This window comes from Prinia subflava, chromosome 2 (assembly GCF_021018805.1).
Source record: "Prinia subflava isolate CZ2003 ecotype Zambia chromosome 2, Cam_Psub_1.2, whole genome shotgun sequence".
NCBI classification, from domain to species: Eukaryota; Metazoa; Chordata; class Aves; order Passeriformes; family Cisticolidae; genus Prinia; species Prinia subflava.
Window position 1 is genome coordinate 6,002,571 of NC_086248.1, and position 143,004 is coordinate 6,145,574.

The 143,004-nt window shown below is 41.5% G+C and overlaps 2 protein-coding genes and 1 long non-coding RNA gene across 5 annotated transcripts; 2 read left to right on the top strand and 1 right to left on the bottom strand.

Annotated features, from left to right (window-relative positions):
- Nucleotides 1-31,147: 31,147 nt before the first annotated feature.
- On the bottom strand, nucleotides 31,148-34,776 carry LOC134547667 (uncharacterized). Its single transcript, XR_010079536.1, has 3 exons — nucleotides 34,729-34,776; nucleotides 34,254-34,544; nucleotides 31,148-31,864 (listed from the first exon to the last, which is right to left on the bottom strand). It is a non-coding gene; the product is annotated as an uncharacterized LOC134547667 (long non-coding RNA).
- A 2,448-nt stretch (nucleotides 34,777-37,224) lies between these two features.
- CD2AP (CD2 associated protein) lies at nucleotides 37,225-115,206 on the top strand. 2 transcript variants are annotated; one of them, XM_063424099.1, is made up of 18 exons: nucleotides 37,225-37,474; nucleotides 59,365-59,525; nucleotides 75,667-75,820; nucleotides 79,384-79,484; nucleotides 83,448-83,568; nucleotides 85,888-86,072; nucleotides 89,432-89,540; nucleotides 92,964-93,055; nucleotides 94,639-94,743; nucleotides 97,102-97,138; nucleotides 97,498-97,560; nucleotides 100,834-100,993; nucleotides 102,853-102,995; nucleotides 109,012-109,127; nucleotides 110,040-110,126; nucleotides 110,742-110,926; nucleotides 111,667-111,730; nucleotides 112,900-115,206. In XM_063424099.1, exons 1-18 carry the CDS (start codon nucleotides 37,471-37,473, stop codon nucleotides 112,939-112,941), a joined length of 1,929 nt encoding a protein of 642 aa, XP_063280169.1. In that variant the 5' UTR covers nucleotides 37,225-37,470; the 3' UTR covers nucleotides 112,942-115,206. The 2 variants fall into 2 exon arrangements, with proteins under 2 accessions (XP_063280169.1, XP_063280176.1); XM_063424106.1 differs by lacking the exons at nucleotides 37,225-37,474; nucleotides 59,365-59,525 and adding an exon at nucleotides 64,569-64,808.
- Nucleotides 115,207-117,173: 1,967 nt separating this feature from the next.
- ADGRF4 (adhesion G protein-coupled receptor F4) lies at nucleotides 117,174-131,025 on the top strand. Of its 2 annotated transcripts, XM_063424074.1 has the most exons (9): nucleotides 117,174-117,695; nucleotides 120,850-120,951; nucleotides 121,328-121,364; nucleotides 121,492-121,652; nucleotides 122,682-122,918; nucleotides 123,652-125,016; nucleotides 125,868-125,909; nucleotides 125,989-126,048; nucleotides 128,264-131,025. In XM_063424074.1, the coding sequence occupies exons 2-9, from the start codon at nucleotides 120,874-120,876 to the stop codon at nucleotides 128,267-128,269; spliced, it is 1,986 nt and encodes a 661-aa protein (XP_063280144.1). In that variant the 5' UTR covers nucleotides 117,174-117,695; nucleotides 120,850-120,873; the 3' UTR covers nucleotides 128,270-131,025. The 2 variants fall into 2 exon arrangements, with proteins under 2 accessions (XP_063280144.1, XP_063280153.1); XM_063424083.1 differs by lacking the exon at nucleotides 117,174-117,695 and having other exon boundaries at nucleotides 118,061-120,951.
- The last annotated feature ends 11,979 nt before the right edge of the window (nucleotides 131,026-143,004 follow it).

The window sequence follows — 143,004 nt, forward strand, 5'->3', positions numbered from 1 at the left end:
AGCAGGAGGTGAGACGTACACACATTTCATTTTTATGGGCCTTTCACTGTATTTCATTTTTCATTTAACACAAGGATGACATTTATGTATTTCCCAAAATGCCACCTAGGAAAGAAAACACATTAGGAACAACTTGACATAAAGAGTGAGGTATCCTTCAATGGGCTTGGCTGGAAATGTGCAGAGCAGCTTGCAGGCACAGGCATCCATCTGTGCTGAGCCATCCTTGGAACCTCTGGGTCGCAGTGGTGCAATGCTCCAGCGCCATGCAGCAGATCAAAGCAGCTCCTGTGATCCAGCTGCCACTTGGGAGCAAAGCTTCTGTCTGGAAAACAGGAATCATTTTTGCACAGAGGTGCTCTCCCAACTCCCCCAGCTGTGCTTGCACTGTATGCTGTTCCCCCAATGCTTTAGTGACTTGCCCTTTCTAGGAAACTGCAGGTAGGCACAGAAGAGACCATCACAATAATATTAGTAATAACAATGATGATGATGAAGAAGACAGTTAGTGCTGAGATGCAGATAGCTCCTGATTCTGGGATGCTCCTGGGCCAGGCACACCAAGGCAACAGGAACAGGCTGGTGAATTATTTTGCCTTTCAGACACAGGAGCTTTGGAGCTAATAACACCCATCCTTTACCAAGGAACTGCTGCTCAGAGCCTTAATTTGGGTGATGGATGGTCTCTGCCAGGAACAGCACACCTCTGCAGTTGTAGCTGATAAGTTTGGTACAGACAGGCAGGACCACACTTCTTATCCTCTATATTGTATATCACAGAACCACAGAGTGTTTTGGGTTGGAAAGGACCTTACAGATCATCCAATTCCAACCCCCTGCCATGGGCAGGGAGACCTCCCACTAGACCAGGTTGCTCCAAGTCCCATCCAACCTCCAGGCTGAGCACTTCCAGGGTTGGAGCATCTGCAACCCCCCTGAGGAACCTGCTCCAGTGTCTCACCACCCTCACAGTAAAAAATTTCTTTCTTATATCTGACCTAAGTTTCCCCTCTTTCAGTTGGTAACCCAGTATGATTTTACACATGCTGTGGCAGTTTGGGTGTGCAGCTCAGCCCATCCAGATCATCAGTCCTTTGTCCCCTAACCCTGGGTGAAGGCCTTACCCACCACTGGTGTGTGTCCTTCCCAGGGGAAGGGGTGGGATGCTGCACACATACCTGTCCGGCCTGAGCACGGCCCTGGGGCTCTCCAGCTCCAGGCTCAAGACAGCTCTGGAGCTGACCTGTTTCATGCTCTTGGGAAAATCCCTGGTATTTCCCTGGATCATCAGGCTCAGTGCTAGTCCCCGAGGGAAGCACAGAGGCTTCATTAGCTGATGTTTAGGGAAGGCTTTGGGCAGGAAAAGTGTATTCAGCGTTAAAAATGAATGAGCATCAGTAATGACAAAAATGTGTGTGATAGAGGGAAAGAAAGACAATATTGAAGGACAGAATGCTCGGGGAGCTGGAAGCTGGCCCAAACAGAGCCAGAGAATTCCTAGTGCTCAGGCAGAGGGCATGGCTGCAGTCCTGGCTGTGGCACAGTGTCCTTCAGGGACCAGTGGCCCACCTTGTCCTGGCACATGGAGCAATGGAATGCTCAGCACTCTACTGGGGAGTAGCAAGCAGGAGGTTGTCATTTCATCATCCCTTCATCCTAGTCCCCAGACTTTTTGGGCTGATGACCATGCAACCTCCCTTACCCTGAGAAACAGGTGATACAACAAACTTCTCTCATGCTTTCCTCCCCACCATTGCCCAGTTTTACATCTCCAAGGCTACACTGAGGAATGGCAGTCACACAAAAGCACTGGACACCTTGACATGGGAATACAAGCCTCTGCTTATCCAGTTCATTGAGCAGATCTGCTTATGCAGGGTCTGCAACAAAACTACCAAGCATTCAGCAGGTCTCTTACAGGGGACAGCCCTGGGAAACCAGACTCACTCCTACTCCTCCTAGGTCTGAATGTCATCCTTGGTCCAAATCAGGAGGCTGCAATTTCCTTGATTGCAGGACCAGGTCAGCATGGAGACCTCACCAAAGGGAGGTGAGCCACAGGTCTCTGGGCTTTCCTTGCTTTTGTGGTGACATTGGCTCAGGCTTTGTGCTGAAGAGCTGGAGGTGAGAAGGGATGGAATGGAGGAGCCGAGAGCATGAACACAGCAATGACTGAGGAGGTGAATTGGTTGACTCACGTGGTTCCCCTGCTGCTCTCCAGGGTCCGTCTCACACTGCAAGGAACCTGCTAGCATCCCTGTCCATGGCTGTGCTCCCTGGAGCAGCTCCTGTCCCTCTCAGGCAGCTCAGTTCTGGGCCAGCAGGAACAGAGGCTCTCTGCAACTCCAGCGGAGTTCCCAAAGGCTTTGATGGGAAAGGACCTTATAACCCTTCTCTTCCCAGCCCTCTAGCAGAAAAACATCTTTGATCTCTTGTGTATTACTACAATATCTCCCTTGTGATGTGATTCTGTAAGAGGGAAGGAAATGTTCCTTGGTCCATCCCCAGGTGAAGGTACAGCTCTCATGCACACATGCTGGAGGCACACTGTGCCTCGTGCTCTCGGGGAAATGAGGACACTTCCTCCTCCCTCCCCGAGGAGCACAGCTGAACTGCTTGCAGGGAAAGTGCTGCCAAGCTTCCCAGATGAACCACATGTCACTTCCCACGTCCCTGGCGTAGCAGCCCTGACACTGAGTTAACAAGCGCTGCCAGCACGCCAGGAGCATTCCCCCTTCTGGATGTCTTTCCAAACCGGGTCCTAGCTCTGAGCCCGTTTCACTGGTGACCCACTGCTGCTGCAGGGCAGTGAGGCACAGCAAATTATGAGAGAACCAGGACAATTACAGGAGGAGCTTTGGGATGAGACTGATGTTTCACATTGCAGTGGGTGCCCACAGCAGTGGGATCTGCAGAAGGTTCATGCTGTAGGACCCAGGCAGGACTGAGTACAAAGTGCAGCAGGACAAGGTTGTGCTGTAATCAGAATTTCTGCTCAAAAGCAGCTTTCCCAATACCAGTGCTGGGTGCAGCCTTTCACAACCACAGCTTTCCCACCCAGCCCACTCCAATCTAAAAAGGGAAAGAAAGGAAAAGCAATGAAAACTGTTTGATATTTCTCATTCAAGAGAAAGAAAGATTCAGAAGATGGATGTTGGCCACAGGGCTTCACAGACGTCTTCAAATTTCTTTTTTATGATAAATAGCATGTGTGACCGTTGGCAAATCAAAAACTTACACTCCATTGGATCATCTCATTTGCTTTCTTGTTTGACACAGAATTATAAGATGTAACCAGCTCCTCCTGTTGAGTCCAACAGCTTGTGTTTGACTAAGGCACAGATTTCCCATCTGTTCTTAAGTCTCAGTTCTTTTTGCTGCAACATCACACTGAGAGCTGGTACAGATGATCCCCCTAAATCCTTCAAATCCTCTTCTAGACACAGTGAGTGCCCATTCTCTAGGCACTGCCTGTGTTTCTTGTTGTCCTGTACATCCCACTGCATGGAGCAATATTCATTCTACGTTGCTGGAAGAGAGACAGGCCATGGTACACCTGCTCTGTCACTGATTACTGATTACTCCACAAGTCTTTCTGCAATCCCCAGCTCTTAACAGCAATTATATTATTTTTTTTTCCTCAGATTAGTGGCAGAGTTGATCAGTTCTGGAATTAGCAGCTCTCTCTCCACTTTCCAGTTAAGCAAACAGAATTTTATTTTGCCTGGAGGCATCTGCACCATTTCAGCCTAACTGGGCGTTGCACTGGTTATTCCTTTCAGTAGATCTGGATCATCCTACAGCCTGTAAGGCTCTGACACAGGGGCTACTGTCCTACAGCAGCCCCTCCATGGGAAGCCCTCAAGAAGAGCCCATCTTTAACAGAAGAAGGGGAGGAAGCTGCTGGAAGTGATGACATGGAAGGATAGAAACATATGGAAAGTCCTGGACTTTGGCTTAGTTTAAGACTTTGTCCTCTTGTTTCTTGCTCTTCTGGAAAACTGGCAGTGTTCCCTAAAACCAACACAGTGGTGCCTCCAAGTCCCAGCTACTGGAGGCACAACAGAGAGGAGGTAAGAGAGGGCTGACAGTGCCAGAGCTGACTGGGAAGCCCCATTTCCTTGAAATTATGCTGGGATTTGCAGAGTTATTTTCATGTGGTATTAGAAGGGAACCTCAAACAACATTAAAGAAACCAAAATCCTGCAGTTTTGTTTTGGAAACACAGAAATTTTTTTAAAGCAAATCTGGCTTCCAAGATTCCTGGCAGCTTTTGGATCAACATAACAGAATTTCCAAGGGTCTCAGGGCTGCTCAGGGGATGGGCAGCTGCCAGGAGAGACCATGGCAGATGCTTCTGTTCAGTACAACAGGTACATGGAGACTTTTTATTGATTGCTGGGTTTGTTATTTTATTATAGAGATCCTCAGAATCTGACATGAGATTTTGAAGAAGGCCAGTGGTGGAGGATTTGGGAGGGGAAGGAAGACTAGTAGGAAAGGGAATAACCAATTTCATACCCTTCAGTGCATTTAGCCAGGCCCACCTGAAGTTATGATGCCAGCAGAGCACATAGGTGCAGACAAGGTTGGGAATGAGACTGGTATGGATGAACAAACATTTTGTCCCAATTTGCCTTTTCCCTTTCATTCCTGCACTCATGGACAGCCAGCCTGCACCACAGAAATACCCCCACTTCTCTCCCCTTGCTGCTGAGGGTCTCTGAGACATGTCAGGTTCCAATCATCCAACACAACAGGAGCTGCTGTGAGCACAACCCCAAAATCTGCAGCCCCTCCTTCTGCTCCTCTACCCCATGGGCCCTCATTGTGCACAAGCCAGGGTATCCCAGTGCTCATTTGAGGCTGGGGGCTACTGACAGGAGTAAAAGTGACTGGTTAAGCAGGGACAGGAGTTCTACTGCTGAGAAAGCAGCTCCATATCAGCTTCTCCCTATCAGAACTTAAAATCACAGCCATGCACACTGTGCTGGTGCTGCTCAGCAATGAAGGAGCTGATGCATTCCCCGCTGCTGATGTGAAGATTATACTCGAGGAGGGAAATGTTTTAAGGAAAGTGGAAGCTCAGCAGAGCTTTTGATTACAGATTTCAGTCCTTGAGTGATAACACAGTGAGGGTCCTGAAACAAATTGACACATGGAGGTTTTTAGACACAGGCTATTAGGCTTCAGGGCTGATTTGAAACAAATCTTGGGGGCTAATTCTACAATGTTGAACACATTGCACATCAGGGCACAGCAGGCATTAACACGTTAAAGCCTAGTCATCAAACACACCTTTCACTCATAAACACCTGAGAACTTCGCCATTTACCAGTCAGCCCAGCCCAGGATGCTTTTGAGATGGCTTTGTATGCCAGCCCAGGGCCCAGTACAGAGAGCAAGGCTCCTTTTCATTGCTGTGAGTCATGAAGGCATCCTTAGGCAATAGATCCTCCAAAGATTTTAGAGCTCTTCAGGCTGGCCCATTAGAAGGTATCAAGCATCTTCTTTGTGCAATCTTTGCCCTGTCCTATCCTGCCCAACCTGGATGAGTAATGACAAAACCCAGGATGGAGGCCAGCCCCTGTTTGCTTGGCTTTTCAACGAGACAGAGCCTGGGGAGAAGAGCCCAGCACAGGTTCTGACCATGTTGTCAATTTGGAGCCTGCCAAGGCAAGGGCAGAGCAGTGGTTTGCAGCTCAGCTCAGTGGGAAGGAAATGGGCACCAGAAAAAGGGGAAAGGAGTGGCTGGAGGGCACATGGAGATGGAAAGGGAGAGAGACATTGCTGTTCATTCCTAAGGCTACTGGCCATGAAGCTCTGCCCTCACACTATGCAGGGCTGTCCTGGTTTGAGTTATGGGCTTGCTTATTCCTCCTATACAGCCTGATCCAATGGCAAGAGGAGGTCTCCTTCCCTGTGCTCTGTGGTGAAGAAGTGAGGCTGGGGATCTCAGGGAGCAACAGCCCAGGCAACCCCAGCAGCACCGATTGCTCATGGCTTGGGCAGCCCTTTTGGAACTACAGGGCTGCTCCAGAGATCTTGGGGCCTTTTGCAAACCTTGTGGCAAGAGCAGAAATGTGAGCAGTCTCTGAAGTCCCCTGGAGATGGGTGCCGTGGGTGGCTTACCCAAATGACAACTGCATTCAGGGGGTGGAATTCCTGGGATGCATCCTGGAGTCTGGGCTCTTGTGTCACACGAGCTGCCCAATCCAGCCGTGGTGGTTGGCATTGTTTCTGTGCCACCCTGTTGTGACCATCTGCCAAAGCAGAGCAGGTGGGACAGGAGGGAAGGCACCTGGTGCCTTTCTTGCTGTAGTTCACAATTTCCACCTGTCTTGGGTTGAAAAATGTAACCGAAAATGTGTATCCTATTTTCATCTGTTGAAACCGGTTGGGAGATATTGTTCTTTATCTCTTGTAACTCTAGAGGAAGGAGAGGGCAGATGTCTTCTGTTAATGGGACACCTGATAACACCAGATAAGGCAGAGTTTCTTATCTCTTTCTTATCAACCGTCCCCCTCTGGGGGATATCTTCTGTTAATGGGCCATTAAGGCTCACCAGTGACATGACACATTGCATCATCCCATTTGAGATGCACCACCCAGTGGGGAGGAGCCAACCATTCCCTACCCAGATAAAAATGGGGGCATAGGGACCCCAGATCATCTGGTTTTCCACTGAATTCTCGGAGGAAGACCAGACCCATCTCAACAGCACTGGACCCTTTTTCTCTACGGGATCATTTCTACTTCACATCTGTTACCAGGAAGGTAACCTGGAAGGCTTATTTGGACTGCTTCCAACACCTTGACAACAGGGTGTCAGGTTGTATCTCTGACTCTGTCAGGGTTTTCTAGGACTTTTGTTTGTTGGCTTGTTTTTGTTTTTGTTTTTGTTTTGTTTTTTGTTTGTTTGTTGTTTTTGTTTTTGTTTTTACTACTGTATTTTGTATTTTGCCTGAAAGCTCCTAATTGCAAAATTTAAATAATTTGGAGGGAGGGGGTTTTTACATTCTCCATTCCAAGGGAAACTCCAGTTTTCCCTGACAGATAGCTGTCTTTCCAAACCAAGACACCACCAAACTGGTCCATGAAGTGGTCTGCACTAAGGTGCCTGAACCACAGTCCTGCCCAGCCACGGTGTGCACACAGGTTCTGCACAGTCAGATCTGTTTGGGAGCTGCAGCTGCAGGGAGGATGTGGGACTGAGTTGAAAAGCAGGGCAGTGACTCTGTAGATGGATGTAGCTATTTTTATAGTGCATGTGAGCTGGAGCTCTTTACATTTCCCTTCCAAATGGTGCCCTGCAGTGCCCAGGGGACATCCCCGGAGAAGCTGACCCTGCTGAACACTCTGGTGGGCAGGTAGGAATAGGCACAGCATGGTTTGTTCTGTGTGCTGGGGCAGGCTGTGCCAGCTTCCCTGAAAGAATGGCTTTCAGCCACTGTCCGTCCAAATGAGCATGCTCTTGCCTTGATTTGTCTGGGATTTGTCAAGGGAGCCAAAGCTCAGCATTGCTGAGAGAGAACATTTTTATTTCCATTTTGAAACATCATCACTTTGTTTTGTCTTATAAAACTCTTCTTTCCCCTGACCTTGAGGTTGCGTGGTATGATAAGGCTGCATCCATACTGTTGCACTTTTACCTTTTAAAGGAATTGTGCATCCAGTTTGCTGCTGGGGATGGCTCCTGTGTTGGATTAAGTCCTGAATCCACTGCAGGAATTGCTTGGGCAGAGCTGTGGCCAAATTTGTGTCTAGGGCTGTCCCACCAAGATGAGCATGCAGACAGCTGGGCACCAGTGCCTGTACATTGCATTCACACAGATGGGGCCTTTGTGTCCCTCCTTGGGCCCAGGCACGCTGCCACCATGCAAGGATCTTCTCTGGCAGCTCAGGGCCAAGGATTGGCCTTTGTGGAAATTCAAGTGGGAAAGTTTCTCACTTGCACTTCTCCATGGCTTTTATCTTCATAAATGAAAACCCTCAGACATAGAGGAAATAAATAGAAAAGTGGAGGTAGTGGGAGGACAGGCAGCAGGGTTTCAAAAGAAACAAAACATTGATAACAGGGTTGTAGTACCAGTTTAAAGTGAGTTTCCAGCTGAGAATTGCTCTGCACAGGCAGAACAATGTGTCCCCTGGGGATGGAAGGGCTTTGAAGGGGCTCAGCATGGATAAAGGGGGGTCTTTTCAGCCCAGATCCAATGACAAGACCAAGCCCCCCATTCACAGGCAACCTCCTTCAAGTCAGCATCAATCCCCCGTCAATCCCCCGAGGAAAATTTTTCTGTGCCTCTTCAGTGTAGAAATGGTGCCATCCCCTGCCCAAACAACTTTAGAGACCCTTTTTTATCATACCCTGTGTGCTGGGGGAGAGAACAAAAGCCACTGTTACAGTGTAGTACCAGATTCCTGAAGGGCAAAGGGGTACAGCAAGGCTGGTCATCCTTCAGGGAGGAAATCCTAAAGGCGCAGGAGCGTGCTGTCCCCATGGGATGGAAGATGAGCTGGTGGAGAAAACTGGCCTGGCTGAAAAGATAGCTTTGGCTGGAGCTCAGGGGGGAAAAAGGAGAGTTTACCAGCATTGGAAGAAGGGGCAGGCAACTCAGGAGGACTACAAGGGTGTTGTGAGGTTATGCAGGGAGAAAATGACAAGAGCCAAAGCTCAATTAGAAATTAATCTGGCTACTGCTGTAATAGACAATACAAAATGTTTCTATAAATATATTCACAACAAAAAGAGGGCTAAGGAGAATCTTTGTCCTTTATTGGACGCAGGGAACATATTGTTACAAAGGCTGAGGTACTTAATGCCTTCTTTACCTCAATCTTTAAGTCTTTTAAGACCAGTTGTTTTCCAGACAGCCAGGCCCCTGAGCTGGAAAACGGAGATGAGGAGCAGAATGAAGACCCCTAAATCCAAGGGGAAATGGTCAGTGACCTGCTACAGCACTCAGACCAACAGGAGTCTGTGGGGCTGGATGGGATCATTACCCCTGGAGGTATTTAAAAGACCTGTAGATGTGGTGCTTGGAGACATGGTTTAGTGCTGGGCTTGGCAGTGCTGGGTTAAAGGCTGGACCTGATGACCTTAAGGGTTTTTTTCCAGCCTAAATGATTCTATGACTCAAATTTTAGAGATCAAGCTCCCTTTTTTTAGATAACAGCTAAAGCTGCAGCCCCTTTTGCCAGTCTGGATGCTATTGTGTTGGTAAAAATCTGCTTACATGGTTTAAACTACTCAGGCGTTTGCCAGCCTTGATAAATCTTCCTGATATCTCCATAGCAATCTGCTCTAGCTGGAAAGGATGCACTTTTCCCTGACTGTTCCACGCCTGTGCTGTTCCATCAGAGTGCTTCTGGCTTGCATCCCCAACATAAATGTGTTCTCCATGAAACTCAATTTTTGACTCTGCACGGCCACAGGAGACAAACACCAGCAAATTGAGTTGCCAGATAGGAAAGAAAAGTCAAGCAGATTGGACCTCTAGAGGCTTCCAGTATTAGGCATGGGAAAGGACGATACAAGCCTCTGTTCTGAGCTGTATTTTCTGCAGTGTGGTGGGTGGCAGCTGCTGCCTTAACCTGCTCGGTGCCCGAGTGCAGCACGGCCAGCGGCGGTGTCTGCGGCGCTCTCGGGGATGCGGTGCCCTGTGTGGAAATGCAGCGGAGGTGCCCGGGATGCTGCGGGCAGGGGGACAGGGCTGCCGGAGCTGCTGTGGCAGCCAGGGCCACCAGTGCTCAGCTGAGGACGTGGGAGCAAAGCTGAGATGGGCAGTGATGGATTTGACTGCCCATCCTGGGCTGGACCTCCGGAGCCAGCGGGGTGGGATGGGCATCAGTGCAAAAAGAATAAAGTCAGCTTGGGAAAGATGCCAGGGAGAACAGTGGTCAGGCAAAACCCGTGGCTTTTCGCACCTCAAAATTTCCCCAGGCAGAAAGGAGGAGCTGCAGCAGCGCCCACAGCCTCCCGCCCATCGCTAAGCACAGCTCCGTGTTAACCCGGCAGCACCAGGGCTGCAGGGCCATCTACTGACAGAGGGATGCAGCACAAGGAGGTGGTGTTTTGTTTGTTTGTTTGTTTGTTTGTTTGTTTGTTTGTCTCCTGTAGGTTTTTTTCAACTTTGTCCATGCAGTTGAGGGGTTTTTTTGCAACACAGCCCGTGGGCAGTACAGACGGTGTGGTCTGGCTCCAGCACACAAATCAGCACAGGAATTGTTTTATTCTGCCAGCCTGACACCTGCTCTTCTCTATAAGAAATATTCCAACACTGCCCCATCTTTAGCTATGGATCTGTCATGCAAGACAAAGGAGGAAGAAATGAAACATTTTTGGAAGTATCCTTGAAAGCCAGGAGGCAGATCCTTCCCTCCTCAAACAGGAGCTCTGCTTGGAATCACAGCACTGTGAAATAATACATAATGTAGACACAGGCCTGGAAGTTGCTGGAGGACACAGCAGCATCTGGAGCAAGAGGGACAGGCTGAGCAGAGCTGTGCTGGGGCCACAGGGCTGCAGTCCCTGAGTTACCAATGAGGCAGGGGCACATCTGCTCTAACAAAGTTTCTTTCCATGCCTTTTCTCGGGGCAGTTTTTTATCTGCTGTAAATGTACACAAGCCCCAGCACTTCTATTTTGCATCAGATCATACGGATCGCTGCCTTCTCTCCGACAGCAGCAGAAACAAACCTCTTCTGCCTGACCTGGGTCTGCAAAACAGATTGTGTGTTCACTCCACGACCATACCCACTTCTTTATTTGTGTGCAAACAGCAGGCTTCAGAAGGAGAGTGATTCTCTTTGCAAAGTGCTCTGTGCCTTTGGGGTAGAAATGCACCTTTCCTTTAAAGCTATAAGTGGATGCTGCGATTCTTGGGTTTGCAGGGTGGATGCTTCACAGAAAGCAGAGCTTACAGCAGGCTAGAAAGAGCTGCTTTTGTAGCAAAATGTGGACATTAGGATGGAGTTTGAGAGGATCATAGAGTGGTTTGTGTTGGAAGGAATCTTTAAAAATCACTTTATTCCAACCTCCCTGCCATGACATTTTTCACTAGATCAGGTTGCTCAAAGTCCCATCCAACCTGACCTTAGGGTGACTGCTGTAGCTGGTGCTCATCTTGTCCCAGATGAGCACCTATGGGTGGCTCATCTCCTCTCCTCCCACCCTGGTTGATACTGTTGATTCCAGCTGTCTGTGATACCAATCCACTGCATCTATCTGCATCTAAGAGCCTCTTTCCCTGCAGGAGCTGGGCTTGCTTTTGCAGTTTGAAGGGCCCCTGGTGATTCAGTTTGTGATACATTGGCAGAGGTGAAATGAAATCAGAAATAAAGATTAAAAAAAATAGTAACCAGGCTCAGAAATTCATGATAGGCATTCCCCTAGGAAAAAGAAGGGGGGAAGAAGAAAGCTTTTAAAACAAAGGTGAGGGAGCTGAGTCTTTGTGCTATTTTTGGCTTGCCCAGAGTGGTACAAGGTGGAAGACTGCTGCTGGCTTATTAGAATATGCAGAAAAGGTGAAACTGGATCCTGGTACTCCTGATACAAAGACTCTCCCCATGGCACGTGTCTGGCCTCTTTTCCCTGAGCCTGGCTTTCATGCTGGCATATCTACACTTCTATGAACAGGGGCTCATATGCACTGAAAAAAATTCATATTTCAGTTCTGTGTGTGCACAGAATACTGATAAGAATGGGCAGGTGTTATGTATTGCATAAATAATAAACATGTTCATTCTCTCCAAAATAACCAATCATGTGTGAAATAGCGCGTTACATTCTCCAGAAAAGAGCCTTAACTTTGCCTATTACATTGAAGTGCACCTTCACTGTGTGTCATCAGTGCATTTCAAGACCAAAGTGTGAAAAATACCTTTTATGTATTTGTTACTTGCTTATAATATTTTATTTGTTTGATTTTAAGGATTTTTTATGGCCTCATAGCAAGCCTGGGCTGAAACATGGTATTTCTGGAGTATTTCCATTAAGGCAGCTGTTGCTGGAATGCTTTATTTGGCTGGCTGATATGGCACATCTGTCTTTTGCACCACATTCCCTGTCAGGTTTTATTGTCTTATTTGGTGTTACATTAAAGAACATTTGCAAGTCAGGGACATTCTCCAGTGCATCTAAGAACAGTGTGACAGTGCTGTTCTCAGCCTGCTGCCACTGTGGGACACCCAAGGGACACGGTGCTGCGGGTGACAGGTGCCCTTCTTTGCTGGACGATGAGAACAGTCCTTCATTCCCTTCTGGGAAGGTCTGCATGGCTTAGGAGATGGAGTTGGTAACAAATTCAGATCAGAAAAGTATTGGAGCAAATCAGACTGCAGATCATAGAATCATTTAGGTTGGAAAAGACCCTTGAGATCTCATCCAAGATCTAATTTTTGGCATGACTTTATTAAATATTGATCTAACACACCAAGCCCGCTACTGAATCATGTCCCTGAGTGCCATGTTCTACACATCCCAAAAATACTTCCAGGAATGATGGCTCCACCACTTCCCTCTCTGAGCTGGGCCAGTCACCCTTACCTGCTTTGCACCAGCTTGGTCTGGATTGTGAATACAGGCTTGTTTTCTGTTTGCACTTGACATCTTTCCCAGAACTGCTGCATGTCAAAGACATCAGGTGACAAACATTTGGCAGGGCCACCTGCTTCCCTCCAGCCTTGCTGAGACTTCCCTGCACTCCCAGGAAAACATCTCAAGAAAACACCTCAGGAAAACATCTCTGAAAAACTCCCAGAGAGCCTTGGAGTCTGGTTCACCATAGGCTGCTGTGACATTTGCGGCCTCCTGTGTCTCCTTTGGCCCTGACAATGCAGTGGAGAGCACTGAGATCCCATGAAGGTAGCAGTGGTCAGTGTGGGAAGTACAGGACATCTCTTCAAACAACCTCCCACATGTTTGTTTGCAGCCAGCCCTGCTGAGCTTTCATCTTCGATCCATCTGGACAGGGAGCTCTCAGTTTTCCTGATGAATTTCACTCAGTTTGCCTTGATCAGGCTGCAGCACTTCAACAATCAAAAATATCAGGTTCCTTTTGGCCTGACCCACTGCCCCACACAAATCAGCTGGCCATAGCCTATACTGAGCTGTGCATGTGGGCTTAACCAAACCGGACAGCTCTGGGACAACTCAGGTCTGCAGTGCCAGCTTGAGGCAGGCAGGTTTTGATAACACACCATATGTGTACATCATATGTGTAAAATCATCACATCGGTTAGGTTGGAAAAGATCTTTAAGACCATTAAGCCCAACCTTTAATCCAGGGGTTGAGAGATGAACCTGCTGCCTGTGGCTTCAGCAGGAGCACCACGGGGTGGTAAAGATGGTCTCTCCTTTTCTCTGAGGGTATCTTGCCTGGCCAGAGTGGCAGACCACAACGCTCACCCAACCAAAAGGGCTCGGCTGTGGGACCAGCAGTGTGCAGAGCTCAAGCAGAAATCAGCTGTGGGGATGCTCTCCTGCTTGGTTCATGGTATTGACAGGCTGAGGGAAGATGAAAAAGGTGAAGGCTTCTTATGACTACCTCTCCTCCATGCTCAGGAGCTACAGTGAACCTTAGTGTAATAAATATAACTCATTTGAGTTTTCAAATAATGTTTTTTCAGGCAGCTTCTCCATCTAAAATCCTTTTTGAATGAATGCCATGACCAAGACACCAAGGAAAAATATGGAGGGTCTTTTTTTGCCAAATGCTCCCTTCCTCAGGGGACTTCTTGTGAGATCTTAAGTTTGACCTGTTTTTGGATGTGTTTTTTGAAGTAATGTGACATTGCCTTAGACAATGAGCAGACTGAACTTTGTGGACCAACCCTCCTGCTGGATGTGCAGAAATGGCCAAGTGCCCTCTTAAGTGGGGTTGTGATCACATGGAAAGAATTTTTGGCATAGGGCTAACTCTGTGCCTCTAGTTTTGCTTGGAGAGCTTTCCCAAAATTTACACATAGGAAAGCACAGAGAGAAACACAGCCCTCTAGAGAGCAATGCTGGAAGGCAAATTATTTATGCATTTACTTAACACAGGATCTTTCCTACATTAGAGTAACTTTAATATTCCTACAAGAAATTTCCCATTAAAAACATCAGGTTCTGTAGAAACTCCATGGTTAATTAAGGGTTGCCAGCGTTAATTATATCTTGTTAGGTTATAGTTTAGAAAGGTTTAATTTCAAAAATTATGTAATTAGTCCAATTTAATCTTTGGCATGACTTTATTAAATCATTATGAATTGGAAAAATATCTTAAAATTTAAAAAGAATAATATTTTAATGCTCTTCTGAGCTTCATTGGCTTCCAGTTTTACTTGACTCTGTTATACCAGAACATATATGTTAGAAAGAAGATTTCAAAATTCCATAAACTTGTAAAAGTGAATTTCTGTGTATGATGCAAACTTTACCACCAGCTGTTGATGTAGTCCAAGTCCATCTGCAGTACTGGCATATATAGATGGTATGAATAATATATATATATATTTTTTTTAATATAATCTAATCTCTAAACCAAGAATTTTACCAGTGTGTTATTCCATATGACAGGACTAGCCAACAAATGGAAGAAGAACAACCTATACAGACTTTTTGCAAATATGGCAGATATTTGATAAAACAGATATTTGGTAAAAAAATAATATATATATATGAAGAATGAGTCTTGTGAAATTTCACTTTGATTACTGAGGAAAAACTAGGTTTTATAATTTTTAAAAAATTATTTTCTTGAAATAATGGTTTTGCCTTTTACATTATACAATAAAATCATGATTTCAAGTGTATTGCTGCAAATACCTGCCAACAGCTCCTGCTGGAACACAGGGGCTGAAGTGCTGCTTTAATATGAACACTGACTCGGTTTTTTTCCTGTGGTCACACAGAGTCAATTCATCTTTTATTAATTCTGCTTTCTTCAGCATGTCATGCAGTAGTGGTGTAATTCTTCATGCACTTTTCTCCAGTACAGAGAGTGGGTTTCCAGAAATAGAGGTCTAGCATGGCCCTTCACATCTCAAAACTTCACCTTTCTGTATCTGCCTAAATTAGATCAGCTTTATTCTTCCCCTCTAGCAACTTTTCCATATAGGCTATTTCCTTTGTTTGCTGACAACTCAGTTTATTCTGAAAGAGACGTGTCCATTCAGGGCCTCTCCCTGAATTAATACAGAACTTATAAAACCTTGGTGTATTTCAGAGCCAGCTGGTATGAAGACAAAGCCCAAGATCTGCTGAAAAGTCTGCTCTGTGCTTCATGAACATCTTATGGAGACATAGGGCATGCAGAGAAAGAGAGGACAGACACCTTGTATAAAATGGAAAACACCTGCTTTACAGAACAGGAGATTGAATAGTTCAGAATTCAGAGACTGCTCAGATCAGAGCTCTTCCTGAAGCTGAAGCTCAGCAATCCTGTGAACTCGGAGTGCTGCACACCCTGGAGGAGCATCAGGAGGGATGTGGCTTCTGCCAGCGCGGAGGGGCAGTCCCAGAGCCAGGGCTGTGATCCTGACCCACACTAGAGCCTGCAGCTGGAAACAGCCCAGCCACTCTCACCAGACACCAGGGAGCACGAGGGGAGGAGAAGCTGCGGGATGGGGTTTGGGCATGGGGAGCCCAAAGTTCTCCTGCTCCTTCTGCATCATTGCCCTGGCTCAGGAGGTTCTCAGTGTCAGCATGAGGAAACACTGCTTCCTCTCTGGGGTGAATTGGAGAAGGGACTGTGTGGTGGGAATGGATCAAACTCACCTGTGATGAACAGAACTCCAGGCTTGGAAAACGCTAAATTTTTTATGTTCTGGGTCATGTTTGATTCTGAAAAGCACAGGGAGGATTCATTTCTGCCAGGTGAAGAAAAACTGGCAGTTAAAGGGTTAACATGGACCTCTAAGAGGTTTCATGCTGAGCTGCCAAGCAGGTGGGAAATGGCCCCGGGTTAGCAGTGAATCCTGCAAGCAGAGATGAGGAATCACTTTTCTTGGCTCAGCCCACGCAGAGGTGCTACAGACCCAGGAACAGAGCAGCTCACTCCCAGGCAGAGACAGACCATATGCAGAGACCCAGATCACAAGTTATTAGTTATTTTTTAACTCTCTTTTAAATTTAATTTTATTTTTTTTTAGGGTTTTTTGTTTGTTTGGGGTTTTTCTTGTGAAACATTAGAATATGTACACTTTATCTTTTCCCATATTTATTAGTAATGATGCATCCAAAAAGGAAAGGAAGTATCAGCTGGCGTTCTTTAGCTCAAACAATATATTTCTTATAAAACTTCACAAGAAATTCTTATCTGAATAAAGTTGGGCAAAACACTTTTTCTCCCTAACTTCAGACCTGCCTTTCTATTATGTTTCTCATGAAGGAAAATGTTTGTTGTGAACAATAAAAGGAAAGTCCCACTTTCCTGTGAATAGCTGTAACATCAAACCTCAAGCTTTTATATAATGGGCTCCTATTCTCTCCCTGGACTGAAGAGCAGCCTAAGTGAAACATTCCCAAGAAGAGATGTGGAAAAAAATCCCCTAGAAACTATAAAAAAATTTCCAAACAACCAAACACTCAGATTTTGTCTTGTGCCAAATCTCTCTGTTTTGCTTTTTACCTGATTGTCTGCCAACAAATGCACAGATTATCCCAGAGCAAGACATAGGATCCTTTTCCCTGCAGCACAGCTTTTAACAGGGAAAGAAGAGACCAAGCAGATGGAAAAATAAAAAGAAGTAGAATTTCTTTGTAAAAAGCAAGAGGACAAGATGTGCAATATAGATGTGAAAGAGATGGATGACTCATTGACTAAAAGGGAAGATGCAGCCATTTTTACCATCATGCAAAGATTAATTAAATCATGTTCTGAATGGGGGGCACTGATGGGCACTCCCTCTGTGCTTCTTCAACTCACTGTATCATTTTGTCTCTTTCTGCCAGGGAGGAAGAAAGAACTTTGCCTGCATTGCTGAGCTGTGAGAGATCAGTTAATTTTATCAGAGGATTTTAAAGATGGGAAGTGTGCAGCAATAAAACTGGTAAATACCAGGTGGCTGAAGCCTTGCCCTCAGCTCACAAAGGCAGTCAAGCATCTGGACTTTTACATTTTCATTCCATTTGGAACAGGCTCAGTCTGTGCTTTGAATCCTGCTTAGAGAAATGTTGGAAAAAACTACTGTCAAAACTCTCAGTTCTGTTTAAATAAGAACAGTAGAAATAAGAAATATCAGAGAAAAACAGTACTATGGAAACACTTCAGAACTGTCAAAATACTGTTTCCTGGCTAGTGTGGGAAACATTCAGAAAATACTCAGAAAATATTTGAGTTTGGGTTTATCCAACCTTTGCTAGAGCAGCTGTTTAATCATAGTTTAGGTTTCAGGTATTCAAACAGAATAAAATGTGCTTTCAGTGGTCAAATGGTTCCTCTATTTCATGTCTATTTATAAAAATGAAGAGGTATCATTGCAAAAAATCTATTTTAGTTAAAATGTATTTGCTTACTGTTATCTGTCAGAGAAAAGCTAAGCTGCTGCCCTGTGTGACAGAAGTCTTGAATCAAATGAGTTTGAGTGTGATGAATTCCTACGACTTTTATAACCATAGGGATAAAAATGAAGATCAGAATAAGACACAACAAGGAAATGGAATGAAAAATAAATAACATGAGGACATTCTCCAAAGATATGAAAGATAAGTTACTCCAACATGTGATGGGAAAGGAGAAATAATAACGGGTGACAGGTTTAAGGCCTTTTTTCCTTCAGTAGTCACTTAAAAAAAGGAAGTTTGTTTAAAATGGTTAAGTAGCTGTTGTAAGCAGGATGAGATGTTAGTGCTCCTCCCTAAGAAGGCAGTGACACAGATGAGGTTCCAGGGCACTGCAGAAGAACAATCAGGGGGCTGTTTTCAGAAAAGAAGGAAGGGAGGTTTTGCATCGGAATTGTCACTAATCAACCTGACTGCATTTTCTAAAAAAATAACAAAACAGTGTTTGTAAGATGCAGGAAACATTAAGAAAAGTCAAGGCAGGTTTGTAGACAGTGGGTTCCACCAGTAAGATGTTGAAATATCTTTGCCAGTCTAGATATCATTGACAAGGCTGCAGATGGAATACATGTCCTTGGTTTGGGAAAAACACTTCAGAAAAGATATAGCCAACCAATCCATTTCTAGAAACTTCCAGACATTTCTAGAAAAGAGAGCAGCTGGAAAAGGTTTTAACAAGCCTTAAACACAAAAAGACTCCTCAAAAGAGGAAAGGAATGGTTCTTCTTGTACACTGTGAAGGGAGATAGAATAATCAAGTTAGAGAAATTACATTTGCACTGATGTTTTGAAGCCCCAAGTGACTGAACTGTTCCAGCTTGCATTTGCAGCAGTAAATTCTGTCCTCTCTTGCACTGCAAACCAGTCCTGCTCCACAGTAAGTGATTTGTTTACACGAAATGCTCTCCTTTGTGGGAAGTTGATCTGGCAAAAATCATTGCTATACCTCAAACAGTGACTCACTGAGCTTCCTCTGCAGCAAGACAAATGAAACACCTTTCACAATCAACCAAATAATCCCTGCGGATCATGAGTTCTGATTGTTGGAAGTCCTTGCAGACAATCATTATAAAATTTCTTTCCTCTGTACAGAGGCTCCTTCTGGATAATAAAGAATGCAAGCGAACCAGGGTAACCATATGGTGCTGCTCCTGGTCAAAGAACATCTTCCTACAATCCTTTTTCTTTGAACCTGTGCACAAGAGGGCAGAAGATGGCAGAAATAGGGGCAGTAGTCTGGAAATCTGAAGATCTTTGCTTCCTTTCCACAGCAGGTTCCTAAGACAGACCTGCAAACCAGATGGTACTGACAGACAGTTCAGGAACAGAATTCACAAAGCCCAAATTCCCTGTGGGCTGAATGGGGAAATTTCCAGACCAGTGTTGGTATGGTGAGCACCAGCAGAATGCTTGCAAAGGTAGGAGCTTCCTGAAGGGCTCTCTTTGCTTTTTGCCAAATTTTGGCTTTACAGAGTCTCATAAAAAATCCAGCAATTGCCTAAGGGGCTCCAGCCCCAAATGAACACCCTCCCAGTCAGGAAAAGGGCTGCATGCCATTTATGGGCCCATAGGGGCCTTCCCTTAACAAAGGCAGAGGTGGAGCCTTTGCTGAGACAATCCTGTTCATTAGAGTACAGTACAGTGGGGATTCAAAGCATTTCAGGAAAAACTGCAGTTGTAACAGGAACTCTTCCTCCTGGGCAAGAGGTGTGGGCAGTGGGGTTCCTACAAGAAGTAGGCATTGCCCCTGGCTCTGTGTGTGGGATCACAACACTGCTGTGTACATTACACAACTGGAGTGAATCACGCCTGCTGAGGGCTGCCCAGTTTCTAAATTCTAAGTAGCCCTTGGCCAAAAATTAAGTCCAGAGAGGTTTTATCCAGACCAGTGTTTACTGTAAAATGTGTGAGTGACCCTGGGATTCACAGGCACCACGTTCCCACTGAAAATGCTGGAAGCTCCAAAGCAGGCTGAGTGCTTCAGTGTCCTCAGTGCTAGTGAGGCTCTTCATTTTTTCAGCATCAGAACTGTAACTGAGTCTGCTGTGGTGTGGAGCCCCCAAGAGTTAATTTTAGGTTGTGAACAGAAATGTGCCATTCTGATGCAGCATGTGTGCCGTGGAGATACAGGACAATTATTGCTGTGGCCTGCTGCCATATCACCATATTATTATCCCTTGAGAGGGAAACAATGTAGATTCATGTTTTGCTTGAGTTCTTTATTTTGGTTATTTTTTCCTGCCTGGTTATTTTTAGCACAAAATTGTTCCAAATTATGTCAAGGACAGGAGAAGTTGAACTAAAACCATGATTGGAAGCGCTGCTGTGATCAGACCAGTGATATGTTCTACTGCAGAACCCTAAAGAAATCTCTGGAAAGCAAAGTGCTGCCTCTGTTATCTCCTGACAGTCCCCAGTCCAGCCTGTCTTGGTGTAAAAAGCTGGCTGTCAATTTTAGCAGCTGCAGGATCAGAGGCTCTGATATGAAACAGCCACTTTCAAGAAAAAACATGTCTCTGTGTAAGGACATGAGCTAGCTGGCACAGTCCCTCCCCTTCCACTGCTTTTGAAGAATACTCAATATTCAAACCCCGACATCACTTGCAGGTTTATATCCTCTGCTCAAGACATTTTACATCTCCCTGGGCTGTTTGCTTTTGAAGACAGACCCATGGTGTTTCCCAGAAATTAATTAACAAATTTACAACCTCTTTTGCTGGTTTGGGAAACAGCAGCATGGATAAGTGCTCCATTGATAAGGTTTTAATGTTGAGTTGTCAGAGGTACAGGTACCTGACAGCTCTTGAACATTAATTATGGAGCACAGCTTTCTCTGTTCCTGTCTGCCTGCTCCAAAGAGACAACTGTGTTTCCTGCTCTTTAATGAATGTGTGCTGTAACAACAGCTTGCAAATATTTTATCTCTGGAAGCAATTACTGAGTTTGTTTTAAAAGCTGAGCTAACACCGAAGACATGTTTACTCTCCAAGTAGACACCCTGTAGTTGAGCTCTTACATTTCTTGTTACTATTTTTAAACCAGTGTTGTGCAGTTGTGAATGCAAGTTGCTTCATCTGCTACAACAAACACCCTAATTTGTTAATAAATTAGCAAAAGGGGAATTGAGGGAGAGGTTTCAAGAGCAAAACAATGTGTTGGGAAATCACCTCAATTCCAAATTTAATTAGAAATGTGTGATACTGCCAGACGTTGTGGAAGTCATAATGAGCTGTGTAATGCACACAGCCCCTCTGCTCCCCTCCCTCTGAGGGCTTCTCCGTTCCCTGGTGCCTGCAGCTCCTGCTCAAGACATTTTAGCCTTCCCTGGGCTCCTTGCTTGGGTCCATCGCTTTCTGTCTCCTGTGGAAAAACAACGGCAGCAGCTGGGGCAGGGCTGGGACATGTTGGCCTCCACTGGCACTTTCTAAATCCTTTCTATAGCACTGTAAACTTTAATCTAAAACAATCTGTGCAATTAGTGCCAATCTCAGTCAGTCTGCTCTTGAGAGTAGTTTCAGACATTTTTTCTCCTCACTTACTAATTGCCATGTCAGGGATTACTCATTTAGTGGAGACCACCTTTGGAAGTGACCATAGACACAGTCTGAGTCACAGACAGAGTCAAATTCAAGGGAAGTTGTTCTTTTCAGTTGTTCTGAATATAAGGGAGCTGAGGAAGATGCAAATGGGACAAGTGAAGTTATTTCCAGTTTTTTCTGTGTTATTTTTCCTTCCTTTCCTGGGGGGCAGCTTGGTGTCAAAATCCTTCTTTAGTAATTAGGAAATGTAGGCAGTGTATCACACATCTTGTGTTCATGGCTCTCTGCATAAGAACTATTAACACATCTTTGAGAAGGAGGTAGCATTATATCCACAATGGGTGACATTGAATTTTGGGAAGTGGTATCCCAGTTCCCCTCAAGAATACTGAGCTGCAACACCAGCACTGTGTGGGAGGCATCAGAGCCACCTCCTCTGCCACCACCATGACATGTTCAAGGTCAGGTTGAATGGGGCTTTCAGCACCCTGATGTAGTTCAGGATGTCCCTGCTCACTGCAGGGGCCACGGACTTCAAAGCTTCTTTACAGCCTAAACCTCTCTAAGATTTTATGGTGCTATTTCAACCCAGTACAGCCCTCCACCCCCTTCCTTCCTTTGCTCCTTCCCCTTGTACCCCAACTGATTCTTTTTGCTCCATTTCTTGTCTCCTTTTGGCATACTGGTGAAGAGAGGAGAAAGGACAATAGGTGGAGAGTAGGGGTGCAGCTCCTCCTGTCCCTGGGAGCAGAAAGCCAGTGCAACACAGCCCTGGTTCTGTTTCCTCCTACATGGGGCAGTTTGGGATTCCATCACACAGTAAAAGTACAAAACTTCCTCATTGTCCCAAAAAGCTGTGTAAGAATCTAAAGCCTTTTTTTTTTGCCCAATAAAAGTTGATGAGAGGTCTTCCCACCAAATTCACAAGCAGCAGGACTAAGTCTGTACAATTAAAATGGGAGCTCCAACATCAAAGGCAGGCAAAGAAAGGGCACAGCATGAGCTCATGGGATTGTTTACCATGCAACTGTGCTCTCCACATTTTGAAACCTTTTGCTTGGATCTCATTTTCCTTTGAACTCCAGGCAATGTGCGTGTTTAGGCCTACTAAAATACATGATGTTTTCTAACAAACTACAATGCAGATTAGATCAATTCTTTAATCTCATGTTTTCCTCTTGAACACTGCAATCAACCATTTTATGCTCAGTTGGATGTAAAATTAACCCAGGCACTTTAGCTTTATTTCAGAATGTTCTGTATTCCAAACTGTCTAATTTTGCTGGGAATATGCCAGGGTCTTCTCATCCATAAAGGTGAACATAGCCCAGATATAAACAGAAGGTGCACAGCTACTTCACTGTGACAATACTGGGTGAGGTGGAAGCACACAACATTTTCATGGATATTAAAGAGAGGCCACAATCACAGGCACTTTTGTCCAGGGAAAATGAACAACATAGAGTATACTGGTGAATCTGAATAAATAACTTCAGAAGAAAAAGCAGCTCAAGAAAACCTTCCAAAGTTCTGAAAATCCTGACAAAAAAAACGCCCCTGACAATGTGAACCATTTGCAGTTCCTACTCCAGCTACTCTCTGCCAGTGACTGTCTCCTATAGGCAAGTGCTTTCCTTGAGGACATGGATAGTGTATGGTAACAGTCAGAGAGCTCTTCTAGTCTGTAAAAAAAGGTCTCAAAACTATTGGGAAGCTTGTGAACAGGTCCTTGTGATACTGGAAGGGAGACAGGCTTTTATGCAATTTACAGGAAGTGCTTTTAGCAACTTTATGACTATGGTACCTATAAATATCTGTTGTAGAAAAAACACAAGGACACAAATAAGCTTTCTCAGAAAAACAATAAACTATTATAGGGTGACTGCTTTGCAAAAACTATACTCAGAAGTTTTGGGTTATATTTTGAAGAAGTAACCTGCAGCCTTCAGATCCTACTGGGCTAAACTCTGTTTTTTTAAGTTCTGCCTGTTGCTGGATTCCTCTTCTTCCATTAAGTCCTTCTGATTCTCTACCTGGGCTGGACTAGCACTGTTTTCTTGTACTTCTTGGAATAAAATTTGATCCTGGGCAGAATTGTGGCCCGTGTCATTTCCCACATTTTAGACTTTTGAGAGCAGGTTTTTTGGGGACAGGTGTTTCACAGTGCTTAATGCAGCTGCAGCCTTTCTCCAGCAGCCAAGAAAACCATAAAAGTGCTCTCAGCTTTTCTATAATATTTCTGGAGGGCCCTGGATGGCAGCCATAAGGACTGGCTTTGATTATCTGTGAAGGACTGTTGTGAAGATTAGTTTGAGCCCCAGCCCAGTCACCTGAGAAAATTTCATTTCCCATCATGCTAATGAATCACTGTGTTTAAAATGACAACAACTTGCTAAAGGTGGAGAAGATAAAAAACCAGCATGTAATGATCAGGAGCACTTCTCCCAAAGTTAAGCAATAAACAAAGTAAAACGATTTGAAGTCTCCTTCTGCAATTTCAGGATTTCTATCTCCAGCACTAAAACCCCACTAAGCAGACTCTGAGCCCTGTCTCTCCTCCCAGGATAAAAAAAGCTGATGAGTCAATTCTGAACAACCCTTCAGCCAACCCGAGCTCCTTCTCTCTTCTGGCTCCTCTAGTAAGCAGTCCCTTTTTGACTATTCTTCTTCAATCATTTCTACCCCAAGACCCAATTTCCCCCAAGACCCTCCTTACTATGATTCCTTCTCTCCCTTGTCTAATATTTACTTTCATGCCCTAAAGCTACAAGCTGTGAAAGATCAGACCAGTCACTCCAGGCCTGTTTTGGCTTGGTGAATTGGCTCAGGTTTTTCTTGTGTTATACTAATTGTGCAATTTCCTCCCCTTTCTCATGTCTTTTTACTTTATTTTTTAACAGAAATTCTCTCTAATTTTTTAAACAGAAATATGAAGAACTTAAATGAAAATCCAACCTCTTCCAGATGGCTTCCTCAAACACAAAAATTAATCCATTTCCCTAGGTGCCTTGCCTGCTTCCAGACTCCAGCTGTTTGCTCCCTCTTTCCAGGCTGCCATCCTTTCAGTGCTTTCTGAGTGGAGTTCCCCTCTTTAGACCTCAGGCTTTTGTCTCCAAGGCTCAGCTCAGATCTGTCTGATACAAAGCCTTTGTGTGAGGTAAGTTTCCTCTCCAACACATGTGCTCATTTCCTGGAGAAGACCTTTGTTTCCCTGGTCTGTGTTTGCTGTGTGGGCTATAACTCCTTATCAGCCTTTTCCTCCCTCTGACCTCCTGTCTTTTTCTCTGGTTTGCATCTGTGCCTGGAGCTCCTTTGCCTTCCCAGGCCATGGACTTTCTATTCTCCTGCTCTGGCATTGCCCCACTGCTGCTTGGATGAAACTTTGTTCTCATGTGCAGACTGTCTGTAATTGGGGGTAGAGGTTACTTTATGAAAACCAGGTGACTTATAAAATTAGTCAAAAATACAGGCAGCTACAACACATTTGTGACTGTTATAACCTTTTTGGGGAATGACTTGAGAGGGTTTCTAAGGCAGCAGGTGCTTCAAAGACACGTATCATCCTGAAGCTTATTACAAAAATTATCAGCATTTCCTACCAATAAGATAAGATACACAGAACAGACCTCTGGATTAGATATCAACTCTTTTGTAAATGGTTTTACAGAAAGAAATAAAAATGGATACAGAATTTAAACAAAAATGAATAGTGTATGTGGAGGTGAGGAGGACAAGGAGAAAAATGGTATGGGCAAAGGGAGATTAGGCTGTTGAAAAAACCCCAAATGTACATGAAAGGTGACACAGCAGAGAGACAGGAGACTGAGGACTGTATGGGGCAGTGCTGTTGTACCGACAAAAAAAAAGTAAGTAGAAGGAATAAAGATCTTCTCGTTTTCTAAGAAAAGAAGTAATGATGTAAAAATGACATAATGGCTCTGTTTTTTTCTCCCTCCCTCCCTGCAAATGCAGCCTAGGAGAATGTGATAACTACATCACATGCATCTCATTCTCTAATGGAGGTTACAATGCTGTTACCAGATACTGCCATGACACTCATCCCACTACGACTTTCTTCAAGGACCTTGTGGAGCAAAACTCCAGAGTGCAGTAAAATTAGACATATTTTGTGTCACTTTCCTGTCTTTGGTAGGGGTGAAATTCAACCCTGTGCATATTTTACGTGTCTTGTAATAACACCCACTCATTCATTGCAGAAGAGGCATTCTATTTTCCTCCTGTGACACTTCCTTGGGACTGCAGCTGGAAGATGTGTCACTGGGACTTCCCTTTGTTCCCTTGCTCTGAACTAGACACTTGTGGCAGGTGCTGGATTGGCAGCCTCACAGAAACAGATACTCCAGGCCACAGCTTGCACAAGTGGAGACAATTTAAGTGTCTGGCTTGTGTATGGCACCTATCACTGCTGCTGGAGCACAGGGGTTGCTCAGTGGCTGTCAAACAGCACAGTTCCAGCACTGCTGGGCTGGGGTAGTAACTCAATGTTGTGAGGTGACAGCCAAAGCTGAGAGAAGATTTCAGTTCTTGATTTCAGCTTTTTTTTTTTTTTTTTTCAAGCAGGAGAGAGTTGTAGTAGTTGTAGTCATTAGTGCAGGTCTGTGCCTCTACCTGTCCCTTTAAGGATGCCCTTCTGGCAATTTGAAGACTATCCTCTCTGGGAAAAACAAACAGAGGGAACGGGGGACTGTGATAACCCATTAACAAGCCCAGTCTGACGAGGAGCAGCAGAGGGAGCTTGGGGTGTTCAGCCTGGAAAGGGGGTGGCTCAGGGGGGACCTTCCCACTCTCTACATCTCCCTAACAGGAGTCTGCAGCCAGGTGGGGGCTGCTTGGTCCTCTCAAGTAAAAAGTGACAGGACAAAAGGAAATAGCTTCATGCTGCACTGGGGAGATTTAGATTGGATATTATGAAAAAACTTCTTCCCAGAAAGGTTGTCAAGCACTGGAACAGGCTGCCCAGGGGAGGGACTATGTCACCATCCCTGGGGATATTTAAAAGATGAGGGAGTGTGGCCTTTGCAGACATGGTTTAGTGGTTGTGTGAACTTGGCAGTGCTGGATGAAGGATTGGACTTGATAATCTCAGTTGATTGTTTCCAACCTAAACAATTCCATCCTTCCATGCTATGACCTCAGACTGCAGACTGCCCAGCTCATTGAGATCTTTACCATGACTGCTGTCACCAGGACTCAGATCTGGCACTGCTGAGCTTGCTCTGGCATCTGTTCTGTATTGGAGTTACTCCTGGATGTTTGGATGTCAAAGGCAAAACGGGAATAGTGAAAGCCATGCTGTACATTGTGTCAGCCTACAAAGGTACACAGATGCCTGTGCCCTTTGTTTTCCATGGACTGGTAAAAACTTGACTCCTGCGCCCAGGACTTCTAAAAGATTAATAAATAGCCATATACATACAGCACATAAATTCTATATATGTGTATGTTAATACATGAATTTAGGGAACAATGTAACCAAGTCATTTTTCCTGCTACTAAAGCAAATCACTGAATAATAATCCACTACATAAAAGGAACAAGCTTCATCCTGAGAACCATTAATGTCTCCTCTCTCCAAACTCCTGTATGAATGTTATTCCAGAATATCATGAGAGTCCTCTGCCATGATATCTCTTTTCCAATTTCCATTCTAAGCATATCCACCACCATTTTGTGCCTATTGATTCTGACCAGTGCTGCTTGTAGGCTTTAGTCATGAACTAAATCTAATTCTGGATTGTCCAAACTGCACTGTTGATTTTAGGTTTAGCAGAACCTAAAGGCAAAATTAACACAGAGATGCTGAAAAAGGAATTTGTATGATGGCATTTGCTTTATCAAACTTCAGTCATTGAAGTCTAAGGTGGTTGTGTGTTTTCCCTCCACAACCACCAGAAAGATGCTGGCACCTCTCCAGGGTTTTCCCAGGCTCTTATTTCATGATCTGAACTGTTTCCCATCATTGCCTGCTTCTTCCTTTCCACAGATTGTCAAGTGAATCTGCATCAGCAGAGTAGCTGAAACCTGAAAGCAGATGAATCCTCAGTTTATCTTAAAATCCAAAAGAATATTCCAGTCAGTGACACTTGGATTTTTGCTCACTGAGAAGAAAAGGGATCAAAGAGAAGTCACCTGGGATGTCAGAGAACCGTTTTAAAAGAACTAAACATCCTAAATCTGATCTTTATCAATATGTCATGAGACAAAAAACATGGACTGTTTAAACTGTTTTTCTTTTCCCAGAAGCAAGTGGCTTTTAGAATATTAATTGCACAAATTGCTCTAATTACAAATTGGAACAAGAATAAGTTTCGGAATTCTGATTTCACATGACAGAGCTCTGATTGTATGGTGGAAAAAATGGCTGTAATGGGAAATTTCTTCCCTTCAATCCTGTGTTGCTCTCTGCCCTTATATTAGACCAAAATATTCTAGGAGCTCACTCTGAAAAAAGATGATCTTTTAGCAGACCAGTGTACTTAAATGAAACTATTGTTCTTCCTCTTGTTTGTGACAAAAGGTAATGAATGGAGACTGGGAGTTCCTGAGTACAGCAGGAGCTTTGGAATAACTATTAATACGAATTTTTGAAAAAGAAAGAATTTGATGTGAAGGGTCAAGGCATAAGGACAAATTAGATAGAAGAAGAGATGCTGATTTTCCAGTCTGGGCTGGAAATAACACAGATGGAGAAGTGAAAAAGAATAGTAAACATTGTGTCTGCAAACTGCTGTCTGAGTGGGTGTTTTTGGGACAGTGCCAGCTAAAGGATTCAACTTTTAGTAGGATAAGTATGTGTTACCCCTGACTATATTTGTGGGTAATCAACTCACAAATCAGCTGATGAATTAGTTGAATGTTGCTTCCTTAGAAAAAACACTCAGGTTTGCAAATACCGTTGATGATACACTTTTGGCAACTCAGGGACATGCTGGAGCACGTTCCCCTTCTCTGTCACACGTTCCCCTTCTCTGTCACACATCCCCCTTTGCACTTACCCATGGGCAAATGCAAGTCCAAAAATGCAACAAACTATTCTGTATTAATTTCTTTGTGGTGTTTTTCTCTACACATAAAAAACTTGCAGTTGTTTGCACATTTATTAGAAGTAGCAATAATCTCAGTTCACCATCCCACTTAGAATGGGAATTCAGAAACATTTTACTTGTCAGGCTGTAAATCCAATCTTCTGTTTGTGTCTTAACTTCATTGGCTCTGAGAGCAGAACAGGAGCTGCTTTTCCTCCTTCAGGCTGAGATTTTGGTAACAGTTAAAGTGGGAATACAGAGTCAAAATTTACACTTGTAGCCAATGAGTGAAACAGAAAATTTATATTCTGCTGCTTTTGTGGGAATACACTGTGGTAAAATGAATAATCCCCAATACTTTACCTTCTAAGGAAGGAAAATATAAGGCAATCAGGTGCTTCTGAAGTGCTCAGTCTGTTGTGTGGCTCAGTTTGCTGCCTCTCTAGAAAACCTGATGTGTATTCTTGGCAGCAGGCATCAGTGGCCCGAGGGAGAGGATATACAAGCCTGCAGGAATGTAGATAAACATCTAAGTTCTTTCTCTGCATAACAAAAACAAAAAATAATCAGTGAAAGCCTTCAAAGTGCTGCCAAGGGGCCCTTCTTCATAGTCACTAGTACCTTACTAAGAGGAGAGCTTACACTTCTAATTGAAAATATTTCATATTTGATAGATCCAATCATAATTCTGATTTTTTTTTGACAACAGAAAAAAATAATCTATAGGGTATTATTTTTCTGGGGCCAAGCAGGGAGAAATGTGTGTCATTTCTAGCACTGGGCAATGTTTTTTTCTTGTAGTAATGTCTAATGGTTTTGTCAGTTGTTATTTACATAATAACTTTCAGGACCAAAAATGCAGGAAACATTATTTTGTAAAATGTAGTAGCTTGCTGGAAATGATTCTACACCTCACTGAAGCATCTACTGACTCTAGAAGCTCATAGAATTCAGCTGGTATAACTGAAGGTGAGGGTGTGTTACTGTCAGGGGAAATAGTCTTTTATTATAGAATTTCCTAACAGTGGGTATTTGGTCAACTCTGGCAATTCCACAGACGAACAGAATGACTGCCCTTTGGGAATGCTATTTATAAACTCAAAAGCGGCTGAGCAGCACTCACAAAAAAGCTGCCAGTTTCAAGAAAATTAATGACAATCTGACATTGTTGGAGGATGAAGAGAGAAGAGGCTTTGTGCTGAGCTTAAGGCATGAAGAATGTGTGCACTGCTTTGTCTTGGCCCCTCTGTGGAAGCCTGGGGTATTGATGGGAGCACCCTGCTCATGGCATTGTCAGCTCAGGCAAATCAATACAGAAAAATGTAAACTTACAGGTAACTTCACACCCCTTTCTCCTAAACCCTCCAGAGAGAAAACTGTGTCTTTATGTCTGGAACCTTCAGGGTGTGTCTTTGCTGTCCTTCCATTAAAAACCAATACACAACAAAACCACAAAACGCCCCCCAAGACAATCACACATAAAATGGTTCCCTGAGTGGAAGTAACTTGTGCAGAGTTTCTGCACCTAATCCAGTCTTTTGGTGATAGACTGGTTTTATTTGGAATTTAAAAAATCCACTCAGACACAGTTCAACTACAAGTCCACACTGCTGTCAACACTAACAGTTCCCTGCTTTAAATTTTCCTGCCGAGTGTCAAAACTGAACTTACTGAGCACAACAATCAGATGAGCACCACAACCAGCACAGGAGTGAGAGAGCCAGAAAGAGAAGTTCAGTGTCAAAGAGTGACACATTCCAGTTGTTGTGTCAGTGCCTCAGCTGCTGTTGGCAACCACACTTCCACCACAAAGGGCCTGTACAGGTATCAGTGACTGTCTTTGAACAAAAAAGCATTTTCAGTTGTACCATCACCCTGCCTGTGGCACAGAAATGCAGGCACATGTATAACATGTGTGCATTTGCTGTGATATGAATATTTATGTATCAAACGTTTTAATAAAATTCACTGACTTTTGAGCAAACTTTGTATCTTCTGATCACATCAAGTTGGGCTACGCTGCTGTTACTGATGGAGTGAGGGAAAAATTACATTGCTAATGCTGTATGTTTTGTGTGAAGTCATCTCTACAGAAGAAAGGCTTTGTATCCTGATCGCTGAGCATGTGTGAGAACTGTTACAACAACAAGCAGCTTCCCCATACTTTTATTTTGGAAAGACAAAATGGCTGAAGGCCACAGCTGTTGATTTATTCAGATGCCGAAGGAAACCATTAGCCCATTGGACCCTGAAGATGAGATTCCTTTGTGCTAAATGTTAATATAAGGAAATCCCAAACAGAGGCTGCCAAAGGGACATAATACAAATGCAAAATGCCAAATGTACCTAGAAAGGAAGGAGGTAGATGGTTATTTATTAGAGAAGAGAAAAAAAAGGCAGTAAAAAGCACAGCTTGCTTTTTTCTCCTTCTTCTTGAGTATAGTGTGAGGTACAAACTGTGAGATGAAAACTCTCTTATGTTCAAATCAAACAGAATATTTTTGGAACACACAGCTATAGATACGGTTATACCGTTAACGACTGCATGTCCATGTGAACTGGTTTTTATCAGCATAATGTGGATGAAGCTGCTCCACACACTCCCTGCTGTTTGCAGCTTTGTTTTAATTAGTTGTAAAATCCCAGTATAAATGAATTGCATCCTCAGAAGAGAGGTCAAATCAAAAATGTAATAGCTGTCATCAGGGTAGGCAACTCCTCTTTCAGACTGCTGCTGTAATATCCTCATGGTAGAAACATGATTAATCATTGCCTGCATTTAGCCTGAATTTCACAAACATCTTCCTCTCCCCCAGCTCTTTTCGTTCAAGATTCAACAGTTAGAAGTACTGTGTTTCAAACCTGTGCAGGAGTGACATTTCTAATACTTCTTTTGGAATTTTAAAAATATTTAGTACAGGACAGGCTGTCGTCTGCAACAATGTTTACATCAACATGGGGTGCTATTTGAAGGATGTATTTTTATATGTCACAATGATGCCACAGAATTGAAACTTGTCCTGGCTCCCTGTCTTGTTCTCAGCCCAGCAAAATGGAGATTTTGGCATGAGGTGAACTAATGACATGAGGAAAAGGAAAAGTACTCAGTAGTCAAGGCTGGACTGGTTATAGCAAAAAGAATGTGATTGACTGAGGAGGTTGATAATAATGGAGGAAATAGACCAAGAGTGGTTGAAACAAAGGACAGAGGAATTTGTTTCCACTGGCTGATGTTTCTCCACTTTGCCAACCAAGATTTTATCAATAAAAAATGAACCATGTTTGTGGTGTTGCCACAACAGTTTCCAGTTAAAGACAAATCAAATCAGGATAAACTTCCAGCATCCATATAATTTCTCTCATTTCGGTTGGTTGCTTGCTTAATGAGCGAGAATGAAAAATATGGTTGTTTTACAAAGTCATTTGCAGTTATTTTCAGACCAGTTCTTACAGAGTTTTTATAGATCAGCATTGACCCACATTCCATGGTTTGAAAAATATGGCACTAGGACATGATTCTTTCAACAACCTGAAAAACAGCCCCACACATTCCTTGGTATCACTGGTTGTATTCTGGTGATCCTTGCTGTGTCCAGGTGATTAAAATTTTTCACTCTCCTTTAGTGATCATCTGCAAGACAGACTCTGCCCAGTTGCTCTTGGCCTGGCTGGAGGGAGCTGTGCTGTACCCGAAGGGTCCAGCCTGTGACTCCGTGTAGCTGCTAAGATGTCCCTAATGGAAGAACAGGAAAAACAAAGTTTGCTTTGCTTCTTTGAATAATGATAGACTCTGAGAATCATTAAAGTTGGTAAAGACCCCCAAGATCATTGAGTCCCACCTTTGACTGGACACCATCATGTCAACCAAACCAAAGCACTGGGTGCCACATCCAATCTTCCTTGAAGAGTTCCAGGGATGGTGACTCCACAACCTCCCTGGCAGCCCATTGCAGTGCCAGACAACTCTTTCACTGGTGAAATGCTTCCTGATGTCAGTGTGAACATCCCTTGGCTCAGCTGGAGGCCATTTCCTCTTCTGTCCACCACCACTTGGCTCCACTCTCCTGTCAGGAGCTGTGCAGAGCCAGAAGGTTCCCTCAAAACCTCCTTTCCTTCCAGGCTGAGCCCCCCCAGCTCCCTCAGCTGCTCCTCCTCAGACCTGTGCTCCAGACCCTTCCCCAGCTCCGTTCCCTTCTCTGGACACGCTCCATGCAACCATGCTCCACAACGGGTTAAAAAAAATAGATTCAATATTAGTATACAAGCTTATTTTTCCCCTTGGTTGAAAAAATCTGCATTTTGGTGCAATTTTTATTTACAAAAGAAGTGCTCTGAGGTTTTCTATTTTTTTTTTTTTTTTTTTTTTTTTTTTTTTTTTTTTTTTTTTTTTTTTTTAAATAAGAGTCCTCCCTCCTTCTGTGGAATAAACAGATTCACTCTTCACTGATTATGCAGTGAAGGGAAAAGTACTGTGTGTGTTGAATGAATATTTTCCCAGTTTGTATGTTTTCAAATGAAATATATCTGCTGCTGCTTCAAACCAGCAGAGGGAGTTTGCTCATCCATGTACTTTGTAAGCTTCTCAACACAATCCTAGTTTTTCAGTACGGTTGTTACCTGGCAGGAACTGCTGCTGAAAAGAAAAGGTGAAATTTTACCATCCATACTGTTTAACTCCTTAGTGCTAGAAGCTGCCTGCTTCCAGTCAATTTTTATGGCTATCACTGTGCAAGAAGTTGCTGCAATGAAAAATGCATTAGAGAATTAAAAACATGAAAAATCAACTCAGCTGGAATGTTTGGGAACAAACTATTTGGTTAAAGGGGAATGTACAATTATTGAAGTGTATGTGCCACACAAATGTGTATGAAACCACTGTGTGGTAACAGCTGACACACTTTTTTTTTTAAAGTCAGTTCCTTTATTTTTTGCACTCTAGAGTGAAACTTTGAAAGTTCCTGGTTTAGGTTTCTTTATTTGGAAATACTGGAGTAATTTTAACATGACCATAGTGGCAAAAAAAGGTCAAGTGAAATGTTCACTGTAGCAGTACTAGGGAAAGAGTCTCATTATCTCAATTATCTCATTATTACTTTTTTTTTTTTTGTGAGACAAAAGAAATCAGCTCCAGTGGTGACAAATTGTGTCATTCTTATCATGTATTATAAACCTGCATAGCAGGAACTATATAATGATCTCTCTTGTAAAATAAAATTATAGTGGATAGTTATATAGTTATATATAGAGTTATATATATAGTTATATAGTTATATATATAGTTATATATATAGTTAACAGTGGATATTATCTTGATCTGCAAGTATGTCACAACTCTTCCTCTCTCAAAAGCAAGGTAGAAGTTCAGATATTCCATTAAGCTCAATCATAAAACACTTCAAATGTTAATCTTTCATTTTAAAAAGTTTTGTTGAACAAATTTGTGAGATGATTGTGTGATTTTTGGGAACATAATTGGATTTGAAAGTACTCTGAAACAAATATGCACTTTTATGATTCCATAGAGTCAGACTATCAATTCTCTATACCTTGAACTGAAAGAAAGGTCTGAATAAAAAGCAATAGCCAGTGTTCCCTGTATATCCGTCTGAATTTGAGTAAAACTATTTACAAAGGACTGCATAAATACCAATTATTGAATAATATCCAAGGGAAAATGGCTTGTTAAAATTTTCAGCTTTTACTGAAGTGAAAAATGAGGAAGGAACTCATTTTAGGTGATTTAGAGGGCAATTTTTGGTAAATAAGCACTTAGCACATGCCACCAGACACAGAGCATAAAGAAAAGAAATGAATCAGTGTCACGTGATTTAACAGTTGAGTGAAAATAGTCAATAGCCTGGCACAGATGTATTTTCTTTACATGTATTACAATTGCCAGCTCATATGAGAATGCTAAATATGGGTCCCCACGCTGCTCTGAGTCACACATGAGCAGACTCGCACTTTTGAAAACCTCAGTGCCGTGAAGTCTTGTCAGACCCAACAAAGCGTGGGGCAGACACAGCCGCCGGTGCCACACACCCCACGGGCCACAGGCCAGCTCCAGACAGAAAACTGCTCAGGATGCAGGTGATGGATTCAGCAGCATCACAGGCACTCACCCACAGCCCAGCTCCAGACAGAAAACTGCTCAGGCTGCAGGTGATGGATTCAGCAGCATTGCAGGCACTCACCCACAGCCCTGCTTTAGACAGAAAACTGCTCAGGATGCAGGTGATGGATTCAGCAGCATTGCAGGCACTCACCCACAGCACTGCTCCAGATAGAAAACTGCTCAGGCTGCAGGTGATGGATTCAGCAGCATCGCAGGCACTCACCCACAGAGAGAGAGACTTGGGCTCAGCAGCCACAGGGCCTCCCTCAGGAGCCATCCCATTTCTGCCTCACTGGTACTGGAAAGAGGACAGAGGCTGAAGCATGGGACCAGCAGATGCTGGGGCATTATCATCAGAGCAGATGGGCTCAGAATAAAACTCAGGCTTTGTATTTAGGCTGCTAAGAAGCTTTGAGCCAGCCTGGCCAGAGTTATCAAGGCATGCTGAAATAAAACAGAATTTCACAAAGCCAGCCTCTTACCTGTCCAGAGTGTAAGAACCAAGCACCAGAGCTTTGCTCTCCAGCCTGTTCTAGGCTGAAAGGAAGGGCAAAGGCAGCTTTGTGTCAGCATGAGTGAATATGAACTGGAATGAGATTCTGCCAGCTTCCAGCAAGAAGGGCACATGGAGCTCCTTCAATGCTCTGTAAACATGTACACTATGGACATTTTATTTCTCACCCCTTGTTCATGCACACTTAGCTTTGTGGCAGAGTTTAAAAAAGTAAAAACTGCTACATCAGATAAAATGTATAATTCCTCTTATCCTTTATCCTTCTTTTTTCAGCATGAAGCTCTACAAGGGAAATGGAAAAAAGCGATACATTAGACAGATGAGGATAATTCATTCTCATGCAAGTTATTTTCTGAATTTTTATTGGGAGCGACTTCAAACTTTAAAGCTGATGCTTCCTTTCTGTCCTGAACCTCCTCTTCTTGTGAAGTACTTTAAACCTTGGTTGCAGGAAAATTGTAGTTTTATAAAAAATAATTTCTCCTTTTAAGGGTAGCATCACAGGGCCATTTATCAGCAAAACACTGCACCTGCTTCAATGAAATTCTGACTATGACTTTTACATTCCCAATTCTGCAGCTGAAAAAAACGGAAACACTCACCTCAAAGTATGGTGAATCTGATAAAATACCATAATAAAATGTGATATATACTTGTTTATACACTCAGGCCTCATGTTTTGTCTTTAGTGCTCATGATCTGACTCATTTTCCCTTTCTGTGCCATGAGAAAGATGCTAAGCAAAAGCTGACTCCTGGAAATACTTGACATTCTTTTCAGGCTAATTTTGTCCTGAGCTTGGCTGAAACAGCTCATTTGGAACCACTCATAAAAGGATGTCTGCAACAAGGAAGAGGGAATATTTTCATTTCAGAGAGCCCTGCTGGGTTATATTCCCTGATTTTCATCAAAACCAGACTGTGTTTACTTGTCCTTTTGGCCTCAGGGTCAGGGTTTTTCTTTAAATTGCTTCAGTTCTAAGTAGTTGTTTCACTCATTCCTGAGTTTCCCACAAAAACCTAAACAGTGGCAGCCTGATATAGCTTGGAGCACTTTCCTACATGCATCGGATGTAAAAAAACCAAACCCACCCAACAAAAAAGACCCCGACCCTATTAACTCTTCAAAAGCAGTGCACAAGCCCACAAACATATGCACGATGTTATTGACATTGGCCAAGGGGATGGCTAGAATGGAAAAGACCTCTCAATCATCCAGTCCCAACTGTGACCAGGCAGCACCGTGTCAGCTAGACCCCAGCACTAAGTGCCATGTCCAGTCTTTGCTGAACATTCCTCCAGGGATGGTGACTCCACTGTCTCTGAGCTACCCACTCCAGTGTGTAATCACACTTTCTGTGAAAGACTCCAGCCTGAGCACCCTCAGCTCCCTCAGCCTTTCCTCATAAGATCTGTGTCCCGGACCCAGAGGAAGAGGAGGACTTTGCACCGTGAAGCAGGGCAGGGATGTGGGGTGGCCCCAGCAGTGAAGGGAGTGGTGAGGGGGATGGTGCTGTTTATGAGCCCTCGAGGCCAAAAAGGTGAAAGAAATCCTGTGTGCTTTACGAAGAGCATTGCCAGCAAGTCAGAGAGGTGATCCTGCAATTCTGCTCAGCCCTACTGGGGCATATCTGGAGTTTTGTACTCTGTTCTGGGCTTTGTGAGAGACATAGAGCTCCTGAAGTGAGTCCAGTGGAGACTATGGAGATGATGGAGTGGAACATCTTTCTTACAAGGAAAGGCTGAGGGGGCTGCGGCTGTTCAGCCTCGAGAAGAGAAAACTGAGAGGGGCCCTCATCCTGGTCTGTCCCTGTGTGCAGGGAGGCTCAGAGCAGGGCCCAGGGTCTGCTCCATGGGGCTCAGCAATGGCACCAGAGGAACAGGTAGGAACTGATGCCCAGCAAGTTCTACCAGAACATGAGGAAGAACTTCTTTCTGTGCAGTGACCAAGCACTGAACAGATTGCCCAGATAGAGTGTGGAGTCTCACTCAGTGGAGATATTCCAGAATAGCCTGGACACAATCCCATGCCCCGTGCTCTGGGTAATTCTGCTTGCGCAGGGAGGTGGCACCACTGTGGTCCCTTCCGACCTGACCTATTCTGTGATTGCGTGAAGGGGGCTGTGAGGGATGTGAACGGCGTGATGAGGGGAGTGCTGAGGAGGCTGATGAAGGAGCTGTGAGTGGGTTGAGAGGGCTGTGAGGGGCTGTGAGGAGGTTATGAGAGCTGTAAGGAGGCGGATTGGGGAGTGATGAGGGAGCTGTGAGTGGGTTATGAGGAGGGGGTTTGATGAGAACAGTGATGTGAGGAGTGCTGAGGGGCTGACCAGGCGCCCACTGCGGGGTCTGACCGGGGGATGATGAGGGTGGGACGAGAGGGCGGGGCCGGGGGCGAGGCCTCGGTGGTGACGTCACCCCGCCTGGCAACGGCTTGGGGGCGGTGGCGGCGCGCGGCTCTCGCGGGACTTGGCGCCCCCCGCCGTGGGCGGGGCGGAGCCGCCGGTGCCCGAGCTCGGCTGAGGCGGCAGCGGCGGGACGGGACGGGCGAGCGAGCGGCCCCTGTGCCCCGGGCCGCCTCTGCCCCGGGCCGCCCGCGGCTCGGAGCCGCCCCTTCCACGCCCGTAGCGCCGCGGATGGAGCCGCAGTGCCCGGCTTGAGCGCGTCGGCGGGACCCGGAGCCGCTCCGCCGAGCCTGGGCGGGCGGACGCAGCATGGGTGAGCGCGGCGGGGAGGGCGGCGGGACGGGCGGCGGGACCGGCCCCCTCTTCCCGCTCCTTCGGGGGCGCCTTCGCCGCCCTTTGTCTGAGGGGAGGGCGCGGGGCCCGGGGCAGCCCCCGAGGTGCCCGGGGCGGGAGCGGTGCCGGTACCCGGGGCCGGTGGAGGAGCTGCCGGGCGGGCGAGTGAGCAGGTGCTCGGTGAGCGCTCCCTCCTGGCAGAGGCCGGGGCCGCTCCGGCCCGCCCGGCCGGTCCCGGGGGCTACGGAGGGGCCCGGGCTGGGAGGAGGCGCGGAGGGTTCCGTGGGTTTCGGTGAGGAGAGCGAGGTGTACAGCAATGCCCCCGTGCTGCTTGGACGGCGTGGCTTGGTGAAGCATAAAAGTTTTTATGGTTAAATAGAGCCCTTTCGCCTTTTTTTTTTTTTTTTTTCCCCACTCAGCGTCAATTAGTGCTGCGCCTTCGCCCATTTCCTCACCAAGGCGAGAAGCACTCACTGTATTTTAAAGAGAGCGAATGTAGAACCACTGGGAGTATTCCTGTGGTCAGCCTGTGCCAGTTCAGGTTCGCATTGGAAACAGTCGGTTGTGATGGGTCTGGTTTTTAATGTCAGTGTCGGCATAGGGAAGTATGAACGAGTGACTTAGACACCGCTATTGAGAGCCCTCTTTGCTTATAGCAGCTTCCCCTTTATAGAGACTTTGGGCTACGCTGGAGTCCAAAAGGGTGCGAGGATCATTTTGTGTCTGGTACCTGCACCCTGCTCTGCGGTGCTGTGGACTCGAGGGTGTGTGCAGGGGCGCGGGGGCAGTGCCGGTGTGCTTCTGCTGCTGTGTGCAAACATGCTCCGTCAGAACGGCAGTAAAACTTTCGAAGTGAAAAGATACCTGGGCTTTGGAGAGATTTCCTGCCTCCCCGTTGTGTATAAAAATGAAGAAGTGCACGGTGTGCAGATCAAACGTGCAGTTAGTGAAGCGAGACGTGCTCCTCCTGGCTGTTGTTCTGCTTTCAGTGTGTTCATCTCACTGGAAGTTGTCTTATGGGGTCAAAGCACAGTTAAAATGAAATCTGAAAATATAAGATTAAATTAGTGTTTAAAATTCTGGTGGAAACCAAGCATCTCACGTTTTGATGCTTTTTGTGATTATTCAAAATAGGTAAGAGTTGCTCTTCATTTCTTTTTGGGCTGCATTGTTTCATTTGCAATTGAAAAATGTCTGGCCAGGTCATTGTGATGGTAGTTCCTAAAGCATAAAGACTTAGTGTGCTAAATAAACATATTGAACTGAGGCTGTAATGTTGAAATGAGAAATACCTCAGGAGTGACACAGGATAGGTTTGGGTTACTGAAATCCTTAGTATACCCAATTAGTATAGTTAGGAATACTGTATAAGAGCTGAGTCCAGTTCATTATTGTATATGATTATTCTATGACATGGTTTTATGTATTTTTGTCCTTAAGTTTCCATTTCTAAAGGAAATCCTCTTCTGGTGACCTCAGTGAGCATGTTATTACTGTTCTAGATATGACTGAACTGAGTGAGTGCACACACTGTGTGACTATTGCTGTTGTGTGGGTTTTTTATTACCATAACAATTTGTGCGTATGTGCAGTTACAAAGCAGTTCCTGCCAGGATGGTGGCTAAGCTCTAGAAAGGATTGTATAATAATCCCAGAGCCTTTTAAACGGATTTTCTTTGAAGGTGTTGTTCTTTATTCAGATTTCCAAGTATTTCTTTCTTGTGGTCCAAAGGGATGAGGAATGTACAATAAAACATCACTAAAACTAAGAGTGGAAGAAGAAGTAACTGTAGCTTGCTCTGCACTCACTGTAATTAGTAGTTGCCTCACAGTTTACCATGAGAAGTCATTAGTTGATTATTTCTGGCGTCATGGTAGAGCTGGCACTTGATAAGAGATTGTCTTTTATGTCAGCTGCTGGAAGGGGTTTTACATGTAAGAGGTGGCTTAGAGGGGAGTGTTGGGGTATCTTTGACAAACTCAGAGATTTTTGAGATTTATGGAGAAGTAAGAACAGCCAGTATGACTCTGGAGGAACCAAAATGAGAAGGGCAGAAGTACAGAATGCCTTGGAAACAAGTTCTTTCATGTTCTTCTGTAGCTGGAAATTAATGTTTCAAGAGCACGTGTCATTCAGGTGTCTGCAGGATGGCGAGGGGGATGTGATCAGAGGTGAGGCACACAAGACCTCATAAAGTTATTGGTAATGTCCAGTGACACCCTTGAGTCCTGTCATTATAATTCTCTGCCTTCTGCCATAGATTAATCCTATGTGTATGACTCTAGAAACAGCTTGATAGACAGATAAGAGGGAAAAAATGTATTCAGATGTTCTAGATGGAAAAGATTTTATTTGATTGAATTGTCTTCTGCTGTCTTGCGTTGATATTAACTTGGAGAGCTTAGATTCCAGCTGATTGTCATATGGCTTTATAACTAGGAAGAAAGTATTCCAGCAGCAGCTGATAAATTGCCACAGTGGAGCACTGCAATCCACTGAAGGTCTGTCAGTATCTTCTTAGCTATATGCATCCTCTCCATCTTTTTTACTTCCAAAAATTTGTGCAGACTTGATTTGTGATTCCCATGGTTGGTATATTTGAATTTGCTACATGTCGTCTTTAGAAAAAATTGTAATTTTGGAATAGTTTAACATGCTAGATACACTTCTTCATTGCCAACAGAATAAGTATAAATATATTTGGTCTGCAGAGTAAGTTCATGGAACATTAAGCTTGTGTGAAGCCTTTTGCTAACTTCATGTTGGCAACAAAAAACAATCTGGAAGGTTTTTGTAAGCAGACTTAATACTTTTAACGTCTTGTCATGGAGGCAGTGCCAGTTTCAGTATTCCCCAGTACTATTCCAAGAACCTGTTAGAACATTGCTTCAGGATTTGTTCTTCAATTCAAAAACAAACAAAAACTCCTCACAGAACAACCCACCTACCAAAAAACCAAAAATCCACTCCATACACCCCCAAGCAAATGGGATAGGATAGATGGAGAGTCCTGCTGCTGGTATTTTTACCAAGAAATCTGTAAGGTGGGATGTGCAGTTGACACAGTCAGACAATCAGAAGTTGAAGTTGTTAAACCCTTGGTGAGCCTGGTGTTGACCAGCTGTAGTTGTGGTGGTCAGCAATGTGGTTTCTTAGTGCCGTTTTCTTTATTGCAGACAAAACCATAAAGGAGGGTGGTGTAAAATTGACTCTGCAAGTGATGTACCTAAGCTACTGGGAAACCATACTGTGGTAACTGGGAAGGGTTGGTGGATCCTGGCTTTGGGTCAAGACAGCAGAAATCACATCAAAGGGTGCCAGAGATTCTGTCAGCTCAGTTCTTGCTTTTTTTTGTTTTTTTGGGTTTTTTTCCCCAAGAATATAAGAACTGCTGTGCTGAGGGTCCTGACTGCGGAGGCAGGTAGGGAGGAAAGAATATGGAAAGCAGGTTTGTAGTGGAGAGCTTTTTTTCCTTTTTTTTTCCTTTCTGTTAATAAAAACCCCTAGTTTGGCAGTTAGTGATTTATGAACTTTCTCAGAGGTGTTTGTGGTTTCACCAGATCATCTTTTAGAGAGTTCAAGTCTGTGGTTGTCCATCCCTACGGGGCTCAAAAACCCCTGTGGTTTTTGCCAACCACCGCTGTCTGTGACAGTGAGAGTCCCTGTTTAACATATGTGGGAATGCATGGGGGAAATACATCCATTCAGTGTGAGGGTTTTTTGCCCTAAAACTGCTCCTCATTCTGCTGGACTCCTTTGTATTTTTGAGACATGGTGGGTGATTGTTTGGTGGCTTCATACTGAGAAGTCTCCACATTCACTTTTGTCATGTGCCAGTCATTCCACATGCTGATCACCTTTACTGGATAGTTATTTTAGTATTGACCATGTTTTCATCTTACTGAAAAAAGTTTTTCATGTTATTTAAGAGTTAACTTCATGTAGGGATGCAGTTATATTTGCTGTCTTGGTTTCTTTTTGCAGTTTCTTTTTTCTAACAGTTCTGAAGAGCTTTAGTTTCAGCTAGGTGGGGTCTTGCCCTTGAATCATCCTCACCTTCACCAGCTTTCTCCATTGTCTGTCTGTGCTTGTTTTTGTGGTTTTTTGTTGCATTAATGCAGGAAATGTGTGGTCAGGCACACTGTGCTGTGTGGGGCTGAGGTGGCTGCCTGGTGTGTCCTGCTCTGGCTGTCACAGCTCTGCTCTTCCCCTTCATTGTGCTTCTCTGGAGATGCTGTCAGATATGACTGCTGGTCTGGTGGTTCCTTAACCTGGCTTGATAAACATGATTTGTTAGGAAAGAGCAGCAATGAAAATGCTTAAAGTGACTGAAATCATTTTGACAGAAGTTGTGAGTCAATCAGGTGAAATTTGTTGCTAGTGGGTCTGGGGTGTAGCGGTTTCTATCTGCTGTGATTGCTACGTGAGCACTTAAAATGTGTCTCTGGTCCTTGGCAGGGGTTTAACCTTTTTCTTTTGCTCCTTTTAAAGTGTGTATTTGTTTATTTTTTTAAGTGGCATCCTGTATTTTGTAAGGTAGCTAAATTGCATTCAGATTTTTCTTTCCTGACACTTTTCCATGATGTTGCTTTGTTTCTACTCTGAATTGTGAATGTGCTAATGATCTAAAATGTGCCCAATGGCCAGGGGAGGTGATGCCTGAGCCTTTGCTGTCCCTTCCTTTAGATGTGGGGTGGTGAGAAAGAGATTTCCTCAGTGCTGTGGTGGTGGAAGCACAACCCTGCTTGGTCATCCCCCATGGCTGTCCTGGTGCACAGCAGGACTGAAGCACTAAAACTGCCTTTCCAGCTGCTTCTTTTCTGGTGTGAATTCTTGCTATGTTAATAAGTGTCCTTTGACTTTTACCCCAAATTATTCCTTGTTTCCCAGCATAAACTTGATTTCACCAGCTCTGCTATTTACTTTCTCTGACTAATGCCAACAAGAGTTTTTGGGTGGTATTGTGTTTTACTTCACTACTTCTATGCAGAATTGACTTTCCTCATACACAATCAGTATGAAATACTTTTTCAGAGACCTTGAACAAAGAAAACAATGCATTGTAGATATTTTTGAACAAAAAATTAGGTCTTGCCACTGCCAGAGTCCTAAATCAGGCTGAAGAAAAAATCACCGTATGTCTGTCTGCCAAATGAGTTGAATCTTTCCACATTAGGAGTGATGTACACTGTAGAGAGTATAATATGAGGTAATTTAGAATATGAAGTTCACTTTCTTAAAGGAATATTTATTGCCTGTAATATGCTCATGACCTTGACATTGGCTCAGCTCATAAGAGCCAAAGAAAGACCAAGGGTATGAGTTTAGTCCCTGTATGGGTCATTTATTTAAGAGCTGGACTCAGTGATCCTTGTGGGTCCCTTCCAACTCAGAACATTCTGTGAAATCTGTATTAGGCCAGGATTGCTTTCAGCAGAATAAATTAGAATATAATAAAAAATGAAGCGTTTTCCTTTAATTTCAGCAGTACACAGTGCTGATGTGTGATGTTACAGGTGAGGGCTGCAGTTGCTCTCCACTTAGTACTGAAGAGTTTTGTGATTGCAAATTGAGTTTAAATTTGACGTTGTTGTTAAAGAAATCTAAATGAATGTTACTGTGGTCATTGTTTTAACTAGATAAAGTGTTGTTTTAAATTATTTAAATGGCTTAAGATTACACTGTTTCTTACCAGTAAGTAAATCACTGTAAACATACTTTTTGTCATTAGAGGCAAATGGTTTTGGAATTGAGCAGTGCTAAGCAATCTCATTATTTTTGCTTCTGCAGCAACTGTGAATAGATATTTGTGGATGGGAGTTATTAATGATTTTTACTTTAATTTTAAATAAGGCAGTTTTGCTAGAGTTCCTGGAAACTTGCCTGACTTTCTATTTAAAGAAGACTTTTAAGTCATCAGTTTCTGCCTCTGATAAAACTGCTAAGTGGTCAGCCTTTGTCAAATGGTTTTCACTGTGGATGTAGTTTGATCTTTTTCAGCTAGCCCTGAAGTTAAGTCTGAGCCTTTGCTTACCTCTGACTAATAAGCGTTGTCTTCATCCCTTGCTTGTATGAATGAAACAATCTGAAACTTCCCTGCCCTCCTGAGTCAGCTTTCAGACAGGCTGGCTGTCCAAAAGCTGAGGCTGAGCTCACGGCTGCAGGAGGAGCAAGATGCTGCTGACACCGATATCAGCTGCACTTTCACCAGTTGTCAGCTGGGCCTTGATGGAAATCTTTTGTCTTCCAGTTTTGGCTCTTTAGTTGTGGCTTTATTGGTAACATACCGGTATGCCTTCATTCCTCTTAGTGTGGTTTTATTTCCCCAAGTCCTACTGTTTCTTCATTTTTCAGGAAAAATACAAAAGCAAACTTGACACTATGTTTCAGGTTGTTTCTTTTCAATGCATCTTTGGCACTCATGGAGAAGAGTCTCCATCTTTGCTGCTTGAGAAAATAAAACCACTAGTTTCATAAACTGAAGGAGAATCTCATCACTTAACTCTGAACTTGAACTATGAACAGATTTGTTTCAAGGCTGCTTTGCATATAATCTCCCTTGTCCCGAAGTCCCGCTGTGGGGCAGTTCCAGGCTGTGCTTCAGAGATAACTCCAGAGTGCTGCTGGAGGGGCTGAGCTGAGCAGAGCCTGCATCTGCCTTGCCCTGGCTGTGAGCCCTGCTGGGGGCTGCTGAGCTGGCTGAGGGAAACCTCCTGTGCCAGCTCTGCCATCGTGGCAGCAAAAGCTGCATGGCCTCACTCTGCCTGCAGTCCTTACCTCCTGGGCTAGAGAGTGGATGGGACTGAACTTCAGGAGTCAGCGAGTGTACAGTGCTTCTCCTTTTCCATTTGAACCTGCGGTTGCTTTGCACTAGAGCCATGCTAAAATGTCATAAATTTCCTATGAGTGTCTATATTAATTGCTCTCCTTAAGTGTTCAAGATCCACCAAACTTGTTATTTCACAGCCTTCTTTTTCTGCATCTTTAAAGGAGGGTTTTTTTATCCCTCCGAATCCATTTTGAGACAGCCAAATGTTCCTTTTAAACTGTATCTCTAATTTTCATTTTTAAAATTGATTTAATAATACCTTTAAAGAGAAAACAGTTTCTAAACAGCTAAACCTGTTACTGAGATACCTTTTGTATTTCTGTAGATGTTGCTTTTGGTTGTTCTCAATAATGTGTATGTCTTGAGAAGAGGACTGAGCACAATATGTAAAAATATGCATCTGTTCTCCTGTGTCTTGATTTTCTGCAGTTGGGCCGGACTTGCAATCACTTAAATGCTTTTATGGAGTTTGGCTTATTTAGCACTATCATAAACCAGTAAATACAAGATTAAGTAGAATAAGCTTGCCTAAAACTTGAGGTAAATCACATTGCTATTTGCACTCATTTTAACATCTAAATGTTTCTGTCAGAGAAGTTATTAATTGCTAGAACAAAGTGCCAGGAGAATGCTAGATCCATCATTTCTTGGTATGGTCAATCCCTGGATAATGCAGATATCAGTGTGTTCTCTAATCTCCCCTTTTGGCAGGTTTAGTGGTCATGTGTCCACACAATGATCTAGTTAAAGGCAAAGGGTTGAATCCAGCTGGAAGAGAACCAGCTGCCTGATTTGGACACACCCTGGAGCAGCACAACTGCGAGACCAGCACAGGGGAAGAGGGGTGAAATGAGAATGAGTAGGGAGAGACCATGCAGGGTCACTCCTTTAGCCTCAGATTGTTGCAGTCCCTGTAAAACTCTGGTCTCTGTAAGTGACTAAAGCAGTTGTTCCTGAAAAGCAGAGCCTGTCTGTTTCCCTTTCCAAAGAGGTTAAGTGAAGGATATTCTTTTGTTAAAAATATTCTTTTGTTAAGAGATTTTGGTACCAAACTTGACAAAATTAGCAGGATTTACAAGCTGCATGAGTGTCTGCAGGGTGGGCCATGGGCTGTTTGTTTGGAACCTCAGTGTCCCTAACAACACTTCTTGCTGTGTTCAGCAGAGTTGGTGTGGTTCTAAAGCCAGGTGGAATGAGATGCTGTGCTGGGAGGTAGGGGAAGTGCTGAGGTGAGCAAGGCTTATGAAGCCATGAGGATAAAAGCAAATATGTTAATCCCATGCTCTCGTGTTATGGTAGATAAGGAGGCAGGAGATTTTCTTGAAAAGTGCAAACAGCAGAATGTAGCTGTTTAATTAAAGATAAATTACCATGAACTGTGCTGTTTTACTCTTGAAAATCAAATACAGAGCTTCCTTTGCCTGACCTGCAGGTTACTGAAATTACATCTCATCCTTCAGCACAGGGAAGGAGTGTCTGTGAAGTGGAAGATTATCCTAAAAACTGTTCCATTTACACATTCACATTATAAGAAGCCCAAGTATAACAGGGTTTGCTTTTAGAGGCTACCAGTATCTGAATAAGGATGTGGTGCAAGGAAGTGGGGGCATTGGAAACCTTCTCCGTTGACACCCTTTGCAGCTTGAGGAGAGCTTGAAGGCATTTCTTAAATTTTTGTGTGCTATAGGGCTGTATATATAAATTACCAGTCTGGGGTTGTCAAGTAAAAGCACAATTAAGAGTGTATAAAATTGCTTCCTCTTGTTTTCATGTGCTCATCACCTTACTAGATTTTGTGGGAAGAGTTTGCTCTTTCAGTCTTAGTGCTTCATCCTTACTGAGGGAGAACTACAAGGCACATGTAAGGAATGTAGTGTAAATAGCTTCTAGCATGTAGGTTGTAGGAGAAAACCTGCCTTGGTAACAGAAAGCCTCAGGCCGGATGAACAGCAGATGAAATAAAGCTGTTTATGAAACAGGAGATGTGCTGTCAGTAGAATTAGACACAGCCTGCCATCTCTGTGCAGCAAGGAGACTGTACTGATTTTCCATCAACACAGAGTTGCTGGATCCTGCTGTTCACTGCTATATCCTGGTTTTTCAGTTCTGAGCAGCGACTGAAGTGGTAAATCCTGACCCTGGTATTTGAAAAAGCTGAGGTTGTGTTGCTGACTCTTCTCTTGATTTGACGTTTTTTATGTGTATGTAGCTGGGTGCCCAGGATTATGCCTGTAGTTGTGAATATGGGGAACAATCAGGAGTATTTCCTTTGTGTTTCTGAAATCCAAACTACTCCTTCAATGACTGTGTTGAGAGCAGCGGAGCTGAGGGTTTTCTTTCTATGAACTTGCCTCGGGTGCTTTGTCTGCTGATGGCAGCAGCTGCTATCCCTTGCCCCAGACTGCTTTTCATAAACTCCTGTAAGGCCTCTGATCCCCTCTCAAATTCTTCAAATACCAATCGTGGTGTTACTATCAATTAGCTCTGCAAGACACAGCACATGCTGTAGCTGCTTCCAAGCTGCATATTTGGTGATCAGCCAATCATCAGGTTAGAAGGGCAAGTGTTGGGGCAGTCCTGAAGTCTTTTCCTTTGGAAGGACTGAGATTTGAGTGCTTCTTTGCTGACTCTGCAAAAAAACCTAGAAATAAAATATGGACAGTTCTTACTTTAGAGATGCTGCTCTTCTGGCATGTTTCAGCCCAATGGGTGTACAGGAGAAGAATTACTGGGAGTCAGGTAGGAGGAAGGCAGGTAGGGATGCTCACATAACACTGATTTCTTCAAATGCTCAAAATTATGACCAGGTACCTAAAAAAACTCCACCATGAATGGGGTGGGGGATGTTTGATGTGCTGCAGTAGTAATGAACTCCCTCACTCTCTGCCAGGGGGCAAGAGCAGGGTAGCAGCCAGCAGGTGATGAGAAGTGGTTGTTCCCTACTCGCTGGCACTCACAGGACTGTCTCTGAAATGCTGTGTCCAGTTTTGCTCCTCCCTCCCCTCAAATGCAGCAGGAATGTCACTGAACTGGGGAGCTGAGGCTGGTGCATGTGCTGGTGTGCAAGAATTAGGTGTAGCCTGGAGAGGAGAACCTGCTCTCCTTGAAGACACTGAAAAATTGTAAACCAATGCCTTCAAGTCAGGAAAGTGGTAATTCCTACTGAATAGAATGTGGAAAATTATTATGAGAATTCACTGTCAGAAGAGGTGTTGGGGTAGCTGTTTTACCTTCATCCTTTCAAGACTTCTAAAATTTAGCTGGAGAAAACCTTGAGCAACCTGATTTGACTTTGAGATTAACCTTGCTCTGACCAGTTTGGAGTATGTAACCTCCAGCAGTCCTTACAAACCCTATTTTCCTGTGATTGGAAGCATTGCAAACCATGCAGGTTGAAATCATGATCTTAATAAGAATTACTTTAATCCTTCTAAATACATGTGGAAATAGATCTCTGAAGGACTTGGATTTCTCAACTTTTAGAACATAATTGACCTCATGAAACAATTTTGCCTCCTTTAAAACTGTGTGATTGAGATTGTAGGGTACCCTTGAGCGTTTGCTGTTTTGACTGGCTTTTGTAAAAATCCATTTCATAAGGACTTTTTTCTGTGCTTTTCCACCAGAAATTGAGGTTATTGTCTTGACTAAAATGCCCACGCTAAAAAGTAAATGAACTTTGTCACAATCAGTATGCCCTGACAGCATGGAGTCAGATACAAACACTTGTTCCTGTTGTAATTCTAAGCATATTTTGTGGTTTTTGCAAGAGTCCAATCTGGGACCATTCAGACTCTTGCATCATGTCTGTTTTCACAGATGAAGGGAACACTTTGTGCATGCTCTGAATAATGCTTTTAAGTTCCTGTAAATTTATTTCAAAGCCAGATTCTTACCATGTTTGCTCAAGTACTAATTGTCATTCAGAGTTAGAGATGTGCCAAATAGTAGGCTGTCTATCAAAGCATTTCTGCATTTCTTTGGAGCATAAAAGGAGTTTTAATTTAAACCCAAAAGGCTTTCAGAGATTTTCTTGTTTTCATAACTCTTGAATTCATAACCTGAGGCTATGATCATGATGTCCTTTTTGGCTAGAAGAATCCTGAAAAAAAATCTGCAGGAGGAGCTGTAGCTTTTGCAGTAGTGTGGAGTCCTGATAGAAGAAAGGAAACTTCAAATACAATTTTTTATTTTTCTGGAGAATGACTTTATAAAGAGTTCCCAGATAAGCAGCAGAGTCTTCAGCTTCAAACTTGTTTTTGTGAGCTAATTATTTAGTGAAGGCTTTAAGGGAACACCTCTAAATACAGTGTTGACCTCGAGGTACTTTCACTGCTTATTTGGTGCTTTGGATTTGAACTAAATATAAATATAAATGAGGTATGATTCTTGTGTTCTTCACTGCTTTTTGACGTGGCTTTGTTTTAGCAGAATTTGTAATTCAGTGTTTTGTGACTCACCTTGAATGTTTTGCCAAATAGATGTTATAAAATTAACTTAAGGGAAGGAACAGAGGAAGAGGCATAAATCTATATATGGAACAATGTCTGAGTCATGGCTTCAGAAAATGTGGTGTGGTTTTGTTTTTTTTTTTAAGTCCATTCCCCTGTGCCCTCAAAGGTCCCTGGTTTTCTCTGCAATGTGAATTAGTGGCGTTTTTTCCCTTCTGTTCGTGGAGACATTTGCTGCTGTTCCTGCAGGTGTCACCTCTCATTTCCAGGCTGGTTTCGTGCTCTGAGCTCTGCTCAGACTGAGGGAAATAGCACAAGCCATCACTTTCTGCTTCTTGCCACTTCCCAGGCGAAATGTTTTGACCTCCTCTATCCTTATGAAGTATTAAATACCTGGAGGTGGTTGGGATTTTATTCTAATACTTCCCATTTCATGTCTTGTGCTGTAAATGGAAGAGCCCAGCAATTCTGCTCATAGAAGTGAGGGGCTAAATTAAATCCACAGTTGTAACGTTTATTAAATTTACGACTGAGTTTAAGACAAGTATTTCTGATCATTTTGGAGGAGACATGGTGGGGTGCTTCCCCTAGAGTTGATAAATCTGCAGAGAGGTATCCCTAAAACATTTTTCTTCCCATCTGATTGGCAATGGTGACTTATCTACAGCACACAGTTGTAAAATTATGAGGGTGTGTGTGAAGACGATTTGCTTTAGGTAAGTGCAAACTGACAAACATTCAATTTTCCATTGTGTTTTATCTTATACAGTGTTAAGCACTGTAATGCTCTCCAGAAAATTACAGGAGCCTGGAGTAGGAAGATGAGGCGGTGTGGTTTGTGTCTTTCAGGGCAGGCTGCTGGGCAGGGTTTCTGCTACTCTGTGTAGTTTCCTTCTCCAAGTCTCTTGCTAATTGCACCTGAGCCAGCATAGGAAAGTGATGTTTGATGTGGATGCTCTTAGACTGCAATGAGCTTTTCAATAATTGAAATAATTTGGGAGGAAGAGCCTACAATTTTAACTGTTTTCAACTGTTCATTTTCCTAATTATTTCAGGCATTCTTCCTCGAATGTAAAATTCAACACAAACTTTTTATTAAAAGTGCTTGCTGAGTCATATCTTGGAGAATGCACCATTGCCTTACCCAATCTAAAAATGCCAGGCAGATCCAGGGCGCCTTCCAGATGGATGAGTTCTTTGCTGACAGCATCAAGTCTCCTGGCTTTAGACTGTCTCAAGACTGCTATTTTTGTTTTTATTTTCCTTTTTTTAGGCAAGCTATGGATGTAGAGGAATTTTTGCTTTAAACAGAAAATATTTGTGCTAGAACTGGGTGATACAGCACAGAGCAAGTTATAAAAGAAGTAAGGAAAAATAGCAGATACTGCAGGGTGGGCAGAAAAAAAGGAAAAAGAAACTTTCTTCAAGTTGCCTTGTTTATTCAAGTTGACTTGAGACACTGGCACAGGCTGCTCAGAGAAGCTGCAGATGTTTCATCCCTGGAAGTACTCAAGGCCAGGCTCGGTGGGGCTTGGAGCAACCAAGTCTAGTGGAAGGTGTCCCTGCCCATGGATGGTCTTTACAGGTCCCTTCCAACCCAAGCTGTCCTGTGATTCAGGCACAAATATCTTTAATGATAATTTTGGTTACAGATCATACAAATAAATTAACAAATCCCGTCATTAACATGTTCTTTTTCAGAGATATCCTGTAACTTTCATAGATTTTTTTTATGCACAAGATCTCTCATGTCCCTCCCTGAAGTTTCTTACTTACACTTTTGATTTTACCTTTACAGCTGACAGGAAATGCTGCAGAAGTTGGCCAAACTGAAATTAGTTTCAGCCACTGAACACTTCTCCCAAAAATACCTTTTCATTGCCATGCCACTGAGACCTGAATCACAAACTCTGAGAGACCACAATCCCCAGCCAGCTCCAGGTGCTGTCTGACCACCCCCAGCAGCAGGAGTTCCTTCCTGAGGCCTAATCTAAATTTCCCCTCTGTCATTTAAAACCAGTGGCCCTTGTCCAGTCACTACAGACCCTGGGAAAAAGTGTATAAGGAAAGGATGCAATAAGGTACCTGCTGTCATTAGAAAGCAGAAATTGTGGTGAGACCCCATACTTCAGGAAAATGACAGAACTGCCTTTGTGCCAGCTTGTTCCTTCCTCTCTTGCAATGGTGGTTTTTCCCTTTGAGCTCATAGTACGAAATCAGCATGGGAAGGTGACAGTAGCTGGGGCTGTTGGCACTCAGATGTAGGCAAGCAAATGCTTACATGAGATATTGGATATTGTGAGAGTTTCAAAGTTGCTTTGTTGCCATTTTTTTGTTTGCTTGCTGTTGCTGGTTTTCTCCATGGTGTGTGTTTGTTCTGACTTCATTCTTTTTTTCCTGAAAACTATCTTTATAGCAGTTTAAAATACCCTCTGTGTAAGCACTGGAGAATACTTACTAAGTTTTCAACAGCTCTTGTGAACCATCACATATCCGACAGCTTTTTGATAGTGACGTGGGATAGTTAAGAGAAATTATTCCAGAAGAATGATATATTTTCTTGATAACAGTGCAATGAGTTTTTGATTGAGAAAACTCTGGTATTGAAATTCCCTAGTTTTTTAACATCTGATTGAGGAATGGGAGCTGCAGCTGAAAAACTGAGCTCCCCAGGCACAGTGCTTTGTCCTGGGGTGCATCGGGCACAGCATTGGCAGCCAGATGACGGAGGGGATTGTTCTGCTCTGCTCTGCACTGGGGTGGCCTCACCTTGAATATTGTGCAGTTGTGGACACTGCAGTGTGAAAAACATACCAAACTATTGGAGAGTATCCAAAGAAGGGCAACCAAGATGGTGAAGGCTGTGGAGAGGAAATCCATGTGAGGTCATCTGGCCTGTTGAGCCTGGAGAAAGAAGAGGGGAGACCTCATTGTGGTCTACAGCTTCCTCATGAGGTGAAGAGGGAGGCCAGACATGGATCTCTGCTCTGTGGGGCCTGAAGTAGTGTCAGAGGAGGTTAAGGCTGGATATTTGAAAAAGTTTCTTCACCCAGAGGGTGGCTGGGCACTGGAACAGCTCCCCAGGGAAGTGGTCACAGCACCAGCCTGACAGGGTTCAAGAAGCATTTGGACATCTCTCTCAGGCACTTGGTGTGACTCTTGGGGATGCTCCTGTGCAGGGCCAGGAGTTGGACTCAGTGATCCTTGTGGGTCCCTTCCAACTCAGCATATTCTGTAATTAATTTGGTGTTGGCTCACATGGGGGATGGTGCTCTGACTGCTCAGCCCATGTGCTGAGGAAGTGGAAAGGGGCTTGTTGGGAATTGAGCCTGACTGCAGCAGAGTGTCTGATTGCCCTCAGCCATCTAATGGCTTCTTTGAGCCTGCTGAGCCTTCTGAGATGGGCTGTGTTGAAGAGAGAGTGAAGGCTCATACTCACTTCAGCATGAAGTTGCTTTAAACAGAGCAAATCCTGTTGGCATCCAAACTGAGTCCCCAGTGGGTGACAGCAGGGTGTTAGTGGTGCTTCCAGAGACTGGGTGGACATAACTGAGCTGGTTTTATGTAGGATCAGCTTGGGTCCAACACATGTGTTTGTATGTATTGGAGGCATCCTCAGTGCTTGAAAGGATTGGTTTTTTGCCCAGCAACCTGAACTAATAAATTGTACAATTTAGGTTGTCTTTGAAATAATCCATGACTGGAATAATCAGCTCACAGCAAATTTGGAATTAATTATGTATGCTTAAAAGAAACTATACATAGAACAGCAAGAAAATCTTTCTATTTCATTGGCATTATCTTGTATTATTATAAACAAATGACAGAATTCTCATGGCTCTGGGCATTTTGCTTAAAATAAGACCATAAGTCAATATTTGAATAAATGAGGTCAGCATTATCTTAACCTTCAGAGAACCTTCTCTGCCACATCCCTTCCTTGTGGCAGCACAGTTTGCTTGGCTGGCACATGGGGTCAAAGCTTTGGGAGCACGAGGAGATGTGACTGCTTTGGTACAGAGCTGTTTGGCTGGACTGGCATGCCTGGTGTGGCTCCCTTGGGAGGAGGCACAGGTAGAAATGGCTCTGCCATGTGTCACTGCCACTCCAGGGGCTGTACAGGAGGCGCTGACCTCCTTCTGAGCTCCTGTGAAGGTAGAACATCTCTCATTAGTGATTTAACGCTTGCAGTAGCCCTTGTGATGCAACCATTTGCAAATCCTCCAAGTGGAATGTGTGATGGCTCTGCATGGCTCAGCTCAGTGAAATGTCTGCTCTTCTCTGTGGTGTGGCTCAAAACTAGTGACTGTACTGTTAAATATGTGTGGACTGCGTGGTCTCCATTAGCTAATTACACTTGTTCAGCTTCTTAATAGCATGGAACTGCATCCTTACCACCAGAGCTGACAGGAATCCAGTGGCCCAGTATCAATGAGGTGTTATGTTAGGATGTGGTTTTGTGGCACATACTGGCTTTGAGCAAAGCAGCAAGTGGTGAGGAGCAAGATGAGTGGATCTGTAAGGGGAAATTGCTCGTGTGAGGGACCACATTCAGGTTTCAAGTTTTGGACATTTTTATGTCATTGAAGTTTTACTCTTGTCCCATGGACAGAATGCCTGTCAAAGATTATTGTGCATTAAGCGCATTCCTGAGTTTAGTTTCAGTGAAAATTCCAGGTTTACTTTGTGAGACCATTCCACACTGAATTGAACCACCACAAATGAGGGTCGCTGACCCGTGTGCTCCTAATCTGGGCTGTAACAGGGATGTAGAGGTTGATCTAACATGGGTTTGAAGCAGTCCTGTCTGACCCTGCAGTGAGACATCTTAAGGAGATGAACTTGCAGAAAGTTGTTGCTATAAGGTTTCTCTTGGGCTGTTTTCTTTATCTGATTCACTAGTATTATAAATAAGTAGTAATTTAAGCAGAGAGCAGGGGAGGGGACTGGTGAATGCATACAGAAGAAAGCATGGGATCACAATTCTCAGGTTAAGATGTCGTGGAAATTAAGCTTCTTGGGTTTCCCACTCTCTGTTGGTGATGTAGCTTTGTTGGGCACCGTGAGAAGGAAGCAGGAAATACTGAATGTTTCCATCTGTTCAAGGTTCAGTCCCTGGGCTGATTCTCAGCTGGGTGCTTATCGGGGTGTGAAAGGAGGGGAAGGACTTCTGCACAAGGGCTCAGAGTGGTTTCCCCGATAGTGGGAAATGCAAGGCGCTCCCGTACTCAGGTTGAGGAGGAGCAAGCCTACATCTGTACCCCAAAGGAATACTTGGATCTTTGGGGAACTGGTTATTCTGGTCATTTGTAAACAGGACTGTGAAGCAGAGCCTGGAGGAAGCATGGATGCACACCAGTGGGAGCTCTTGGCCACGAGGGATTTGTCTTTGGTCCCCAAACCCTGGTGCTCACCTTGTGCATGTGTCTTTACAGGAGAGCTTTGTAGACAAAACTCACAGTTTTGGGAGCAGGAACTAAAATTTTAAGGGCAGTAGGAAGTCTGTCAGGCCTTTCTATTTAAGCGTCTGGGTTGTCATCAGTGACTCAGGTCAGGGTGACAGGAAATTATATGGTATTGAAGTGGAAAGAAAACATTCTTACAACCACTACTTATGTTTAACACTTACGGAGGTGTTTTCATTGTTCAGCATTTAAACACCTGAGCTACTTTTTTGGTATAAAGGTGTGTCTTAGGTGGCTGAACATATGCTATTATATTGGTATTAAGCCAGCTGGAATTCTTATAACTCATAAATGGTAGAAACATTTTTTGGGGGAAGCAGTTGGAAGGATCATTCTTCTTAAGCTCAGCACCTGATTTTGAAATAGTTGTAAAGAAAACTATGGTAGTTAAAAGGGTAAGATTGTGTCCTCTGTGGACAAAAGACCACAGTCTTTTGTCTCTAGTGTAAACTTGGTCTGCTACAAAATGAAAAAACCTTTGTAACTCTATTCATACATAACAAAATTGTTAGGCTTTGTTTTATGGGAGACTAAACTTTGGAGGTTTTACATGATAAATGTACAAGTGGAAATAACAGTACTAATGAAGTTTGTTTTGGTATCTAGCAACTGTCTTGTAATAAATTGGAAAAGCAAAAGCTCAGTTTCTAATGTAACTGTAGTTCTGCTGGCAAGGTGCTTCTGGAGGTCACACGACTTTCCAGGGTTGTTGTTCCAATAAATGACTTTAAACTGGCATGAAACCTGCCTGAAGAGACCTTCATGGAGCACTGCAGCAATAGCAATTCTTGCTGCTTCATGTTGGACTGTGTCCCTCCAGGCCTGCAGCAAGTTTCAGCAAGGCTTCCCCAGTATATGCAAGGATTTCAGTTATCTAATGAATCCCTCTACTCTCTTTAAAAAAAATGTAGAAGCTGTTGAAGTGTATTTTTCATGAGATTTATTTTAAATTTGGTTTGTGTCTTTTTTTGGCTGCTACAGAAAGGTCACTGGGTTCTGACAGTATTGTAATACCCTAAACAAAGTACCAAGAATGTGAAATTGTGTTCTTTGCTGGATGAGTGTCTATTTCTACTGAAGACACAGGCATCCTAAAATTTTGCTATATTTTCTGCTCTTCCTTGATTTATATTTTGATTTCTGTTTTAGGGCTACCAGAGGGTCTTAGTTGCCTCTAATAGACAATTTTGGAAAGAGTCTGAGTAGCTGAAGGCATCCTTTGTTTACAGTCAGGGAATATGGGTGTAATGTGGCCATGCTTGTTGGGAGGCTTGGCCTCTGCTTTGGCACAGGGATGTGGTTGGCAGAGGAGCTGGTAGGGGAAGGTTTGGAGAAGCAGGGAGGCCAGCAGTGCCTGAATGCCTGGTGCAGGCAGTGGGAGCTGTTTTGTCAGAGGTATTAGGTAGGACACTCTGTGCTGTGGGGAGTAACACAGTCTGTAGCTGCTGACTGACTTTGACGTGTTTGGGCTGTTCTATCACAGAATCAGTCAGCTTGGAAAAGACCTCTGAGGTCATCGAATCCAACCTATGACCAAACACCATCGTGTCACCCAGACCATGGCACTAAGTGCCACATCTAGTCTACACTTGAACACCTCCCTGGACTGTCTATTCCAATATCTGATCACTCTTTCACCCTTTTGTGAAGAATTTCTTCCTGATGTCCAACCTAATTGTTTCATTCTTGTTTTGTTAGTGAAGTTGTCATCTTATTAAAAAAGCAAGAGCTGAGCAGACTCCTCCCACAGAGCTATCTTCCTGTGAAGATGTCCAGTCAATAATTTTTTTTGTAGTTGTGTTGATTTTAATCAGTCAGTTGCCTCTGAAAATGGGTCAGAACCTTCAAAGAACACCATCTGGAAGGTTCCCTGTGTATGTTGGAAAGCTGTCATGGCTGGATGACAGACTGTGTTTATATATGATTAAGTGGCATTTGTTTGGTTTCATTTTTTCCCACTGCCTCTTGTGTTCTCATTGGGCACTGCTTGGTCTTTTCCACACCCTGATTGGTGAGATGTCCCTGAGCCTTTTCCCAGCTCTTGCAGCCTTTCCCTGTTTGCAGATCTGTGAAAACTCAGGAGAAAGTTGTCTTCCCCTCTCAGGTGAACTTCGGTGTTTCTGGATGTGCTAGAAAAGCACAGTAAACCTGTCAGTGTTCTGCTTAAGCCTAAGACTGTTTTTTGTTTGAGACTTGATAGTTACAGACCTTAAGCTGCAGATAATTGATTTGACTGGGGTTTGAAATGGAGAAAGCAGTGTAAAAAGCAGAGTGGAGATAAGATATGTGGGTTTGATAGCTTGTGTTGCTGGAGAATTCTGCTGTACCTTCTACCAGCTGAGAATTTTTTAAGAAGTTTTGACCAGCTTACATTACTGGAGTCCACATTACTGCTGACTGATTGCAGTGTATTTGTTCTTGAGTAAAGTGTTGAAGTGAGGACCTGAAGCATTACAGAATTAGTACAAGCATTAAGGAGTATAATCAGTAAACTAATGTAATTTCTAGTTAGCGTTATGATAAGGAGTCGCGATTCCTTAAAAACACTTTCTGTCATCGCTGGACTTTGTTTTTACTTGGGTCAATATTATACTTTAGGATGTTTCAGAGATTTATTTAATCTGGACTGTTTTGGCAGTACAGAGGTTTCTTGCCTGTCATGTAGATGATTCAACTAGTGCTAATTGCCAATATTGAAAAACAAAACTTGTAAATGTTTTTCTTGAGGACCACGTAGTAGCAAGACACAGAATGTGTAGCTGCTTGCTGTTCCTCTGCCATCATAGGAAGATCTATGGGATGAAACTATTTTAACATTCCCCATGGTCCCTTGTGCTTTACAGACGAGGCAACAGAATTCACATCTTGTTTATCTGTGCATCCCTGAAATCAAGGGTGACAAATACAAGAGGAAGTTGAGCACATAAATTTCAAGTGTAAGAGCTGATGTCTCTTTACTGCTATTTGTCTTTGAAACACAAAGACATGTGGATGACTGGGAGGTTCTTCAGGTTCTGGATTTGTTGTTGGCATGACCGAGTCAATGTTTTTTAGTCTGGAAAGGTGACCAAATGAATGTGCTGTGTATTTCAAACACAAATACAGAAACCAAGGGCATTCTCCCAAGAGAATAAATAAGCTTTCAATAGAATTGGTTCATGTTGGCACAGTGTGGGTGTGATTATCTACTGCTGCTGTGGAAAAGGGACCAGGTGTTTGGCAGCCCAAGTCGCTGCTGTGAGCATTTGCAGCGACTGACACTCTGTTGTGATCCACTTTCCATGTTCAGCTTTTTAAAGCTGTCCTGTAGTCTGTATATTGAAATATGCTACCTGCTAATGTGCTTCAAAACAGTGTATCATGAGAGAAATGTGTGACATGGATATTTCTTACGTTTTTCTACATTTATAGATTTCCAGAATGGCTGAGTTGAGTTGATTGGAAGGTGATGTTTTCATTTCCAGACTCCTAGGTGACGAATGGCCATTGTCTTTATGATTTGTGACTGCCAGAATTTCCTGTATGTTTGGCAATATTTTATGTCAGCCACTCAAGAGACAATTCTGTGGAGAAGCAAGGCAGAACCACTCTGCTTGCTGCAGGCAGTGATGGGGGAATGTGATGCTTTGAAACAAGCTTAGAGAGTACATTTGGCAAAAAGAAATGTCTGCAGTACAAAAGGTGTGTGCTAGAAGTTCCGGGTGTGTAACATAGGCAGGTAACTCTGGTGATGACTTCTGTTCATAAGGAAGTAAGTGATTTTTTTTGTAAAAGGAAGAAAGCAAAATTAAATCTTCATGTTTGTCTACTGGTTCCTTTATTAATGGGTGTATTCAGAAAATAGTTTGCCAGACATATCATTCAAGCATTTCTTGCATTCATGGCACCATCACGTAGTTCTGTTTTTTATTAAGGGTTTTCTGGTGTCATCCATAGGCAGCAGAGGGATAAAGACTTAATTGCAATCATTGCAGCTGCACTCGTGATTAAAACTGCCCACAGATTGGAATTACACATTGGTTTAATGCAGCTGTGAGTTCAGTAACAAGGAAATAATGCTTCTTCCCATTTGATTCCTTGATTTTTTAATTAATTGTTGGGTATTACTGTGCACTGGTAAAATAGATTAACCTGGGAAAAAATTTCTACAACCATTCAGGATTTCTGTCTTTTAACCTTGTTGTGGTCTTGTGCATTGTGGTCTTCAGAGGAGAGGAAGCTTTCAGTGAGGACAGTGTTTTAACATTTGACAGTGCCTGGATATTTGACTGAATTTGCGTGAGGAAAGATTATTTGATTGCTTCAAGTTTGTGGAAATTTCAAGCATGAACAGAATTTCTTGATGAACAAATGGGTCTTCATGGCCAAACACGCCTTAAGTTGTCAGCGACTCTCATAGATCTTGTGCAACAGATGGACAAGTATGTGAATACACTGCTGTGCTCATAAGGATGTAAACATAATTTTATCAAAAGTAAAGCTCACTTGCTTGTTCTACTTCATACAAACCAAGTGACTCTGAAGGAAGATGCTTTTTACATAGTTGCAATTTAATTTGTATATTGTCAATCACACACCTTCTGATTGTGTTGCATTTCTTGGATCAAACTTGCAGAAATTCTGAGTTGTGCAGCAATTAGTTTCTTGCAAACATAGTGGCAGGCTCAAGTATGAGAATTAGCAAAGCATTGCAAGTGTGTACCATCCACACAGTGTCTGATCCTTGGTCCCAAATAAGCACTGAGTAAGAGGCACTTGCCCTGTGGGCAGTGATTCACAATTGGTAAATCTTCAGCTGGAACTTGGTAGGGGAAGAGAAAACAATTCTCTTCCCAGCAATTGCCGGCAATTCTTTCCACCACACATGAACAAAAACCTACCCACCACCACTAAAATATGACCTGGTGTCATATTCCTAGATTTACTTTATTCTAATGGGTGACTATTGAATGGTTTCTCCCTCTCAAAAATACATGGGAGTGTCACAGTTCACAGGTGAGCATTGCTGTGAGGGAATGCCTGTTAGCAGTCATTGTTAGGTTTGCTTTTTGAACATGCATGACTTTCAAGTTGCATTTCCCAGTCTGGGTTGTATTCACTGAGTATTTTTTTTTTCCTTTTTAGTGGACTATATTGTGGAATATGACTATGATGCAGTGCATGATGATGAGTTAACAATCCGAGTCGGGGAAGTCATCAGGAATGTGAAAAAACTGGAAGAAGAAGGATGGTTGGAAGGGGAGTTAAATGGCAGAAGAGGCATGTTCCCTGACAATTTTGTCAAGGTGAGTTTTCTGCATTGGCCTGATATTCCTGTGATGGTGTGGTTGGGTCATTATCACTGAAATAGTTGAATACACAACAGCTGTATTTGTAACAGGATGATTTTTTTTTTTAATGGGAACACATTCAAGGTGCTGACTTTTTAAAATATGCTTTTGAAGATTTTTTTAATTTGTGCTGTCTATTCTTACATTAGCATTTCTTTTGGTTACTCTTGCATTGTGTTCTGTGTCACTCTGACTTCTGCAGGGTATCAAGTAGTCTGTAGCCATGGTTACCTGCTTTAGTGGGATGAACTAATTAAAAAACAAAAATATAAGAAACCCCTAAACGTACCCCTACAGAAGACATTCAGTCATGAGAGAGTTGGGAAAGTGGGGTCACAGCTCAGTCAGCTCATCTGTAATGAGCAGCTGCGTCCTCAGGCTGTGCTCATGTGGGTTCTTCAGCCTGGATCAAGCTGCTTTCGTTGAAGGGGCGATTCTGCTTTACCCTGGGCTCTGCTGCTGACTCTGCCTTTTTTGTACTCTGCAAACTCCTTGGTGTAACACTTCCATGCAGTCCAAGTGAATGTAGATACTCCTGCCCCTTTTGAAGTTCTTTGCAAACCAGAACTATCCAGTGTATCTTACTGTGATACCTTCATGTTGTAAAACCTAAGGGGATATTGGTCAGTGCTATTAACACTTCTTTACACTTGCTTATTTTATTTGACAATTTTTCTGAAAAATTGAAAAAGCCAAATTATTATTTTCTGATTTACTGTGAGGAGTTTTAAGATTTTCCTTTTAAAACTGATGGGAACAATCCAGTTGTTCTCAGAGAGGGTCTTCTACCAAGGGAAAGTTTGTATGAATGTTTTTCACTTATCTAACATTCTGAAGTTGTTGCTAGTTTAGTTTGAAGTCATTTTTGGGTTTTGAGTCCTGTATAAATACTAATTTGACCTCAAGTGGTGTTTTGGTGATTATTAAGCTGATGTTCTTAATTAACTCTCAAGTGCTGTGTAGGAAGAAAGCATCAGACTCAGCTCTTTGCTGGTTTGTGTGTCATCAGTTTGTTCTGCTGAAGAGCAGAGATGGGTCAGATGTGACATATTTCTGTATTAATTACCATACTTGTTGGGTGTTTTCTTGCCTTTCTGCAGCTGTGACTTTTATAAACTTTGTTTAAAATTATTTCTCTCCTGGCATCTCAGCTTCTGGATATTTTTAACTTTCTAGCTGCTGGATGTCCTGAATTTCAGGGGACAGTGAGTTTTCTAGAAGCCGTAGGGGTTTGGGAAGTTGTGTAGAAGAAAATTCCCACTTCTGTTCCATGACAACAGGAGTAACTTGCCTTCTTGGTGCTGGAGCTGAGTGAAGTTGTGAGGCTGATTTGGGAACCTTTTTCCAAGGTGGTATGTTCAGGCTGGAAGGCTTTTGTGCAGTGTGAGATCATGGGAAAGCATTGATTGTTAGGGCGGTGAAAGTTGTGTGTTTTCTTCATGGTCAGTTTGATTATAGTTTCTTTGTAACAGTTAATTTACAGGTAGGGATAGTTCGAGAGGCTATTTCTGGGAAAGCTGTTACAGAAAAATGGTGTAGGTTTTTTGGAGGATTTTTTTTTTGGTGGGGGTTTTTTTTGGGGGGGTTTTTTTTTTGGGGTTTTTTTGGGGGGGGGGGGTTTTGGGTTTTTTTTTTGGGGGTTTTTTTTGGGGGAGGTTTTTTTTGGGGGAGGTTTTTTTTGGGGGGAGGTTTTTTTTTGGGGGGAGGTTTTTTTTGGGGGAGGTTTTTTTTGGGGGAGGTTTTTTTTGGGGGAGGTTTTTTGGGGGGGCTTTTTTGGGGGGGCTTTTTGGGGGGGCTTTTTTGGGGGGGAATTTTTTGGGGGCTTTTTTAGGTTTTTTGGGGGGGGTTTTGCGGGTTTTTTTGGTTTTGGGGTTTTTTTTTGTTTTTTGTTTTGTTTGGTTGTTTGTTTTTTGTGTTTTTTGTGCCTCGTCCCAATGCATTCCCATTTGCTGCTGCAGTAGGTTGTTGGATCATGCAGCAGGATCTCTGGGATGCTGCTCTGACCAGACTGCTGCAAGTACCAAGCCTTAGCAGCTAAACTCACACAGCCCTTGTTGGCCTGGTGTGCTGTGAACACCTGCGAGGTGTGGGTGACCTGCTGGAGGGAGGTGGAAATGAGCTCCAGCAGGGCTGGACTTTGGCCCTGTGAATGAGGAAAGGCCCTCAAGAAATGGATTTATTTGTTTGCCGAGAGCTACCACCACCATTAGGAGTGGTAAGAACAGTGAAGATGCTGACAAGAGATGAGTATTGCTGACTTTCCATGACCCACATGAAAGAGAAGGAGCACAAAAGTCTGAAAGAGGACAGAAATGTGAGCAGAGAGCACAGATTGCTGTGTGCAGTACTGAGGGTTGCACCAAGTTTTATATGTTTGTTGCAAAATTCTGGGGCTGTACTTAAATATTTATTACTTCCTGAAAGGATCATCTCTCTCTCTCCTGTTAGGAGTATAATTTCATGCATTAAATGAGGATCTGGCCTGAATATATTACGTGGTTAACTTTGTGGTGGCTTTTTGATGACATGTATATACACACTAGTGTGTTAAGAATTGAACTGAGGCTGGGATATAACCTGCCTATGCAGACTATGGATGTTAAATTATAATTTGTGCTGATCTGGAAAAGATTAAAATTTGAAACTGAAAGTGCATGTGTTATCTACTAGATTTGCCTTAGTGTGTAAAATTTAAAAACGTAATAAATATGACTTTTAAATATGACAGATTAAACTGTGTGAAGATCAACATGTTTTCTTTCTCAAATGTTAGGTGTTATGAGAGAAGATAAATTATTTTTTAAAAAAGAAATAAAAGCCTTTGATTTTCATCAACTGAAAGAGAATTGGGCAGAAGGTTCTAATTCCAGCTAGTTTGTTTTGCTTATTTTGATAGTTTTTCTTTATGCTATGTGAGGGCAGGAAAAGAGCTTGTTGCCTTGGTACCAGCTGCAAGCTGTCCTTGGCTGCTGGGCAGCACAAGGCTGCCTCTTGCCTCTTTGAAGGATGAGCAGAATTTGGACAGGAGGATTATTGCTGCATGCTGCCTGAATATGTTGGATGCCCCAGATTCAGCCTGTATCCTCACTGCTAAAGCAGATCAGTCCCCTTCTGTTCCCTCCTTCTGGGCTCTGCCCATACATTGGATTTGCTGACATTTTATGCCACTTCTCATGCTTTGACAAATGCATCTTTTCTGTTTGAAGTATGAGTAAGTGCTGTCAACTTCATTTTGGGTTGTTAAAGCAGGAAATAGTTTTTTGATTATGTCTTCCTTTTATTTCTCAAGTCTTCTAAACATTGTAAAATAATTTTAAATTGTGGTAGTAGGTTTGTTTCATGTAGTGGTGGCAGTTTGGTCCTTGCTGTCAGAAGTGCAGCAGAGGAAGCTGCGACTGTGTTTTTAATTGGGTTAATTTGTTGTACACTGTGGGTGAACTAAGCACTCTGAGACTTTGAAACCCTCCTATGGAGAAGGGAATTTATGGAAGCTTCCTGTGGATACTGATGTAGTGCTGATGCTTGGTACCTTATAACATCATCTGGTAATGTTTTGGTTGGGTTTTATTGGTTTCTACCCAAGCTCTTTGCATATTGCTGGAGAGATCCTGCAGAATGATGAAAGCTTGGTGGTGTCCTGGTGCCAGCTGGGGCCAGGATGTTTTCTCTGAGCCCTTCACTTGATGGGTTAATGAGCAGTCTGAGGTGGTCTGTCCCAAAAGGTGCGGTTCTTGGCACTGACTTCTACTTGCATCATTTTGCTTTAAAAGAAAGAGAACAGCTAGACCCAGCTGAGGAGAGCCCAAAAAAGCCTCTGAAACATCCTCAGATACTATTGTGCAGTGCCACTGCGTGGGGTGGGGAGTGGGAGGTGTTGTGAAGGCTGGATGGGAACTCAGTGTACAGGGTGTCCAAAGCAGTCCTAAAACCAGAAGATGGTGGTAAATGTACAGTTTTATACAAGTAGGTTAAAAAAAAGTGCAAGCAATTACACTGCCTACTTGTGAAGCTTATTTCCTTGAATTCACTTTTCAATGCTGCAGCTTCTTAAAGATGTTCTGCCTGTATTGCAGAGCTGGATTTTGGAGTGCACACATTTCCAGTGTTAATAACAAAACCTGGTGTGAATTCCTGTTTGAACTGTGTGCATATCCTCTTTGAGTGGGGTTGAACTAGAGTTCTTGATTCTGACATTGTTATTGCCATTTTTCTACTTCTTCCTGTATGGACATTTAAAATAAACAACATTGTAAATTCCTGAAAGGAATGTGCAATGGAACCTAGCAGACTTGTATTGTTTTCTTTGAGAGCAGCTTTTCCTTTCTAAAATCCATCAGGTGAAAAATGTGCACACATTTGTTTCCAGTGTGCTTTAGAGAAGTGTAGTAATGCTGTTAGATGGAATGTGTGAGGTTTTTGGACATATTAAGGTGTGTGGAATGTGGAAGACTTTTTGGTTTTGGGTTGGTTTTTATTTATGTTCCCTATTAGACTTCACTTTCAGAGAACCAACCGTTCCTGTCTGTTATATAAAGATTAAGAAGTTCAGGCCTCCCCTCCTTCAGGAAATCCCCCAGACCACCCTCTTTCTCTGGCCTGATGAATCTTAACTCTTTTTTCTGCATTTACTTTGACAAGATGGACTAAGATTCATTTTTGTTGATTTGTTTATTTTGAGTAATTCTATTCACTCTCCTGACACCTGTTGTGTTGATAACTGAAAGTGATGATTTGGTGTTCATCCTTCTGCTTATTTTCTTAAGGTCTTTGTCCCTACATAGCTGAGAAGTTTTCTTTAAGAACTGAAGTTCCTTGTTTTATGTCATTTATTGCTATCTTAGTTTTGTAAATAGCTGTATTGTGAGTAATAGGCTTTACATGGTAGTAAAACCAGTTTGATCATAAGCTCAAGGCAGTAACTCGGATGAGGGAGGAGCAGTGGATGGATTAATCAGTAGCTTTCATCAGTTAAGGCAGAGAAGTTTGCCAGCAGGCTCTGGGGACATTGTGGGGAGCGAGCTGGACAATTCTCCGAGCGGGTTTGGGACATGCAGCCCCTCAGCCCTGGGGCTGCTGTGGGGACAGCCTGCTGCCTGCACAGGTGTGAGCAGCTGCTGCTGCTCTAGCCTGGATCCTTGCCAGGCCAACACGTGAACTTTGCTCACTGTGACATTTTTCTTCCTCTCCCTAAATAAAAAAAACACTGGGCGTGTTCGAGCAAATATGTCCTTGGAATTGGTAAGCTCGTTTTATTTTCCGTATGTTCTTAACATCAAATGTTGTAGACAGACTTTGTGTTTTGGGGTAGTGAATGGAAACAGCATGAATTTGAAAGTTATGCTTGCAATATGAGTTTGAGAGTTTATTTAGTATATGATGTCAATTCTTGGTCTTAGAATTGTTTGTGTAATAGTTACTTGGGTTTAGTTTAGCTCATGTCCTCTTCTGTACTACAGGGAGATGCTTAGATATTGAAGACAACTACTGTGCTTGCAAAAAGAGTTTCTTTTTAAAAGGATGATTTGTTTTAAGGTGATTCTTTCTGTTCAGCTTCCTGATCTGTGTGTTTGTGGAAACAAAGCATGGCCCAAGCCTCTTTTCTTCTCTTTTCATCACCCCTAGACAAACACTTCAGAATATTAGCACAACTGACCTACCTTCTTAAGCCTGTCTTTGCTGCCTCTGTCCTATCTTCTCACTGAAGAGATGCTTTCACTTAAACATGAGTGTGCTGTGAGCCAGTGAAAGAAGTTTTGGCTGAAAGTTCCTTCAAGCGTAGCATCTTCCGTAATTCCTTTTCAAAAATAGCAAATTGACCTCGCTCAGAACTTTAAACAGGAATTGTGGAGTTGGGAGGGATCACCGACAAGACAGACTCTTCTAGGTTAGTTCTAATCTGGGCATAATTAAAAGTGTAGTAACATTAGTTAAAAAAGCAGATTAATAAATAAACTTTTAAGCAATGTATATAGGCTAAGCCATATGCATTTAGTTTGAAATAAGTAGGATGTATTTAAGGAATAAAAGAAAACACCTATTTCCAAAATGTTGACATCTGCTCCTTAAAGTATTCTGTCCAAAATCTTTGCATCCAGGTAAGGCTTGAAGAAAACAAGATATACAGCAATTTATCACTCTTGTTGTTCAAATTACATTTCAGTTTATTCAGCCTTTTCCTTTGCTTTATTTTTGTCTTGAAGGACCTGTCACCACGAGCAGTGGGTTGTGCAGGGAGGTGACACTGTGTGCTCAGAGCAGCACTGCTTCCCAGGCAGAGTAGGCAGCCCTGCTGGTAAGAAGGTGATGTTTGTTCGAAGCTGGCAGTTCTTGTTTCCCAGAAACAAAGATTACATGTAAGATTGAAAGCCATATGAAGTAATTTCGGTTTCAGTGCTGAGTATATGAGAAAAGTGCTGGGCTCTTTGTCTTCAGGCAAGGAGTGAAGCTGAGCATTCAGGCTGGTGCTTTTAAGACCTGTTGCCAATACTATGGTGCCACCCATTGGTCCTGCTGATTTTAATTCAGCCTTTGGGGAGAAATAGGGCCACTGGAGGAGAGTGTTGTATCAGGGGCACCTGCTAATCCCATCCATTGGCACATGTCTGGGTTTGTGAGAATGGTGATAATGATTCCTGTGCTTGTGGGGTGAGAGACAAGTCTCTGCTATCCAGCTGTTTTGGCCTGAATAAACAAGGAAACAGTGTTTTTTCCAACTGGAATGTTGGTAATTGGCTTGGGTGGGTCTTGCTTATGATGGAGAAACTATTGTTTCTAAAAACAGTAGTAAAGAAAATTAAATTAACTGAAAACATTGACAGATATAACCAATGGCACTGATATGTCAGCGTTTTCACTGTCTTTCAGAGCTCACCATGATTTATTCTTGTTCCTGGGACTTTTCCAGTTGAGTCACTGGACTGACTGCTTGGGTTCAGAGTAGTTGGGTCTTGACCCTGTGAGGTGACTGTGTCTGGCCTGAGGAGGGGAAGTCTGGAGGAGTATTTGATTTAGCACTGTAGAGCTGCTGCTGCTGACAGTGCTGTGCCCACACAGCCATTTGTGGGCACCTGTGTGTCAGGTTGTCTTTTCAGCTGTCACCACATCCACACAGGAATTTCCTTTGTTGGTGTTGGTTGGGGATGTGTGAATTATTTTGTATTCTGAGGCAGTGTGTCTTGTTTGGAAAGAAAGAACATGCAAGTGAGTTGACTATTTGAAATATTTATCTTGATGGACTGTTAGATCTGAAATGTCACAGATGCTTTCCTCAAAAGTGAATGATTTAACTGCAGGAAATTTGTTGAAATGATGTGGTCCTTTCCCTGTTCAATGTGAGCACCTGTGCTTTAAGATGTTGAAAAAAAATCGCCTCAGAAGATTTCCCTTTGCATTTGCACACTATTGTTTCACTATAAGAGTAAAAATCTGTGGTGTTGTGAAGTCTTCAGTGGCTGAATGTGAACACAGAATGGGGAAAACACTGGTGGTTCTTGTAATATTTAGTATCTTTTCAAAGATGGAAAATATATATTGATAGTATGATGTCAAGAGCATGAGAGAAATGGAAAGAGCTTCTAAATTTTGACTCAGTGGCAGCACTGGTATGGAACTTTAGGGAACTTAAGGTGCCATTCTGAAGGACAGCAGGATAAACCGTGATTAATGACCTGTGTGAATACTGCTTAATGTGCAAATTATTCCCTCTGATTTGAGTTATCCAAGTTTGTTAATCATACCTGACCTGTGCCTCTTGCTTTTCTAAATGCCCTATCAGCCTGTGGTGCTGCTCTGTGGAAGCTGCACGCTCCTGGGTACTCCCAGAGCTGCTCTGATTGAGTGTAATGGTGTGTGTGGAAGAAGCAGCAGGTTAATACATGTCCTTATTTCTGTAATGACATGAAGCAGTCTGCTCCTTTGTCCGTCCTTATTTAGTTGTTACACTTGATTCATGTGTAATTTTATAGCTTCCTCTCCAAGCACAGGAGCAAGGCAACCATTCCCTGCCTGGAGGCTTCAAACAGGGTGTGCTCCATCAGAAGGTGTTTGCAACCATCTCTGAGTGAACTGCACAGAGCACTACTGGCATCTCAGTGGGCTTGTGCAGGAACCTGACTTGTAAGTTTGGACTATCCCTGTGTAGAGAAGTCTAAAATGCAGCTATAAATATGCACTCTGGAATTAACATATGTAATTAGACCAAAGAGGGCAGACCAAATCCAGGTGCTGTTTGCTGTAATGTTTGTTACATCCCAGGAGGCTCTGGCTGCACATTCCAGCCATGTAATTGTAGTCCTTTGCCATATGTCTCCTAAATCAACGTGTGTGTACACTCAACACAGTTAATATTAAATCTGTCCTTTTGCTTTTTTAAGGTGGTGGAATGAAGTAATCTAAATGTGAACTTGAAGCTTAAACCTGCACAAGGGTAGCTCATCTCTGTCATCTCTTAACATTTGCACCAATTGTGAATTTTTTGTTTGGTGGCTCATCATTTTGGAGGGGGAAGTTAGCTCTCCTCTACTGTAGTACTTTTAGTACTGAGTTTTGAATGTATGTGTTCTTTGAACACTGACTTTATTCAATATTAGAAGCTGATCTGAAAGTTTATTGTGGTAAATATATTGTAGGTTTAACAAACTTTTTCAATGCTCTTCACTTTGTAAAAATATATTTTGCTGTATGTATGTGAATTCATTAGCTTTAGACTTGGTGTAATAAGCTTTTAGAAAATTCTTAAGAATTCTTAAATTCTTAGAAACCGATGGTGATGAGCATGTAATATAGATGCTTTCAAAACAGGAGCAGAAAGCAAGATGCATTTTCAGTTAAAAATGTTAGTTAATGTATGAGTCTCTGGTAATGCTTAGTCTTTAAACCTTTTCTAATCTCCATGAGACGCCAGATTTATATTTTTAGCCCTTACCTGACAATCTCTTAAGCATTTAATTTTGTGTCCTAGGCAAGACTTGTGAAGGGATGCAGATGTGTCAGTGTTTTAACTTGTGGCCATGAGTGAAGTGCTGAAGATTTTACAAGGAGTGCAAAGAGAGAGTGCCTTGGAAAAAGGATGCAGGGAAGAAGAAAGCTGAGTGTGACAGAGTGGATGCAGAAAGACAGGATGATGGTGAGCAGGAGCGAGGGAGTTAAACATCAAAGTAAACCTGCAGTGGTTACTGTATCCCACATTTCTCTGGGCCAGCAGTCCAGGCAATTAACTGTGAGAAGGGGAAGAAATGTCTTCCTGCATGCCTGTGTGGGGGAAGCTGATAAAACACAAGTGCTGTGGGAGCTGGAGCTCTGTCTTGCTCTCTGCCACGTGTGATTCTTGCTTTCATTGATCTGAAGCACTATTTTGTGGCTGGTGGTTGACAGAACATTAACTGTTATTCCATAAAACAATTACAAGAAATAGAATTAAATTTTCATATATATATATATAAACAAATATAATAGAGAAGAAATGCAATCAGCATTTTAAAATGGTTTTATCTGGCTATGAACATGGCAACACCATAAAATATTCTAAGGTATTATTTTCAAAAGTATTTTAAAATTAGTTTTTTTCTTAATTAAATGGTTGGGAAACATGGATGTAAAGACCTGTGCTTCCTCTAGTTATTCTTGTTAGTTTAGGGTTCCTTGCTCTGCTGTTGGTAAACCTGGTGAGCTGACCTCTAAGCTTTCCTGCTTCTGGGCTTTCGTGTTTTGTTTAAGGTGTCTTGTATTTTGCCAATATGAACAAGACTTCATTTCAGAATCTGTTTTGACTCTTGCTTTGTGCAAAGTTTATACATAACCAATTCTCTGTGACAAAATTGGATTATTTGTATATATAAAAACTATATGCATGTATCTGTATCAAAATCTGAAACTTCAAGTCTGCTTCTACGTTACTTCTGTAGAGTGTTCCTTATGTAGGAAAGTTCAGCTCTTTGTTCTTGACCTTTAAGTATCACAATTATTCAGTGACTCAGGTTTTAGTCTGTAAATCTGCAGTAATTCAGTTAATTTTTTATATGTCCAGGAGATCCCACTTACTCCACATGTTGCATATTGTGAGAAAGCAGTGGGACTTTACCTGATTGATGATTGTTTTCCTCCCACACAAGGAGACAGTATGATTAAAAGATCTATATTTAGCATAGATTATAACACATGTAAAAGTGTTGGTAACTTGTTAAACTGTGTTACGTGATGTGGGTGTGGTTTAGTGGAAAGCAGCAAGCCAGACTATGGAGAGGCAAAGGCAGGGGCTGATGCTGCCTCAATGTTGGTTCAGCACTTAAACCCAGCGATTCACTGTTAAACATTCCCTACTTCAACCATAAATTAAGACCCCAAAAATCAACCCATGACACACGTTACACTCTCCAGGAGGTAAGTTGCAAAACAAAGGTTATCCATTTTATCTGTTCTTCACATGGTAGCTGATTTCATCTTTAGGTGAGTTGTTTCTATTTTCAAGAGTAATGTTTAATCTTCTGGAGAGTCAGGGGCAGCCTCTGACCTCTCCCAGCCAAGCTCTTCTCTTGGGAGGTGGAACCTGCTCTGATCTCCTGCATGTTCCAGGGAAGGAGCTCAGCAGCTTCTCAGCCATTTTGGTCCATGGATTTTCTTGATGTTTCCCTTTAGTTCATGTAAAGTAATGAGATGGATAGGAACAGCTGCACATTACTCATCCTTCTTTCGTTACCTTTATTAAATATTTTGCCTCTGGGCACCTGCATCAAGGATGCAAAATGAAAGTATGTGAGATACCTATGATTTAAGTGACTGGAACTGTTGAGGCTGCCATGTGCCTGCCTGTCTGTTGCTGTTACTAAAACTGCAAACGTGGTGCCTAAATAATTAATTATGTGAAGATTTTTGTGCTCCAGAACTGAGGTTTCATTGCTCTTGAACAGGTTATGGATGACAGAGTCTCCTCTGTAGGCAGCTGTACAGATCGTTGTATGTATTTATATACAGTCACATTTTTGTGTGGTTTTTTTCAGGAATGGGATTTTGCAGGCTGTGAACTTGTATAAACAGAACTATTGCCTGTTTCCAATTCTTCCCTCTCCCCTAAAATGACAGGTTCAATTCTGAGTTTCTTATTTTCTACTCAGTAAAATATGAGTCATGGACTTAATTTGCCAATCCATGGGTTCTTTATTGCTGTTCTGATGGGAAGAAAAGAGACGAGATAATTGTATGTGTAGGCTCAGACATTTATCTTTGTGTATTCTTTATCTCAGCCTCTTTAGAGATTGAGACCATTATCTGCTGCTTGAGATCTTGCTTTAAAATGTACTCAGCCACTAAGAGTAATGCACATCATTTTTGCACAAACCAATGTTACAGTGGAATTAATGTAAGAAGTCTAAAGATGATTGTTTGTGTAATGGCATATATAGAAGGAGATGGCAGCTGAAGCCTTAATATTTATGCTTGAAGAATCTAGCTAAGGATTTAGATTTGCTGGATAATGAACTTCTCTGTGCCCTGTAATTCAGGAACAGACTTTATATTTTTAACTCCTGGCCTTTCAGACGCTCTGACCTGCTTTTTGCATCTCCACTGCCTGGCTGATCTGAGCGCTCTTGGCTTCTGGCGAGGGGAGCGGGGAGGATCCAGCTGTCCCCGCGGAGCCATGGGTGGGCTGAGGGAGGGGAGGCTGCTGCTGCTGCCCTCAGAAGTAGGTCAGGAGCACCCTGATTTGAACAGCAGCATGAAGCTGTGCCTGCACTTACATGTGTTGCATTTTTGTCTGCCTATAAAGAATAACTCCTGCATCACACATTGCTGCGCTTAAAAGATTCTGAGATTTTTATTTGTAAATATAACATTTCCTTGAGCGATTAATTAACTGTGACAGATGCAATTAAAGCAAAAACCACTTTTTTTTTTTTGCTAGTTAAATTTATATACTTGTTTTTTGCCTATCAGGCTGCAGTGAGTTTGTAAGTGTTGTGAAATACACATTTAGAGGAGATTATGAAAACTTCAAATCTTTATGACTACTGCTGTAGTTCCCAACAGAACAAGTGAGTGTTTTCTTCCCAGTGGAGTGTTTTATGCCAAGAGACAGTCTGCATTGACCTTTTACTGCCAAGTCATAAATTCATAAAATCTGTGCTGCTCATGGAAACACTGACAAGCCTTGAACTGCAATGGACTGGCAGAACAAAAATATTGAAATTTCCAGCTGCAGTTAATGTCAGATTTTCATTTTGATTTTGCTGGCTGGCAGCTGGCAGTGGCCTCACCTCAGAGCAAGATGAAGTGTCCTGGAGCTTTTTATTGGTATTGTCACAACACTGATTCTGTCTAATAATTTGGATATATGAGGCTGACTTAAAACCCACCAAAAATAAAGAAAACTGTCTTGTGAAACCCATGGACAAGGGTCTTGGCTGTGTTCAGGTTGGATGTAGTGGTACCTCAGAGGTAAGGCCTGTGGGCAGTGTCATTTTCTAGCCACTGAAGTGCAAGTGAGCTGTTAGGAAGAGATATAAGAATTGCAAACTCTTATTAATGTTATTAATGGGGCACAAATTACTGTTTGTATCAATAGCTGTCAGTTTTGAGATATCCAATTTGTCTTTGTGTAGAAATTACTTCCTTGGTGAAAGGAGTGATAAGGATGATGCCCAGGATGAAGGTGCTGGCAGGGGTGATGGATGTGTGTGTCAGAGGATCCTGATGTTTGCTTTTGAAAATGAATCTTGGAACACTTCCCTGCTATGAGAAGACTGATGTGAACTGCAGGGTTGTGGTGTAGTGGCCATATGCAAGTGTGGAGACCAGGGATTCCTGAGTATGTTTCAGTTTGGTTTAATTTTTATATGGTTTATAATGCCTCAAGAAAGGATAATTAATGTTGCAGTTCTTCTTTAACAACAAAACCAAAAAAAATAGTTCTTGCTTTACATGAATGTTACAAAGGGTAGAGGGTTGAATATGAAAAAAGCAGTTGCTGGCCCATTTAGGCATTGCTTACTGTAGTTCTATTGCCTTCTGTAGTTCTTTGTCAAGACCAGATTTATGCCTGGCTGCTGTGGCAAAACTCTCTCGTGTGGTTTTTTCTCTCCTTGTTGCAAAGCAGGTCCGTGTGATGCTGTAGTGCTGCTTTCTCACACACAGAGTAAAACATCACTGTCAGCTCTGATTCAAACCTGGCTGGTACCAGTCCCACACCCACATCTGCTCATTGTAAATCTGATGGATCTGCAGTCTCTCTGCTCCTGTTTCTATCACAGTCACCATGAAGTTCTCCTTGCATCCTCTTTGCTTTTGTGTGTCTAGGATTAGGATGATTTCTCTTCACTGTGTATTGAGGTGTTCTCAGCTTTGCTATCCTGCTGTGGTAGGAGGGTACAGAGAATACCTACTGTTGCTACTGGACTCTGCCAGTGTCTGATCTTCTTGATGTCTGCTGAGGAAATTCTTCATCAGTAACTCCTCAGCTTTTGAATCGGGCAGCAAGATTTCCTGCATGTAATGACTATACACAGAATTACTTTAGAGCCTATTTTTTAATGTAATTCCAATGTACTTCCAGCTAAAATCTGCCATTCTCTTGTGTTAGACCAACAGTATTTTCTACCTGTCACAACTTCATGTCTGGCAAGAAAGTCGTTCAGCTGTTCCTCTTTTTGGTTTTGGGTCTTTGGTCTTTTGTAGTGGGCACTGCTTTTGTCTGAAATAATTTCCTATTATTTATAACCTATCCATTATTTTATTTTGTTGGATGCTAGACTTAAAAGCATACTGTCTGTTTAATTCAAATTACTGATTAAGGTGGTGCTTATCTCACAGCATTTTCTAGCATTTGGAAGTGGTGTGTGTGTTGGTTTTTACTCTTTTTTCTTCTAATAACTCTATTTAAAAAAAAAAAAAAAGAGGAAGAATAGTCATGTTTTTGACCAAACTGCCTGTGTGGGGCTTCCCCACTTTGGTTTTGCATCTCTGTGCTTTTTACAAAGCAATTGAAGCGGCTGCTTCTGAAGTCTTGTGCAAAGTGCAGACCTGGGGAAGGAGCCTGGAGCTGACTCCTCACTGGAAAGTGTTAAAATTGAGAAACCTGGGGAAGTACTGGTTCCTGGAGCAGCTTGGAGATTTTAGGCCCTGTATAAATTGCATTGCAAAAAAAAAAAAAACCACTTTAAAAGTCCAGGGGCAGGCAGAAGCACTCTAGGCAGATTTTCAAGTACCAGTATGTTTTTTAGATGAGCAGAATGGCCTTGTCAGCAAGGCAGCTAGAAAGGAGTTTTAGAGGTGACAAACTTCTCAGCTGCAGCCAAATTTAATTGCTTATGGTTTTATCAGACTTGTAAGTAACAGGCCAGAAAACAGCTGTAGGCCTGAGAATGACGAAATCTTTGAAATGTGAAGTGTCTACTCAAATGGGAGGTAGATAAGACACTGTGCTATTCAAGAGGGGTTTGTGGTTTTTTGTTTTGGGTTTTTCTTGAACTTGGGAGATGGGATGGATCTCAGCAGAGCTCAGATCTCCAGGGCAGAAGTCACTGTGCAGGAAGGAGAGTAACAGCAGGAACTACTCAAATGTTTTCTAAAAAGCCTTTTTTATGGAATGTAGATGAGTGGGAGGAAAAAGCCTGCTGTCTGAAGTCTTGCTCTGTTTCTTTTGAGAAATAGGAAGATGCTTTGGTCTGTTGAACTTGGGGTTCATAGTGCGTTTGAAAGCATCAGTGGGTGTTCAGACCTGCTGAATTTTCCAGCTGGACAGCTGCAAGTAAGAAAGCTGGGCTTTAATGGTCCAAAAAGCACCAGACAGACAGGTCCTGGGGAATATGTTTCTCATACTTCTGGCATTTTATCAATGTATGAGCTTTATTTTCTTGAAGCTCATGTTCAAGAGTTCACATGACATCAGTAAGTATATATATATATATGCCTTGCCAATTCTGTTTTCAAGTAATAAATATTTTATTGCAGCTACAGCTGCAATAACTCATGGAGTTGTTAACCAGTGGCTACTGATGGTGGATACAAGAACTGTCCTGAAGTGGATCACAAAAGCTGCGAGTACTTAGGAGTGTTTGCATCCCCAAGGATGCTGTGGAGGCAGACAGGACTGTGGGTGCAGAAGGGAATTAGCTCCAGCTCCAGGCACAGGAAGGAGAGGAGGTGATCCATCTCCCTGATGGAATCATCACGGGAGTTCTGGGAATGTGGGAGGATCTGAGCTGCAGGAGCTCTAAAGAGCATCTGGGATTTTGGCTGCTGGAAGCTGTGTTCTGCAATAGATGGGCCATTGATCCATCTTAATGGGTTTGCTCTCGTGCAAAGTGATGGTTTCCTTCTTTCAGAATATCTGGTCTCCCATTTAATGAGCTGATGCAGTAGAGTGATTGTTGCTGCTTGGCCTTTTTGTCAAGAACTGGTGCTTTCTTGTTTATTGGCTTCTCAGTCTTGTTTGGCACAACCAATTTCAGTGCTAACATTCTAATTTAGAAAGATTAGGACAACGGGAGACATTAACCAGAAAAATGATATCTGTTATTTTCCTCATAGATCTTTCCCATCACTTGCTCCCACTCTGTTTCTTGGAGCTCTCTTGCTTTTATACTCACATCTTTCAGCAGTGCAATTGTATCTCTCATCTGTAAACACCTTGGAGCTTTCTGGGGCAGAGATTATCACCTAATACAATTTTATGTACAAAATTTTTTTATATATATATTATTTTATTGTATGTCTAATTTTTTTTTTTTTTTTACCCTATGGTCTGTCGTGGAAGTAGTATTTATATTTTTAAAAATGTTTTCAAATACAAGCTGTTACATAAAAGTTGTAACATGAGACTTCTGGGCTCAAAGCTCCTTTTCTGAGATTTAGGGTAGGTGGCTAAAATGCTGCCCTTGTTTCTGATTTTTCTCAGCACATTGCCTGTTTACTAACACAACTGCATGGAAAGGTAAAGTTTATTACAGCCTTGGCTATGTGTAGTTGTAGGATGATTTTTGAGTGTGTCATTATACCCCAGATGGTAAGTACCTGAAATGTGTTAGTCAATGGAGCACCTGTTTAAAACCCCTGACCTCTTGGGTGATTAAAGTGGCCTTTGAGTGTTTTAAATCTCTTGTTTCAGGAAGTTAAGAAGGATGTAGAGCCCAAGGATGATGCTGTGCCACTCAGGAGGGAGAAATCTGGCAATGTAGCCAGCCTTGTGCAGCGTATGAGCAGCTATGGGCTTCCAGCAGGAGGATTTCAGCCTCATCCCCCGTCCAAAGGCTTCAAGAAGAGTATGTGGTATTTCCAATTCCTTCAATTGCTCATGCTGCTGATGTGCAATTTTTTAAAATAAACATGAATTATTTAATGCATGACTTTGTTTTAAGGTTATGTGGAAAAATAGAAACATATGAGGAAAAACTGACCCAAAGACAAATTTTGCTCCTGTATGTATAGGTAGAAAGCTTAAATGCAGCTTTTAACACCAGTATTAGGGGTGAATTTTCCTGTGAACAGGGTTTAGACTCATTCCAGATGTCAGAGAGCTCTGTAACTTCATGTGAACTCTGTTTGTATTACCAGGTACCTGAATGGAGAGCTGCATGCCTGTTCATGATAATCAAAAATTTTCTTGTGGTCATTTTAAAAGAAAAGTTGAGACATGAAGAAAACCTAAGTTTTGCTACGAATTCAAGGCTTGGACAAGGAAACACTGTGTAGTTCAGATTTCTTCTGATAAATTTGTTTATCTTGTGAAGTAAGGGGCAGTTGGTGATGTTGAAAAAAAAGTAGTAGTTTCCCTTTTGTTGTAACAGTAACCCTCAGAATGGCCAGGAGTGTAGCACTGGTGCTTCTGTGTCTGTGATTTCTGTGTTATAATGCCAGACTTTAGATCAAGGTGACTAAAGCCTAGAGCAGAAAACTTGCCTTTATCTACATCTAGTGAATGGGTTTGTGATTTGTATTTGTGCATACCAATCTCTTATAAGATATTGCTTTAAATTACTGTGGCTTGCCCTGTCCTACAAGGTTTTGAAGGCATTTGTAATTTAAACTTGCTTTTTAAAAAAGAATTCAGAATTTACTGGTTCTGGCGTGTTTATGCTTCGAGGTTTTGCCTGTAAAAGAAAAGCCACTAGTTGTCTTTTAGAACCCTGAAATGGGACCACCACCTTTACAAATTTGTTGAGACTTTGTTCCAGGAAACTAAGGGTTTAAATGACTTTTTAGTGATTCTGATCTGTGTGTACATGTTGGCAACAGCATGTAGGTGCCTGTCAGATGTTTACACAGCAGACTTTGGAAAAACCCTTCCTGAAAGACTAATGCTGTTCCTAGGTAAATACAGCCAGGCTCTCGAAGGTGATCAATGTGATCCTTGTGGGTCTTCCCAACTGGAGATACTGTAGAATTCTGTGAACAGGATCTGATACCAGTTCAGCTGCCAGCTACAGTTCTGGTCACCCTAACCCTGGCATGTTCCTGTATTTTGTGTGTCACATTCTCATGCTGGTGGCTGTGGCCAGGGTAGAAGGTACAGCTTGGTCTCAAACTCTGCGGGGCTCTGGCTATTCTCATCCTTCTGGAGAAGTTGTTCTTCAAGCAGTTCCCTTTAGGCACATAGTGTCTACCTGGTGCAGTGACCATCAGCATTTCCATTTCACTTGCTGTTCCCTTTTTCCTGGAAGGCTGTTTAAACAGCTCCTGCAGATCCTCTTTGCTCTGTGCCTGGGCAGTCACTTGCTTTCCAGAGCTTAGTTGTCTTTGTGTTTCTGGTTTTTCATTTGCTGAAATGAGGTTTGCAGTGTTAAAAACAGTCAAGTTTCTTTCATGCAGCTCTCCCCAAATTCAGAATGGTGTTTCTGTGTCAGGTGGGTGGTAAGCTGCAGGCAGAATTCCTATCAGTTAAGATGCCTGCCTTTGTTCAGCAGAAGGAAAATACAGACGGTGTGTTAAGAGATGGCAACAAAGAGCTGAATTTGGTTTACCCTATACAAAACAAACAAAACCTGAAGCCAGACAAGTTGTTTTGGAAAGGGACAGATTTGCCTGCAGGCTGCCAGCCCAGCAGTCCTGCAGCAGCACGTGAAGCTGGAATGCTGTTCTCTGAGAGGATCAGTTCCCTTCCTAGGTTATTCTAGGGATTTTCAAAGGCGGGAGGCAGTACTTCCTAAACTGTGTCACTGGAAACAGACCTCAGAGGACAGGGGGGTTTCTGGAAGTGAAATGCATCCATGGGTTTCACCCCCACTCCCATTTAGATATAATTACACTATGAAAAGGAACACTGAGATTAGATTTATACCAAATGGCAGTGAATTTTTAATTTGCCTTTTTTTGTATCAGTTAGTCTCCTACAAAGCAGAAGCCTTGAAAGCACTACAGGAGCCAGTAAAGGCCATTGAACCATTTATTGCAATTACTCTTAACTGAGCAATCCCTCTGGGCTCATGCATGCATTCCAGTGGAGGTATAAGCAGGGTGTATTATGTGGCAATTATGTGTTACTAGAAATAACCCATAAAGCTTCATATTTCTGGTTTATCTATTTCTTGCATAGATCATATACCAGCATGTAGAAAATTCTTGATTTGGTGAGCCCTCTCTGAAATTTTAGATGCTGAATATTACTCTGATGCTTGGCCTGTTTTGTACTAAGGGTGCTGGGTGTGGTTTTCTAAATGCCTCGCTCTGGACTTTGAACAGTGCTGTAAAAAGACAAGGATCAAGCTTGGAGGCAATATCTGTATTTTGAAATGTTTTTACACAGCTAATCTTAATTGCTGAAGCTTGAGTGTGGAAGAAGTGCAAAGTATAAGAGAGCATGGAAATCACACAGCTCCTGTAAGCTTAGGCTTTACCACTTCAAGCTTTTGATTGATATTTTCATTTAAACTGTGGCAGATTGTTTTTGAGGAGGATAGGGAGCATGCATGGGTCAGAGCTCGAGATAATTGTCTTAGAAGCCTGCTGGCTGTTCTGTTGTGGAAAAAGGTCTGAAGGCATGGCCTCATGTTTGAAGGAGCAGTGCACAAACTGTCTGGGTGCAGACAGGATATGTGCAGAGTAATTAGGCAGTGTGGGTTCACACCACTGTGGCTGCAGGGCTTGGGGTTGTCAGAAGCCACTTCAATGCTCTCCCCTCTCAGGATGTCATTTTGCCTTTTTAATGCCTGCAGAGCTTTAGTTCTGCCCCATATCGGGGCAAACAGCTAAAGACTGCGCTTGATTTTAATCTTGCCTTTGTCAAAGACTGCTCATTGACAGTTTGAATTACTAGATGCCGTACTGGCTCTGAGAAAAGGGAGGGATTTTTTTTTAATTCACAGAAAAGCAGATTTTGTAATATGAACCCAGCAAATGTTGGCTTTACCTCAGCGCTGGGGTTAGCAAGGTTCTTGTTAGAGGCCAGAAGGTCTGTAAGCTCCCCAGTGTGGTGCATAAACAAAGGTGTTCCTGCTTTCAGAATTACTTAAGGACTGGAGGCTCAAACTTGCACATTTTCTTCCAAGTAGGTGCTAGCTGGCAGTGATCGCCATTCCCGAAGATTTTGGTTGGGAAATAACTTGAGAAATCAGTGTAGTGGGGATTTACCTGGCTTGCTTGTGTTAACATGCTTTTTATAGTAGGCTGGTAATTGGTATAGTGTTTGTTTGTCAAAACTATGACTCCCTAGCCTAAGGTGACCCAAGCAAAACCAGGATCAAAACGAGGACCAGGACCACAAAACCAGGATCAAAAGCTACATATCTTTGTGGGCTGGTTTCTGGGTCTTCAGGAGCAGAGTTCAGGAGTAGGAAAGATGAGTTCTCCTTTATGAATGTTCTTACTTTTGTTGTTTCCCTTGAATCAGGGTCCAAGAAGCGGCAGTGCAAAGTGCTCTTCGAGTACATCCCGCAGAATGAGGATGAGCTGGAACTCAAGCTGGGGGATGTGATTGACATCATTGATGAGGTAAGCTGTTCTACAGAGCTGGCCAGTCATGTGCTGGGAGCCAAGCCACCTTTATTGGCTGATTACTTGTATTACAAACATGTCAGGAAAATAGCATGGCAAGTAGTGTTTTTGCATAGCAAGTGCAGCTAAAGTTAATAGTTTAGGAGTTTTTCTCTCAGGATCTAATACTAAAATAACGAATGCTAGATGTTTAAAAGAAGTATTTGATCATCACAGTAATAAATTGTGATCTGTTACACAGATTCATTTTTGGAAAGGGTTTTGCTGTTCTTTGGCCCTGTCTCTGTCATCTTTGGCTTTAGGATGCTTGTAGTAAAATTGTTGGACCACTTTCTTTAGGCTGACATAGTCCAGACTGGTATGGGTGAAAAACGTTATTTGACTTGGTTTGCCAGTTTCAAGCTCTCTTGTGAACTCATGGAGTGGGAGTGGTGGTTTCTTATCTCTTCTTACCCAAGTGCTTCCTTGGTATCTCTTCCATTCAATAGCAGTGGTGGGAAACTTGCATGTGTTGAAGGAGTGTCTCTTCCAAATGTGAAATCTGTCAGGGAATCCGTGGAAAAGATCAGAGTGATTGTGGAAGGAACCTTTTTAGAACTGGGTGGAAAACCTCTGCACAGTAGGCTCTGACTTTCACTGGTGCCATCTCTTCTTCCCTGAGGCTCTGAGGAAGGAGAGTGAAGCTTTCTTTCTAGCCATGTGTTATTGGTGGTGCTTTAGCTTTATGAAACTTTGAGACTGTGTTTTTCATGTGCATGACCCTCCTTGGAAGAGAGTGCTAAGCTGGCAGTTGCCAGGAACGACTCTTCCATTTTCCTAGCAAGGAAAATAACTATGCCCTTACATACATTTGCACTAATATTTCCAGAATTTAATGTCTGGGAGTAAACAGAGCAAGTGACTTGCAAAACCTGCTCACTGTACTCAGTTTCATAAATACCTTTGTGTGTGGGTGTTTTTAGAGGAGTGTTCCTGGGTTACCTCAGCAGTTTTATTTGTGGATGGTGCCTGCACTGGCAGTTGTGACTGGATGGTCCAGTGTAAGCATTCATGAGAGAGCATGTGCAGGGTACTATTTTGGAAACTGCTGTTTTGGTTGCATGTGTCAGCATGTGGAATTATTTTCAGAGGAGTGTGTGGTGTCGTGTGCCAGAGATGGCCAAGTAGCCAAACAGAATAAAAAGATCAGAGCATTTCCTCATCTGGTTTCTTAAGGAAGCATGCATAGTATTTTATTAGTTAGACTTTTTTTGTTAGTTGCCATGCTTATTCCTTTTATAACGATTTGAAAATATGTTTTTGTAGTACCTAGTCCTTGCTAATTCTTTGAAAACCATTAACAAATTATTAGGGAAATGCTACCTGGTAGAAAGATACTGAAACTTAGTGTGATCACATAGCTGTTGGCACACTGTTTTCATGGTGATGTAGAAGAGACTTGACAGGTGTAGGCTGTGTCTGTCTGCTTCATGAAACTGTACTGATGGGACCAGAAATGTAAAGAATGGTAGAAAATACTGTCATGCAATATGCTGGGATAACTTGTCTTAGGTAACTTGTTCTCACTATGAAATGGTTTGCTTCTGTTTATATGTAAAAGGTGCTGTTTCTGTACATACAGATTACTTGTACTTCAAGGAAAGATTGATTTTTTTTTTTTTTTTTGGTCACCTCTTTCCATGGGGAAAACAAGATAAAATCAGCTCTGTGAAGGGATCAGCTCTATCAGTTATTTTAGAGTAATTCAATATAGCCCTTGAGTGGTTTTTGTAAACTGATTATAAATGACACCACTGATCATGAAATCAAAGGTGGAAACAAATGGGTTCAGAAATTAAATGGTTGATATTGAAGAGAGCAGAAGTAACTTTTCAGGAAGAAAATTGTGCTCTGTGCTGGCTGAATCCACAGGGCTTTTTGTTTATAGAACAGTGGGTTTTACACATGAAGAACATACACAGAGTGCACGTGATGACTGTGCACTGATGAAAACCTCTGCTTCTCTTTTCTGTCTTCTCCTCTCTCCTGTCAGGAGCAGCACTAAATAGCAGATTTATTTTTGTAGTATTATATTTTTAGTATTTGCATACTGTTTTCTCAAGTGAAATAAAATTTCATATAGCATCATTAGGGAAGTTTTTAGTAAAAAAATAAAAACAAACCAGATTGGTAAAGCTGCTTATTTCAGCATTCTTTCCTTAGAAGTCTGAGTTTTTCATAGAAATAAGTTTAAAAAAAAAAGTTCTGGTGTGTGTACGAGAGCTGTACTCCCTCTTGTGGAAATTGGACCATATGATAATATTTTTGAATGGAGGAGTAGGGTTATGAAATTGTCATCTGTGTTGTTGCTGCTAACAGATGTGCAGATGCTCTCCAACAAAGCCTAGAGAACTTCTTTAGCCTGTGTTTTAGTGTTGGTGAAAGAAAGTTTTTTTGGCAATGCAGTTTTTGTATAGTCAGGGGTTTGTATAAAGGCAGTATGGTAAGGAGTTTGAAGTGAGTTTGCCCAAGAAATTTTGGGTTGGTTCCTGGGTGCCTCTGAGTTGGCTTTGCTTTGCTGTAAAGTGCTTTGCTGACTACATCTCTTGGCAGAAGAATAAATGGATGCTCAAGTTGCTTTCTGTATCACAGCCATTAATAGGCCCTTTCTCGTGGCTCCCGAGTGAGTGGTGTGGGTGAGTCGAGGCATTTGTATTTTAGTTTTCTGTTATGTGTTCCATAAAGCTTGAGGTGCCAGAGCCTGGGGAGCACTTGCCAGTAATCTGTGCTCAAAATTTGTTTCAGAGGACCAGTCTCTGAGTTTGAACATCCACAACAAAGCTGTATTTTTGCACCAGAATGCCTTTAAAATCAACAGTGCTCTTTTCATTGCCTGTGTCTGCAGCTGCCAGGTTCTGCTTGGGCTCTGCCTGCCTGGAGGTGGGCTGGCATTTAAAAACTGTGCCTGTGTGTCAGGCGTAGTGACCTACAAAGCCAGGCTAAAAAAAGATAATGCAAACAGCTGCTGCTTGGTTTGCTTTTTTCTTCTCCTGTTAGCTTTCCTTTCTTAAAAACAGCTTTCCATCCTCCAAACAAGGCAACCTAAATAAAAGATTCTGAAAATTTATCTTAATTTTAATTTTAAACTAGTACTCATTAGTTAAATAGACTGAATTTATTGAAGACATTTTGAAAACTGTTCATAAATTTGAAGAGCACAATTATCAGTCCTTTGGCATCATTTTACCCCATCATCTCTTCCTGCCCAGCTTTTGCTTGTTCTGCTTTAGACCATGGTAAACTTTCCAAAGTCCTCGTGGACTTGGCAATGTTGGTGAGCTCTGATGGGCAGGCCCCTGTGCCCCTGTGGCATATGTAGGGCCAGGCTGTGCCGTTCAGCCTCTGCTAGAAGGGGTAGGCAGCTTAGTTTTCCATTACTCTGATGTCCTTATGGACTTTTCTCTGTTCTACCCAACATTATCTGTCTTTGAAACTTGTCTTTTAATAGAAATTGTGTGAAGCTGCCCCGTGGATATGAGGCCAGTGGGAGCAAGACAGGTGGAAACTGGACCAGACAGAGGAAAAGACAGATGACAGCAAGAACACATAAAAATTTCCATGGACACACAGACTCAAAGTGTCATCTGTATTTCATGAACAGTTTAATACTTTCTTGTTGTGTTAAATGTGCAGTGCCTCTTAGCCTTATCTTGAGAAAGTTGATGAACATTTTGCTATTTTTTGGGTTTAGCTGGCATGGGGCTAATCTCCTGTTCTAGGATCGTTGCTGCAGTGACACAACTAACATTAAATTGTTTTCTTGCTCTTCTTTTTGGCTAATGCCTCTACATCTTTGATAAGTTTCTTTATAAATAAATCATGATAATTTGAACTTTCCCCAAAGCTGGTTGTAGAGTTTGTATGGAATTGATAGGAATTTCTTGTTACTCCATTGGTAATATGCAGATTTTCTCTATACAGGTAGAAGAAGGATGGTGGAATGGAATACTGAATGGCAAGGAAGGGATGTTTCCTTCAAACTTTGTCAAAGAATTGGAACCAACAGATGATGGAGAAATGCAGGATGCTCTGGATGACACAGGTAGTGTTCTGTTTGTTGAAGACTCATAGCAAAGTAATTTTTGATTTCTGGTATAATTTGAAGTATTATGGTTAAAGTACAACAAAGTTGTAAAGAATTCAGTCTTCCTAAGAATGGTGTTTAAGTTTATTTCTAGAATATGTTGATGCTCAGTGTGAAGATACCTGTCTGCTCCCATTTCACTCATAATAAAATTGAAGTCAAGATCTTAATCTTGCAAATGTGTGTTCTACACTTTATCACTAGAAATTTTATCATATTCAAAGTTGATATTTTTTAGAATTGGATATAAAATTATTCTTTCGTTTAGTAGCTTTTTTCAGTCTTGTTCTCACAGACATGAGCTCTCTAAAACAGAAAATTTAAGTGTTCAACCAAGGCATTTGAGAATCAAAACAGTGTGAAGAGCCTCAACATAAAATGAGTCTAGGGAAGGAGACCCTTGGTTCTTAGGCCTTAGATTATGTTTTAACCTAACAATAAGATGTTTTTAAAGCTGAATTTACATTTGGCTGTCCTTTTGTAGCTATGACTGTGTAGCTGGGGCAGCAGCAGATGCTGTGTGGCTGAACAGTGGCTGAGTGGTGCCAGGCAGGTCTGTGCTTTACAGGCAATTACTCTGTTCCCTCGAAAATGCACTTTAGAAACATTTCAGTCTATGAAGATCAGTTTGGAGGTGGGCTGGTGATACGGTATTGCTGGAACAGGAATGTTTTTTGGGAACGTCATAGCAGGAATTAATTGATTTTTAAAACACGGTGGAGTAACATTCAAGGTAAACAGATTACTTTTTTTTTTTACCTTGTGGTAATGTGCATCCTCATTTACATGATGTCCAGTACTGATTGCTTCAAACAAGGTCTTGCTCCAGCCTGGCCTGGAATAATTTTTTTTTGAAATTGTGTAAATAGCAGTAGTATAAAAGAAGAGTTTGACTTGAGCAGTCCCAAATAGCTCAGTGGCTGTTCCTTGGAGGTCAAGTTCCCTGACTTCAGTGGGATCTGATACAGTGAATTTACAAATGGGTATGTGTTAGTCTTAATTCCTGAATACTGAGATCAGTGACACTGCACAGTAATTTGAAGTAATTGTATCTTCTGTCAATGCCTAACAAATTGATGTGTTCAGCCCCTCACCCCCAGGGGTTATATTTAATGCTCAGTGCTCTCACTGTCAGGGTCTGGTTCCCTTTTGGTTCCTCCTCACTCTTGGGAAACAGGAACTTCCTCTTTCACTCTCCTGTGCCCATTCAAAGGGGTAACCTGGACTTTGCCCTCTGATGGGATGTTCAGCTGTCCTATAAGGAATCTGAGGGGGATATAACTAAATAAAAAGCATCAAGCAGCTAAAGTCAAGAGCAACTGAGCTTCACAGTACTGTCAAAATATCTTAAATTTATGATAGAAGGAAGAGGCTTTAATCTTTATTGCAGTTCACAAGGCTGCATGGACTGAAAAGAACTTGACCCAAAGGCTAAAAGATGTGGAGGCCATTTTGACTTCAGTTTATAAAAGCTGTCTGTTTTTACATGGCTGTCTCCTGAAATTCTGCATGCAAAAATTGCTTGCCTATGTATACTAATTTGTGGGCTTTAACAGATCTAACCATAATTTAAAAACTTTAAAAAAAACTTGCGAAGCTCTTAGCAACAAAATTAAGTTATTCTCTGAAATACATTTCTGGGGGGTGGATAAATGCTGTCCCTTAACACTGAAAGAGTACAAGAATTGTAAATAGTTGAATTATCCAGCAGTGATTGATTTCCAATAACTATATCTGGTTTGAATGCTTGGAGCATTTTGAGCAATGGGAACATGTCACTTTGGTTCCTTGAAAGGCATCACTCTGCCACTGAAATGCACTGTGTTTTCCTGTGGCAGTTGAAACATGTTTGCATTCATTATGGAGCTTTATTGATTATCACTTTCTCTGGCTGTAGCTGCTCAAATGAGAAGCTTTTAAATGCTGGACTAAAATGGCATTTTCAGAGAGTGTGTAAACAGCGTTTCTTAAAACTAATGGAAAACACTGACGTTAACAGGCTGTGGAGCCTGAGTGCTAATGGAAATAGCAAGAATATTAGAGAGCTGTTGACTTAGTTGCCAGAGTAATCAGGGCAAAACTGGTGTGATTTAAGGTTGGTTTTACATTAAATATAAAATGAGAACAAATGTGAGCTGTTACAGCTACAGTGGTTCCTAGAAAAGCTCTTTATTGGGAGCAGTGCACAAAGCTCTGCTGCTTCCACTTTTTTCCCAGAAGAACAGATAAATAATTTCAGCTTTTAAAATAGCTTTCCCTTTCTTATTTTATCTTCAGAGCCTGTTTTCAATAGTCCTACCTCACCTGTGACCTCTCCAGGAAATGGGAGTGAACCTGCATTGGGACCAGCACAGCCAAAGAAAATCCGAGGTGTTGGCTTTGGAGATATCTTTAAGGAAGGCTCAGTAAAACTTAAACCAAGATTATCCAGTAATGAATCAGAAGATAAAAAACAAGATAAGGTTTGTAGTGGTACATGTTGTTCTTTAGGGGTTTCCTTTGAAAATAATTTAAGAGGTGTGGAATCTGACCATTATCCTCTCATAGGGCTCTTGGCTATGAAACAAAACAAATCCCCTCAAATTTGTTCCACAGTAGGTTGTATTTAACATTGATTCCAAAAGGTCTGTTCAGATGTCTTGGTGTTTAAACATTAGAGACTGAAAACCAAGCTGATACATAAGTTTTCATTTCAGAGCCATGTGGTGAAAGACACAATGACATCTCAAACACATCTGCAGTGTGAAGTCTCTCATAATTCACCTTGTAACAGACTTTATATATAGTCTGGGAGAAGATTAAGTCTTCCTATGCAAGTTAAACTTGTGTTTTAAAACAAGGAATATTTTGGCATTTCTTTGTGTTTTGGTTTATTTGGGTTTTTTTCCTCAAGTTTTGGCGGGTGTTGAGATTGCTGTTCTAGGTGTCAACTGCCATTACCTTCAGTGAGTGCTGCCAAGCTTCTGGCTTCATAAATTACTGGCTGTGGAAGCCTGAAAAATGCAGTTCTAGGATTTTGCATTTTCTTTCCCCCATTTTTTAATGAGTGGGAAAAGGAGCACTTTTATTCTTTGTTTTTTGAATTTTATTTTGATCTGAGCTCGAGAGCGCTCTTACCCCTTGGAAGCACAGCAACAATGCTCAGTCCTTTAACTTGAACTTATTATTCCAAGAGTTTATATATGGATTTTCAGTTTTTGATAAATTAAAGGCAGCTGAGATAGTCCAGAGTTTCAGTTTTGACTCAGGTGGTTAAGAAAGCTTTCAAAGCCTTGATCCATTTCAATTTTTTTTTTTTTTTTGTGGGTTATGGTCACTAATGCTGTTTTGGTGAGTGGTTTGTTTTCCTTTGCCATGGTAATAACTGTAATGGTGTAGGGCAAAAAGTGAGGTGAGTCCCTGGGAGGAGGGAGGGTCAGAGGCTTCCTTGAATGTGTTTTCCCTTAATAGCAATACTCAAAGCAATGACATGATGTGTGTAGTGTTTGTTTCTGCTCTGGTCAGAGCCTCAGATGATTTGGAAAAGTTGCAAGTGTGTTGCCTTCTGTTTAAAGCTCAGGGAATGTCACCTCCTAAAGAAGGCGTTGTTTAGAAAAGGTTGGTGGCAGACCTTACTGCAACCTTTCAGTACATAGATGAATATATCAATGGAGAGAGACCTTTTACTGAAGTCTGTAATGACAGGACAAGGGGCAGTGGCTTAAACTGAAAGAGGGGAGATGAGGAAGATGTTCTTCATGGAGAGGGAAGTGGGGTGCTGGAACAGGTTGCCCACACAAGTTATGGTTACCACATCTTTAAAATCGTTCAAGGCCAGCAAGGCTGTTCAATTGTTCAAGGCTGTTGGAGCAGCCTGGTGTTGTGGGAGGTGTCCATGCTCATGGCAGAGAGCTGGGCTTGGGTGGTCATTGAAGATCCCTTCCAACTCAAACCTTTCTCTGATTCTGTGAAGTCACGTGGATTCTCCTCATTCTTCTCCTTTGTCCTTGATGTGGCAGTCTGTGATCACATCTTCATGTGAATGCTGTTAGAGCAGGTTTTCAGGACCTGGCTTCCAGTTTGCTTTCTTGTCATGAGATTGATCATTCAAAAGGTGCTTCCCTGCTTCGACCTTGTCACTTGGGAATATCAATAGCCTATCCAAACTTGTGCAAGTAATATCAAGCCTGCTCAGACCTTTTGAATTGTGCTATTTGACTGTGTATAAGCAATAAAGTATGCTGGTGCTGTGCAGTTTTGGTTGGCCGGTCTGGAAAGGTTTTGTAGGTCACTTCTCATCAAGAGAGGAAATGAAGTGAGAAAACAGTTTTGCATAGCTTAATGTCAGAGAAATAAACAATTTAGTTTAGCACTTAATATTCCACTTACACTTGTTGCCAAAGTCATCCCAAAGGTGGACAGACGTACAGATCTTGGAGATCCCAAGGCAGATAATTCTCATGAAACACTTGTGAAAATAAATGGCTTCCCTGGATTTGTGCTTAACTCGCTTTGGGGTTAGCTGATGAAATCCTGGGAGAGCACTGTCAGTCTTTTAAGACAGTAAGAAAAAAAAAAAAAGGCTGTGTAGAAGAGAGGGGGCTCTTTCCCCTTGGAAAATTCAGACTGTTCACAGAGGAAGGCTGAGCACTGATGCATCTGGAGTGCCCAAGAGTGTATATGCTGCTGCAGGAGATCGTTCCAGCTCTTCCAGCATCCTGCCTGGGCTCAGGCTATTTATACCCTGTCTGCCTAAACTTCCTCTCTTACTCCTAATTGCATCTTATTTTGGAAGGGGGAAATGCAGAGAACTATTTCCATGTTGGAGGTGTTTAATCTCAAAGAAGGATTATTTTAGTGCTTCCTTGATGTACCATTCTGGAGAGAGTTAAATTATATAGGTACTGCAGGAACATCCCAAGCGACCTTGGCCTCCTCTATGGTATGTCAGAGGCATCAAGCCCCAGCCTACAGGCACTGTCTGGCTCTAAGGAGAGTACATCCAGTTTCTCTGACAGCAGAAGATCTGCAAAGTTGAACTGCAGATGAAAATGAGCAGAGTAACTAAACATGGTGGGATTGTTCACATCCGTAATGCTGTTAGGGCTGCTCAGGTAATGTAAGATCATATTCTGTGTTTGTAGCTCTTTGGGGGTGAAGAAGTGAATGCAGCTGAAGCTGTCGGAATCTGCCTGGCAGCTCAGTAAGTTTCTGAGGGGAAAAATGAAATGTTCTGTAATTTATTTTGGTTAGATGTTAACTTTGAAACTTGTGGCGATGCCTCTTTGTTTTTTCAGTTAGGAGAAATCTCTAGCAACACTTAACCTGTTCTGTATTAATTGCTGAGAGTGAAGGGAAGCTGGGATGGGTTTTCATGTTCTTTCATTTGTCTGAGTAGTTAAAAACTGCTTGTCTGAAGTGGTGTGTGGCTGCTGAATATCTCTGCCTTATTCCAGTGCAAAGTAAGCACGGCCAGTGAGTTACTCTGAGCAGAGCTGTTAAATAACTGCCTCTGTTATGTGCAGTATTCAGGCTAATGGGAGAGTAACACCTGCACAGCTGAAATACACTTGCTAAAGTATATTTGACCCTATCCTGAGATCAGCTTCCAGTTTGAAAGCTGTGCTCTGTCTTTAATCAGTAGACAAACTCTAATTGCAGTGTCTGTAATGAAGTAAATACAGTAAGCTAAGTGCTTAGTGGGAAAGCTCATTAAAGCTCTTGAAGATGGTAATTTTCATCATCTCAGCTTATGAAAAATTCAGTGTGTTCTGTAGCCTAATCAAAAAAAAAAAGACTCTAAAGAATTTTTTTTAAACAGAGTTCTTTTCCCTTCATACAGCCATTACCTAATCATCCCCCTGGAACAAAGTTAATTCATTTTCCCAGTATAACAAAAACTGAAAACACACCTGAAGTAATAAAACCAGAGGCTGAAAGTAAACCAAAAGGTAAGGCTGATGGATATTTATATCTGTTATGTGGTAGTCCTTTCTTATGAACTATTTGGTTATCAATTTGTTTTGTGTTAAAATCTAAAACATGTGCATGTACTGGAGTTTTGTGTAATGTTCTGTACCTTTGAGGAGTTATGCAAGTGCAAAAAGGTCTAAAGGAATTTTTGCTTGCATTTCTGTAGAAAAATAATCAAAAACATTTGTAGGCTTGTCTCTCAGAACAAAATAAGACAGAGTAAGAATTTTTGTTGCAACAGTCCTTTTGCAATTATTTTCTGTTGACATGTTGAGAGGCATTTACTTTCTGCCTGATTTTATTCTGATGGGATGGTGGAGACCAATTTCCATGGAACACTCGCCCTTCACGATTTCTGTCCCCAAGTTACACAAATTCCTCTGTAGGCTCAGGGTCTTCTGTGGACGTGGCAGTGTGCATCAGAAAGTTGGTGTTTATTGTGTTGAGGTCTGTTCCCTTGATAAACTAGTTCCCTTGTGGTTCTGTTTATACTGTTCTTTTATTTTTTTTTTATCTCTCTTAAGAATTTGTGACTTCATTTAGCTGCCAAATTGCGTAGTTTTATCAAGAGAGATATTTTTAAGCCAACCCAAAACATCTTATGGGAGTGCCAACCCCGTATGAGAAATTAACTTTGATTATGTGATGTGTAGACCGCTCATTTCCCTGGTTCCAGAGCAGACAGTTTGTCAACTTCTGTATTGTAATTTTAAGTATATTTTTGTTTTGTGTGGAAATGCCTTATTTTGGTGTGTTGTTTTCTATGGAATGCGTAATTTGCAGAAATAAGAAAACTGTGACATCATGCTTTTAAACCACTCCAGTGCTATTGCTCTAAGAACCAGCAAGACAATGTACAGCTCTGAGCCTTATGATGTTTGACTTGTCTAAAACTTTGCATAAAAATTAACTCTGCCTAGAAAAAATCCCAACATTTGATGCTGGACACCCAAAACATTCAGTATTTAGCTCCTTTCATAGTTTCAGGTGCATCTCATGCTAAAAGCGTGGAAGTTGGACTAATCCTGTAGTCATGCTGAGTCACTCTCCCAGAGAAATAAATATATCAGAGAGGAATTTAAATATGACAGTTATAGAAGCTGTAGGAGAACACCAGTAGGTAATACCTATAGACACCAGATAAAAATATCTTAAACCTTAAGAAGAAAGCTTGTTTTCCTTCCTTAGTGTTTTATTTAAATACAGACCATAGTGTAGTTTGTGTCTCATCCTCAGTTCTGAGAGACCAGGTTTTCAAATAAACTGTGTTCCTCTGTTAGCAGCTAAACACAGGTCTCTGAAATGTTTAGGCTAGGGTGGCTTATTTTTTGGTGAGGTTTTTCTGGTTTTGAAAGCTTGTTTTGGCCTCTGGTGCAAGTATGTAAAAATATTTTCTTTAAAAAATAAAATAATCACAATTTGACCCCTCTTTCCCCCGGTTATGTTAGAGTACAATATCTGTGATTCCTGCTACTCTGTTGCTATTCTTGAGACTTTGGAAAAGACTTACTTTAAACTAAGTTCTTTTAAAAATATTTACTAAAATTTAAATGCTGTAAAGTTAAACTGGAATCTTTCTTAAACTTAACTACTGGCAGAATACCAGGCTCACAAAATAAGATGGTAAAAGGCAAATTGTACAAACTCCTATGTCTGAGTTTCCTGGTGATGCTGAGCTGGGGTTCACAGCCTGGCACATGGGGACCTGGGCAGGGGGCAGGGCTCCCTGTCCCCAGCCCTCCTGGCAGGTGGCACAGAGTGAAGCATCCCCTCTCTGGCACTGTGTTTTGTCTGGGACTTGATCTAGGTGAGGGGGCAGAAGTGCCTGAGAGAGGAGAGGAGGTAAAGGGTTATACTGGCCAACTCCCCAGGCAGTAGGGAAATGCATGTATTCTCACTGAATCAGGGTGTAGTGGAATGTATTACAGTCACTCATGACTAATCAAATCCTCAAATTTCATAGATATCTGTAGAATACCTGTTGAATTTTTTTTAGAGTCAATATAAATTTTGGGCTTTGGACCTCAATTTAAACATTTGTCTCTTTGATGTGGCTCTTACATTTCTGTAATTCTTCATGAACCACAGTGTATCAGGCTATGGCTGAACATTTTTGATTACTAGATAAGATATCAAAATAATGCAAGTTCTTGTACCTAAGACTGCTCATGTTGTTACATATGGATGTATATACATACATATATCTCTATATATTATCTCTTTAAGCTTGGCATACTTTGGCATTTTAACATAGTGGGTCACTGATTTTTATTTGTGAATGCAATTTGTGCATTTTTAAACTAAAGACGTCTATCTTGATTAAACAAAATACAACAATGACAAAAAAGTTTGACTGCAACTGATTTATTCTGTTACCACCCAGCAAAAGCTGTCATTAGGAATCACAGATGATTCTGTAATTCAATGGTGTGCTGCTCTCACTGGAGGGTGAAGCAGCTGCCCATGGTGGTGTCAGTGCCAAGCACCTGATAGGTTATGGCAGACCTAAAGAGTCCTTTTTGTTTGCTTCCTCTTTCTCAGTGTGTCAGATACAGAAATCCAACCTTTTTATCTGCTAAATTATTTTAAATGTGCTAGGGTTAAAAAGGCTATGTTTATGTATTTTGGCAATTCTCATGGTAGTTTTTGTGCCAGTGTGGGAAAGGAAAACAAATCCTTTTGCTTTTTCAATCGTTACCACAATTTTAAATGGATTTGTTTTGAACTGTACCAAATGGAAAGAAAAGAGTTATTCTTTCTGCTTTTGCAGAAGAGCCTGTGGCTGAGTTGATGGCTCAGATGAGCTCTGATTTCAGGTGCTTAGCCAAGGAATGCCTTTGCTAAAGTTACTCGGTTTCACTGCACAATTACTGAAGTCTGCTGCTTGAAATTTCTGTAGTTGTACATGCTAATAAAGTGTCACTTGAAAGCAACTGCCTGTATTTAATTAGGATTGTAAATCTGAAATTTAGATCAACTTTGAGAAAATACATATAAACTCTAATAAGCTAGCAACTATTTTTGTGTAAAGTAGCTCAAAATTGAATATATAAATGCTGGGGGGGGTTAGATGGGCTGTTACAATTTTAACTGTTACACTTTTAGTGCCTCTTTTCTCCCTCTAAAATCAGAGGGCTTGAATAAAGTTGCTGTTGTGAAAAGAAAATGTTTTGGGGCTTATACTTCTGTCAAAGATTTATTTCCTTTGCTCAGTAAAGGTATAATCTTATTTTTCCTGGGATTTGAACATTCAGAAAGAAGTCTCAGGTGGCTGGTCTAGAAAGAAAGTGTGATTATATTGTAAATTTCTCACCTCTCAGACAGCATAAATTAGCTGTTATAATGCATGTTACTCCCCATAGTATCCAGATATCCACATTAATTGTGCTCCTCTGTTCCAGCCAAGGAATATTGCAGGACAATATTTTCCTATGACGGCTCAAATGATGAACTCAGCTTTAAAGAAGGCGAGATCATTCAAATAATCAGTAAGGTGAGACCATGTGTACGGCTTTGGTGGATTTTGTACAGGGAGCTTGTGTATGAACTGAGAGCCAGGAGGATCTGTTGGAGTAAATATTCCTGTGTTATTAGTAGCAGTATTCTATTCCTGTAGACTGATTTCTCTCATGTGAGAGCCAGGTCTTTCCTTCTGCACTTGATGGAGATAGATGACTTCAAAGATTGTCCTAGAGCAAGAGGTTATCTCGGGGTCCTCAAAGGCCAGTGGGATCAATGTACACTCAATATCAAATGCCTTTTCAGTCAGGAAATGGGAAAAGCTTAGCAAACAGCCCCTTTACCTTCAGAAACAGTTCTTTTTCCCTGGTGATTCAGAATAACCAGACAGAAATTACTGATATTTATATTCTGTCTGTAAGAGAAATACAATTATTTAGTTGAATGTTCTCATTTGTGTTGAATACTGAAAGCACCTTTTTGGTAGATCATTTTGTTGCAGAGATGGTTCTAAACAGGAAATAAACTACCCGTACTTAATTTTCCTGCACTATTCTGCAGTCTTCTGTTAGTTTATATGCTTGCTATATTAAGGATTAATGACTTTACTATAAATGTGGAAAGTTTCATCTTCAACTTTCACTCAATTGCAGAAGAAAACACGTTTTTCATTATTAAACTTTTAACTTTATGGAATTAAATAATTGATATTATGAACGTCATTGATGATAAATACAGTGGATGAGTAGATATGAAAGGCCCTTTAGTAAACACAGCAACCCTTGCCCCATCTCCCTCAATCTCTTCCTCTTTGTCTTTTTAAACCAATTTACCCCAAGCACTCAATGGTGCAAAGTGGAGCTAAGAAGAATTGTCCAGACTGTGTGGCATCCCTGCCCATGGCTGGAGTTTTGAGCTGGGTGATCTTTCAGGTCCCTTCCAGCCCAAACCATTGTAGGTTTCTGTGATTGTTTTGGATCTGAGGCATAGAGGAATGCTGTTATTTATGCTGGTAAAATATAACATCATACTTTCTATTATGGACAAAGGCCTTGATCCAGTAATATCATGTAATGGATTTCTCTGCCACTGAATTAATTGTCCAATATTTTATTTTCTTTTATCATAGTATGGTTATTTTTTCTTTCAATGGGGTATATTCTTTACTTCTTCACCCTTTTCAGACCAGTGGAGCTGATCCATCACATCAGAATCACTTTTATTTAGTAGAATTGTGCGTCACGCCAGTAACATTTGAAGTATTTATTGAATAACTTCCTTGTCAAGGAAGCTGAGAAGATCAAACGTGTGTTAGGTCTTAACTGGGTTTAACCAGGACTGCCCTGAACCAAGACAAATACTTTCCTTCCCTTTGCAGATCTTATCCTTATACCCTTATCTTATATGATGTAATATAATTTCATCCTGCATTTTAGAAAACAAACAAAAACTGACCAAACCTGATCTGATCTGTAGCTGTTTCCCCTTGTTAAGTCGGCCAATTTCAGACAAGCAATTGCTTTATGTTGTGTGTAAAAGGGAAAAAGTTGTTGTGTAACTGTATCTGTTCTGGGGAAGAAGTCAATATTGGTTGAAGTGACCTGTTGTTTATTTTAGGACACTGGAGAGCCAGGCTGGTGGAGAGGAGAGCTCAATGGTAAAGAAGGAGTCTTCCCAGATAACTTTGCTGTTCAAATACAAGAGTCTGATAAAGACTTCCCTGTAAGTTCTTTCACCTATTGTTTAGTATCACAAAAATCTATTGATGAAAATGCAGAGAATAAAGGACGTCACAGCACATTATGCTGCTTAAAATATTACAATTGTGGCAGTTTAAACTTTATCTTGACCTAGCTGTATAAAAGAAGAAAGATGAAAAGGCTAATCTTTGTGTTTAACTTGTCCATAAATGCTCAAGTGAGGCATGTTTTTTGAGATAAACTCTAATTAATGAGGATGATCAGGTCATTTAGAAAAGGGTGTAGTTGTGATAGCATGGTGTTACATGTTACTGATTACTGAATTAAACCATTACTGTTGAGAAAGGAGATAAGATGGTGGGGTTTTTTCCATCTCAACTCCTTAAGTAACTGTAATTACAAAATGCTGAGTGACCCCCTCTGGGTCTGGGATTTTTCTGTGTCAAAACTTGCAGTATAAGAAGAATATTTTTGGGTGGTATTTAGAAGTATTTTTTCACTGTCTTGTGTACTAACTTGTAAAAAATCATATTTTCATGTGGTACTCAATGGTCTTATAATTTTGGTCCTCGTTTTACGATTTTTTTTTTGAGATTAGTGCAATGTTTTGGTTCTGTCAGGTTTGTGTAGCAAAGATGTTTGTGTTAATTCCCAAATGTATCAATACATGGAAAGTAACAAGTACAAGTAACACACATTGTGTTAATATCCCAAATGTAAATCAACCCCAGGTGAAATGGATTCAGCTCAAGATCAGGAATTACTAATTTATCATTTATCCTGAATTGCCTCACACACACAGAAACCTACCCCCAGTCAGAATTTTCTTTTCAGGTGGATTCTCAGCTGTGCAAGGGCTGCATAAATGCCATACAGTACAAGAAGGGAGTGTAGGTAGAGTTGCTGTTTCACAATACAGAGTTATTTCTTACAGAGAGGGGGAAAAACCCCATTCTTTGACCCTAAGCAGAATTTCCCTGCTTTGATCCTTTATTCTGCTTTGTGTGCAGTGTCTCAGCGTAGGGATTCACCTTGCACTGTGCAGCTTGGAGGTTGAAGGCATTAGATACCTGGTTATTGTAATCAGCTATTTGATACTGACTTCATAAAAACACAGAGCAGAACTGTATAATGGCAAGTTGATGCTGAGCTCTGTTTAATTGCTCTTGGTATAGGCAGCAATGCTGCACAGCTGGATAATGTAATTACTTTTTTGGGGAAGAAAGAAAACAGAATCTTGTTACTTAGGTTCTCTTGCTTTTGTGTCCTCTGAAACCAGAGAAAGAAATTGAATATGGCTTCTCCTGCTTGCTTAATTACATTTCACATGCTAGAATAAAATCTTGCTGCATTAAAAAGAGCTTATTCAATAGCTGTAGGGGCACAGAAGTCAAATCCATCCATGGCAACTGTTTTAAAAATACCCACTGCGAGGCGTTGTGTTAGACTGAGCCTGTATGGTTTCAGCAGTACCTGTGTGAAGAGCATGTGGTTTTGTAGGCTTTTGTGTCATTTTATCAGGGAATCTTGTCCTTAGTACAACCAGAAAGGCCCCTCTTCTAAAGCAATTTAGTGAATCACATTCTGAGTGGTTGAGATCTCTCCTGAGAGGTGCGAGTCTGCTTTGAGGGGGAGAGAGATTCAACTTCAAGAGTATCAGAAAGTGATGAATGGCTGTTTCAAAATAGTACTTTCAATGTACAAACTGTTGCATTGTGATACTTTGTACATTTTTAATGGCTGGAGTAGTTTCTCCATCTTTTGCCACCTCAGTATAATTATAAGGGAGCTCAAATCAATGTTTTTCTTGTAACTGCAGTCTTTGAGACAAATGCTGCCAGCATCTATTCATTTGTTCTTACACTTTTAATTTAAAAGTCAATTATTTGAAGCCACTCCTGTGATAGTTAATTCAGAAATCTGGTTTTAGTGAAAGTGAACATTTTTGGTTCAAAAAATTATCTGGTTATTCTTTTAAATTGGCATTGTACTAACTGAGATTGAGGTTTACGTATTGAAATTAAAATGAGTGTGATCAGAGCAATTCTTTGGACTAAAAAAGATGAAATTATTGGATTTTAGGGTTTTTTTTCCCTCTGTCATGCACATTGCTGAAACACTGGTTTCATTTGAACAGACCTGAATTTTGTTCCTGAATTTTTGTAACTGGTTGTCTGGGAGATATCAGAGTTGTTGTTCCAGGTCTTTGTGTTTCCTGTCTGAATTGATTGCCTCCTTTGTGAAATACTTTGAAATGAGCTAGTAAACAAGCTCTACATTACAGCATGCAAAACACAACACAAATGAGGCTGTCTTGGAGACAGAGAATATCTGTTTCCTTGCTTGTTTGACTTTGGTTTTTTCCTCCTTCATTTTGCAGAAGCCAAAGAAACCTCCACCTCCAGTCAAAAGTCCAGGTATGTAATACATGGTGGTCTGAGAAAATACTAAATTTCAGAAGTGGTGCATAACTTCCAAAGAAAATTTAGAAGTAGCTTTTTATATCCTAGTAATGCAGCCATAGTCACACTTGTAGATTGCTTTTCATACTTTATATATTTTGCTGCTGCTGTATTTTTTTTAAATTATGATGGAGCCTACTTTGGAAACATCTTAACAATGGCTCACCATTTTCTGGGCTCAAGTGGGTGTTTATAAATGCTATTGCACTCCTTGCAAAAGAGAAGGCACAACTTGGTGTGAGTCTTGTTTTTAGACAGGGACCAAGATAAGTAAAGCTGTTTAAGAAATATCTGTGGTTTGCTTTTGCATTCAGCTTCAAGACCCGAATTGCCAACTGGAGAGAAGAAATTCATTTCTTTGAGGCCTGAAGAAAAAGGTAAGGACAGTTTTCTTCGTGGTGACTTGGCTGCTCTGGCAATAGGCTTTCTGTTCAGGAGCCATCATACAAACTCCCTTGATACCATCTACTGAGGTTGTCATGTCTGTGATGTTACAGAAATATCTTTGGAGGGGTTAGAGGAACTGCTAAACCCTATTGAAATGTTTATTTCTTGTTACTGCATTACATTCTGAAGATTGGTTATTGCACTGCACAGTAACATAGTTACTATGAAATTGCTGGAGGGGTAGTTCAGTACCAGAGGCTGCAGTTTTGAGCAGCAGTAGTAAGTTATTAGAAAGGGAAAGGTTAACTGCTGCAAAAATCAGTCTGATCAAAAGTGTTTTGAAAGAACTACACGGAACAGGTACAAGACTCCTTTGGTAGATATTACAGTCACAATACTCACAGATATCTTGTCCTGTTAATTCTTGCTATATTCCATATTGTCAAGTTCTCCTGAATTTGGAGACATCTACTGCTTTATTCTTAAAATTTAAAGGACACTTTTTTTCTAGAGGCAAAGCTACTGTCGTTACCCAAACAGATTCTAAAAGGCTTCTTTCCATGTTTGAAGAACTTGCCAAGTGAAAATGTTTGTGTTTAAAAGTGAGAAGGTTAAACAAATGTGTTAGTTGGGCCTTGCAGAAGAAATCCTGATGTTCCTGCAGCTTAACCAAATCACAAAACCACTCTTTCCTGTGAGTGGTGAACTGTGGCTGACCAGCATTTCTACCAGTGAGGTAGAAATGGTTCTTGGCTTCCTTGGGCAGTTTTTATTACCCCCATTTTAACAAGGCACCTTCTCAGCTATTGAATATGAAAAACACTTGTGAAAGTCAGTTCTATGTCTTCTATATGTGAGCAAACAATTTTTATCTGTTGGAGCAGTATCTTCAGGTGTGAATTGAGATCAACCTATGATTCCAGAAATGTTGCTCACCTGGCTCCTTTTAAATTCTCCTAAACTGAAGCAAGTTTAATTTTAAATTGGTTCTATTTGGACTATTGTGTTAATCTTTGCATAGTTGAGCTCAACTGTTCATGGAGGAATATAGGAAAAAATATTGAGTGACACCATCCAAAAAACATAAGAATGTAAAATATACAAAATTACATAAGGTAGAGAACTCTTCTTTACTGAGCTACAGGAAATGAAGGAGGGAAGATTTTTCGTGTATTCTGTTGCAGATTAACTCATAAAAATTACTTTTTTAGATAGCACTAGAGTTTTAGTGGAAGCTATGCCCATTCATCAATGCAGTTGTACTTGTGGAAAAATAACCCTGTTAATACCAGTAATTAAACCCATTAAGTATGAAGTTGTTTTGTAACTTAATTCTCAGAAAAAAAATTGGGTATCTCTAATCAGAAGCTATCAAACCATGTCATTTTTATGCCAATTGGGAGACTAATAAATCTGCCTTTAATTGCAATCAAAAATTGATCAAAAACTAAAAGTAGTGTTTCTATGAGTATTTCTGTATTTATAGTGAAGGACACTTAGTGGTGTCATGTGGAAATTTTTTCCAGTGTAAATGTCTTCAGATTTGTATCTTTTCTTTCCATTACTAAATTGTTCATTTTTAGCCAACACTCTTTTTCATTGAGGAGCAAAGTCCAAAAAAGACATGTCATTTTGTCCAGCAGAAATGCCCAGTTTCTGTGCTCATGGTGAACCTTGGCCTTTGGAATTAACTAATTCCACTTAGCTATAGACATTTTTTATATTCAGATTCTGAGTGGGAGTATTAGAAGGGAGAACTGACAGATGAGAGTTCAGGAATAGGGTTTGATGACAGCATTTTTTTCTACCCTGTTTATGAACTCACTTATTTTTAAAAGCAAAAGGGGTAATTTTAACCTGTGGTCAGCATAGCTTCAATAAAGGCAGCTGATCTGCAGTTAGTCCAGGCTGGTGTTGGGTGTTTAAAGCTGGAAATGCTGTGTATTGGGTGAGGAGGCAGGAGTGGCTGCAGTGCTGCTTTACACAGAGCCGGCAGCCCCACCGTGTGGCAAATCCTCCCACTGCTGCAGCAGCCTGCGTTTTCAGCTCCGTGCTCAGACACTGCAAGGAGATGCCAGCCAGTTTGTTTTGTGCTCATGTCTCCTCCTGATGTTCAAGTGTCCCAAAGCAGGAGGACAGTTCTCCCCTGAGCAATGCTTTTGATGGAAGTATCTCTAGGATCTGTTTGCTTCCCAATATTCCTGTGAAAGAACATTGTCGTCTTGTTATTTTAGGGTTGGAGGGATGCTCAGTGGCTGCAGGACTTGTCCAAAGGAAATCAGTCCTAGACCTGGTAGTTCAGGCTCTTTGCTGGCATGGAGCTGAAGCAAAAACCCAGCCCTGCTCCCAGATCCATAGCATATGTAAACATTTCACACCAGATCAATACCTGGTTAAAAGCAAATCTCAAGAGGGGAGAATGGGGAGAATCAAAGCTGAAGGTCACTCTCTCCATCCCAGTTTACTGATTTACTTCCCTATAAGGGCAATAACTGTAAAGAATTGTAAGCCCTTGCTGTGACCTAACAATTATATCTTAAATACTCAGTACTTTGTGTGTACTGAACTATGTCATGGTTTCACAGGGAAAAGTAGATTTGCTCTGGCTATGCAGAAGGGTAGAGTTAGGACACATGGGTTGAAACCTATTCAACTGTTGCTTGTAAAGAGCTTGAATTTTTCAGTGTCCCATATGTTGTATGTCAGCTCCTCTGGACAGGATTCAGTTATTTCATGCAGTCATTCAACAAATAAATACAACTTTTTAAAAAATTATTTTTATCTATACTTAGTTTCTGTCTTTTTGTAGGAAGGTAGACTTTAGATAAAATAAATTCAGCTATTCAGATAAAACCTCATTTCTCTCCCGCCTTCTTCCACAGATAAATTATGCTTCTTGTGTGTGTAAGAAGTCTAGTTACAACAAATTTTAAAAAACCGTCTTTAAAACGAAATCAAATGAATTTGTAGAAAGGACAAAGCAGTACAATGATTTTTGGTTCTTAGTTGTCATTTGCAGTGAAATAATGTGAATCCATAATTTATTACTACTGTTTCATGTCAGTAGGACGATTTATCCTACTCTAAGATAAATCTTTTTGAGCTCAGGTAAGTAGTTTGCATGTAATTTAAGACACTTGCTTATCTGTTTTTCATTTTGATCTTCAAAGAAAGCATTTCTGACAGCAGGTGCTTTCTAAGTGATTAGCAGTGTAAGAATTCTAGACAACGTGGGTTTTTTAAAATGTAGCTTCCTTTGTCAGATGAAAAAGGAGCTTTGGATCAGAAGCCTTTGAAGCCACAAGCTCCTCAAGTACCACCCAAGAAGCCAATTCCTCCAAGCAAGACCAACAGCTTGCTGAGAGCAGGGCTCCTGCACCCGAAACGTCCGGACAAACCTGGTTTGCCATCGTCTGCATCCAAGTCAGTGTGCCTGAAACTGCACTCACCAAGTATATTCAGTTTGATTTGTTGTTTGATCTTCCTCCATGGATGAGTTGGGAAGAAATGTGTGCTTTAAAAGTGAAAGGGATGCAGGGATAAATTTTGCATTACACCTTCCAGTGGCTTAGTTCTCCAAGTCTCTGTCAAAGTGAACTTAGGCCTTTCAAATCCTTTGAGAGATGGAATCCATCTCAGAGTCAGTATTAGAGTATAACTGATCATGGGGCAGATGAAATTGCTCATCCAGAGGCTGCTGTAGCTACAGTAACAGGGTGGAGTAAAAGAATGTGGACATGACCCTTGAGAATTATTGTTGGGTGGATGAAGACCCTGAAAATTTGAGCTGCTCAGTGTTCTAAGGCTTGAGCACTTTGTATAGGTTAGGACAGATGGAAAGGAAGAACTGAGCACAGGTACCTGTGCTAAAGGTTCTTCACTGTGCCTCATGTCTGCTTCTGGGGAAGGAAGCACTTACTGCAGAACCACACTCAGGTTCTTTACTCTTGAGCCTTCTCAGTTGAGTTGCTGGATAAATAGGGACAAATACTTCTTCTAGATTCACTTCATTTTTTTTCCTGATGAGTTTGAAACTTTCACTAAAACTAATTTTGCATGCATACAATCTCCCACACAGAGAATATTCCTTTCTGTCTCCATCAAAGTAGTTGCTAGGCCCTTACCCAGAAGTGTAAACCAACAGCTACTGGTAACTCTCTTTGGGATATTCAGCTGGCTTGAAAGAACTGTCAGAAAGTGAAGTTGTGATACACTTGTGCAAATAAAACAGACAGCTGCTACATCAAACAGGTTGCACCTTAAATAACTTTTTAAATAACTTTTTTAAGTATAGAATTATGTTATATTCACTTGGTATTTTGGAGACTTTGCCAAGTAAAGATTATTTTTTAAAACCACAAGTCATATTCTTTCCCAGCTTAGAAAATAGTTACTGCTCTAAAGGGATGCTCATATGCAGTTAAATAGGGGTCTGTAGTAAGCTGTGGGCCTTTAATAATTGAAACCTTTAAATCTTAGAGACACTTAAATATCTGAAAGTTTTTAACATTGTTTTAGGAAGACCAGGCTGGAGTCTCTTTTCTTACTGCAATAAAACTTAGAGGCTTTGGGAGGTGTATAAATGAAAGGGGCACAGTTTATATATGGTGTGTGCAGGCCAACCAGGTGATCAGGCCTGTGATCACAATTCTTGTGATAGCAAGAATTGTAAAGGAAAGTATTGCCTATTCTTTTTTATTTATTTTGATGGGAGTTTTACTACTTTGGCTGTTTTTTGTTGTTGTTCTTGGGGTTTTTTTGTGTATGAATGATGTGAGCAGATATGGAAGGAATGTATGGTAGAACAAAAGCTACAAGGTAGCTTTTTCCATATCCAGCAAGAAATAACTTGTTCTTGTCAGCCTTTTTTCCTGTACAGGAAAATTTCTTTAATGTCAAGGAGTCGGTTTCTGAATTATTTCAAGAGGTATTAGTGAAAATGTTATTCAGCTCACTTGTCATTTGAAGTGTAATACTTTGGACTGAAATGCCAAAGTGTGCCCTTTGTAATAATAATAGTAAAAATAGTAAAAATTCTGGATTATTTTCACATGGGTTTTGTGCACATCTGACAACTCTGCAAGAGCTGGAACAAAAGAATTGGTTTTCATAGGAGTAGAATTGATCTTCAGAAGCCTTGATTTTAAAACAAAGCTTTAGAAAGTGATAAAATCTGCCATAATTTTTCATTTTACTTCTAATTCTTGGAATGCTTCCCTTTTAAACTATTTCATCTCTTGACTAGGTATGTTTTGTCTTTTTTTTTTTTTTTCTTACCACAGAACTAATGGAGAAGTTGTTACTCTTCGACCGAAATCTGAAGTTGAGCCAGTAGCAAAACCAAAGTTAGACTCTGAACCATTGCCACTCAGACCAAAATCAGTAGAGGTAGATTCACTTGTGGTAAAGAGCTCTAAAGAATCAGGTAAGAAAAGAAATGTTCTTTTGGTCCTTTGTGTTTGGATTGCTGTGTTTTACAGGGTTGGAATAAGCTTTTTGAGTGATTTACTCAAAATGCCACTGAGTGCATTTATGCCTGTGTATTTTTTTAGAAGTGCTGTAGGCAGCTGAAGGTAAGAATCAGGAGGGGATGAGCAGATGTCAGCAAGGTATTTGCAGGCAGCTGCTGAGCTCTGGCTTGTGACAGTGGGCAGGAAGGGAAACAGGGACAATGGTTTGTTCTTCTAATTTGAAAGCTTGGGGTTTTTTTGTTGCCACTTTCATCTTGAGTTTTCATGAAGTTGTTTTCTTAATGACTGGTTCAGCTTGTTCTGCTCTTGCAGTTCAGATAATTTTGCTTTTCTAGCTAACTTCAGAATTCTGAGTACTGCCTTTACCTTTGGCCTCATGTGATTTAATTCAGAGCTAGTCTAGATTTTGATTTTATTATAATACCATAAATGGAAGCCTTAAAAAAGCATGGAGCATTGTACATTTGAATAGCACACTTACAGCTTTGCTTAAAGCACCTTGAGCCAAACATGGTATCTCCTTAATTCTAAATATAGCCAGTAAAACCCTTGATAGTGCTTGAAGCACCCACATTTTAAGATCAGAATCTCTGAACTATTGTATTGACACCATTAGCCCTTGGCTGGTCTCTGTGTCACTTAGGCAGAGATCAGCTGCTGTGGGCATATTTTTCCTAAACTCTGAATTATTTATATTTTATGATTCAGAAAAAGCTGTAGTGAATTATACCTGCTGTGCTCATCTTGCATATCTCAAATGCAATTTTTTGTCTCAGAAAAAAGTCAGTAATAATAAATTTAAAAATACTATAAATATATTTACTTTTAAAGGCAAATTATTATATTCGAGTTGTAGAATAATTGGTCCAAAGTATAGTAAGTTCATCTAGAAGATAAAAATAATGCAGTAAAAGAACTGAAGCAGTTTAGGAATAGAGAAGAATACTCCAGAATTTTTTTTTCATTGAGTATGTTAAAATATACATTTTTAGTGTAAATGCTTTATATGAGGAAAGGTTAATTCATGTATGTCTTTCATACAGAAGTTATACTACTCAGATTATACAGTAGAAGAGAATTTCTTTATATGAGGGTGGTGAGGCCCTGGCACAGGTTGCCCAGAGAAGCTGTGGCTGCCCCATCCCTGGAAGTGTCCAAGGCCAGGCTGGGGCTTGGAGCAACCTGGGACAGTGGAAGGTGAAGATCCTAAAGTTCCCTTCCAACCCAAGCCATTCTGTGATAATCAGCTTTCTAGCTAGTGTAATAAATTCTGTGATTATCTCTAGGGTTGTGCTAGATGTGTTACTTTATGGCATAGTATCATTTAACCTCACAAAAAACTCCCTATGAAAACAGCTGGAATATCTTTTTTTTTCTTTACATTCAGTTACCTTGACATCTTTGATAACCAGGGTGGCAACATAGTACCTGTGCTGTCAGGTGTTTGTGCATATATTACAACTCAATATTCTGTGATAGAAAAAGAAAAACTTTATACAGATTGAGGAAAAACAAATCTATGATTTTTTTTTTTTGCTAACATAATTTTTTACAGGCTTATGGAGAAATTAAAGATTTTAATACCTAGATGGGGCAAGGCATAGAAGTCACAACAGGCTCATGGGTGAGGTGTGTTCAGTTCTGTTTGGTGCACAGCAAGCAAAGGAGCTCAGGCAGTTCATGTGGGGCTGCAGCACTGACAAGGGTCAGGGAGCTGAACTGAAGGAAAGTTTCAGAAATGCTCTGTTTTGTCAAACTGACATTCCTTAAAACAATCTGCATAAGTCACTCCTGCTGCTCTAGTGAAAAGGGGCTGATCCAAACTCCTGCCAGTAAAATGTAATGAATCTCATGCTCTGTTTCTGTACATACTGTGCTGCTGAAGACATAACAGCCTGTGCAGCCAAGGCTATGTAAAACCATAAAAAAAAGATGTTGGGTCCTTATATAGCATTTGAGACTGTTTAACCTTACAGTAACTAGAATAGGTATTAATAAAAGATGAGGGGAAACAGAGGGCTGGGGCTGGCAGTTGCTTTTACAGTCTTTATTTTTTATTTTTTCCCCCCTCTTCAGATTATGATCCTGAGGTAGATGAATTTTTAGGAAATAATTTTTTTTAAAATATGGGTCCTGTTTTTTTGCAACTTAGTTTGACCATGGAGTGAGGTTTAGATTGAGCCACTTTCAGTTTAGCATAAGAAACTAAATATTCTGTAATGAAAAAACCAGCCCACCCCATGTCATAATTATGTCGCCAGCCATCAGATAAGGACAAATAACCAGAACAATTTAGAAACACTGATCACATTGAAATAACTCCTCTTAAAGTTTTATTTGAAAAATTGCATAAATGTTTCTCTGTTTGATTAGAATCAAGTACTGTAAAAGACTAAAGCTGTAATACTGGCATGCTGAACATGTAAAGCAATTCTGTTTCTTCTACAAATGTTTCTTTTTCCTGCTTTGTAAAATAATTTTTTTGTTCAGAATCTTTTTCTAGACATTCCTCTCCTTGACTTTTCTTTCCAGATTTTGTTTCCTATCCTGTTTGCCATGTTTCCCTTCTTACGTGTCAGGAAATTACCCTACCCTTCTCCATTTTGGTAAGATAACAATCTCTAAGGAAATCCAAATGCTTTATTCCATACACATATCCTCTTCTTAACATCGTGAGCGTGGGTTTCAGTTGCAATTATTGGTACTAAAATTTTGGGGTTTCTATTAAAAATGCACTTTTTTTTGTTTGTTTGAATGCCTGTTTTCCTTAGCTGTTAAAGGAGTTACTTTAAGTAGGCTTTTCCATTAGGAGCTGATGGGGACTAAAAGTAAGAAAAAATTTATAGTTGAGCTATTGATAAGCCAAACTTAGTGTTTGTTTGTAGTGAAATGTGTTCAGTACCTTTAGCACATCTGGTGTATGTAGCTTGAATGGCTTTATCATTCTGTACACACAAAAAACATAATCATGAAGCTTTTGGGCACTTAAATATTTTATAACTTATAGCTGTCCCCTGTATTTTTTTTTTTTGGGAAATCTCAACAAGATGAGTAACAGGAGAAAAGGCACCATCTTATTCCACAGATTAATGTGATCTTATCTTCTAAAATTTTGGATAAGTTTCACTTGTATCATGGGTATTTAAACCCCAGCCACATGAGATGCTGGAACCATAATTTCTTCAGCCATCTTCCAGCTTTACTTCTTTTTGTGAAGGCTTTTTAAGACCAGCTGCTATGGGATACACTTGAAGCATTCACAAATGTTAACAAAGTTAACAAATTAATTGTACCTGTCAAAGCTCCTAACAGCTCTGTGGTGGATCCATGGTAAGCTTGTAGAAAAGACATTTATAATAGTCCATCATGTGTAACTTTAGGCTTAGCTCATCTTCTTAGGTGTTCTTGCTCAGTCATAAAGTCCTTTTTTTGACCCAGATTATCTCCAGATGTGTGGTATTGCTATTTTGGCACTACAGTGGGATTTCCTTTAACAATTGCTTGCAGGCTGTCTGTAAGAATCTTATTTGATAAATCATTTTATTGATTGAAATGGGTGTAGATTGTGGACTTTCAATGGATTTCATCAGTATCTCTATTAGTTTAATACTTTGTTGGTTAAATTTTCTCTAAAATAACTAAAAATGCTGTTTAAAAATAAAAGCAATCAAATAAACCTCCTAAGCCTGCAGTAAAGCAAATCAACCTACCACCACCACCAAAAAACCCAAACCCCAATCTCCTCCAACCTGTATTTTAATTTCTTCCCTATACCAAAGCAATAAATTGGAAAAGTGAAAACAAAAATGCAAATATAGCTAGAATTCCCTCTGATTGGAATCTGCTGTCAAAATCTTAATGTTGAGCAATTCTCTCAGGTGCAACAAATTGCTTTAGAAGCTCTTAGAAATATGGAAGAAATCCTTGGCTTTTGTATCATCCTACCATCTATATTTAAATAGTGCACAGTTGAGGACTGTAGCAGTCTTCATGCATTGTCAAATATTGTGATTTTTTTAAACTTTACATTTTTCTCAATATTCTTAATATGCCTGATGTTTACTGTTCATGGAGATAAGACTGGCATTACAGTCATAATGTCAACTAATTTTGTAATTCTTGCTTAAATTTCTTGCAAAATGAATTGTCACTTCTGTGGAATGACAAAAGAAGGATCATTTAAAGTCAGAAATTAATGAGATGAGGGGAAAAGGCACTAGAATTTTTCTTGTTACCTTTTTAACGATACCTAATTAACATAAATCTTAATTTGCCCTTTGGCAACCTGGTCTAGTGGTAGGTGTCCCTGCCCATACTTGAGTAAAGACCATGAAGATGGCCCTGTGGTCACTGCTGCTTGCAGTGTATTAAATGAAATATTTTATTGGCACAGACTAGAACAGAAATCCCTTCTCATTTATTTCCCCCTCATCCTCTTTTCCGTCAGCTGCTTGCCATTCATCGCTCTTCTGTTTCTTCCTTTTTTTTTTTCTCCCCTGCTTGTTTAATTGCAGGTGTGATTGCATGTTTGCAAAAGACTGTCTTGACATTCTCTTGAATAGAAGTAAAAAGCAACGAAACTGATTGGTAACAGTGCTAAAAGGAATAAAGGTATAAAGGTGTAAAGGAATGGGTGAAGTAGGTCTGATCATGGCTGTGCAAAGGAGCTGAATGTTCTAAGGCCTTCAAGGATATTAATGCAGAGAACACATTAAAGTCAATTAAAACATTCTGTGGAAAACTTAGTACCTACAGGTATAAATTAGCTTTGACAAAGTGTGAGTAAAACTTGCATTAATCAGATATTTAAGACATCCAGACACTCATGGGGTGTGAATGGTCTGGCTCAGTGTACCCAAGGCTTTTTTCATATCTGACCCTTAATGGGAACATAGGAAAAGAGATATTGTAGGTTCTATGATTTTTGCTAAATCATAGTGTCAAGTAAGAATCAGAGGTCATGAAAAAAAATCAAAGAATCTTTAATGTTGCTTATGGTGCCTGAAGTAAATACTATGTGGCATTTAATTACAGTCTATAGAATACGTGATGAATTTGGGTTGTAAATTATATATAATAACTGTAAGCTTATGTCAATACTTAAATAAAAACACCACTCAGTCTCACTGAACATCTGTTGTCAGGTAAGTATACTTATTTTTGTGGAGAAAAGGCTAAGTCCTGTTCTTACTTAGGTGAAATACTTACATTACTAAGACTAGTTCTGGTCAGTTCTTCCTATTATCAACTTCTTTCCTGGAGTTGCCTGTTCCCAGAGGATGCAAAGCATTTCTGCTGATCTGAGAGAGAGAGTTTACCTAGAGGTGCAAACATAAAGAGATTAATGAGCACAGAGATCTGTGTGATTGAATAAAGTTCGAGAGTGGAGTTTTGAATTGTTTTATTAAAGACTTTATGAAGTTGTGTATTATTTTTGATACTGAACATGAAAAAACTACCCTGCACAGATATAGGTGTAGGTAATGTCTTGGTAACTTTCACCAACGTGTGGAGTACACCAATGTGTACTTTACCATTTTTGCTTTTATTTTTGTCTTGGTCACTAAACTTGCATTTTTATGCTTTTCATGCAAGTTTGATGACAAGAAAATACGTGCTCAAGTAGTTGAATATGGCAGAAAAAAGTACTTTAGAAAAAGTAATGAATATATATTCTTCAGATGCTGCCATGTTGCTAAAGCATTTCTTCTGTTCCCACAAATTGACTTGAATATAAGTCCTAGTTGAATTAACTCTTATTTTTTTTTCAAGGGGGAAAATACAGTTTCCCAGATATGTCAGTCATGCAGTTGTTTCAGACACCTCATGCATTGTATGTGCTGAAAATCCTCAAAACAATAAGAATTCTGATAATTCTTTTTTTGTGTCTCAAGTTTAAAAAAAGTGATAAAAAGAGCACAGAAAAACCTTCTGGTCTTGATGGTGGTCTCTGTTTTGATCTTTTTGTAGATCTGTTAAGCTTTGATGATGTAATAGCTACCTCAGAGAATCTGTCACACCCGACTGCAAACCGGCCCAAGATGCCTGGTAGGAGGCTGCCTTCCCGTTTCAATAGCAGTAGTCCTGTGAGTATTTTGGGGATGTTCTCCTGGTAGGGAACTAAAAACTGGCTTCCCAGGACACAGGACTGCACTGGGGAACAGTCTTGTGAGCCATTTGTCTGAGAGCAAAATGCTGCAGGGATTCAGTTCCTGTAGGTTTTGTGTGCAGGGAGATCCATTCCCAGCAGGGAAGTGAATGTAGGAGAAACAACTGGAGCTGTGTTGCAGCTGAAGGAGTGTTTGTGTTCCATGGGGTGTTGCTGCAGGAAATGTTCAGCTCTCCTGACCTCACTGATGGTGAAATAGGTGTTGTACACACACACAGATCTGAAAGTGTCTTTAGTGACTTTGACAATTGAGCACTATAAATTTGTAATGTATTGCTGCTGGAACCTGGGGCTTGTGATCTTAGTGCTGATCTGAAGGTTGGTGGATGGTGAGAAGCAGGTGGTGCAGAGTCCTTGAAACCAGTTTTTGTCCCTGGATGTTGCATAGTTAGTCATGCCAGTTATCATCTACAGTTACTGCCCATTTGTGTTTTATGGAAGCACCTACAGGTTCCCCCAAGTGTCACAGACTTCAGTATTGCAAATATGCTTGAAAATCCTGCCCAAGATTCCTGTGTAAGTTCAGCTGAATGTGGGGAAGGAAAGTTCTGACTGTCAGGGACAGAACAGTCTGCTAGTGTAGCAATTTAAGTTTAGTTCTCTGGTTTTCCTCTTTACTATTGCATTTTTAGAAATGTGAAAGTTTTTTTTAAATTTCCTTTTAAGGTGTTTTGTTTTTCTTTTGGGTTTTTGTTTGTTTGTTTTGAGTTTGTTTTGGGGTTTTTTTTGGTTGGTTGGTTGGTTTTTTGTTTGGTTTTTTGTTGTTTGTTTTGGTTTGGGTTTTTTTTAATTCTGAAAACCTTTTCATTCCTTATGAATGATTTACCAGGCAAGTCAAAATGTGGGTCCAGAAAAAATTTTGAAGGTGCAGAAAGAAGAAGAAAGTGCCAAACCAAAGCCAGTTGAAACAAAGAAGGTATGATGCTACCAAAGAGCCAGAGGAGTACCAGGGAGCTTGGTGTTCTGGTCATCCTGTTTGCATTTCCAGTACAGGTTCATGCAACCATCTGAATGCCAGTGCTTGTATTTAAGTACAAGTGAGCTGAGTCATTTAATATGAAGTTCATAGTAAGAAATTTAATTTTGAAGTTCATTTATACTTAGAAAGTGCATGAGTTCTGATGGCAACTGCTGTATCAGGTGGTATTTCCCAAGTAAGTTCCATATCTGCTCAGCCTTCAGTCTCCTGACAGACAGAACAATTGAGCAGTTCAGCAAAGTGCACAAAAGTTTGTTTATAATGATCCAGTGGAATCCATTAAATCACCAAATTTATTTTAAGTGTAGAGGAATGCAGTGTAAGGACTTTTTTTAGTGACTGCAGGAACCTCATGTAAATCTCTATCTAAGAGCTGTATAAAGTAACTGTCTCATATACTTCAGTAATCTATTCAAACTGGACATTGTTTTTTACCTTTTAGGTAGAAAATTAAGAGAACCTATGCATGTTTAGCTTCCATCCTGGTGCAACCTGTGTGCTGTAAGAATAAAGATTTCACTTCTTACCTTTTTTAATGATTTATTTTTTTAGCCATCTGCATTCAGCCCACTGATTCCACCTTCATCTCAGAGACCCAGTTCTGTCATACTCGACTTTTTACCTGGAGACCTCCAACTTAAAGGAGAAACATGTGATGAAGAAATTTCTGTGGAAGAGCTCAGGACTCAGATTCATGATTTAATGGGTTTAGTAGACGCACTGAAGAAAGACCATGGGTAAATATTTCCTTTGTCAATCTGCAAAGGGTTATATAGACATCTTATAAATGTTTTCAGTGCCAGACTTTAAAATAAGAAATCTTTATATGCTAATAACATACTAATACATAAATAGATTCAGATATTTTCTATTGAAATTGTTCCTACTAAACATCCTAAATACGTACAAATTTGATGTCAGAATATTTTTGGAATTTGTCTGCATTTTTTTCTTCCTACTTTGCACTCCTGCATCCATTACATCTTTCTGAAAGTATTTCTTCAACAGTTTGTGCTTTCATTGTATGGAAAACTTGTTAATTTTCTGTGGTAATGACATAAGTACATGTGCAGGCGTCGTGCAACACTGTACACAAGTACTCACAGTATTGATGTGGCTGGTAGGAACCTTAAATTCTAAGTAATTTATTCTACTGTGTAGAAGTAGCCAGGTTATTTTAGGTTATTTTAGCTTGAATTCAACTTTAAATTTTAAACGACAGCACAAGCTTTTAAGCAGCCTCCTTAAAACTGGGATTAAAAATTAGGGATAGGTGAATATCAGTAGGTAAGAAGTGTTGAGTGATGGTGGAAACTTGTGGGCCAATAGATGCGAGTCACAATTCACTGGTGGGCATATGCCTTGTTTTGTGAATCCCACTTGTAAAATTTAAACAAGGCCTGTGCATCCTGTCCTCAATAATGTGAAGTTTCTTTTTCCCCCTTCTAACTTCTGTTTCTATCTTAACTACTATCAGGAGAGAACTGGAAAAACTGAAGAAGGATTTGGAAGAAGAGAAGCTGTTGCGAAGCAATCTGGAGGTAATGTTATCACTTTGGGAGGACACAGAGAGCTTAGGGGTGTGTGGGCTTTGTTCTGGGATTTGATGTCACAGGAAAGTCTTAACAAACCTGTTCAGTCTCTTTTTGTGTTGCTGTTTTATTTTGTGATTGATTGAATGCCTCATAAAGTATTTGGATGTATAAAGAAGATCCAAGTTCAGCTTTCTCTTTCCAGAATATTATTTGTAACAAACAGTGTGGGTGTTGGGATGGGAGTTCAGTTTAGTGTTGCTGGACTCTGCTCTTTGCTAGAAATATATCCAAGTGGACAAGTTCCAAGAGAGACAGTTAATACTTTGCATTTATAAGATTGAAAGACCTATTTAATTTAGGTTAATCAAAAGAAAAACAGGGCAAAAGTAAACTTCACTAAATTTTTGATGAATTGTTTAAATATTTAGTGTGGATGATTTGCCAAAAGAACAGAATGCATCTGAACAATTTTCTTATGAATGAAAGCCACTCTTTAATTTACTGATGAAGAACACTACCTGCAGTGGAATATGATGCATTAAGTAGTTATTAGGATCAGCTCATTGTAGGAAATTATTTCAGTGTGCAACAAAAGGGCATTTTATTTGTCCAATAGTACATCTTGCAGGCTACAAAGCTACTTGAGACACAAGAGAAACTTCTGATGAGTCTCTCTTTAGTGTGACTCTAAGCAATCAGTGAAGAAGCCTTAAATATGCAGAGGAGATGAAGAGGATGTAACTCCAGGTGTCCTCTAAGTCCATTTCAAGAAATACAAATTAATCCAGGCAGTGTTTTGCATGAAAGGCTGTTTCAGGAAGTTACACTCAGGTGATGGTGCAGCATCACATGGGGACATGTCAGGTGATTCCATAACCCAACTTTGACTTCTTTTAGAGACAGTTTATTCAGATAAACTCATTTATAAAACAGATTTTTTTTTTCATTTTAAAAAGATAATACCAGAACTGTATCCAATTTTTAATTATTTTAAATTCGTGTTTATTTAGCAATTAGTGGTACAAAATCAACTGTAAATACTGAGCTGTCAAATGCTTCTATGGTGCAATACTTAAGTGTCTTTGAAATGTAAAGGTCATAACTTTGGTAAAAGCTCTGAAGAATTTATAGCTACTTTAATACTGACTTTCTTTTCAAAATGTCCATTTTTTCAGCTTGAAATAGAAAAATTGAAGAAAACAGTGATGTCTACATGAGACAGCTATGGACTCAATGTTTTTAACTCGCCAGGAATTCAAAGCTGAACACAAGGAGAACTGACTCTTATTTCACTATAATGGATGCTGGTGTTCTACAGTCTTAAAGAAAAAATATAGTAAAAGAAAGGAATATAGTCTTATATTCAGAGAGATAAGAAAACAAAAAAGAATAATGGTGTAATTTTTTGCCAATATAAAAGAGGCCTTATTTCTTACTGTGCTGGAATTGCAGACCTTATTTTTTTGGTTTGCTTGAAAATACTACTGAATCTGTATAGAAAGGAGAGGGAATTCTTCATAGATTTTTATTGAGTACCTGTAGTTTAATTTTTAAAGAGATCTATGCTATAAATAGGGTGATCTGTCTTTGCAACTAATCTGTAAAATAGTCTGTTGGAAGGAATGGAATAACTGTATTGCAATTGTAGTCACTACTTTTCCCCTACATGCAAAAGGGAATTTATGATATTTGTATAATTTTGGCAGTCTTACCCAGGGTTATGCTGTTGTGCCTGTCTGCAGTGAGAATATTAATACTATGCTGTTTGTAAGTTGAGTAATGAGATAGGAATTTGTTAGTGCAATGAAGCAGGTGAGACTCCTATGCATTGTGGAAAGATGGAATGATCTAATCCGAGTTCAGCAGAACAGCTTGTCACTTGCACTATTGGATTAAAAAGGGATTTAAGACTGAATCGTGAAATCATGACAAAATTAACTGTTAAACCCCAAAATGCAAGGAATACAGAAACAAAGCGAGAGTCCAGACTTAGCTCAACCTGTTGTGCCTAAAATATTACAGTATATAGCATGAAAGAGCAAACCTTAAGTCACAGCATCTGTACTTCTGTGTTTCTGAAGTCATCAGTCTTTCTAGTGGTTCAAGTATGCATCCTGATCTGTTTTTACAATAGTCAGGTTTTGTTTATAATATATCTCCAAATAAATCCCTTTGGAACTTTGATACTCTCAAACGCTCTCAATATTTCTATATTTATGCCATAAACTTTCTCAGTATATTGCGTACCTCTAAACTTAGTAACATCTTTGTATTTTAGTGAGTGATGGAAACAATTGCTTTGACATCATTGTGCCGGTGTCCAAGATGGTGTCTTTACTTTATGGAAAAGAGGTTGAGATCTTGTGGATTACCATTATCTTTCACCCCTGGGCTCAAAACTTGCACCAGAATAATACACAAATAATATGCAAAGTGATGGGAGACAATGGTATTTATTGCTGTCTTTGTCTGATTAAAGAATTAAAAAACGTAGAGCTTTAGAAAGCCAGTCACATTCATTAGTTCTGTTAATCAGCTCATCTCCTCTAGGTCTGCTATAATTTAAAGACAAAAACATGCCACAGAGTTTGGCAACCTCACCAGTAAAAGAAAGTAATTAAGCTTCTCTTCATGGGATGGTCATAAATACAGTAATTATTCAGTATGTCACTTGTTCAAGTGACATGGAAGTGTTACTTCTTGAGAGTAATACCACCCTGTAGGATTCTTCCACAGTTGATGTGTCATAAAATACAAAAAGTCAATTGGGGAATGTTTGTCCATTACTGATTCAAATAGTTCATGAAATCTTATTGAAATCTGATCAATATACTATGCAGGTATTGAGCAATATTTGCTAGTCAAATTGTCTGTAAGCTGATTCACTCTTAATGCTTTTAACCTTGAATTTCCCAAGTGCATCACAAATGAATTGAGGAATCATGTGCTTCTTGTCAGACACTAAACTCTTGCCTGGAATTCACACCTGTAAAGCAGGTGATGAAAAACAAGAATTGAACCTAATGGAGGACCCAGTTTTGTTGTACAAGCTCTTCACTGTGATTGGAGCATGAAACAAATTTTGGAAGGGGTTGCTCTGCAGAAATTGTGCCTGTTTGTGAGCTTGCAGAGGATGAACAGAACAAGACAATCAGTTAAAGCCACAAATGAAAGGTGTTTGTTATTTAATGGCCTTTGTTCGCTATAGCAATAAATGACCCAAGTGCAATGACTTGACTTAATAAACCCTCCTTTAAAAGTCGCTGCTATGAGTATTTGTAGCCATAAGGAAGCTGCCCTGATGTGTGTCTGTCTTGTCTTCAGCTAGTGTTACATACTGGAGTGGAGGGGGAGAGGGTGATGGTTTGGAGACATTCCGCAGTACAAGTCCCTAAGAACAGTGTGCTTCACTGACTTGTCTACTGGTGCTGTAAAATGATGCATGCTATCCAAACTCAGCAAATAAAATGAGTATAAAAACCACTTCAGCTGTCTGCTCAGTTCTGTTCAGGAGTGTTTTGTGTACCATTAAATTCTTTGCAAGGAGGAGTATGGGGGTGGAAGCAATGTATTTATAATAGTCACCTTTTAAAGCTGTCAGATTTCCATTTACTCACTGGGATGCTCTGGCTCCTGACTATCAGAGTGGCTTAGGATCCAAACAATTGGAAAGCTCAGTCTTTCTTTGCAAATGTAACTGGGAATCTTTAACTTGTCAGGATCTATTCATAACCCCTTTTTTTATCCTCTTGGCCCATATTGAACTGACCTTCCTGTGCATCTTCAGAGGCTTTATTTAAGATCCCTATTGCCACTTATAACATGAATAAATGCATGTTTTAATCCCTTCTTGAGTATATAGTGAAGAACTGAAGACTGAGGGTATGACATGTTTAATAGAGATACGGAAGAGGAAAAAGACACAAAGAACTGAACAGCAGAAGGGCATTTTTAAACTTCCCGGTTTTCATTCAGTCTTATGATTCTCTAAAAATCTTTTGGTAGCACACAAGCTATAGTTAAAAAAATACAAAATTACAGCTCTACTTACTTCAATTTTTTCTACAAAGATGAACTTTTTCATTAATATTCATGAAAGTGAATTTCTGATGGAAGCCTGTGATTATTGCCAGCTTTGAATTGTATAGCAAAGTATCTGTTGAACTTTTAAATAAATGCCTTGTACTCATTAAGTTAGCACAAGTCTGTTGTTAACTCTTTCCAAAGGAAATGGTGAACCCAGGTTTACACAGCTGCCTTTTGGCTTCTGTAAAGTTACCTGAGATGTTCCTGATCTCTGAGAAAGCAGGTGGTGAGCACAGTGTCAAAGCAGCTGGTTGCAGGTCTTGGGTAATTGGGTTTTGCAAGGGCTGAGAAGACAAACCCCTCCCTGTGTGTGCCTGAGGAATGCAAACAACCCCAACCAGCTGGTAAAGCATGAGACTGATGCTGCTGGGGTCAGGGTTTGGGGTTCCCTCTTTGTTGGGAGTCATGGTTTCAGTCTCTTTCCAAGCCCCCTGGGAGCCCAGATTCGCACAGCTTCCTTCTGGCAGGGGTGTGTGGGTGTCTGAGGGCTGCAGGATGTTGGACTTTGTGTCCTTCTGAGAACTCTTGATGTTGAAGTGTTGAGAACCAAGGGCCATTCAGTTTTAGCATCACAGTAAAGGGTCAGGGTGTGTGGAGAAGCACAGCTCTGGGTGACATGGGCAAGAAGCTTTTTAAAACATGTCCATACCTTGACATGACAACAGTTTTTAACCTTTCTTACTTCAAAGTATTTTTTTTAATTGATCTCTATTTGGTATTGTATTAAGTACAAGTAATTTAACCTTCCCAGGTACGTTGTGTTCTTCCCAGTGTTGGCTGTGCTTGATTGTGCCTGGCTAAATTCCTGTTTGATGCTGATGTGAGGCTGGCTGTATCAGAGCAGAGCAGTAAATAATACCTGTCTTTGGGTTAAAACTGGAGACGTGGCTGTGACTGAGGACTGGCTGGGGTTGTAACAGCAGACAAAATGACAGGAAACCTGGTAAGATCCTGACTAACACACTGCAGGAATGTAGAAAAAAAAATTAGTGACCTGAGCTCTTCCAAGTCAGTCCTGTGTGAAGGAGTATTAGGAATTGCTCTTCTGTAGTGATAAACTACATGCTGTAAATTTCTGGCTATTGGCAATCTGGCTCTTGGAGGTGAGGTGATATTGAGAGTGCCAGCAGTGACCGTGGCACAAGGGTTCAGCAGATGTCACCCTTTATGATGGGGTAGCCCTGAAGAAAAGGTTATTATTTGCCCGTTGAGCATTTTAGCTCCACAAAGTGCTGTCAGTAGTGTGCTCTTGCATTTATGAAGGATAATGCATTAACTTGATCAGATTTTGATCTTTGATGTTTTGAGGTCTTAAGGAGATTGTTGTTCAGAGAAGTTGAGGATGCCCTATCCCTGGAAGTGTTCAAGAACAGGTTGGAGGGGGCCTAAAGGAACCTGAGACAGTGAAAGGTGTCCCTGCCCATGGCAGGGGGTTGGAACTGGATGGTCTTTAAGGTCTCTTCCGACCCAAACCATTCCATGATTCTGTGAAATACAGGAGAGCAGAAGCTGCTGCTTGCACCCAGAGGAAAAGCACCAACCCCGCAGGTGTGACTCATCCCTGTGGACTCCTGGCAGAGGTGGCAATCTGGCACATTTGTGGGCGTGTTTGTAACGTGTTTTGTCATTTTGCAGTAACACCTTCATCTGCAAGTTCCCCAGCCTTAATCCAGTCAGGCAAGAAAAGAAGCAGCTGCTGCCCAACATTATTTCTTCATGGGAAAACTCCAGATGAACCAGAGCACCCAGGCAGGGCTGGGTAAGACTGAGAGTGGGACTGGGGCAGGATGGCAGCAGATGAGTGGTTAGACAGCCACGTCTGAGACCTTGGGGATCCCTGGCTGGGTTAACTTTGCTCACAGTATTCCCCAGACTTCTGAAAACGGTGAGTACCTCCACAGAACATCATTATTCAGAGCTGCTGGAGAATTATCAGTGGTCTGTGAAATTGGTTCATTCATAATCTAAAATGCATTTAATTGCTAAGGCTGTCTTTACTTGGCACTTCTTTCCTTAGTTTTATATTCTCTTTACATCTGTGAAAATAATTAGATGTTTTAATTAACCTCTGTGGGTTTTTTTTCTTGTAGTTTTTTAATTGGTCTCTAATCAGTGTTGTCAATTTTAAGAAAATTTGAAGTTCTCTTATGGCTATATATAAAGATTATTCTCCTCTTAGAACTTGCTTCACTTAAAGCTATACTTTCCAACTATGATTCCTTTAAAAATACGATTAACACCATTCTGAAGAATTAAGAGCTTTTTATCCTTGGATGACCATGTGAACACTGAAGCCTCCTGCTGCAGTCTTAACTTGCTTGGTAGCAATGGCAGGTTATCATGCTATGGTGATTTATTGAGTTTTAAGCAATCCATGTGGCCATTCAAGCCCTAAAACCAATAGATTACGTTCTGTAATAATGGATTTAATACTTCTAGTAGATGTTAAATTTGAGAGTTTGTAGTGTTTGGGAAAATACATTTCTCTAGCTGCAAGGTCAGTATAAATCTTAATTTTGTGAAAAGTGTGCTTGTAGTTTTTTGTTCAAGGCACCTACAAACTTAACTGCAGTTTGTTTTCTGGACTAGTGGAGAGAGGAGAAGGTGACTCCAGGTGATGAAGGACCCTTTGGCCAGAGACTTTGGGTCCAGCATTGGGAGGAGTGTAACTCCCATAGTTGTCATTGTTTGGACAGATCCTTCTCTTTGCTGTGCCCATGGGAGACCAGACTGCTGTGTATCCTGCCAATACTTAAAACCAAGAATATGCTTGGAGTAGAGGAAAGGACAGTTCTGTAGAGTTTTATAAAATACTTCAATTTTACACCAACAGAAGTCAGTAAGGGATTTGAACGTAAGGTTGTGAGCATTAACCAACACAGAGATTACTTTTTAAATTCATGCTAAGTTTTTTTTCTTTTTTTTTTGTTTTAAGAGACTCTTTGCTCTCTGGTAACCACTCCCCATCCACTCTCTCTTTGCTCTTTCCCTTCTGTTGAGGCTTTGAAATGAACTGGAGAAGGAGGATCATCAGCTGGTGAAAATCTGAGCCTGGGTGTGGACATGTCCCCTTACTACAAAGTCCTTTTCACATGAGAGGGTATTGATACCTCAGCTGCTCACGTACCTGTGTCCTGATAGAGCAGAAACCCCTGAAACAGAGGAGTGTCATGCTTACAGCTTCTTACAAAGGCAGGGATTATTGGCAGTAGATAGTTTATGATAAGAGATAAATCATCATCTCTGTTTATGCTTTCATGTGGCCCAGTGTCACTACACCCATGGTTTTTCCTAAAGTAACAGTGACTTGTTTCTGCCTGGCTTGTTTTGCCCTGAGTTTCTCCAGCTGCACAGTGGTTTCCTTGGCAGGTTGTTGCAGTGCTGGGACTGGGTGGTTTCCCAGATGAGTCAAACAATGCAGCCAGGCAAGCTCAGTGTTTCACTGCTGCCAGGGGCCGGTGTCTCGGTGAGCCCGAGATACTTGGAGATGTCCCAGATTTCGTCCTCACTCAGAGGTAACAGCCCTAGGTGGAGCTGCACCCGTGATTAAATACAAAATGAATGTGAATTAATTAATGGTGAGACACGATGAGCCCAAGGATTCCGAGCTGTGAAATGGAATTAGGGCTACGAGCTCACAATAAACATTTAACAACTGCAGAAATCAGAAAACAATTTGGTGCAGCCTTTCACCCCAAACCTGTAGGTGTTTCCCAGTCACCTCACGTTCTTTGGCAATATTGATCTGAATATTGTGCTTCGCTTCTCCTGGTCCATTTTATTTCCTTAGAAAAGCTAGTGGCTGCTAGCTTTTAAACCAGAAAATGCTTTTCATATTAAGAGCTGAATTCAGAGGCTGGCATGAGGTTTTCCTTCAGAGCTACCTTGGAAATTCAGTGCATTAGTTGAACTCTTAGTTTTATGGTAATTTCATGATTAAGTAATAAACCTACAACTCTAAAAACACAGCATGGTGGACAAACATCACAGATGAAAGGGGCAGCCAGCTGTGTGCCTGGGCCTTTGATGCTGTCAGATGGGAGAGCCTGGAGCCTCTGGATGGGAAAACACATCTCTGCTCTCCCAGTGTAGGACCCCTCCTGCTTCTGATCAGCATCATCTGTGCTGATCAGTACGTGTCAGGGGGAAAACTGGGGGGCTCCTCTCCAGGCATGGTAATTTGATGAGGTTTTTCATGTTGCCTTCTCTTGAGATCCAGCTGTTGGTCTGTTTTGCCACTGTGCATTTGATTTGCTTCTTGCTTTAGTGGTTTAGCTCACTGACTTTTATGTATTTTATTTTTGAATTTTTAAAATTAAATTAATCTACTTATACTTGTGGTGATAGAAGATCTCAGTGGTGATAGTGTCTCAGTTCTTCTGAACCCACAGCAGCTGTTGTTTTTGCCTTGGACATGTCTAGCATCTAATAATCAGATTTGATGTATCATGTTGGTTTTCCTTCATTCCCTTTGCTGGGTTACTTTTCTCCAACAAATATGCCTGTAACAAGTTGCATCCCAGGATGTTTAGTTTTTATTAAGGACTGTGGGAAACTTCATGGAGGGAATAGAGATCTGAATCCCTATGCAAAGGAAATAACTCTTTCCTCTGGCTCTTGTTTATCATGTTTTGATTTCTGGGCCCTGAGTGCCCACATTTTCTACTCACATGGCAGGAGCTGCCCAAGGAGAGCAGAGCATTGAACCCAGTGGAGATGAGACTGTCTTAAATCCCTTCAAAAGGGACCCACAGGCTGAACTGCTTTCCTAAGTTCTCCAGCTTGCAGTTTACAGTAAATTATTAATGCAGTAACTTTCAGTGTTGAACAGTTCATTTTTTCATGACTTTTTTTTTAAGGAAAGGTTCACAAGTCATTCTCAGTAAAGGTATTGAATTATGAATGCCTGAAAATCACCTTGCAAGCCCAGCAAGGATAGTGTCTGGCATAGGTTTAGCTGCTTTTTTACTACTAAGTAATCAGACTGTTCAAAAACTGGAAACAGAGATGTCTAAACTTCTTTAACATCTTTATTCCAGGAGGAAATAAGCAAATGAGTGGTGATGGATGTGAGGGTGATCCACTGCCTGCTCCTTTGGGCTGCACACTTCTTCCTGGCTATGCCACACTCCACTCCCAGGGTAGGTTTCAGTAGACCAGCCTGCTCAAATCCCCATCAAGTGACCTTGAACACTTCCAGGGATGGGACCCACAGCCTCTGTGGACAGCCTGTGCCAGTGTCTTGGCACCCTCATCATAAACAACTTCCTCATCTGAGGTCCTGTGCATGAGCTCAGAGTGTCACTCTAGTAGCAGAGTCCAACTGAAGGCTTCATGTATAGAGGCAGACTTTAGGGAGTTCTCAGTTGGTCTGTGTGAGCAAAGAGCCACAAGCTCTGCATTCTGGACCTCAGAAGGACTATTTTCCTCTTGAAACCCTTTCTGGTTTGTACCAAGGAGTCATCTTTTACTTATTTATGTAAACATTCACTCAACATTCCACTTCTTATTTTTCAGGTTTTCAGTAACGAATCAAAGACTGGTGGTGAGCAAGGTACAGTGCTTTGGTTAATGCTTTGTGATATGTTATCAGTTATCAATACTTTACACTCCTGATACATCACAGACCATGGTATGCTGTCTTCCACCTTGTAAGAGTGTCTGCTTGGTTTATTTTCCAGATGCCTGTATAAATCTCATTCCTTGCCAAGATAATGGAGCCATTTGTATTCAGCCTTGCTCTCCCTCCTTCCACGGGGAGACAAGTTTTGTTTGTGAAGACAGAAAGTGGCACATGTTGTCAGATGCTTGTGCAAGCCTGGATGTTCAGTCCCTTTTTCAGGTGAGGATGTTGTTGCTGCACCTACTTTGGCCTGTGCTTGTAACTTGTTGCAAAGACAGACCCTCATTCCATGCACTTTCAGTCTTGAGCAAAGGGAGATGGGATCCTAAGACACAGAATACTTTGATAACAGGCTCTGACTTTATGGAATCAAGGAATTGTTTGGGTTGGAAAAGGCCTCTAAGATCATTGAGTGAAACCATTAGCCCAGCACCACCATTTCACTGCTGAACCACACCCTCAAGTGCCACCTCCATACCTGTTTTGAGCATGTCCAGGGACTGTGATTCCATCACTTCCCTGGGCAGCCTGTTCCGATGCCTGACCACCCTTTCAGAAGTTTTTCCTAATATCCAATCTAAGTCTTCCTTGATGTATCTTGAGATCATGTCCTCTTGTCCTGTCACTTGTTACCTGTGAGAAGAGCCTGACCCCCACCTCACTATTACCTCATTTCAGGTAGTTATAAAGTGATAAGGTCCCCCCTTGAGCCTCCTTTTTTCCAGGCTGAACATTCCCAGATCCTTCATCAGACTTTGGTCTAGTTCTTCCACAATCTTAAATCAGGTGATAGGAAATAAATTGGGGAGATTCTTGTGTGGAAACAATTCAGAAATGAAGTTGCCTTGTTCACTTGGCTGGTGTTCCTCACATGGATCTAAACCAAGATAAAAACACAGCAGAATGAAACTGAGGAAAGAGCAATAAAAGGAAAGGAGCAATAAAAGGAAAGAGCAATAAAAGGAGGAAAGAGAGTGTGTAAGGATCAGATTATTTATGACAAATTCTGCTCTGCTGCAAGATTCTTAATCAAGTCACTTCAAGAATAAGACACTGCATTTGGTTCTTGCTCCTTCCTGAGTCTGTGTAGTGTAACCATGAAATTCTTCTCAGGTGAGCTTTGGTTCTGGGTTTCAGTCCAACTGGCACCTTCTCTGCACCTCCAGCTCTGCATCTCTTGCCTAGTTGTAGCTGTGGCTTAATTTTCATTCTTTCATTGATTGTCTCAAATCTCTTTCCTCCCTCCAGAGGATATCCCAAAGTGAGCTCCTCCCGTGCTTTGGAGGAAAGCCGTGGCATGGGAAGCCTGCAGATGGAGCAAAACATTTTGGTGCTGGGAATCAGAGCTGCCAAGCCGATTTTTCATGCATCATCCCAGATATCCTGTCTTCACCAGCCATCCCAGGAAACATTGCTGATATAGTGGAATTGCTAAACAAGATTTCCCTGTTGCTGTCAGACAATGTCACTAGAGGAAAAATGCAGGTATTTACTTTTATTGGTTTTGGGAGGTGCTTCTGAGTTTTATGGAGCATCCACAAGTATTTTGTCCTTAAGGCCACTGACCAGTGAAGTGGTGGCTGCAAGTCACATGGAGATCACCTGGAAAGAGTTTTCAGAGTGGGATATTTTGTTGTCAGAGAAACTTTTTGACTAATTCATGTTTGGTGAAAGTAGACCGTGTGCATAGATCATGTGTGATGATAGCAGGAATTAAATTTCTTTAAAAGCAAAGGGTTCCAGGAACTGCTGTTATAGGCATGGGATAACAGTACAAGAAAGAATTAATTTCTAAAGTATGACACTGTAGGGAAGACAGCCCTGGGGGTGCTGACCTGCAGCTGAGTTGTCATGGGTTGTACAACAACAGCTGAGATATTTCCCCTATGAACTCAGAAATCAGAGAGAGGGTGGTAAAAATCAGACCTGCACTGTGGGTCAGTATCTGGAATAGAACTAGGATGTTCTTTTTGCTTTATACTTGCTTCTCCAATCACCTTTTGATGTAGGATATGAAGAGAATAGGACAATTCTAGTAATGAGATATTTGGGTTTGACTGGGATGGATCATGGGAACATATTTATTGTCAGACAATTATTCCTTTTATAGAAATCACTCATGAATTAAATGAGCCTTTTTCGAGGCACTGCCAGGAGAATAATATTTGGTTTCTTCTAAAATAAAACAAATAAATTCTATTTTGCTTGTTTGTTTCAGAGCTACAGCAGGATAGCAAACCATATTCTGAACAGCTCCATCCTTTCCAACTGGGCTTTTGTAAAGGACAGAAATGCTGGTTCAGTATTACTGGACTCGGTGAATTTATTTGCTGGGAAACTTCTTCTAAGAAATGGGTCAGAAAGTATCCAGGAGCCCTTCATCGCTACCAAAGGCTACAGCATACACAGAAACACTTCAGGAAAGAGCTTTGACTTTTCCATGGAGTTCAATAGCACAGGCAATATCACTGGGCACGTGGTGATTCCAGAAGAGGAGCTGCTGAGGTTACCCAGGGCTTCCAAAGCCGTCAGCATTGCGTTTCCTACGCTCGGAGCCGTCCTAGAGACCCACCAGCTGGACCCCGCTTTTGTGAACGGGATGGTGCTGTCGGTGTCGCTGCCAGAGGAGCTCCAGAACATTCTGCTCACCTTTGAGAAGCTGGACAAGCTGGAGCAGGCGGGGGCTCAGTGCGTGGGGTGGCACTCGGCCGAGCGGCGCTGGGACCCCGCAGCGTGCCGGCTGCGCGCCCACAACGCCTCGGCCGTGGTTTGTGCCTGCGCCCACCGGCGCCGCACCTACAGGTCCTTCTCCATCCTGATGGCCCCGGCCGTGCCGCGCAGCCCGGCGCTGGATTACATCACACGGGTGGGCCTGGGCCTCTCCCTTTGCAGCCTGCTCCTCTGCCTGCTCATCGAGGCTGTGGTGTGGCACCACGTCACGAAAACCGAGATAACCTACATGCGCCACTTCTGCCTGGTCAACATCGCCGCCTCGCTGCTCGTCGCGGATGTCCTGTTCATCCTGGCAGCCATTGTGCACAATACGTCCCTAAACTACCGGCTGTGTGTGGCAGCCACTTTTTTCCTTCACTTTTTCTATCTTGCCCTGTTTTTTTGGATGTTTACCCTGGGCCTCTTGATTCTCTATGGATTATTATTTATTTTTTTCAAGATAACAAGATCTGTTTTCCTAGCTGCAGCATTCTCTATTGGATATGGGTGTCCCTTGGTCATATCTATCCTCACTGTTGCTATTACTGAACCAAAAAATGGATATTTAAGGAGTGGAGCCTGCTGGCTCAATTGGTATGAGACAAAAGCCCTTTTGGCTTTTGTTGTACCTGCCCTGAGCATCATTGTTATGAATCTCATAGTGGTGCTCGTGGTTGTGGTGAAGACTGGGAGATCCTCTGTTGGAGAAGGCTGCAAGTCCCAAGATTTGAGCAGCATGATCCGGGTCAGCAAAAACGTTGCTCTTCTGACCCCTCTGCTGGGCCTCACCTGGGGGTTCGGATTAGCGACCATCATCGACAGCCGCTCTCTGGCCTTCCACGTCGTGTTTGCGCTGCTGAACGCCTTCCAGGTAAACTCTGGGACACTGGGAATGGTGTGTGTGCCCAGACCTTGAGCCTGGCTGAGAGGTACCAGCTCAAAGAGGGGCTGGCAGCAGGTGTTGTGTGTGAAAAGCAGGATCTCAGCTTTCCCACAGTACACTCACGAGGGTTGGTGTTTTAGGTGCAGATGGGTGATGGGACAAACTGATCTGGTTTGAAGTGGGATGGAGAATCAATCCCATGATTAATTTCTGTTAAATGTAAAATATGCCAGTAAATGTCCATAACTGCAAAGATGTCTGATCTTTATCAATAAACAATTACACAGAAAATTCTCCCTTCCAGTGAAGATAACACTGGCACAGGTTTCCCAGAGAAGCTGTGGATGCCCCATCCCTGGGAATGTTCAAGGCCAGGCTGGATGGGGCTCTGAGCAGCCTGGTATGGTGGAAGGTGTCCCTGCCCATGGCAGGGATTTGGAACTGGATGTCCCTTAAGGTCAATTCCAACCCAAACCATTCCATAACTTGTTCCATGGCTGTGATTAACTCATCAGCATAAACACCCAGTGCTACCTGATGCACTGCTGCACACCCAGTCTGCCTCAGCTCTTCTTGGCTCAGGCTGCACTGAGTGGGCTGAGAAAGCCCTGGTTTGTTACCCATCAGTCCAGTTCACAGTCAGGATTAACACGGGTTATATCCATTGCTGATGATCCCAGAGAGCTCCCTTGACCTGGGTGGATAAACCCATTCTGTGCATTGATGTTACCTGAATCACAGGTGATGAGATCTCTCCTTAATGAAAAGACATCTAGAAACAGTTAAAAAAATATCATGTGGTTATGCTGGTTTTGTTAACTGGTTTTGCAATTTCTTAGGGATTCTTCATCCTGTTGTTTGGGACACTTCTGGACAGAAAGGTACTAATTTTGGATTATATGAACTTTTTCTACACCTTGAGAAACTGGTTCCTTTAATATTTTTTATTTAAATCTGCAGACAAGAGAAGCCTTGAGGATGAACTGCCTTTCATCAAGGCGGAAGTGGGGTCTAGAAAAGGTAAAGTTTATTTATTTTCCCATTAATGGTAATTTACCAATTTACAAACCTTATTTGTATATTGGAAGAATGGAACCATCCACTACATCTTACACCGTGTAACATTTTTTAAATGTAAATTCTTGCTGAAGGACATACAGGTGTCTCAAAAGTTTGCTCAGGATATTAATCTTCTAAATATCAGAAGTGGCAATCGATAGATTTTTGTGACTCCTAAATAACCTACGGCTGTGGTTACAAAGTTAAAAGTGGTATTTTAATCTAATCACTTCACCTGCAGATGTCAAAGCCCTTTAGACAGACAGTGCCAGTAACTTTTTTCCCCCATATGTGAATTAGATTTACTTTAAGGTCACTAAATAAGGAAGAAATGGAATTAGGAATTCCCAATATATTGACCTGTTTGCTGCCTTCACAGAATATGGATCTGTATGCCAGCAGGGCTGCTTTGGGATGCCAGAGTATTGTTCTGCTTTCATCTGAGGGATGGAAACCACTCAGAGCCCAGCCAGTGTGTTTGGTGCTAATTGATGTGCACTCTTGAGAGCTTGAGGTTCTTTTAAATATCAGAACAATTCATTGAAAGCAATGTTTCCACCTTAAGGAAACAAACTGTGTTTTAGCAGTTTCATTCAAAAACTTTGGTGGAATTGAAGTGTTGACATCACTGATATTTCCTGCCTCTCCTGGAAACCTTTTGTCTGTTGTCCTTAGATTTCTTTTTGGTACCAAGGCTTTAGTGGTTTCACACAATATTTATAGAAGGGAGTGCCCTTTAGGTGTCTCAAGAATTGCCTGCAGTGTTTTTTCTGTCTGCCAAAAGAAACTCTGTCAGCCCAGTTTGGACATGGGAAGAATATTTGCTTTTTTTCCAGTCTATTGCTCAGTTATGATCCTTGTGTTGAAAGCTGCAGAGGGTTTTCCAGTGACTCTGTGTTCAAATATATGTGGGTTATGAGGGGAAAACAGAGGGGTTAGGCAACTATTCCTCCTCTCTGCAACCAGCATTTAGGTCATTTGGGGCAGGAGAGACTGTGCAACTTTGAGATTACGATTCTTTTATAGATCCAGGAAGATCCAATAAAGATGTTTCAACATCTTGTCAGGCATTAGGTCAGGATAGAAAGTTTGAAAGTCAAAATTCTCTCAAGACTCCATCAGTATGATAGTCTAGAAACAACAGATTTGGAAATATTATTAATACGACTCAGCAATGTTTGATAAAAATATTGAGTGATCTCACTGGGCAAAACTTGATGTGGAAACCATGGCTGTGTGTGCCTAGGAATTTGGGTCGATGTTGTCACTGACCTGGGTGGAAGAAACCACGTGGAGGTGTTGACTGTGGCATAACAGAGGGGAAAGATGTGAGTCATCCACTTTTGTAAACTTGGGTATAAACCTGGAGTTTGACTCATTACAGCTGGAGAAGTTTGCCACACCTGAGATGACTGTGAAAAAAAGAAAAAACAAAAAAGTCCTGTTTCAGAGAGCTTCAGAATCATAGGATTGTTTAGGTTGGAAAAGACTGTAAGGTTGAATCCAACCATGAACCCAGCACTGCCAAACTCACCACCAAACCATGTCCCCAAGGGTCACATCTACATGACTTTTAAGTGCCTCCAGGGACGGTGACTCCACCACTGCCCTGAGCAGCCTGTTCCAATGGTTGATAACTCTTTTGGTGAAGAAATTGTTCATAATATCCAGTCTAAAGCCGCCTGGCACAAGTTGAGGCCTTTTCCTTTTGTCCTGTCTCTTGTTACATGAGAAAAAAGCCTGACTCCCTCCTGGCTGTCCCCTTCTGTCAGGAGCTGTCGGAGCCACAAGGTTCCCCCTGAGCCTCCTTCTCTCCAGGCTGAGCCCCCCCAGCTCCCTCAGCTGCTCCTTCTCAGACTTGTGCTCCAGACCCTTCCCCAGCTCCGTTCCCTTCCCTGGACATGCTCCAGCCCCTCAATGTCCTTCCTGGACTGAGGACCCCAACGTGGGACTGTATATCTGGGGTTTATTGGTCAGTGTCAGACACTGGAAGGGTGATGCAGACTCTTGTTTCAGGTCTCTGAGTTTCCCCAGACCTGCAGGAGCCTTTCCTGTGGGTCACATTTTAAGGTGCCCATCTTGTGGTGTTTCTCACAGGATGCTGAGGTCCCTCTTGTTTGAAATGGACCCTCCACAGATAATTCCTGTAATCTGACCTGATTGTTTTCCCTCCTAGTCCTAGCAGTGGGCTGTTGTCTTCAGTGGATCTGACCAGTGAGAAGAAGAGGAGGACTTCTTGCAGAGAGAGGCAGGTTTGAGGGGAGCTGAAGAGCCTGGCCAGCTCCTGTCTGGGAGCACAACCACGGGAAGCATCATGAAAACCAGAAGAGAAAAGGCCCTGAACCTGCTGTCAGGAGCAGGAAACCATCAGTGTTGCTGCAGCCCTTGGAGGAAACATGCTGAAACATAAAGCTTGTTTCTCACCTTTGTGGAAACTGCTATGGGGAGAGTTTGTCCTCGTTTGCCATTTCAGTGCTTCAATTTCTTTCTTCTTTTGTTTTTTCTTTCTCTTTTATTGTCAGTGCAATAAGGAGCTGTACAGTGGAACTGTTCTAAAATTATTTAATTTTTCATGTGATGTACAAATGTTGAGCATTATCTAGCTGATTTTGGCTGTCTTTTGAGCAAAACTGATTCTATTTGTTGCTACTGTATTCATCATTTCCATTTGTCCTCCCAGACTGATGGACAACTCTGTTTCTGCATTGCAGCTGTTCTCTCCCTCCCAATATTTGTTGTCTCCATCTCAGCACTTGTGTATCAGGGGAATTGTACAAAGCCCTTTTCTGATCTGTCAGGACAGAATTTTCATTCTTTTCCCTGTCCTGCAAGAGAGTGACAGAGATAAATGAGAAAGAAGATGCTGCAAATAATCAGTTTCCCCCTTTAGAAGTGGGAAAGCAAGCAGAGCTGAATCAAATGGATGGACATAATGTCCTAACATCCTATTTCTCCATGTGAGAGGGGGTATCTGGTTTAATTAGAAAAATCTGTCCTTATTCTGAAAAACCCTTTCTAATGAAGGCTTTGATAGAAGCATTTTGACTCTTGTCAGGATAGATTGATGGTTTCAAATGAAAATAAAGTTGAAATTTTGTCATTGTTTCTAACAAGTGGTACTTATCCTTCTCTGCCAAAAATGTAGATAACTGCCCTGTAGTATTACCTCAAGTCAGAAATCACTTAAACCCATGTGACTTCACATACGTTTGAAATATAGACTAATTAAGCAAAATAATCCAGTATGATGTCATCAACAAGCCTTTATTGAAGAGGGAGAAAAGTGCCCTGGCATGGAAAAACCCACAGCCAGATGTTCTGGTGGGAGAAGCTGAGGAGGGTCTGGAGGGCAGAGCTGTGCCTGGGCCAATGGGAATTTCCTGTCCTCAGGACTCTGGTGCTTCCTCTCCTCTCTTCTTTCCTCACAGACTCTGATCTTGTTACAGGAGTCCATCCCAGCTCCTTTCACACAGCCCATCTGCAAGTTGAAGAGCTTTATTCAAATAGAGATAAAACTGGGTCTATGTGCTGCTGTAACATTTTAAAAGACCATCACTTCAAGGTCTGTTCTTGATGTCATTTTATTAATGAAATTATTGGATTATTTTATAGCACCTGAAAATTTAAGAAAACTTACCACAACCCAGCAGCTGCCCTCCTCTCACATGTGCATGTTAAACCAGTCTGTTAAACAGTGGAATTTATAGATGGTCTTGGACCAGGCTTCCTTTATTATACAGACTCCTTCCAGAATCCCAGGAAATTCAGCAGGAGTCTTGCCCCAGCAAAAGCACCATGAAAGGAATCTGTTTCATCTGCTGTTTCTCAAAGGGTGTTTGAAGCATGGTGCTTATTTTCAGCACCTGGCACATATCAGTGGTTTTGCCTGTGTTTTAGGGTCATTTAGGTATTTAAAAATAACAGGGGTGGGGGAGCTTTACAGAGAACCAGTTCATGGTCCAGGAGGAGGAGAAGCACTGAACTTCTATTTTTAATACCCCAAACTTAAACTGTGCAGGAGCATTTCATGAGTAAATACATTTGAGGGGTGAAAGCTGTAGCTGTCCTTTGTGGACTGTGAACTGCTGTTTCTCTGAATGCCATGGGCTGTGACAGCCCAGCTTTAATTGCAGCTGAGGAGAGGGAATCACCAGAGCTGGAATTCTGCCAGTTTCACAAATTATCTGTGTAGCAACAGCTTAATAATGTCAGTGTTGTGTGGGACAGTTGGATTCCTTGATGTGCAGGAGCTTGATTGGGGCTGTTCCACCCTGGCTGCTGTGAAAAAGGCATATTGTGTGACTCTACGCAGATATTTACTATATGTAAAATGCTAGGTAGAAAAGTTATACTGTATTAATATTTGAATAATATAGTGAATGTAGTTTTGTAATTAACATTAAGCTCTAGTAATTAAAACTGAAGCTATGTATGTGTGATATTCTTTTTAACTCAAGAAAGAGCAAATAATCAAGGACTCTGCACAGAGATAACAGTTGCAGAGACTTTAAATTTTCTAGTGAAGAAGAATTTATGGCCTTCTTATCAACAAAAAGGGAAACTTTCAATGACCCACAGACTTACCGGTGTCTAGAGATTAACAGAAGACTTTCGTGACTGAACCAGCTGAAATTAACTGTTTTAAATAAAAAATGCATAGTCATGAGGACAATCCTCAAAAGAGAGGGATTTTTCCCTAGTTTTTTGCCTTTTCCTGACTAGCCTTTGTCTGGGACGGGGAGGGCCGCAGCCTGGGCTGCTTCTCTTTGTTTATTGTCTCATAAATTGTCCTACTCTAAATTGTTTAACTTTTATTATTGTTGGTGTATTACTAATTTTTTTATATATAACCATTTTTATTTTTATTAAATTTCCAAAAATCACAAAACGAGTGATTGGCATTTATTACACCTGCCAAAGTGGTGGGACCTGAAAACCCCCAGTGCCCCCCTTGCCAAAGGGTCACAATTCCTTGCACATCACCCTTCTTTCCATAGGCTTTACAGCACTGGCTGTGTGGCCAAGCATGTGGCTGCACAAGCAGGGTCTGTAGGGCCGTGTCCTTGCACAGTTAACTCTCATTTCAGGGGGAAAGCAGAGTTTGGGGCGTGCAGCACTATTTCACTTCCTGCCCCACAGGGAGGACGTGCCTGAAATCCCTGGTGGATGTGCTCCCAGGAAAGGGACCCTTGGGAGCACTGCCTCCTCCTCTGGCTCGTTTCAGTGGTTTTGTTTAGGCCAGCAGCATGATGGGAATATATTTTTAGCACAGAAATCTGTGAATACCATTGAGTCAAAATTCTAAACTCACCAGTATTCCCCTTCCCTGCCCCACCAAGTCAGATGTCCCCCCGTATCCTGCAGGCAGGGCAGTGCTGATTATGTAATTCACAGTTTCTAACATATTCTGTATTATAAAGTAGATTGTTTTTGTTTTCATTCTCTCAAGGAAGGCACAATCAATATCAAGTTGATACCAGTGCATGGGAAGTTCCAGCTGAACTTGAGGAAGAACTTTGCTGTGCTGTGAGTGGGCAGTGAGAACTGAGTGTTCAGAGAGGCTGTGGAGTCTCCCTCACTGGAGATATTCCAGAATCATCTGGACACAACCCTGTGCTCTGGGATGATGCTTGAGCAGGAATGTTGGAGCAGATGACCCCACTGTGGTCCCATCCAGCCTGGCCCATTCTGTGATTCTGTAAAATGCCATTGGAGTAGTTTAGAATTTTAACTTCCCTGTTAGATTTTAATGTCATGAAATCTTTCCATGGTTTTCCTCTGAGCACTGTGGTTGGAGGTGTTTTTCTTCAGTAGCTTCCATCTGGACACAACAGATAAATCTTTCTAATGGTGTAAAGCTAGTGAACATGTTTGCATGCCATCTGTGCTTCAGATCAGGTGTGGCTGGACACTCTGTGTTCCTTCAGGCCCCTCAGTTTCCCCTTGTGTCTGAAACCCAGCCTGGCTGCAGTGACACCCTGGGGCTCCTCCAGGCTTTGGGAAAAGGTGCATGTCCCTTCTGATCCGACAAAAATAGTTCATCTGTCACTAATTACTGCAGCCATGTGCTAAGGCTGTTCTTTTTCACAACTGGAAAACATAATCTGAGGTCTATTTATTTACTTAACTGCAGCCAGTCATTGGAATGGCACTTTTATTTGCTCAACAGAGCTAAACTTGAAAAGCCCTGTGCTCTCTTGCCTTTTTAAACATCAATCTTATAATTATAGCTCTTCAACCCACATCTAAGACGTGTGTGCACCCTTTGGGTACTTTTGTTTCAGGTTGAGACCAGTAATAAATCATCTCTTTGGGCTGTTTGAGGATTAAGTCTTGAACAATGGATTGATTAGCAAGATCATTCCAGCTCCTGGGCAGTGCAAGTTGAGTTTTATAATGTAATTCCTATTTATGCTGCAGCACCTCTGGGCAGGGAACAGGCAGCCTGTTGCAATTACTGGGCTGTTGGAAGATGGAGCTATATTTAGCTTGAGTTTGGCTTTAAATACCCTTGTTCAAGAAGGGTAAGTTAAAAGAGGAGTGTTTTGAGAAGCAGTGACTTTTCCCTACCCTGGGGTTGGTAAACAGGCTTTCAGTAAACACCAATTACTGGGCCTGTGCAGTGGAGTGAGGGCAGATCCCAGCCTGTAAAATGCTCCCTGGTGGCCTTAACACTTGATCCCTGTCCCAGGCTGTCCTTCCCACTGCAGTATTGATAGCAGCAGCCAAAATGGAATTTCTGGGGTTAGAGTTGGCCCTCTCCTGGCAGAGCTCTCTGGAAAAGGAAGCTGGGGCACTTCTCTCAGCATACCTGCATTGATGCCAATATTTTTAATACACCCTGCTGCTCTTTAGCAGTTTCTTTGGCCCACACCCTTGGTCTTAGAGAGTTTATCTTCCCCTGGAAATGCCCCGCCGATGTCAATACTTCATCCTGACTTTTTGTGTTACAAAGGAGCAGAACTGGGCTGGGGATACCCCTGGCCTGTTTAAATCCCATCCAATCCCTCACCCTGCTCTGTGCCTTTCTGCTGTTTCCACAGTAAATGATACATTTTTTTCCTAGCTAATGACAATTATTCATGCAATCCTCGTTTCTGTCGTGCTGCAGTTGAAAATCTCCCACATTGCTGAGATGGTTGGGCTGGGAGTCCTGGAACAGCCTGGATTTCTCCTGCATTATTACAAAATGTTGTCTTAATCCCTGCTGGCTGCAGAGAGCCCAGGGGATTCATGTGTGCAGCTGGAGAGGTGCAGCAGAAATCCCCTGGTTATCTGCTGTGGGGCAGAGCAGGGATGGGGCACTGCAACAGGGGATTTTGGCTTCTTTATCAATGAGCTTTAAAGCTCCTGGAGTATAATGTGTGTCAGGCTCTGTCAAAAGATCTGCTGAAGACAAGACTTGAAGGCTGTCTTTGAAGTGTGCTGATTAGCACTAAAATTCCCTTTAAAACGAACTGCCAAGCCCTAAGTGTCTTGAAAATGTCTGCTTTGGGGAAAAGGCTCACTGATATTTTTTTTGAGCTTTTATATTCTAAGCCAGAAGTAACTGCTGAGATTAACCAAAGGCTTCTTTCTCTTATGTGATCAAATCACCTTTCAAGCTTCTTTTGATAGATTGACCTGTCCTTTCCCCTTCAGAAGAGGAGATGTTGTATTGAATTTGTATTGATTTCCATTTTTGGTAGCAGACAGAACAATTAATTTAGTACACAAATGCACCCATCAGCTTACAAGCTGTGTTAGAGTAATAGGAATTTTGGTCTTCTTGCTGTAATGAATGTGTGAGAGAACCTGCAAGGAAAAAGGAGCTCTCCCAGGTGATCAGGAGTGCTGCAGCTGCTTGGCAGCAGCAGAAGGCAGCCCCTATGGAGGATGCTTCACTGTGGGGTGTGTATGAGGAATAAACATGCAAAATGTGATGCTCCTAATGAATATGTGTTTCCTTTTTTCTACAGGAATGCTCCCTGTATTGCTGCTTAAAATCTTAAATTTGAACCATGGAAGGGTTTGGGTTGGAAGAGACCTTAAAGATCATTTAGTTCCAACCCCCTGCCAGGGACACCTTCCACTATCCCAGGTTGCTCCAAGCCCCATCTAGCCTGGCCTTGGACACTTCCAGGAATGGGACAGCCACAGCTTCTCTGGGAAGCCCTTTCCTGTGTCTCAATACCCTCACAATGAATAATTTCTTCCTAATATCCAATCTAATTTTTCCCTCTTTCAGTTTGTACCCATTACTCCTTGTCCCACCACTGCAGTTCCTGATAAAGAAGTCTCCACAAAACCTTCTCTTCTTGCAGAATTATTCTTAGTTAACAATTTTGTGTCATTCTGGTTATGTTGCCTCTGGTGAAAGGTGACTGAAAGACACCAATTCTGTGAGTTTTGAGGAAGCTTTTGCCTCTGAAATATCCTGGAGAGGGTTGGTCTGTCTCAGGTTGCACATTTCTGTAGCAGCTTTCAGGTGAAACTTACGATTTTGTTTTCTCTAACAACATGTTTCTTAGTGTATTAACTTTTTTTTTTTTTAAGTAGGGAGTTGTAAAGGTAGAAAGTGGTAGATTTATTCTTTGGCTTTGTCACCAGACTTAAAGGAGTGTAGGGGTATGCACATGTATCAAAATACACTGCAGAGCCTTTGAGCAGTAAAAATACATCTCTTCATGCAGTATCAACGGAGGCTGTGCCTGGAATAATTTATTTTTGTTAATGTCTTTATACGGTTTTGCATATGTAGAGCCATTTAAAATAAATCACTGAACCAATTCAGCAAAATGCCTTTGATAGGATTAAAATTTCCCAATGTGTGGCCAGCAGCAAAGATGTGGTGTCTGTTAGAGTGGCCCCAGAGCAGTGCAATTATTTACTGCCTGCACTCACCTAAGGAAGAGGAGGAAAAACAATTTTTTTTTTTTTTGTATTCAAAGATACAGGCAGTAGCTTCTCAGAGAAGCTGAGGTAAAGGCAAAAAGTTCTCCCCTGAAAGCAGAAGGATTTTAAACATGGAAATTATGTGGGAAATATGAAAGCAATATGGAATAGGATAAAATGAAGTCCTTTTGCTTACAAAGAAGTCATAACTTTTGGTCTAAAAAAATAAATGCTTTAGAGATTTGCTCTTTTATTATCAGCAAAAAAGGAAATTTCTGGGAGGAGCAGGAGGATCCTTTGTCCCCTTCAAAATGGTCCACCAAAAGGATTGGAAGCAATCACATGATGAGGAGTCAGTGAAAACAATTATTTTCTCTTTTGACAGTGTTGAATTTGAGATGAAAATCTGGTTTTGAGTCTGTTCAGTGTTTCCTGGCTGTGGTGTGGACCCAACACTGGCTGTTCTTACCCTTTTGTTTGCTGCTCTCTGTCAGGAACTTTGTGGTAGATTTTCAGATGGGCTGTGGTTTTAGGTTCTTCTCAGTTCTCAGCTTGTTTACTCAATGAACTCAGTGCAGAGCTGGAAACCATCTCTGAAACACATTTTGTTTTGCTCAGTGTGAGCTGAACACCTTTGGAAGTAGGTGGCCTGACTCTCTGTCACACAGAAAACATTGTGTGCTCCTCAGCCCCCGGGACAGGCTGAGCATCCCCATGGCCAGGGAGCAGCACCCAGGTAAAACTTTGGGCTCCTTGCGTGACCTGGATAAAAGCACTTCTTAAAAGTCAAAGTCATCTTGCTCAGCACATTCACACTTCCTTTCTCCTGACAAGACAGCCTCTGAAGGTGCAAATCTAATGGACTCTGTCGTTTTAATGTCATAGATTTTCACCCCCTCATCAGTGTGAGCACAGGCCCGTGGGGAATTTGCAGTGTGAGCTCTGAGCTCTCCATCCTGTGAAGAACCTCATTTGTAAACCAGAGCCAGCTGCACAAAGCCAATCCAAACGCAGTGGTTTTTAAACCACAAAATTACATATTTGAAGGAATTATATCCACAAATGCACAAACTTTTTCTCTTTATTGACAAAATCCCAAACCAAACAACAGGTTTTTCACGCCTGGACTGTGGCAGGGGTGATACCCTAAATATTTTTTTCAGCTATTAACAATTATGAAGATGAATTAGAGATATACATAGTCTCCAATCCTATGGAGGTTCTTAAAGAAGTCTGCAAGAAAAATACAGGGAGTGTGTGAAACAATTCTCCATCTCACTGAGCCCAACTCCTCTCAGGGGTAGTGTAGCAGAAAGCATGCATGAAATTATTAAATACAGCCCATTTCCACTAAATTATAATCACTTCCTGTCTCTCTGTGTGCAGCAAAATAATCCACTGCTAAGCACTTCCTACACTACCCAAATATATCAGGGGTAATGCCAGCAAGCACCAGCCCTTTCTGTGATTCTGTGATGCTGTTGGTGGGAAAAATGTTGTAAATTCAGCCATGCTTTACTGGGAACTTCCAGCAACTTCAGATGTCTGCATTTGGATTTGTATTTTCTTAAATATTGACCTAACTATTTAGAGCAAAGGTGATGAGGTGAAGACCTCTAGTCACTCAGGCAAAAAACTCCCCCAGCCCTCAACCTGCCATCCTCTCCCTGGGACTCTCAAACAGGTGATTGCTTTCCTCAGCTTCTGTCCCTCCCTCAGCTCTGAGACAGACTGTACAGCATTCCATGAACAAAATGCATCTGCCCTGGAAAAAATCCATGTCTGTCTTTTCCTCCTGGAGGGGTGAGGCAGGAGAAGCTCCAGAGATCACTGCATGATTTCCATGGGTAGGCTGGGCACTGTGGGGATCTGCTGGGACCATGGGGGGGTCAGACATGGGCAGGGAGAAGGGAGAGAAAGGAAGTCCTGGATCATCTGCACAAGAAACTACACGGCCAGAACACGTGGATTTGTTAATTTTTGGTGTGGATGCTGTCCAGGATGAGTCATGAGTCTTCTTTCTGTATCTATCTGTACCTTTCTGTATATTGATTAAAATTTCTAAAAATGACAGTACAACAAGTGGATAAAAGTGGAATTCTATTCTCAATTTCATTGCACCCATATTTTATGGAAAAAGCTGGGGTTCTTTCAAATTCATGAACGTTTGGTTAAGCACTTTATGGAAACAGAGAGTCAGCATTCTCCCTATGAAATCTTTCATTTCCAGATTTACTTGCTACCAGAACCTGGCTCATGTACAGTTGTACCACAGGCTGTAAATACAACACAAATAACAAATGTCATCTCCAATTCTGCTTCCTGTGTGATGGGCAAGCATGAGCAGATGTTTTAGAAAGCCAGTCCATCTTTGCTCCATTTTCTTCTCCAGTCCCTGTATTTGTTCCAGGCTCTTCCACAGGGAGTAACTGGTACCAGTTTGGTACCTGTCTGACTGGAGCTTTAATTGAAATTTAGCCAAAGTGTGTCTAATCTAAAACAATGCCCAAGACACACATTAGAATTAATTCACAACCCTCCCCCTTCCTCCATGCTTGACACTTTTGTCTCTTTTTCTTAGTATTAAAATCTTTCTTAGTATTAAAGTTCTGCTGATTTGCCAATGGAACTAAATATACTGTCAGAAAATCCTTTTTTCTTAATCAGTTTTCTAGATTTTTCTGTACTATTTGGGATTTTTTAAAGTACTCTGTCATTGGAGCTGCCTGTTGCGTTCTAAGATGTGATCACATCTTAGCTAGAAAAAGATTGAAAGAATTCTTTAGGCAGAATAATAGAAACATCTTTTTGTCTTGGCAAGTTAGTGCCCCTTTGCATTGTGAAAAGTTCATGCACCTAATTTCACCTTTGCACTTGTACAATGGCTACATCAGCTGAACATTTTATGCTGTTGGTATTTGTTTTCATTAGAAATGTGATGTGACTTTTCCTATTATTATCTGATTTCTCTTTAGGGGAAAATGTCAGTGTGACCTGATTAAATTAACATTCTTGAGGCAATTTCTGGCTGTGAACTTTTCTCAGAAAAAAAATCACCCATATGTGCTGATCATCTTGAACTTTAGCATGAATTAAGCATGCATTAATTTTGCTGGAAAATTGTTAATTAAGAAAAACCCTGAATTATGCCTTGCAAAGCTCTTAAAAGCCAATCACAAAGGTATAAACAAATATCTCTTTCTTTTAGGGTTCTCTGTGATGGCTTGTGAACAGTAATCTTAGAAATATTTTAGTTATATTTCAGGATTCCAAAAATGTCAAGAAGAATGAATGAACGGTATAATAGGTACAGAAAATCACTAATTAAGTAATTTTAAAATTGATTTGGGGTGTAAGGAGGAAATATTGCTGTGAAATACTTGGGACCCTTCAATCAAATTCTGTGGGAGCAAGAACGAAAAACTCACCTGTATATTTCTGCTTAAGAGTGGTCATTACAGGTTTACAATCTGAAGGAAGAAACCAGGATTATAATCTCACCAAGTGTTCAGAAGAAAAAAATAATAATGTATTATATAAAAAATAACAATCTTAACCTCATGTAGCTGGCAGACTTTAGATTTTAGCCAGAAAACCTTTCCAAGCTTGAACAGACCCAGATTTTACTGCAAGTTTAGAGAACCCTAATTCAGTAGTGAATTAAAATAAAATTATAAGCCATCTCCCAGTTTGCACACGAAGGCAGGTGGATGTGTTTCTGGGGATGCACTGGAGGTTGTGGCTCTCAGGCCTGGTGTGGAGCTGCCAGGCAGAGAATTGAATACATTATCCTGGTAGAAATGGTTTAATGACTGATCTGTGTTTGCTTGTGACAGAGCAAAAGTAAATCTGTTTTCTTTTCATGGCGTAGAAGGACCAGAGACCTCATCAAAGCAAAGATCAGAATAGTTTAGCAGAGTACCTGTAAATATTCATTGCTGTATGAATGCCTGTCTCCTATATAATGGTTTGAATTCCCTAAAGTTCTTGGGAGTGCAGGGACAGCACTGAATGCTGCACTCACACCTGTATTTTTTTCCTAGAGTTAGTTTCCAAAGTAGCTCTGTACTTCAGTTTCACTACAATTACTCAGAAAAAAAAAAAAAAGCTGGATAGAAGTAGAAAATTTTTCTGTTCTTATTCCTAAAAGCAATTGCTAGTGTGCTGTTTCAGTTTGATCTGTGCTTCCTGGTTTTGGTCAGGTTGAAATAATAAATTTAATAATGACTTCTTTCTTTTTCTCTGGAGAAATTAATGACAAAATGCTTTTTCTTAGAGAAAAGCTCAGAGACCTTGGAAATATGCACTGCACCAGCTCTTATCAGCACATTTGTGTGCAAATGTGCAGCTTATATATAATTTATGTGGATGCCCTTGAATAATCTAAGCATGTTCAGCAGTGGCAGGTTGGTGTGTGATTCCCTGTCGTGATATGCCTGAGTCTTTTTTGAGCATCTTTCCTTCAGTAGGAAGGTGTTAATCATTTACCAGTCCTTGAGGGATTGCTCTCAAAGTTTAGAAATTCCAGCTATCATTCTAGTAATTATCTTTTATCCTTCTGTGCCTTCCAGGGGACATAATTTTCAAATACTGTGTTTGGACTTCTAATGAAGTTTATTAAATCATTTTCTGCTTCTTGGATAGACTTTTTTTTCAAGTTTCAGTTTGTGTTGTAGGGTCCAGCCTCTGACTGGGAGCTCCCAGTATCCCAGCAGAGATCCTAACACTGGTGTGTCACCTTTTAGAGGGAGAGACTGCAAACAGCAAGGGATTTAAAATAAACAAATAAATCCTTCCTGAACATTTGGAATGGCTGAGGTGAGGGCTTATCCACCATCATGGGTTTGCATGTTTTCAAATCTTTTATTCCTTTAGGAAGAAAATGTTTTTAGAGGATAACACTTCAGGTTGCACATTTTTGACTGCAGCTTTACTCAGTTGCCATGTGGGACTTTAGGCTCTTGTAATGTGGAGGCTCTAAAATGAATCCTCTGGGTGTAGAGGGCTTTTTCTTACACAGCATTTTCTCTATCCTGCTGATGGTAAGATTTATACTGCAGTAAGAACATTGTGAAAGAGGGGTTTAGGAAAAAAAATGGGTCTGTTCTCATTGACCTGTCCAAGACTGAGCCAGGCTCATCTGCTTACAGGGCCATGAGCTCCATCCTCACCTCTCCTTTGGGCTCTGTCTCCCAGTGAATACAATCTGCTGGGGGTATTTTAAGTAATTTCACTGCCTCCTTTGGTTTTACCTTCTAATCCTTACTCTGCTCATTTTATCATCCTCCAATTAATCTACTTTGGTCTCAGAATATCATCCATCTTGTTAAAAATAAACTATCATAGTAAATGATTTAAACACGTGCTAAATTTACTTACATTAAATGTATACTTAATATCTTAGATATATCATCAGAAAACAGATTCTCTGTTTCTTTACATGTTGAAATAATAAAGCCCCCACCTTGAGCCATAGTAGTTTGATTTATATAAAATCTTTTTGGATTTAATGATAGCTCAGAATTTGAGGACAATAACAGCATTAGCTTTGAAATACTTGGTATAATGTGAACAAGAATTAGTCCTTAAAAGGTGATTTTTTTGCTTGTGGAGAAAAAATACAAATAACACAATGCCTGTTTCAAGAATTAGTCAACTTTTTTTTTTGTTGATATCAGGACATATTTTGTATGGAAGCAGAAGTAGTTTTGTTTCCTCTCATATTAATGAACAGAAAGACCTTAAAACCCAATTTGTCCTTATTCAGAACATTTAGACTGATTTTTTTTTTAAATACTGCAAAGGTTCTTGGTCCTGCTTCCCTTACTAAGAAGTGAGGAAGTGGCTCTTTTATTAGAAATGCATTGAGAGAATCATAGAATCATTCAAATTAGAAAAGACCTTTAAGATTATCAAGGCCAACTATCAAACCAGCACAATGACTAGTCAAACCCCAGATTTTATTTGCAGGAATTTCCTTTACTACCTTTAACACCCTGTGCAATATTGCTGTGGGGTGACACAAAAATGCCACTTAAGATTACTGCAGGACATTATTTTAATTGTTCTCTTTAAAAAGAACTTAAAAAAAAGAGTCAAATCTCTTATTGGCTTCAATAGTTAAAAGGACAAAGTGCTCATAAACTCCATAGACTGGGAAATTAAAATATCAGTATTTTTCTAGAAACTGGGGTACTTCCACCTTTGTAGTTCCATATACTCACATTTAATTGCCACAGAGACAGAAATCATCCTTAGTCCAAAGGCAAATATTGCTTTTGACTGATTTAAGCCACCAGGAATACACCAGGTCTGTACCTGTCCCTGATCCCCTCAGGTGCAGATCAAACCAGCACCAAGGAGCATTACCAGGGTCACAGCAGCCCTTTGGCCCTGGTGCCAGCCAGGATTTCCCTTGCATCAGGAAACTCTGGTCTCCAAAATTATGTAGCTACATCCAAGCCCCCTTTTGGGAAGAGTTCCTGGCCCACAGTTGGGGTTTCCTGTCTGGGTTCTGGTTTGTCTTGGCTGGAAGTGTGGCCAAACATTCAGCATCAGTGCAGGTGACAGATCAGTGCCAGGGAAGGATTTCCCAGCAGTGATGGGTCAGTGAAATCTGAGTCACCCTGAAGTCTGAAACAAGTGGAAATGGGGGTCAGGTAGATAATGTCCAAGGACAAGGGAGGTACTTAGGAAATAGTGCAAGGAACTGCTCTTATGTTTTTTTCTAGGCTCAGCTTATCTTGACATGAAAGACTCTTCCCATCGTGGTCTCAACACAACCCTCATTTCATTGATGTCAAAAAGCTGGATGGTCTCCTAAGTTTTATCACAGAAATCATTCAAAAGCACAGAGAAAATTAATCCCTCGGGTATGGGATATGTATACAAATACATGAAATATAAGCCCTCACCCTGGGTGTAGTGTCTCACACGCATTACAAACATATTCAAGTGGAGAAATAGGAACATTTCCTTTGTAATATTTTACAGAAAAAAAAATAAAAAGCAATAATCTTCTGCAGAGATTTTATATATATATATACATATTACTAACTACACCTTTAGTTTTCAATTAATCCACTTGAAATGGATCAATGACGAAAGCTCCACAAGCTGACATTTCACATCTCCAAGCACATCTCCAATGCCTTCTAGGTGACTTGAGAAACTCATAATTTTTATTTGTGGCATTGAAGGTAATTCTGTTTGGGACTGGGGGTTATGTGGTGGTAAAATTGTGAATTTGATGGTAGAGCTTTCTTACCACTGTGCTGCCTGCAGAGACTTCCCTGTCCCCACACCTGCCCTTACCCAGCTGGGACAATCTGAGCTGGCAGCAGACTGTGGGCATGACCAGAAAAGTCTGAAAACACCTCAGGCTCCCTGGTTTTCCTTCCAAGTAAATAGAGCACAGTAAATAAGCTCCAGCCTCACGCTTGTGGGACTGGGAAGGTGAGGAGACTGGTCCAAGGACTAAATTGTGTAACATGCACAGGGAAGCAACAGTGCCTGGGAAGGGAGTGAGGAGAGAGGGGAAAAGCAAGTGATAGACAAGGCTGAGGTGTGGAATTGCACAGGGAGATGAAAAGAGGGGGTGTCTCTACCCTGAAACTCTAAAGGGGATTTTGGGGATCCTTGCATCATAGAAGATGCAGTTTAAATGAATGAGGATGTATTTTCAGAAACTCTCCCTCTTTCTTTTATGCCTTTGAGCCTCTTTCATCTTCCAACCCATTTTACTTCAAGAGTTCCCTCTTGCTTTTACCAGTTTGAAAATGTTTCTTTTTTTACCCCCTACTTTCTACTGCTGTTGCTGCATATTCTTAATTTATTTTCCTTTTCCTCTCTTTTGCAGTCTTCTCCTTCTCTTCTCTTCTCTTCTCTTCTCTTCTCTTCTCTTCTCTTCTCTTCTCTTCTCTTCTCTTCTCTTCTCTTCTCTTCTCTTCTCTTCTCTTCTCTTCTCTTCTCTTCTCTTCTCTTCTCTTCTCTTCTCTTCTCTTCTCTTCTCTTCTCTTCTCTTCTCTTCTTCTCTTCTCTCTC

Coding starts and splice junctions, on each gene's coding strand:
- ADGRF4 (XM_063424074.1), top strand. CDS start 120,874: ATGGATGTGAGGGTGATCCACTGCCTGCTCCTTTGGGCTGCACACTTC. Junction 121,365..121,491: donor AAAGACTGGTGGTGAGCAAG/GTACAGTGCTTT, acceptor TTTATTTTCCAG/ATGCCTGTATAAATCTCATT. Junction 122,919..123,651: donor TCACTAGAGGAAAAATGCAG/GTATTTACTTTT, acceptor TGTTTGTTTCAG/AGCTACAGCAGGATAGCAAA.
- CD2AP (XM_063424099.1), top strand. Junction 79,485..83,447: donor TGATTGACATCATTGATGAG/GTAAGCTGTTCT, acceptor TTCTCTATACAG/GTAGAAGAAGGATGGTGGAA. Junction 110,127..110,741: donor AGCCAGTTGAAACAAAGAAG/GTATGATGCTAC, acceptor TTATTTTTTTAG/CCATCTGCATTCAGCCCACT.